General features: G+C 35.6%; 1 protein-coding gene across 1 annotated transcript; it reads left to right on the forward strand.

Annotated features, from left to right (window-relative positions):
* Positions 1-50,111: 50,111 nt before the first annotated feature.
* On the forward strand, positions 50,112-115,659 carry SPEF2 (sperm flagellar 2; the record flags this gene model as incomplete). The annotated part of the gene is made up of 31 exons (XM_084304765.1): positions 50,112-50,169; positions 50,922-51,024; positions 57,987-58,239; positions 59,563-59,733; positions 62,211-62,351; positions 63,030-63,109; positions 64,044-64,260; positions 68,612-68,800; positions 69,962-70,149; positions 71,932-72,100; positions 76,052-76,271; positions 76,773-76,903; positions 81,182-81,285; positions 83,086-83,342; positions 85,033-85,141; positions 85,956-86,113; positions 87,126-87,265; positions 89,293-89,420; positions 89,528-89,666; positions 93,002-93,139; positions 95,716-95,876; positions 96,720-96,906; positions 97,716-97,872; positions 100,098-100,220; positions 103,187-103,325; positions 104,659-104,888; positions 113,156-114,348; positions 114,451-114,668; positions 114,755-114,963; positions 115,058-115,181; positions 115,284-115,659. The coding sequence occupies 31 exons, from the start codon at positions 50,112-50,114 to the stop codon at positions 115,657-115,659; spliced, it is 6,210 nt and encodes a 2,069-aa protein (XP_084160891.1).
* Between the last annotated feature and the right edge of the window lie 28,520 nt (positions 115,660-144,179).

Below are 144,179 nucleotides of genomic sequence, written 5' to 3' on the forward strand. Positions count from 1 at the left end.
GTTAAAATGCAGTGGTATGGGTACTAAAGAGAAGTTGTCTAAATATAAAAGACTCCGGAAGATAAGGATCAGAGACAACTCAAGAAATCTCCATTATGGTAGAAAACAGCAGGTCTAGCTGAGTAGTGCAGCAAAATACAGGATGTGTAAAATATTTTCAGTATAAAAGAAGCATAAAAACACACATATATATAAGGTATGCAGTTAGAGGAAAATTTCCCTAAATAAAAAAGACAGTTTCAAAACCATAAGCAAGAAACATCTAGAATAGAAGAAACAAAAATCAAAGAAACAATCAAAAAACATGAAAAGGAAGGGACTTTGATCTGTATCATCAGTTAACCTCTCAATTAACTGTACGTTGCCTGCTTATAGCACAAGCTCTTCAGCACAGAGATCTCTGTCTCTACATGTCTAAAAATTTCATAAACTACATCAGTCAATTACTCTTTCATGTGATTAAAGTGATTGTCAGTGCTATGATGGAATCCTGCAGCACCTGAACTGGAAAAATTACTGTTCTTAAAGTTGCAGTTATTTTCCATTACAGATCTGCCAAAACGACTGGCCTAGAATTGAATTATTTTACAGTAGCTTCATATTCCATGCAAGTTGATAGATATCTATTCTTTACTACAGGTATTAATTAGAACATTGCTTAATATTCACGTTTTTTAAAGTACAAATCTTCCAAAACAATAACTGCCAACACTCTGAGGTCTTATTTCTCTGTCAAGACTCTGAAGAGATTGCAATACTCATCTACTGAGATGATGACAAAACCAAACCATTTACAAACATTTACTAACATTACAAAGTATCATAGGTAACGTCATTCCCACCCATTAAAATGTAAAATACCTCCCAAAATTTAGGGGTTGTAGGGGTTGTATTTTTTTTTCTAGATGTGCCAGTAAAAGTTGTCAGTGTAATTCATGTTGAAGGCAACAGACTGATTATATGATTTTTTTTTTTTTTTCCTCTTAGAACATGAAGTTATTGCAAAATTTGATAGAGGTGGCAACAGTATTCAGAAAGTGCCTATTAGTGTGATTTAAAACACATTACACATTACTCATACATTAACAAGGTCAAATTGAATTTTACAGGCTGAAACTGCTACATATTAGCTAAAATGGATACGTCCATCTTTGTAAATCAAATTGCCTACCAGCATTCCTGGGTATTGGATCCTGGTTACCCATACTGATAAACTGCTGGAGTGGTCCCTGGCACAGATTTGGTCCAAATCAACCAGAACTAACCCAAACAACTGCTGGGTACAGATCTGGAGCTGCACAAGCACCAGTCCCGGTAGGTGGTCTGCATGCAGCCACAGTGTTTTGGAGGGCAAGACAATTTAAAAGTACGGACATGGAGTTATTTAATATTAGTTGGTTCCCACGCCAATATTCCTGGCACATTTAATTTGCTAAGACCATGAAACCATAATGACTGATAGAAAAGCATACTGAAACTCTTCAATATGCATTGGCATCCTACTGATATTGTAAGTATGTTTAATAAAGAATAAGCAAGTATTTTATTTTTAAAGTATGCATTATTACTAGTAAGCTGTAAGAGGGGTGTTTTATGCAACATCAAAGTGTTATATGCTAATAAAGTATGATAACCTACAAGACATGATACTTTACTTCCTTCTATTTTCCAAGTTTCAGCAATATAATATTCCCAGCTGATAAAATGGTTATTTGGTAAAACTAGGCTAAGTGATTAGAAGGCAGCAGATAAAAGTGTGTGAGTTTTAGGGGTGTTAGCATTTGCTTTTGTTTTCCCCCCACCCACCCCTATAGGCTCAGGCAAAGTCTCTTGATTCTGAAGCTGCAGAGGTGGGGTGATGAGGAAGCAACAGTTATTTGAGCCTAATGTTCATTACTGCTTTTGCCACATTTACTGCATGCTAAAGAAATGGGATTAGGGGAATACCCTCAGAGCAGATAGTACTCTAATAAGATTGAACTAATAATCTGATTACAGAATGAGCTGCGCACAAGATGCACAGAGTGAATACAGTATGCATGCAAACATGCATATACATGCATACCATAAGAAAAACTTCACATCCAAATACTTTTGGTATCATTTACAATTTAAGGAACATTGACAGCCTAATCTATTACTACCACATCCATATAAACATATACTTTTCAAACGTATAGTGTGAAAATGTTAAACAGAGGTGACCTATCCTCAGCTTCCTTCTAAATCATTCCAACCACTAAAACAATTCCCCAGCAAAGACTTGATAATACTTATACATATCATTTGCATTTATTTAATTAAAATCTGATGAATTTCTCTCAGAAGAAAAGCATGCTTTCCCAAATAGCCTACTTATTAACAATGTACTCTATTGGGCTATTCAATAAAATACCAGGAAAGCCTGTGGCAAATGCTAAATGCATAATAGATGTAAAGTTGTCAGTCAGCATATTAACAGCTACAGTGCTGAGCTAATTGGTATCCGGACTTTATCTGCATCATCTCTAAGAGATGAATTTTACCATATGTTGTATGATATTTATGAACTTTATGATTTATTATAGAATTCAGAAGTTCTTTTGTTCCAGTTTAACTTTAAAGGTAAAATGGCAAGCATTTGTCAAATGACACTTGGAAATGATGATACTACGTAAGATAAGACAACAAAAGTCAAGGAATTGAAAGAAATTTCATTTGCTTTTTGACATTAGCAGAGCTGGTGACTTTTATAGAATTCTAGCCCCACGTATTAGCTGATGTGTGCTAGACAACGTGCCATTTAACATGTATTAACTAATTAGGATGAACACCAGGGAGATTTGGCTTCACTAAGATTACTTAAAAGGTTAAAGATACATACTCCTTTAGATGTCTGTCTCAGCAGAGCAAAAACTTTCCAAAAAGCTATCTTTATATGGATAAAAAAATCAATTCAGACTCTTACAAAATATAAATATTTGGCTGAGAGTAACATACAGTTTTAGTCATTTCTTATTTCAGCCAGAAAACATGGAGATATAAAAGTACCTTTAAAATTACAAAAGCAGAGTATGATCCAGATTGTGTATTAGAGATCCAAACTGTTTTACCATGTTGAAATAGAAAAACAGCCAGAAAGATTATAAATCCAAGATCTTGAGAGACATTCAACCCAAATGCCAAATAAAGAAATAAAAATGGAAGTTTTGATTTTGGTTATTCGTTGCACCTTCCTCATTCATAGTCTTTAATTTTATACTTTTATTTTATTTATTTATTTTTTCAACTGTCCATAAACTTACAGTGTCTCAATACATACAGCATTAGAATAATCATTCACAATATATGTACAGGACTGTTGAAATAAAAAGAACAATAAACACAAGAAATTAGTTTTATGAAAATACGGGAATTGGAAGGAAGTTAGATTACAGTTTCTACCTTAGTGAGCAACTGTCACTAAGGGACAACTAATTATAGATAAATTAGTCCAAAGCAAAAGCTGATTTTGCCATCTGGTCCAGTGTAGGCCAAGCAGCTGGCAGTTAGTTCAGTAACCTAGACTGAACCCAAAAGGTCACAAGACAATGAGAAGAGTAACTGCCACAGCAATTTGTGACTTCTTAAATAAGACAGAAGGAGAAAAAAAATAGCTGAGAGACGTAAAACAATTCCTGAATTAATTGAGAACACCAAGAAACAAGTAGTTGGGAGAATTAAAGGTGACCAGAACAACTTGTGAATACTCAGAACAAAGAAAAGCTGGGCCTACTTCTGAATTGTCTCCTTGCAAAAGTCTCAGGGTTTCCAGACATTTAGAGAAAAGATCTCATTAAAAGGGTTTATATCTCATTGGTTAGTTTTGCATAGTCATATATGTAGCCAGTGACTCTTCTCCATTATATTATGGACCGCTCTTACTTACAGCATTCAACTACTCAACACTGAGAGCGACATTGTGGACAAAGGATTTGACATCCATGGGTAGGTTCAAAGGTTGAATGAACCAAAATAAACCTTTTAGGTTGAAGAACTGCAACCTTCCAGCGCTCAATAATCTCAAAAACCCTGTTTAATTGGGCTTATAAAGCCATTCTGTATGTCTAACATCCTGCTTCCTTCAAAAATAGCTCACTTTGTCTAGGATGGAATGATCAAAAAACAGAACGCCAATTAACATGAGTTCTTACTTCAGAACTTTCGGTACGTAACAGCTTTCATTTACATTTGATTCTTAGGATTAGAAGAAATTTATTTTCAAAAAGAAACTTGAGTTATGATCTTGACACTTAAAAAAAATAAACAGCTTCAATCATCCAACCTTTCCCAGACATTAATAAGCCATTAGCAGTTATTGATAATATCTCAAGAGTGTTTACATGCAATCATCTTCTCATCAACATACACAGCAGTTTAGATTTTAATTCCAATCAATCATGAAATGATTTAATTAAAAGTTGAACTCTACAGTTTTACTTAAACTCAGTGTCCTTTCCTATCTTTTAATTTTCCACTTGACGAGCTCACCTCTCTGAGCAGAACTTTGCTTATGAAAATACATACACCTTGTATGTGCCAGACAGCACACTACAGACTTTTCATTGTTGCTTCCTTACCGCTCCTGCTTCCATTTGCCCTCCCTTACATCTTCCATTATTTGAGTCCACTGGACCATTTCACTCACTGCAAGCAGTATAAGTGGGTCCAAATCACAGCAATTCCCACACAGCATAGCTGCTATACATGAGAGACATTCAGCATCTCTAACAGGGTAAGCTCTTATGGCATTTCCATTTTCCTTGCATGCCAGAAAGAAGAGGCAGGCACATTAATGTTTTCTGTAAAGCCTGTTTTGCAGAGAATGTTCTTTTGCAGATGAAAGCTTGTGGCAGAGGCCCTTGGGCAATTATATATCAATTTCATTTTAAATCGTGTCATATTTTTTTTTCTATTTCAGATTTCCAGTGCAGACAGGTAAGGTGCAGCTTGGTCAGATTTTCTAAAATGTCTATCAAAGCAGGAACTTTTGCTGAGCTCTTTTCAAGTTCTGAGCAGGCAGGCTCAAATGACTTGTACACCTACTAAGAGTATAATATACAGTGTGTGTATATACATGTATATATACACACACAATATACAAACACAGTACGTCCTAGTAATGTCAGGACCACGAATATGTAAGCGACCATCAAAAATATTGGTATAAAAGAAAGAACTAAGACCTAAAAATCAGACCCTGGGATTGAAAAATCTCAGGGAAAGAAGAATCTTGGATAATGTGACCCATAGGCTGCAAAGACTTTAGAGCTCTGAGCCATAATTAAGAGGGTTTGTTTGTTGCTGTTGGGATCAACCCCTGACATTGTTCCCCCACCCCTGACACTTTGTTACCATCCAGGCATTTCTAACTGGGACTGATTCAGAATTGAGAACTCACATATACTAAATTATCTACCCCTAACCTCCAACACTCCCAGTAGGTCTGTGGCCTTATCTTCCCCTTCATTCCCACACAGAATTTCCTGATATTCAAATACCTGCTGCCATCAGTCCTTGTTTTAATGGTTGGGAATGAGGTAGCTCTGCAACAAAAGATGAGAGAAAGAGAGGAAAATCTCTTCTCTGCATTCATAACTACAGTCTCTGCACAACAAAGACATGAAACCAGAAAGGTTTCTCTGCAGGAATACATCTTGCTGCAGAAGATTTCAACCAACTCTTTAATACTCTTCATATACTTTTGATTATGCAAAGAAATTAACACTGTATCCATGTATCTCTTTAAATGCTTCATTACAATATGATGTTTAATTGCAAAAACAATAAAAAATTGTACTTATTTTGAGGAAAAAAAAACACTAATCAAAAGAGTTTAAAAGAAGCAGAAAGCAAAAACATACCTTGGAGTTTCTCTTCAGCCCTAGAAAAGGACTATTCTCCTTTCTTTCATGTTTCTCCTTATTTTTTGGTTCTGGTTAACCAATCTACCACGTTTCTCTCACAACTGACTATAATAAAGATGTTTTTCATGAATTAGATAATATGGATGTGGTGTCTGGATAGATAATAAGTGGAATCAGTTTGAACTAGCTCCAGCTCACTGGTATCATTGCAACCAAATTTCCTGTTTAAGTTACAGAGCAAGACCACTGCTGAATCCAGAAAATACAGTAAAAAAGGCTACTGCAAAATGAACAAGACAATATATATATATGTATGTATATATATATATATATTAAGATCAAAGCCTCATCTAGTCTAAAAATTTATTACAGTAAAAAACATGTTGCTTCTGCATAGTCTTTATGATCCTCAATTGGGCCCAGAGATAGTACCAGGAATGCAAGACGTATGTCATCTTTGATGCCTGAAGAAAATTTTGTAGGACTACATCACTATGCATAGCCACTACTACTTAACTTTATATTATTATTTTGATAACAGAGTGGTTAAGCTTGTATTAAAAATTACAAATGTACAACTTAAAGCAAATTAGATGCACAAAAAAAACTTGTTCAACCAAAAGGCTATGCATAGACCTTGCACTGAATGTAAATCCTACATTCTCCACCAAATGCAGAAAAAAAGTATTTCTTTGCAATAGGAGCAAACATTTCGAACCTACTGTTAACCTACCAAAGAAATGCAAAACAAACAACAGTGATAAGAGGCAGATGGGATGGGCTAGTATGCAAAAGAATACATTCACATTTAATGATTCCATAGATGAATCCTCCAGTAGAGGACACTAATAGAAGGTAAGTGGGAAAAAAAGAAATATAAAATATAAAAGGAATTTTCCATGTCAACTGGGCAGTCTGTGGGAAAGAACTGTTTTTATTTTTCCATGGTTGTGATCAGAAATATTTATTTCTTTGCTGACATTTACAGAGTTTAATATGCAAACATAAAAATCCTCCAAGTAATGGAAACAGTTTTACAATCATATCCTTTCAGAAATAAAATATACTGTAAGTCATCATAATCACAGAAAAAATATTTCCATTAAATTTAGTGATCCTTTACCGTTTTCGTAATTTTTGTGATCTTGGAGTCTGAAATCTCCTACTTACCTACATAATATATAAAAAGCTGACTTCACTGAGTTAAAGTTTTCTACCTCAGCTTCTTGAGAGGACCAAGTCATTTCAAAGGAAATACCCAATAATAAATTAAAATAATGTACTCAGCAGAATATTGTAAGCCTATGTGGATGATAACTAAGCATTGTGTGTCTCTTTATTCTTATTTTCTCTCAGTTCTTTCCTTAATCTTTGCATTTTTATATTTCGTTAAGAATTATTAAAAATATTTGAGGAAGAGATTAAGAAGACCTTGTAACTGCAGCAACTTTGACATGGTAATTTTATCTTAGAGCTAAATATTCCATATTTAGAATATCACCATATATTATGCTTTTTTTTTGTTTTGTTTTATTTTATATTTTTTTTTTTTAATAGAAAAATATTATATTTTCCTTGAACTCTTTTAAAACTTACTACAGGTAGTTATTTTTGTATGTAGTTCCACATGCATTCATTCATACCTCAAAGCACAGTTAGACAGTTTAAACCAAAATTTACTAAGAGGTAATCAAAAGCAAATGCGCAAATTAGAATCATAGAATCATAGAATCATAGAATATCCTGAGTTGGAAGGGACCCTTAAGGATCATCAAGTCCAACTCTTGACACCGCACAGGTCTACCCAAAAGTTCAGACCATGTGCCTAAGTGCACAGTCCAATCTCTTCTTAAATTCAGACAGGCTCGGTGCAGTGACCACTTCCCTGGGGAGCCTGTTCCAGTGTGCAACCACCCTCTCTGTGAAGACCCCCCTCCTAAAGTCCAGCCTAAATTTCCCCTGCCTCAGCTTAACCCCGTTCCCGCGGGTCCTGTCGCTGGTGTTAATGGAGAAAAGGTCTCCTGCCTCTCGACACCCCCTTATGAGGAAGTTGTAGACTGTGATGAGGTCTCCCCTCAGCCTCCTCTTCTCCAGGCTGAACAGGCCCAGTGACCTCAGCCGTTCCTCATACGTCTTCCCCTCAAGGCCTTTCACCATCTTCGTAGCCCGCCTCTGGACACTCTCCAACAGTTTCATGTCCATTTTATACTGTGGTGCCCAGAACTGCACACAGTACTCGAGGTGAGGCCGCACCAGCGCAGAGTAGAACGGGACAATCACCTCCCTTGACCTACTAGCGATGCCGTGCTTGATGCACCCCAGGACACGATTGGCCCTCCTGGCTGCCAGGGCACACTGCTGGCTCATATTCAACTTGCTGTCTACCACGACCCCCAGATCCCTCTCTTCTAGGCTGCTCTCCAGCGTCTCATCGCCCAGTCTGTACATGCAGCCAGGGTTTCCCCGTCCCAGGTGCAGGACCCGGCACTTGCTCTTATTGAACTTCATGCGGTTGGTGATCGCCCAGCTCTCCAACCTGTCCAGATCCCTCTGTAAGGCCTTTACGCCCTCATTTGAGTCCACAACTCCTCCAAGTTTGGTGTCATCAGCAAACTTGCTCAAAATACCCTCTATTCCTACATCCAGATCGTTTATAAAAATATTGAAAAGTACCGGCCCTAAAATGGAGCCTTGAGGGACCCCACTGGTGACCGCCCGCCAGCCTGACGCAGCCCCATTTACCATAACCCTTTGGGCCCTGCCCGTTAGCCAATTGCTCACCCATCGTATGATGTTTTTATTTAGCTGTATGGTGGACATTTTGTCCAGTAGGATCCTATGGGAAACCGTGTCAAAAGCCTTGCTGAAGTCCAAAAAAATCACATCAGCTGGTTTCCCTTAGTCCACCATACGGGTGATCTTATCATAAAAGGAAATCAGGTTAGTTAGGCAGGACCTACCCTTCACAAACCCATGCTGGCTGGGACCAATGACTGCTTTGTCCCCCATGTGCGCCTCAATAAGTTCGAGAACCAACTTCTCCATGATTTTACCAGGCACTGACGTGAGACTGACAGGCCTGTAATTGCTAGGGTCTTCTTTCTGACCCTTCTTGAAAATCGGCACAACATTTGCCAGCTTCCAGTCTACCAGGACCTCCCCAAATTCCCAGGATCGTTGAAAAATAATTGAAAGAGGTTCCGCGATGACGTCCGCCAGCTCTTTCAGCACCCGGGGATGAATCCCATCCGGACCCATGGACTTGTAGGGATCCAGGTGGAGTAGCAAATCCCGCACACGTTCAAGGTCAGTTGGGAGTTTGTCATCCCCACCGTCCCGGCCCTCCAGCTCAGGGCACCCTGGGTCCCGAAGCCCATCATCGGCATTGAAGACAGAGGCAAAGAAGGCGTTAAGCGTCTCTGCTTTGCCTATGTCATCGTCTGTGAGGAGACCTTCCCTATCAAGGAGCGGCCCTATGTATTCTTTAGTTCTCCTTTTTCCATTTACATATCTAAAAAAACCCTTTTTATTTTCTCTCACAGACACAGCCAGCTTCAACTCTAGCTGTGCTTTGGCCACAAAAAAATTAAATTAAATTAAATTAAATTAAAATTAATTCCTAATTACAGTTAATTTAACTCTGAAGTCACATAATTTAAAACTACCGAAATAAATCTACGCTATTGAAAAAGCTTAATATTAATATAAAGATTATTATACCAGTTGCACCTTGTCAGTGACCTTTATTCAGAAGACCTAATTAGAAGATCCATCCATTTAAATTACCTAAAAACAGGAGATGCAAATATAGGCATTTAGAATCACACTTGAAATAATAATTCAGGTGAGCTAAGACAAGGTATGCATCCTGGCAGCATCAGCAATTGCAAATTACACCAAAATGAACTGCAATTATTCTACTTAGTGAAGAGCAGCTGTGTTAAATCTGGAGATGACAGTTCATTTTACATGTGGACCAAATGAACGGTCTGATAGTGCTGGAAGGGTGAGATCTTGCTTCCTCACTTTTTCCTTTTCCTCTTGTTTTTGATTCAGTTCCTTCCCTCCCACCCTCAGTAATAGCTTCCGTACCCTGCCTCACTGTTCAGGAGATACAGCATCCATGTGATCTCAAGATTAAACATTTAATGAGTTAAACAGCTTCTGTTTTTCCCAAGTTACTTTCCTGACGTTTCAGTGAGTTGGTTCATGTGATCAAATAAATGCCAGCTGGTGCAAGGTCAGCAACAGGCTTATGTGACCAGAACTGGGGAAAGAAAAACAGGATAGGGGAGTTCCTGCTCTGCACTGGAGAGTTGTTAAAGTGCCTACACCTACTTCATATAACCAGATCTTGTATAGCATGTTTCCAAGAGGAAGTACACTGTTCATTCATGTAACTTCTAGTCTATATCAAAATTTCAGGAACTATTAAGATCTACAGAGAAAGAGAAAAGAAGGCAAAATAATTTCTGCTTGATAAGCATAAAAAACATAGTTTAGCATACCCTATATATTTTTTTCCTATAGTTGGAAGAAATCCTTAAAGTACTACAGGTAACTGGAGGTCAGCAAAATGCAATCAACTTGATGAAGTTAAAAACAAGCTAGAAAGGTCACTGTAACTTGCCCATCTTGGAACAAGGAAGTAATGTTCCCTCTTTAATGAGTTTGACTGAGTTGAACTTTGAGTAGATTGTGTGCTCTCTAAGAGATAATGTTTTCAGAATGACAAATCAGGACTCACCTTGTTTTAACCAGATGCCTACAGCTGAGCTGTATAGGTGTCCCTATACTGTCAATAAAGGGAAATGGGCTGTTACCGAATGTGACTCATCTTACCTGTTTTAGATATATATTGAAGGGCGAGACAAATTTGTCTGAGAAGTACCTATTTCTTCGCTATGACAAGGGAGACTACACAGGCTATTGCAAGGAACCACATTTAGAAGAACAGCAGCCACGGTAACAAGCAGGAAGGAGTTGAAAGACAAACAGAAAACAAAACAAAACAAAGAAATCACCACCACCACCACCAAACCAAAAATCACACATACACACACACAACCCACCAAATAAGAAAAAAAAAATAAAAAAAATACAGAGAGATAGTAGCTAAGCCTCATCATCACAGACAACTGTAAACACACTCTAAGGGCCAGTTTTCAGATACTAAAGATATCGCTTGTGTCCAGGTATGATACTTAGCCTTTTTAACGAGATCCCAATCTGCCCCCCAACCAGCACAAAAATAAAGGGAAAATTCTATTGATCTTGATGAACTCACAACTTGGACCTAAAGTCTGAACGAGACATGGGGTTAGACTTTCTTTTAATAAAACAAAAACAAGAGATAGAGGATGGATGAGAAGAGTACAAAAGACCAATGAACGTTTCATGGCTTTTGTGAAAATCCTAAAAGAACACAGAACACAGAAAGGGAAGTTCAAATGAAAACTGAAGAAAACACTGCTAAGATATATTGCCTTATAAAATCATTTAACTATCCTTCAGTCTCCCTCTTACATCATATTTAATTGCTGTTTATGCTCACTGGGATCTTAATAGGATCATTATGGTCTCTAAGAAAACAAAAATATATGAGTACCTACAGAACATCTACCCTACGAGCTCAGTTGAAAGCAACCTTATTTTTAGTGTCAACTTTTATTAAATTTTTTTGACAACTTTCATGTTTTGTTGAATTTTACTTCTCTACTCAAACTCATAATCTGGTATATAGAATGCACATTTCTGAGGGTAGAAGAGCATTCCCCTTATCTATGATTTGAAAGCTGGGAAAATTTGAGATGAACTAAAATGGGTTTAGAAGGAGAAGGTGCTCAGTGAGTATGGACGGCAGAACCAGCCAGAAAGTTCATGTCTACCCATATTTACTAATTTTAACCAAATGAAACAAATTCTTACAGCAGGCATACAATATACTGATGTATGCTTTTATAATCTGTAAAAACAATCAATATTTTTCCCCTCTAGTCATAGTATCTAAGATTATTACTGACAAAAGATTATTTCATGTTAACAATCAATCTGTTTATGGTAAAATGGTATCCATGATACCTTTTATAAATTAAATATTACTTCAGCAATTAATTCATGTAATATTCTTAAAATCATCTCACTGATGTGTAATAAAATACTCACGGCTTGCAGTTTTAACTTGCTATGTCAATCAGGCAAAGTTGGGTGATACACATATCTATGAAAAGAAAAAAATTCACGGATGAAGGGAGCAGAGAGGAGAGAAACATTTACATTTTTAATTCCAATGAATGACTGGAATAATGTTCTTGTTTTCAAGAATTTCTGATAATTATTTTGCTTTAGACAAGAACACTAATTTCCACTTCCTATTATGACATCTACATGTAGAAACTTAAAAAAAAACAACAACACAAAACCCACACAAAAAAAAAAAACTTCAACAACAACAACAACAAAAAAAACACAACACAATTTGCTTACTAAACTTAGGCTACAATTTTCTGTGAAAGATAGACAAATTGAAGATGCTGGCAGACCCTTAATTTTGCTTCCTGAAGTGCTTTAGAAAAGAAATGATGGCTTTTTAATTATGATAATGACACACAGACTTTTTGAATATGTGTAATTACATAAATTCTGTTTTTCACATAAGCAAGGGCTACTGCATTGTAATTGGACACATTTATAATAAAAATTTGAGTCAATTTTTCAGACTTCACTTTCCTTCTGTTAAGATTTACGACCTTGTACATGTGTTTTTTTTCATTATGAAACAGATTAAACAAAACCAAAAATCCTTCTCTTGTTGCCCTTACTTTCCACTCAAACAAAGAAACCAAAGCAAAATAATTTGCAAAAAGCTGTAATCAAGCCAAAGAGTGCTATATAAAAGCAAAACTTTCTTCATGAATACAATGGAAATGGGGACTTTCATTCATCCAGCACCAGGCTAAAATCTAAGTGGTCTTTCCCAGATGCTTTGAGTTTAAAATAACAATTTAGGGACTGTGTGGTTATCATTATTTCAGATTTAAAGTATTGTTAAGCATGCTAAATAAGACTGAACCTGAAAATTACTGTACCATTTCATACAAACAGTCTGAAACTCTCAGAACTATGATAAAATATGGAAATCTGAGGATGATATGAGTAGGAAATTAATAAATATTTAGGAAAAAAGACCTGCATTTGCCTCCAAGTTTTTATGAAAATGAAGTCATTATTTAATATCGGCAAAACGATTCTTTCATAGTCTCTTCAGTTTCTTGACAGTGTAAAACTGTGACTCAAGATGCCAGGAAAAAAATATAGAAACATCTACTGCGTAATTACATTTCTTAGTGCACCTACAATAACAAATCCATTTTACCCTATTCTGCATGATGAAAATTGCAACCTCCTCCTACAAAACATACATAATCCATAAACATTTCATACTTTACACCAATGTTGTTCTTCACTCCAACTTTGTAATTCAGATATTATTGCTTCCCTTCAATTTCTGTGTTTATTTTTCTTTTTAATCTTACAGCAGGCAAATATGGCATGATTTTTTCTCAGGCATACTCTTCAATTTTAAGACTTTAATATCATACAGCTTATACTGCACTGTTGGATGTGAATTACAAGTAAAGCAGCTAAAATTAAAAGAAAATATTTACCTGAACTGTTTTGTAGGTATGTAAGAATCCGGTTACTGGTTAGTTAACAATAAAGTCCTATTTACACAGGATATAGAAAATCAAAAAATACTACCAAATGTATGAAAATACTCAAAAAAAAAAAACAAAAACACAAAAAAACAGGAAAAACAGAATGGTTTTAAATTAGGTTAATAACCTACTACAAATCAGAACATGGAGAAAATATAATAGTAAGTGAAATGCTGTAGTTTGCTGTACAAAACAGGAAAAAATGATTGTTCACTCCAACATAGGAGTAGTGTTAAATACTGAAATAGCTGAGTTAAATCAGATAAACCAGTTTGTTGAATTAATAAGGAAAATAGGATCAGGACTAGGATTCTATACCTAAACAGGAAAGCACAGGATTTTTAAGACTGTAATACTGAGGGTGGGACTAGGATGATGACAGTGACTGTGACATACTCTGGGAGACCTGGAAATCTGAGAACAAGAAGCAAATAACGTAAACCTGTTAAATTCCACAAGGGTATATTGCTGAGGCAAAATTTTTAATGGATTATTTCAGTGAATCCAGTCGGGTAAGCCACAAGAGAAGAAACAATTCTTGAGATAGTCCTCCACCGTATACAGGATGTGATTAAAAATTACTAAGGAGGTAAGCTGTAAACATGTTCATCACATTCTTCATTTCATGGGCACCATAGGCAAAATCAAAAATATCACCACCAATAACAAAACAAACCAACCCAACCCGACAAAAAACAATCTAGGGCTGAATTTCAAACAAGGCAATTACATTTCAATGTGGGGATTAAAATAAATCAGAAGAGAAATTCTAGATATTATCTGCTTGTAAGTGCCATGAAGACTTCAGTGGCACAACAAGAGTTGTTCAGTAAACACAGGAGCTCTCTTATAGGGAATACACTGGAAAATCTGAATATACTGGAATATTCTGTTGCAAAGGTCTGTGACAGTGGGAGGTTTGGAACAGAGTGGCAAAACGAACTGTAACAAATTGCCAAAACTAAAAGAAAAATACTAAATAGCTTTGAAGGAAGACACCTCCAAAGTAACTGAATTGTTAGTGTAGAAATGCAACCTCAATTCTAGTGTTTTCCAAAGCAACTCGTTAGCGTATGTGCTTGAGTTCCCCTTCTTTTGCCCTGAATGTAAGCTAAGTACTAGTTCTGTTTCCCACTCATTTGCAGTCTGACAACATTGCAAATGAATTCAGTTCACTGTGGGAAAAACTGCAGAATAGAACAGCCACAGTAACAAAAGAAAAGTGCACATCAATACCAACAAACCAGACAATTTTATGAAAATAATGACTCCTGCAGTATCTTAGAAAAATAACAAATCATATAACAAAAGAAACACACAGAATCCAAGGCATTCTGAGATTTAGTTATCCCACTCCTTCACAGCTATTGCTTTTGCTATTGCTTCACAGTAAATAAATATTGTGCCTACATATTGGGTGTATATTAAAATCAATTTAATAGTATTGCATTTCCTTTTTGCATCCATATCAAGATTTAAATTGTAGCATTTATCACTATTGCCAGGAGAAAGCTCAGACAACTCCACAAGTACCCTATAGGTAATCTATAGAATGGAACACAGTGAACCAAACAGACATAAGGAAAAACAAGAATGAAAGAAAGAAAAATTCAGCTGAGATACAGGCAGGAAATGAAATTAACTGTCACTAAGAAAATCATGTATATGGTTACTGGATGCTTGAAAAAAGATCAAAAAAAAATGCTGTGCCACCTTTTTTCGCAAACTCAAAATCTGTAAAGTGGACACTATTCTAGGGCATAGAAATTGAAAAGTTGAAAATACAAATATTTTGTCATTGAACAAAAGAATGGAATAAACATGACAAGTGTATTTGTACAAAGAATATAGAATTATTCTTGAAAGAAGCCAACACAAAGTAACAATAATGAATACTAAATTTGTAACTAAAGGTTAATTTATTAAATATCCCTGGTTTTCATACCTGAGAAAGAAAAAATGTTTTTCATTTAAATATCTTTCTTGAATAGGCATGTTTTTGTAAGTCTGTTGTTAAGCCTAAGAACAATTTAGCTTCACTGACTAAAAGTGATTTATGCTGACTCAAAACAGTTCAAAAGTCCAGAGCAATAAATTAAAAATATCCTCTAAATTATCTAGTCAATCAGCTAATGTTTGAAGTTGCATAGCAATATGATGCTTAACTGGGTGTAAGTAGTCTATTAACTTTGGAACTTAGGAAGAAAGGTAGTGTCTGAGTCCCAGAAAGTAATTAAGAAAGTAGTCTGTATTTTCAGCAGCTAAGTTATTTTCTAAAAATTTATGTCTCTCTCTGAAGACTACAAGGTTGATTCCTAATTGTAGCATATTAGAGCAAATACTTTCAGGGTGGAGTTCCCCACATATAGAAGAGCTGGAGGAAACTGCCTGAGGACCACCTAGCCCCAGCTTCCTCTGGCAGGTGCAAACTCAGTACCACTGGAGAGATATACCACTGGAGGAATTATGACATGTGGGGCCACTCACTAAGATTGTTCTCAAATGACAGAAAAATCTCAGGTATCTCAAGTGTCATCAGAGAATTCTTACTGTATGGCTTGTATGACACTGCAAAGCACTACAGGTGGTTACATATCTCCATCTGATATTCAGACATATCTCAAATGTAGAGCATTATTCTCTTACAAGGCAGGCCTCTGACAGTTATAAAACTTACCATGAATACCACCCTTACACCAAACACATAATGCAAAAGTGCTTTCCAACTTCTTTTCTGAACAACAGCATACCTCCTCAGCAACATCTGATGATAGTCTAGAACTATCAGTTCAGAACTATCAGTCTAGAACTATCAGTAAAAATGCTAATGGATCAAATAATCCTGATGAAATACCACAGTAGCAATAACACTCACAGTTAGGAAAAAGCAATGAAAGTTCAAACACCAAAGGGACAACTAAGGACAACTGCAAATTCTACTCAATGATCCTGGTACACTCATTCTTCCTTTAATAGCAGAGGTTTTAATCATATCTTCTCAAAACCCAAGGAGGTATGACATTCAGAACTACTAACCAGAAAAGTCCTTCCAATTCCATTTCTTCAGATAAAATATAAATTCACTCTGATTTTAAATAATATTCAGTTAAAATTGGAGCTGTATTTATTAGAGTCCATATGAACTGTGAATTATCACCAAAGAATCCAATTATAAAGGGTAAATGGACCAACAGATGGTTTATGCTTAAAATAAAAATCACCAAAACCCAATGAAGAGATTTCACAGGGACAGAGGTACAAAGAGTTATAAGAACAGGAATCAGTCTGGAATACCAAAGAATTAAAAATATTGTTAACATTTCTGTCCATTGACTAGTGAAGATTTGCAGTCCAACACAGCATTCGTGTCTTTTCCAATTCCATTTCTTTAAGTATTGTACAAGACAAAGTTATTGGAAACATGCCAATAAAAAGACAATTTGCAGATTAACCAAGGAGAATGAAATAATCGTAGACGTTAACACTCCTGTATAGGCAAGCAGAGTTGAACACTGTCATTCCTGCAGACTTAATACCTGTCTTAATCAGTGTTAGTTACTGTCTTAGTCAATATTGGAGTATCTTATGTAAAAGGATTTTTAAGAAAAGCACATATTAAAGTTGTGAAAGTAAGATAAGAATCGCTTGTATCTAGCACAGTGAAAAATATGTAAGTAATGAATTTTCCTCTGTTGCGTTCTGCTGAAGCTTGCATATAACTGTATTTTTGGAATACTTAAAAGATAAGTAAGTTGAAAGCAATGTCAACCCTGTTGACATTGAAAGAAAGAAAATAAAATCACTTGTGCATATACTGGATAGGTAGTCAAATAAGCCTATTAAAAAAACAAACCTTCTCCATATTCAAAGTTGCTCAAATGGTTAGGCTAAAGCAATGCATAAGAATTAGAGTGGAAGAGTTTTCACATAAACTACAGAAATCAAAGACATACCTATATTGTCAATACTGATTTCAGTTTTGAGAAACACAAATCAAAAAAGAAGACAGGATTCAAGAGGAATGTTTAACTTGCAGTCATTGAATATACCATATTAAACTGTGGGACCCATAAAAAAAAGACCTAATACCACAGGGTAAGAAAGAACTCTACAATCCTTAAAAATCAAGAATAGGACAGCCATCTGACGAAAGGGACAACTGTTTGCCTAATCGTGATTCTGGTTGTCCAGATATCACATTGCTTCATTAAATACACTATCTACCTTGACAGATAGGGAGTTTGCAACCTAGTCATTTAATTAAAAGCTGAAAGACAGACTCTGAAAAAAAAAAAAAAGAAAAATGTGGAGGTGGCGTGGGAGAAAGAAAGGAAACAGCACTTTCTATCTTGTTATCTCAAGCAGTGAGGAATATACTGAGAGCAACAAATGACTAAGTGAGCTAACAGCAAGAACCTCTATTTCCATGAGCTCCTGTGCAGGAGATATGCAAGTTGTCTCTGAGCTCTGCTCTGCTCCCCAAAACATGGACAGCTTTCATTTCCACTTGGAAAATCACATTAGCAAACACAATTTTATTGATAACTACAAAGCCTGTTGACATTGAAAGAAAGAAAATAAATCACTTGTGCATATACTGGATATGTAGCCAAATAAGCCTATTAAAAAAACAAACAAACAAACAAAAAAAAACAAACACAAACCTTCTCCATATCCTAAGTTGCTCAAATGCTTAAGCAAAAGCAATGCATAAGAATTACAGTGGAAGAGTTTTCATATGAACTACAGAAATCAAAGACTATACTATCAATACCGATTTCAGTTTTAAGAACCACATATCAAAAAAGAAGGCAAGAAGAATACAAACACAAGGAAGTTCAAATAGGAATTCAAAGCATAATGTTGAAAGTACAAGGAGAGGTATTGAAAAAAATATGATACAAAAGGGAAAGAATTCCTGGACTCAAATTTAGAAAGGAGATGATTATCAGAGCATAAAAAAACAACAAACCATACAATGAAAATAAATTTGTCTGCTATTACTCAAACTGAAAACCAGAAAATTTTAAATTGACAAAAAGGCATGCTTAGATAAGCCTTTTTCTCAACCTTGTGGTTCATGTCTTGTTTACTATCAGGGCTGAATATACAGCCCTTCAGATACCACATACATCTCTTATTAGTGTTACCTAATAAGCTGTATATTAGGAAATATAATTAACATCAGTCAATAAGCCAAGAGCCTCTTCCTCCAAGGTTCTCATCACATTCATGATAGACATAATCATATGCTCTCCCTCAAACTGTATCCTGAATTTTACCCTGTTTCTCTTGTTCAGGTAGTATCCATCAGATATTGACTGTTCAGAAGATATCTTCTGACTGTGCCATTAATGTGCCACCGGAATTCTCTGGATCTATGTCTTTCCTATTCCTTCTATTGGTCTTCCTTACTGTTCCCCATTACCCAGCAGCATTACAAAGTAATTTTTACCTTTCCTTCCTTTTCTCAAGAGCAGAGTCTTCACATATAAAGCAAGCCTCACAAGCAGTGACTGGGAGAAGCTAGCATTAAATTTTCTTTAATATGATTAATCTGTAAATGTAATGGATTCTTGCCTTATTCTATGAAGAACAGGTAATCAATTCCGATCATAGGCTGAATAAATGAACCAAAGCTTTGATTCAGTACAGCAATTTCTATGTTCTTGTGTCTGAAAAGACTTAAATACCTCCTAAGGAAGCAAAGCGGTTTTGTGTTAGCAACCACGTGCCTGAGTATAAATCCTAAGCAACAAGCACTGAAGTAATCATCTTCTTGGATGTGGGCCTGTTAATACTTTTAAAAAACAGAGCTGGCAATCAAAAAGATCCTCTGTGTGTTTTTCTCAGCAAAGCTGAAGGTCTGTTAACAAGATGAACATTACTGCCAGTGTATCTCTCAGTGGAGGTATGACCAATATTTACTTGGGTTTTATCAAGACTGCAGACTGGAATTGCAGGCACCAAAGAACATTAGCAAAACAACTGAACTCACTTTCTCAATTTTTCTGTTTGTAATTTGGATTTTATTCCAACACTTCTCAAATATTAAACTGAAAAATGGTACTTTAAATAAAAGTAGAAATGGAAAATATGCATCATTTGCATTTGTTCCAATTAACATTCTGGAGAAGTACACAACATTCTTCATAAGATCAAAAAAACAAGTGCTGGGGCTTCCCTAAACACTCTCTTTCCTAAGGTGACTGACAATGAAGAGATACAATGAAGTAGTAAGTTATGCATTGCCTGCAATTGTGAGTTTATTTCAGTGACACATGATTATATATTGCTACCTATTACTGCAGAGATACAAAGATACATATTAAAATGTGTTCATATATCTTCCACACAGATATTTACTTTGGCTGACAGCCTTTGACTTAGAATTCATGGGTAACAACATATATATAGAGGTATACTTTTTTTTTTTTTCTTTCAAGAAATCATATACTTTTTGATTAATATACCCACCAAATAATCTGGATTTCACAACCTGAAAGTGTGCTTAAATTTGAATGTTTCATTCATCAAAACCTGTTCAGAAAGCAATTATAGCTACTATGTTACCTTCCTGAGAAACTTACTTTTAAATTTGTAAACCAGGTCAGAATTCTAAAAGGTAAATTGAAGAAAAAAAAAAGAAATACAGTTTTGAAAATATGTTTTATGAGCAGTGCACCAAATTAAAGATATTACTATACAATACAAGAATAATACAATACATTTTATTCCTATTAATGCATAATCTCAGAACAAAATGGAATTAAATCACTGTAATCCAAGGAACATAATTCCCATGCAAAAGAGCCAAAGAACATAGGAATAAATTAATTTGACATTCATATATTATACTCATTTATTCATTGTTGTTAAAACTACAGTTTAGCCCTTTGGCAATAGCAGCCACAATACTCAACGTCTTCCACAGCCTCATTTTTCTGGGGTTTTATGTCAATATTAAATATATGCCAAATGTGAGTATTTTGCTTTAGTAAAACTACTCTTGCATTTTACACTACCACAAATACCTAAAAAGTATTAAAGATGAAGAAAAATTAGACCTAAGTAGACTATCTAGGTCTTGTTTTGATTTCCTTCATAGTGATATTATGTAATTTACCAGATTTCACCACATGTTTCCAATGACTACTCTTCAATTCATGTCTGAATTTAATCAAGCAAATTAAATCTTAATACCAGGCATTTAGAATAGATGAACCAAAGTTACACAAATGACTAAAAATGGAGTGAGAAAATCATACTTGCTAGCATTTCACATGGAAGAAAAGAGATCTACTCTACAAGTTGGAACACCAAGACACATGGGTTTGGGACATATACTGATGGCCTGCTGTAAATCTGCCGCATCAGGTATATCTCAGATTTGTTATGCACAAACAGATCAGTTGTTCACCATGCGCACAGGACAGATGATGACATGTCCTGAATGCTTCTAACTCACTCCATAAACACAGAAAGCTTGATCTGCCTATTTGAACACAAATAATACAACTGGAGAGACTGCTGTTGCTTTGTCTATTCTTCAGGATTGCAAGTGGCAGGATAGTACATTACATGTACTAAATTACTGGCACACTGTTAAAGGAGTTAGTTGGTTTAAAAAAGTGGCTAACACTTGTTGCTCCCTAAATTGGTAATACTTGGTCAATGTCATTTATACTAGTAAAATCTAGAATAAAAAAATCAAATCAATTCACATCAAACTACTTAAAGAAGACAGGCTATTTAACCAATGCATGGATTCAAGTGGTTGAGAAGCAAAGAAAAATGACCATAAGGATAGAAAACAGACCAAGAGAGAATATAAATAGAAGTGTTTGTATAAAATTGGAAAAAATGCAAGGAGGAGAAAAGGTCAAGAAGACAAAAAAGTAGGAAAAGTATCCCGCTCTGTACCCAACATTCAAAATAACTATTAAACACATCAGTAATAAACAGAAGCACAAGAGGAGGAAATCAAACATGATACAAAACCACTTGAAAACTGAAAGTAAAAAATGAGTGAAAAAAAGAAGAAATGGGAATGAGTAACTTTTTGGGAAGTACAACACATTTCCTAATCCTCTTGTTTTCAATGTTAAGGTACATGTTTCTCTGAACATTTCTGGATCACAGTGCCTTTTCTTCAAGGACTTAATCCACAATTTCTACAGCTAACTGTTGCATGTATTCTAACAACTCTGATGTTAGAATGGCTCAGCATTAAGTATGCTCTTGACTCTAACTTTCCTGTTGTACATTTTAAATAGTTAATAAGAATGACATCATTTTTAGCTCACAAAAGTAGCCAAGTCTTCCCTGTCCTCCTTGTTTCATTTCTTCCCTTGAAGTGCTGGCATAAATTCTCATCAGGTCAGTGGCAACTACCTTAGAAATGAAGCAATAAAATAAGGTCAATTTCAAGTTTTCTATAACTGCCTTAAACATGCAGCAAAATGTCTGAAACCCTCTGGTTAGCTGGCTATATCTTATACATAGGATTCTTCTGTAAATTAAATGAAATAGTAAAAACAACAATTCTGGGGAAAATAAGTCAGATATTTGAAAAAAGAAGAAATACAGAAGCTCTGCCTTTACTGAAAACAGGAGTGGGATGCAAGAAAAGAAGCATCAAAACCTGACAAAACCCATGGTCTTGGGTAGGTTTACATTAAATGCACTGTGAAAAAAAGACACCATGAAAGAAAATAAAACATAAAATAATGTTAAAAGCAAAATCACTATGATAATCAGATATATCTCATTTCACAGTTTGCTTCAGCCCCTTCTTTTCTGTACAAGACACTTGGCAGTATCACTAATGAAAAAGGCTCATCTGGCGTTATCTGCAGATAAATTAACACTGATTTTTTTTGGGAAAAGACAGTCATGCAACACCGAAAGAGATACTGAAACAAGAAAAATACAATAGTTAAAATGAGTAAATCCAGATTAACAGTTTAAACATAGGGTTAATTAAAAGAGACATTTAATCACATTCGATGTTATGTGACAATTTAAAACAGATAAGCACAATGAACTCCAGAGATTCTGCCAAACCAAGTAAAATTTAGTTGCTTGTTCATTCATTCTTATTTATTATGAAGCTTCAACTCAAGTGGAACAGTCTATTTTGCTTCTGAAAAAAAACAAATAATATTTTATAGTTCAAGCAAAACCCAACAACTTCTGAGAGCAATTTAAGCAACTTTTCTATTTAAACTTCCTTTCCAACAAGCCAAAAAATACTATTTTTCTCTTGCATTTATTTATCCCAGTTCCACTTGGATTTTGATTCTTTTAGATATAAAATGCTGCGATGAAATAACATGTATGTTGGAGTGTGAGTTTACTTAAGTGACCCATGCATTAATTAATTCTTAGTAGTAAAGAAGACTTCTTGAAACTGTTGACTACTATTCTGCATCTCAGTGTCCTGTCTACAATATTCCTTATCACTGGGAAATTAACATATTTTTAATAGTGGTACACTTGTATGTAATTTTAGCCTGTCTACAGAGCTATAACAAAAATGAAAAAAAAAATTCCAAAGTCCATCATACTTTAATTATTTCTTCCTCGTTTCATAGCTAACTAAAACATGTCACATTACTTTCTTTTATAATATCTAATTTTATTTTATATCAATGTTTTACTTACACAAGTGGAGTCTTTTAATCCATCTAACTGGGAAATGCATTCACTTGTTTGAATAATCCAGGTCTGACATTTACATCAGATATACTGCATGTATGTTTTTGCCTGTGCATATCTCCCTCACTCCTGAGGGACACCTGCACAGTGAAGAACAGACAGATCTTGTTGCTCCCTGATAAGGTCACAGAGGCTTAGCTATAATATAGCCTTGCTTAATCCTCATTGGTTTTGCCTACTGAGCACAAGGCTGTTTCCTTGACAACACAGCTGCAGTTGCCACAGCATCCGGAGCCACATGTGATGTCCAGGTTTAGGGTATGGCCCAGCTGAAAATCTATTATTCAATGCTATTTTCTACAAATCATTGTAGGCTAAAAATAAAATCAGTGAAAATCTTCCTTACGTTATATTTCTTCTGTTCATATTAAACCATTTGCTATTAATTACTTACAAAGCCATCCCCCATATGGGATGAACACTTCTGAAACTCAGGAGCCATGGCAATTCTAGTCTTGTTGAGCACACAGTCTAAGGGCATTTTTTATTCAAGGCATGTCATTTACATGCTATATGGAGGTAAGAATTAATTGTCAGTGTGAAATGTAATAAGGCAGACAGAATTTGGAAATGAATATTAAAAAAAAAAAAGCAGCAATAATCTTGAAAGTGGAAATATGACCAATGATATTACGAACAGTGAGAGGATTACACATAGTATGAAAAACTGACATACATTATCTCCAGTTAACCAGTTATGAAGCTGAGAATCATGCAAGAGCATGCAAAGCCTATTACATTTTTAAAGCCTCACCTCACATTTTAACTGAAATAGTCAACTATCCTTCCTGTTGATATAAGTAAGAGATTTGTCATTCAACGATATCAGTATAATGACACGGTATTAAAATCATTCATAGGGTTTCTCTGCTGAAATAGCTAATGCATTAGGAAAAGTGATCCCGTGAATTACCTTTCCGTTCTATTATCACTTAACTAGAGAGAGGTTATATGATTTAAAAATGCTCACAGTGTGTTTGTTGGTTACACGACACAGTAACCTTGCCTAACCTGTGTTTCTGCCTAACGAAATACCAAATCTTCCTGGAGCTCTTACCCATGACTGGAATTCTTCCAGATTTAAATTGTCCTGGAAATTTCAGGGATAAGTTGAAACTGCCAGGTGTATATGCACATGACTGCTGAAAAACATCTTGCCTATCACATGGGCAGTGAATACTTGCCAATAGATGAAGATTTCAAAGGTATAAGTATGACTAAATCCTCTGGTTAGAGGTTGATGGTAGACGAATTCATGACAGAAGCAAAGTACAGAGTTTCAATTAACTGCTGGAGGGTTGTACAACTTTTGGATTATATTCTAGGTGATACGTTCTACTTTAAAGAACAATAGATGCATGGGAATTCTACAGATGTTAGAGTGGTAGTCATAAATTAGCTGTGAGAAATACCACTCTCTGGGACTAACTGCCACTGAGCAGAAGTCCAATTTTTTAAATTATATTATCTTCCAAACCAGCCTGTCTGCAAGCAAACTGCCAGCTGAGAATAACCCACAGCCTGTATAAACTCCCAAACTTTGAAAATGTTTAGCAATGTCCCTGACAAAACTCTTCTCACTTGTACTAATAAGGAAACAGCATGAACAACTTACTTCCAGTGAGGAGGGTGAAAATTCCCTAGCAAAGCGACATTTACTAATGCAAGCACAAGAAAAGTGGTGAGCCCTCATGTGCCAAAACCTTCCTGATCTTGGAGCAGTCTGACCATAATCCAGACCTGACTCTCAATAAAGCAGTGTCTTATAACGGTGAATAATAGTATCAACCAACCTCTAATAGTGAATTTAGGACTAATATAAAGTCTAGCCTCTTTCAAGCAAAATAACACTAACAGTGGACTCCATCTAGAAACCCCAGAACAAAAGGAGTCTAATGGAATTCAAAAATGAGAAATAAAAAAAAAATTATAGCCAGAAATGCATTTGCAGAAGTAGAAGCCAGAAATCCTCCATTATTTCATTAGCCAGATGTCCAAATCAGTGCTTTAAATCATAACCGATCAGTTTAATCACCTCTTGAAAAACAGCTAAGAATTCTGAATTAGCCTGGAATATGAAGATTTCAAAATATTTCTTTTTTCTTCTTCTGGGAAGGAGCATTACTGCTACTATAAATCACTACCGCTACTCAGCCTATGTTATTTGTCCTAAAAGCATTACAGAGTAAGCATGTACTAAGCATCAAGAAAAAAGTAGATGAGATTGTGTGACTGCTGATCTATAAAGCTATTTGTACTACCTGAAAATATATGGCTGGGGATAATAAATGAAATATATCCAATTAAGAACAGGATGGAAAGGTAGAAATAATGGTCAATGTGTGATGATTAACAGCCATAAACACTAACTCATAAGCTCAAGATATTGAAAACTGGAATTTCTTATGTTCTATCAGTTTTGGCTGACTTAAATTTCAGAGCTTCTCTGGGTACATGATTTCTTCGCAATGGTTAGATTTAGAAACTGAAATTAAAGTTCTAGTTTCACGTACATCAAGAGAGGGAGGGAGAAGCTAGGAGGCTTAAAGTGAAAAGTTTCAATACCAGTTTAGAGATGGATATAAAAATGAAATAGTGACAAACTACACAGAACACCAATATTTTAGATAAATACACACAGAATATTTTTCTAACTACAGAAGATGGATTTTACAATAATTAAACAGTAAAGCAAGAGAAAACATATCAGCTCTGTAGCTGAGTAAGTAAGTTACTATTTTAGAAACACTCTTCAAAAAGTATAGGAAAAAATGATACAATAAATACAGACAGATTATCCCTACTCTAAATAAAAGTTATGCAGTGCCCCCAATGCACAGAATAGATAATTTATAAAATGACTTTGTTGGTTTAAATTAGTTCACACAATGCTGACATGTTAACTCTGTATTGGCTTACTTTATATCTGATCGTGTATCAACCAACTATCCTTCCACAACTAATATAAAAATAAACAAGCTTTTACAAATCTTTTGTTGTGGGCACTGCCAAATTTCACAGAAAGGCACTATGTGGCCACATGCTGTAACCTGTCCTGCACTGGGCAAATTCAGTACTAGCAAGTGGAACAAGAGTGGGCTGAAGATGATATCCACGCTACAGTTCTGTGTGACAAATGCAGTTGGCAGTGATCCTCTACCAGGATCAAGAAAAGAAACAGGATACGGAGATAGGTCTGAAGAAATAGGAAGAGTTTTTCTTTGTCCCCTGTTGCACTGGAACTTTATACTAGATATTCACTGAGAGGTGTCTAAGTGATTTTAGTTTAGATGGAACAAGATTGAAGGAAGTAAAGAAGCAGATAATAGCTTGACCTCATAGTTAATGGATTCGAAACGTCCAAGCCTGAATAAGGCATTGCAATGTACTTTGTGGTAAAAACACTTAGAAGAGAAGGACTTAATCAATTGAGAACACAGCAGTTTGTTTCTTAGCAACGCAGGTCACCAAGAATACATCACTCCACTCATAGAATTGTTTTCCTATTGAATACAGTTAAATTTAAGTTTTCAATTTTTCCTTTCAAATGCCTCAAGTGCGCGAGCTTACATGACAGAAAAAAGCAGTTTAGCACAATCACGAACATAGCCTCCCATGACAATGACCTTCCACCTTCAAGAACAACAGAGCTGAACATTTTAAGAAAGTTGGTTTTGTCTTTTTTGGGGGGTGGGTAGGGGTGTTTCTTTAAACACCTAACACACATAAACAGTGTTTTCAAGCTGGATGGTCCATATTTATCAGTTTAGTCCTGGGAAATCAGAAGAACTACAAATGTCATTGATTTCAGAAAAAAGTATAAAATGTATAATCAGATTTATTTTCTACATACTATTTGCTACATAAATAACAAAGAAAATTTGGATCTTTGAAGGAATGCAGTAAGAGAGAAAATATCTATTTGATACTAAGACAGTTCAGTGATTGGCAGGATATAACAGACCTAGTAAAATAATTGAAGTTAATTAACAGCATCTGGTGAGTGAATACTTTTTATGCTTCAGTCTCCTAATGATTTATAAGTTAGAAGTCTTTGATTTAAAGAAAACTTTCTTTAAACTTGTGAAAACTTGTTTTGGATATAATATTGCCTAAGCAAAATTATTAGAAATCTAATATTTGCTCATTCCAATTCTGAGAAAGCTGTTATTTACAAAGGTGAATGAACCACATAAAATTCATATATTGCAGATGTAACACACTGAAGAGAGATTAAATAGCTTCTGGAAAGTGACAGGTCATCTAAAGTACCTTTATAAAGAGTGTTCAGGCTGTAAAGATTAAGCACCTTGCGTTATTGTTTCTCTGCGAAAACACTGATATAAAATATTCTACACATTGCTAGAATAATACATAATCAAAAATAATTAATTACTGATTTCAAACCTTAATGATGAACAAGCAGAAGAGAAAGTTCATGAGATCTAGGAGTGACTTTTACACAAAACACAACTACATTCATACAGGCAGCTCATGTGATTATACAAAAGCTTATCTATAGAGAGCTCCAGAGTTAATTATTAGAAATTCTGAAACAGGTGACAATTGCAAACACAAATTTATTTGCATCATATATTTTGTATCTGCATCAGATAAAAAATCTATAGTTATGAAACAAACTTAATTTTCATAATCATCTTAATGACATCAGAAGAAAAACACAGTAAATAGGAAGTACAAATGCTCAAAAGAGAATAACAACATTACAAATTTCATTTTAAAAATTCTTTAAAAAGAATGACTAATGACTAAACAACAAAAGTTTCAAGCTCAGTCCTTCTGGAGATCAGCACGTTGGGCAGGACAAGAGCAATTGCAAAGCTAAGCAAATATAAGCCTTTCTGCAATGGAAGAAGAAAGAAGAAAGAAGAAAAGAGAAGAAAAGACACTAGTTAACAGAAAAGAATGCAGGTGTACTCAGTAGTTCATGTTTAACAAGATGTACAGAACAAAGAAGTTCATGTTTACACCCACTCTAGAAGAACCTAGATATAAAATACTAAAAGCAAGTTACAAACAAAATAATGTACTGATCACAATAGTTATTTCACATTCATGGTGTTGTGCATCTTATAAGCTAACTGAAGGAGTCGTGGGAGCCGTGAACACCCCTTTTAAATATGAGCTACTCAGAAGTCCCAATTCATTCCCATTGTCTCATCTTTAAACTAGGTAATTATGTCCTGTTTACTGCAGATTGAATTCTACCATCCTAGCTCACCAAGAAACTCCTCAGAAAATTCCATTATCTATTTCCTTGATTTTTTATTGAAGATTCATTAGATTATAACACAGATCTGTGAAAAATATCTTCTTTGGTCAGTTGAAAGATGCTGATACTATACTTAAAAGGTAGATTCTCTACTAATACCATATTAATGTGATCAATAAACTGAAACTTGTCAGTCATTCCTGATTCACACAGAGGGAATTCTCTCTGTATTTCTTCTTCCTAAAACATCCCTATTTGATATTTCCCTATATTCCCTATATCTTTTTTTTCTTGAAACTTTTTAGTTTCTTTCCTTTGAGATCACTTATTTTCTGGATCCACTAGTGAATAGCTCAGATAATCGGGACTTAAATAATTCTAAATAACTCTAAAAAAAATTCAAAGTCATAATTCACCAGCTTCAAAATGAATTAAATTTAAAACACAATCAAGCACACAGGAAGAAAATGAAACTGCAGCTAAGATTATAAAGTTGCAGCCAACAACAACATATACTTGTTAAACAAGTATATACATTAATTGCTCAAAACATTCTAAAACTAATACGTAACAGTGTAAGAAGGATAAGCAGCTATAAGCAGTCTCACATATTTTAGGTCAGATGAAATTGTTTGTGAAAGTATCACAAATCTAATGAATAGTTTCAGATGAAAAAGTAGAAACATAAGGTTTCAATTTAGATTTTTTTTTTCAAAATAAGTTTCCTTTACTAAATTAATCTCAATTTTAAAATAAGATGAAAATTTGCATCATGGTTGGCAGGGCATCTCGTATAAACATTTCTGATCAACTTCATCAAAGTATAGAAATCAGAAAATTTTCATCATCTACAATGAAAAAGCAGATGAAATGGTTACATGACTTACATCATGTCACACAATCAGCAGCTCGGGCAGGAGCAGGTATTTATACTTGTTTCAAAAACCCAATGGATTCTTTCAGCTTGCAGTATCTGAAAGGAGAGCTAAGCACAGGTTAAAAAGGGAGCAGTAATACAGGTGCTAAAATCAGAAAAAAACATTTTCTATTTCCTAAAAACAACGTAGTTTCCAGCATTACAGAATTTAAAGTGGTGTTGATAGATTTTTCTTACTGTTGCACTCAATGACAACTTGTCATGTGTTCAGGTAATTACCAAAAACCTAACAGCAAAATGAAACAACCCAAACTGCCAACAACTTCAAGTATCTGTCATATATGTTTTAAATCACTGCAACTCCAATTTCAAGTTCCATATCATAATTATCCTTCATTACAATAATAATGTTAAGACATGAAAGTAATTTCTGCTAATCTTAATTGTCCTACAGTAGTAATTTGTTTGACTACCTGCTTGTCTCTATATTCCTTGCTTAAAATTTTCCAGTATGACAATATTTTTTTGTATTGCATAATTATAAAGATGTTACATAATTGATCTCTTTTCATTAAATAATGAAATTTTAAGATGTGGACGGTGCATCTTACAAGAAAATACAGACATCTGATACCTTATGCTCTCACCTTTCTCCCAGTCTTCTAAAACCAGTGCTAGCATAGTCTCAAACCCCTTCATCACTCAGTGTTGGAATGTGCCCTTTAAAATTTGTAATATTTCAGCAAACTTCTAGATGCAAATGTAGAAATAAAGCCTACATGAAATCTCACATAATCTTTACAGTATGACAGAAGTAGTTACTGTCTCTAGTTTTGGTAAAGTTGAATCACTATAGAAAACATCACTAAAAGAATAAAGTAATTAAAACGATTTTAAACAAAACATTCTTTAAACAATGAACACATTTCAACATAATGCAGCAAACCTATTTAAACTTCCTATTAAGAAATGAGAAAAAATCTACAGTATTAAACATCTTACTGTATCTTTATTCTTTCTCAGATTTGATCGTATTAATAAACTACAAAGACATTTCATATCAGGAAATTTCACAAAAGAAGTTGCAGCAAGGCGGTTGTCAGTCTCTTTTCTCAAATGATAAGTGACAGGACATAGGGAACTGTCACCAAGTTGTGCCAGGGGAGGCTTAGATTGGATATCAGGAAGAATTTATTAATGGAAAGGGTGGTTAGGCACTGGAACTGGCTGCCCAGGGAAGTGGTGGAGTTGCCATCCCCGCAGGTATTTAAGAAACATGGTGCTTATGGACAGAATAGTTATGTGGATGGCTGGACTTGATGATCAGAAGGGTCTTTTTCCAAACTAAGTGATTCTACAATCCTCTCTGTAAGAAGTTAGAATCATAGTATTGTATAATGGCCAGGGTTGAAAAGAACCTCAAAGATCACCTAGTTTCAACCCCCCTCCTCTGGGCAGGGTTGCCAGCCCCTACAGCAGGCTGCCCAGAGATGCTTCCAGCCTGGCCTTGAATGCCTCCAGGGATGGAGCATCCGCAACCTCTCTGGGCAACCTGTTCCAGTGCCTAACCTCCCTCTGAGTGAAAAACTTTCTTCTAATTTCTAACCTAAATCTCCCTTGTCTTAGTTTAAAACCATTCCCCCTTGTCCTACCACTACCAACACTTATAAACAGGTGTTTCCCCTCCTGTTGATATGCTCCCTTCAAGTACTGGAAGGCCGCAATGAGGTCTCCATAGAGCCTTCTCCTCTCCAAGCTAAAAAAGCCCAGTTCCCTCAACCTTTCTGCATGGGAGAGGTACTCCAGCCCTCTGATCATCTTAGTGGCCCTCCTCTGGACCCATTCCAAGAACTCACATCCTTCTTGTGCTGGGGGCCCCAGGCCTGCACACAGTATTCTAGGTGGGGTCTCACAAGAGCAGAGTAGAGGGAGACAATAATTTCCCTCTCCCTGCTGGCCACCCGTTTTTTTTTTTGATGCAGCCCAGGGCATAGTTGGCCTTCCAAGCTGAAATTGGCCTTCCTGTGCTTATGGACACAGTTTAGCTGTAGACTTGGTAGTTATGTGGATGGCTGGACTTGATGATCATAAGGGTCTTTTTCCAACCTAAGTGATTCAACAATCCTCTCTGTAAGAAGTTAGATGGGCCTAAAGGCAAGACACACAACATATACAACACAACAAATTACAATATTCTCAAGATGAGGAAAGGTTAATTTTTGAGGACATTTAACCTAATAGAAAAAATAAATGATATTACACCCCTAGGCTAATCACAACAGACATACGCAAACACATTATTTTCATGGTGTGAAAATATTCTATCTCCAAAACCAATACAAAGCTGGTTCTTACTCCCTTTCCTGCATTCTTTCACTTCAGTCTACATTTTAACAGGCTAGCAAACTCTAGCTTCTCCACCCTTCCTACTTATTTTAAGACTGCCACTCTCCTAAACTAAGTGATTGTACTGTCCTTTGACTTAGATGTTTCTTGTCTCCTGCACAGTCTTACTGCATTCTCATTCACTGCATTCTTGACTGTAAGATTATTTTATCTTCCTAGTTGCAAGGAGGTTTTTTTGCTTGTTTGTTTGCTTTTTAAATAATGCTACTCTTTTCTCAGAATGTAGCTTCACATTTAGGAGGCAGAATACCTCCTGCTTTGAACATTAAATTTGGTATGTGAAACACATAAATTCTGCTGTCTCAGTACAGGTCCTTTTCAGTTTTTTAATTATTATGTTGTTCAATAGTAAGTGAAGAAATTCAGATTTTAGCAGACCTGAATTTTGGAAATGTGTTCAGCTATGATGAAAGTCAACAACAAAACTGTACTTCCAGAAGAATGCAAAGAGGTGGCATCCCTGTCATAGGGATCCTTTTTATGGAGTTATTGATGACTCTCCTGGAGGAGGAATGGATAACGTTATCAGCAAAGAATGCACTAATGAAAAATCTCAAGGAAGGGAAAAAAAAAAAAAAAAAAAGAGTAAGCTGCTCCTAAGATACCTCCTTCATTAAGGGTACAAAATAGCATATTTACCATTCTTGGTTGCTGCAAAGAGTACTTAATAATTTATTCTATCAACTGAAGACTTGCCAGAACACGTTCTGGGGTTTCTATTCCCCGTAGGAAATAAATTTTTTACTCAATCAGTCTGCTTGAAGATTGGTCATGTTAGTTAAGCAATGTTATTTTGATGGATATCAGCCAAACTGCTATCCCAATCATGCACTTGGAAATCTAACGATGACCTATATGCTGTGTAATTCACCCACAAACTGGCATGATTTGGTTTATCTTTTGTGACCTAATCCTGAATGCACATCGTTCCATCTGCAAAGACAAAATACGCTTTTTCTTATTCCTGTCTCCAAGACAGTAAAAGCTTAAGTAATGCAGAATTCAATGGACAACAGCTATTTGAAGATTTTGTGATTACATGTGAAAAACTTTTAGTTACAGACCAGTATCATCAGTCCTCTGAAGAATGATACAGGGATTTGAAGCATATTCACTCAACCATACTTCATAGTAACTGTGCTTTTCATACATACGATACCAGTTTCCAAACAACTGTGTTCAGTAATTCGGTATATGAGGAAACTTTTTTTGTTCACGGCCAAAGAACAACAAAAGTTTAAACAACTCTATCACCTCACAATTCTGTCCTCAACTATTACACACACACACACAAAAAAAAAACAGAGAGAGAGAAGAGATGTTCATGAAAAACATATCTCGTTCGTGCTTCCTTTTTAGCTCCCTATATTGGGCCCATGCTTACAGTCAATTTCATAAGCCCTCAAAAGCTAATGTTGAATATTCTCAATAAATATTCTTGCAAAATGATGTTGCCCAGATTGCATCTATCAGCAATTGGTTAGAGAACTTTCAAGTGCACTCAACTTCATTTAACTCATTTGTTGCAACATTTTTAAGAATGCTGCTTGCAGATTATACATGTTGTTTTGATTGAGATGTTACAATGAAACTGCACCATCCTGAGCCAAGACAGGAAAGCCAAATGGATTGTTGCAAAAAGTAATGAAAAAAAGTAATGAAAAAAGTAATGTCATTAATGTGGCTAGATGAAAAGCTTCACTAGATTAACAAGGAGCTCTAGAAAATTCAGGCCAGGTGCAATGTAAAATATAAAATAGAGCCAAGACAAGGTAAATTAAAAAACACTTCATGGAGATGCATCAAGCTTAATCCTTTCAAATGGCAGAGTAAAATAGATTATGGAAAAGGAGCAGCTGTTTGGTTCATAAGCAAATCTACAATTACATGCAATTAAGGATTTTAAACTAATACAGATCAGTTCTAACATTGGCTGCCACAGAACTTTAACCCCATTAATATCTGAAGAACAATTGTATATTATTTTAGTGATCTATAGATCACTACTGATATGATTAGCATATCAATAATTTCTACTAAAATTGTTGGAGAAGGTTAGTTAAATAGTACAATTGCTCCATGTTCTCCTTTTGGTTCTGCTGTTACTCCAAGTAGACTTAAAAGAGCAAAAAAAGAAAGGCATAGCTTACAGAAGGAAAGGAAGGAGTTGAATTTAGACAGAAAGCTATGTTTATACAAAGTAAACTATGTTACACAAAATGTGCATCATATATAACAAAATCAATGTTGGTTTTACACACACTTATTCAGTCCTTCATTGTTTATAAAATGACTCTTGATACATTAAGTTCATAATTTACATAATATACACACTGCTTTGCAAATCTTCAGAGGCAGCTGCTGGACAGATAATGTACCCATACTTTGACATGTCTCTTTAAAATCCAGATCAAATCCTTCAGGGACTGTGATCTTCATTATGATGTTTTTCTATTTTCAACTTTGTCTTTGACTCCCAGTTGCAAAGATACCTTCTTCAGCTGACTCTATCATCACACACAGTAAACACATTGAAGTGCAGGAACAAAACACTCTTACCAGTCCATACTTTATTCACATACCCAGACTTGGCTATTGATGCTCACTCTGTATCAGTTATTAAAAATTCAGTGTTAATTCTGACCGGAATTTGCACCTCATTACCAGCTGCCAAGTGTTCCATAAACAAAATGTCCTAAAGGGAATGTAGACCTACCCATATATTATCAGCATCACCATCTACTTTGTTCACATGGTTAAGGAGTGAGGGGAGTCAGTACAAATTACTTGCTTTCACTTACATTTCTGTATCTGCTTGTTTATTTTTACATTTGGGGACTCCAAGGGTTTGTATGTGTAACTAGGAATATAACTTCCAGTGACTGTGGGAAGGTTGATGTGGGAAATGCTTTACTTAGTGTGCAAGAAGTAGTAATTCTGCTGTTCAGAGCCATAGAAGGGTAACCTAATACTCTTACATGTATATTACAGGTATATTACTCCTTATGATTTTGGAAAAGGCTCATTTTCTGTGGCTGCATCTACAACAAGGTTTACCTTGATTTGAAAGTCTTCAGAAAAAAAAAAAAAAGAAAAATCAACAAACAACATCAGCTACGACAAAGTTTACATTTTACATCAGCCCTTATACCAAGCTAGTGCTGCTCACACACACAGTTAAATTACACAGTACCGAGACATTTATCATTCCAGCTTACTAAATTAAAATACTGAAAAGACAGTGGAGAAAACATTTATTTCCCAGTATGAATACAGTATTTTTAAAAAACGAGGTTGAAAAGTAAACAAGCGTACTTTTATGCCAGTTCATAATGAATTTTCCCTCTACACGATTTTTGCACTTTTCTCCTTTGACAGTGAATAATGTTAAAGTGAAGATAAAGTGAATATTTTTTTCCAGTGCCGAAAAAAGTAAGTAATGCAAGCTATACCATGTAAATCCTTTTTTCTTTTTTTGAAATGCATCACATTCTTAAGCCCTAAGATAAAGCCATTAAATAAGCTGCTACTGATTAATATTTTCTCACAAAATAGGGTACAGATTTATGAAGGGTTAGCCTCATATAGGAGTAACACATGAATTAGATATGCTTACATAGATATACATATATATGCATGTATATGAAAATAGATGTACTCACTAAACTTTATTCTGAAATATAACAAAAATGTATGTGATCTATCAATGTTCCAAAACAAACAAACAAACAAAAAACAACACTAAATGCAGGTACACATTTACTTTTATAATCATATCACCTGCTTCTAAATTTTCACAGAATCTCAGAACTGCAGGGGTTGGAAGGGACATCAAGAGATCCAATTTTGAAGTTATGCATGCAAAAAAAGCACATACTCTTGAAGAGACCCAATAGTACATGTACGGGACAGAAAAGGAAAAAAAAATGTCAAAAAACATACAAAGAATACAGAAAGCCGTAACCAATCAGAATATCATTTAATTTAGCACTTTGGGCAAAATGGTCAATAGAAACATATACATTTAAGGTCTATATTATAACTATTTTAGGAGTAAAAATTCAGGTAATATGTTAAGGGTTGTACAGTGAAACAAAAAAACTCACCTCCTTGATACTGACTGCTCTGGGATAAATCAAAGAGAGAAACATAATACAGAAAAAGGGACAGTGGAGGAGAGCAATATACTGATGATTTCTCTGATAGCTTTATTCCTTGTAAGAAAAACATCTTATAGTCTTACACAGAAATACAGAATATTGCTTTAGAAGATTGTAACACCAGATCCATTGTCAATGCTGTAGGGCAATTTAGTATCAAGTATTCAGAATATATGCCTGAATTAGGAAGAACTTGGCATAGACTGTCACCTACCAGAAAAGACAAAGAATTTTGATGACACTGTAACAAACATTAAAGTTGAAACAAAAAAAGATGGTTGAGCAACATTAAGATAGGCAAAGCAGCATAGTCCATTAGCAAGAAATACAATCTACATGTGTCAATTTAAGCTGTGGTGATTTCCATGGGTTATCTGTCAATTAAATGATAGGCTGCAATATATTTTGATAGGGACATTAAAGAAAGTGGACAGCTTAGCATTCAGCTGTGGATAGCACACTAAGAATTAGCCTCCACTTATGATTTAACTGATTTAAATCCCAGTTAAATTTAAACCCATTGAAATGATGGGTTTCTGCAAACAGAATATTTGAAGTTCTAAAGAGGGTACATTTAGATTAGACAAATGGAAGAAATTCTCTACTATGAGGGTAGTGAGGCACTGGCACATGTTGCCCAGAGAAGCTGTGGATGCCCCATCCCTGGAAGTGTTCAAGGCCAGGCTGGACGGGGCTTTGAGTGACCTGGTCTGGTGGGAGGTGTCCCTGCCCATGGCGGGAGGGTGGAATTAGGTGGTCTTTAAGGTTCCATCCAACCCAAAGCATTCTGTGATTCTATGAAAGTCAAACACTAAACTACTAAAAAAACCCCAAACTAGAAAATAGATTTTTTATCTTCTTCTGATACATTTTTTTTCTTAGGCAACACAGGCTCTCCTAGCATAATCCTAACATAAGTGAAATTCTGAGTCATGGGTAGAAATTAAATAGTAATTATTGACAATAACTAGAAATTAAATCGTATCTTTTACTCCACTTAAACATACACACTGCCTATAGAAACCATCAAAATACCACACCTACCACAAATGAGAGCTAGTACATTGATAATGGCAAGTCAGACTGACTCCTAATGATTTAGCAGGCTGGCATTTCATTGTGAAGAATGGTATCCTCTGTTCTTGAATTTGATTTTATTTTTCCCTTTAAAGATAAGAATAAAATGGATCCACTATAAGATGGAATAAATAGGACACGCATCCTCAAATTAAAAAATAAAAATAAAAAATCATACTATAAATATACTGCATTTGTAAATAAAAAATCATAAATTATGTACAAGAATAAAACTGTTCACATATATGAAGGAAATCCAAGTTGATAACTTGATTGAAATTAAATCTTCAAACTGAAAAATCTGTGTAACTACAGTACTCACACCAAAAGATTAAAGGAAAACAGTATACTTTCCTAAATCCCTTAAGTAGTTAGTATTGAATCTCTGCAGTAAATTACTATATACCTGTTCTGAACAGGAGCTAGAACACCACACATACAGATCTCCCTGTGGCTTGAAAAATACAGCCAAGTTAGGCTTCAGAGTGTGTGTATGTGTTTAAATGTGACTGGGACATATAAAAGGTACCTTGCCATCTTTCCATCAAAAATTACCATCATCAAAACCTTTCTTACAGTTTTAGACGACCTAAAGCTAAGGACTGAACAAGGAAATAAACATCCTTCAGTTGCGCAAACAGTCCCCACTGTCTTTGCTTCTGTTTTCTATTTCAAAACACTTATTACTTATGAACGGACTCTGATTTAAAAGGTGTTTCATCTGTTTTATAGGTCTACTGATTTGCTTGTTACACAGCTTCACACGTAAGAATCTAGTCAAACTGGTGGTTTTTATTTTTAATTTTTTTTCCTTAACAACTGATCAGAACCTTTTCCTCTAATTTTTTGGAGATAAAGGTTTACTAGTTGCTATTTTCCTAAATAAAGCAAGTAGTATTCTTATTCTATAAAGCATGCCATACCCAGAAAAATGCTTTAATGAGAATTGTTTCAATAATGATTGTGTCATCTCTATCTAGAACTTGCTTTTTAATGATTTTATCTTACTGCTTTACATATTTACTAGCTTGAAGGTGTTAAATATTTCCAGGCTTTCAGTATGTCAGCAATACAGCATACGTTTCATACAGTTCAGTGAAAAGAAGCGTTTAATCATACAACAGCCAATTAAATTAGTGAGAACACTGATAAATCCAAGTATAGTAAACTCAGTGTTTTCTAGTAAAATTCTGTGTATCTTAATAAATTCATATATACCAAAGATATTCGGACATATATTGTCCACTGTTATTTACTGTGATATGTCTGCTTTTTTAAGCTTTAGATTATCTTTCTCAGTGATATTTTAGAATATCACCTATGATATTTTAGGGCCTTCGTCTCAATGTCTTTGATCACAAAGTTGCAAATCATACACTCTTTTTTATAACGTAAATATGTTATTTTCTTCTGGCTGCTCTGAATTAGTATATTGCAAAGGGACTACTGACATTGGACTTGCTAGACTTCATAACATGAGGGCAAAATCACTTGCGTAAATTCACACATTCAATTCTTATTACTGTGGAGGTATCCTATATAATTAGATAGTGAGTTTTACTTGCATTGACAAGATCTATATAATTCTCTTTCTAATAGGAAAAATTTGTGAAAAAAGGATGTGGTTATAGACTGGTTAAAGAAAAGTGTAGAAGAATTTTAGGCCTTCTAGCATTTCTGAAATAAGAAACAAATAATAAAATAAATGGAATCAACTGAGTAAAGCAGAAGAAAACGCTCTCTTCAGTGAGGAAATAATGACAGCATAGAAAGAAAAGAGGTAGCCCAGGGAAGACCAGACAGCAAGCTGGTCTTGCATTCAAGAAAATAAAAGTTGATAGAAGAACAGTATGCTTCCTGAGTAGTCACAAATTCACACAAAACTTACAGGCTTTAATAAAGCTTAAAGCTTGAGTCTCCTCTAGAGATATTCAAGGCCTGTCTGGATGCCTACCTGGGCAGCCTGCTCTGAGGAACCTGCTTTGGCAGGGGGGTTGGACCCGATGATCTTTTGAGGTCCCTTCCAACCCCTATAGTTCTGTGATTCTGTGATTCTTACAGTAATATCAGTTGAAGGAGGAGGAGGAAGTAAGGAACATAGCAGAAAGCAGAGGTTGGAGAAATCTGGATAAAATTCAGCTCAGGTCTGAAATGGAACTTCTCATAGAATTACAAGTGCATTTTTAAAAATATTTTTTATTTTTAGAAATTTTGCCAGTACACACAAAAGGGTTGAACGGCTACTACTTCCCCCTTCCCCCCCCCCCCCCCAAACACTACTCCAGAGAATGACAGTTACAGCATTAAGAATGTACACAGAACATATATGTAACACATACTACACCTGAATATATAGATTAGGGTAAATAAGATTTTAAATAGGCACATTATGGCACGGTATTTCTTAAGAACTTCTTGGTGCTGACAAGGACAATACACAAAAAAGAAGAAATGAAATAATTTAGAATTTTATGTTTCAACACTGAATATAACCTTAGATTGTTTCACCTACATGAAACTAGTGAGGAGACAATTATTTGACATGACACCAGTAAGACAGGTTCAGCATATGAATGTAACTGTAAATTTCCCATCAGGAAAAGTGGTAAGCAATGCCTTGTGATAATTCTTAAAAAAAGATCAAAGCTGGATCACTGTGAGAAGTCAGAATAAATTACCGAACAGAATGCGTAGAAGTTGTGGATAGTACTGCTAACCCAGGAGTCTAAATGTCTAAAATGTCTCCTGATCCTGGCTGTTATCTAGGCAGCAGGTAAGTGAACTCCTGACAGATTTAGAGATGAAAAAGAATTCTGAGAATTTCTGTCAAGCACTATCACTGTCTCTAATTATTTACCAAACAACTTTCTTGCTAAAATAACTCATAGAACTTTGCCACAAATTTTACTCCTTATGATTGAAGAAACATTTAAGTTAGAATTATTATTTCCATTTTTTCTTTTTTTTAAAGTAACATTTATACTATCAAATATATCTTGCTAAAGCCAATTGTTATACCAAACTTATTTATATATTTAATAAATCTTCAAATAGATTTTATATCTCCATTATTTAGTAATTACATAATTTATGCTTCCATTATTTTTCCTGAATTTCTTACAGCCCACCATCTTGCAAAACACACATTTTATTTTCTGCTTGTTAAATTACCACACTACAGACATGTCTCATAACCTGTGGCTTGATCCACACCTGGACATTATAAGGGATCCTCCCAGAAACATTGAATACTTACACTCTCTTCACTTGCAAGGATAACTTCATCACAAACAAATCAAAAGATAAAAATGAATTGCCATATTCAGCTCAAAGATGAAGGGAAAAAACTAATATATGTGAAAGTTTCTGTTGTGTAATATGGACACAGTGAATAATAAATCACAAAAAACAAATTGTACATGTCATAATTATCAAAAAAATAGTGGCTGATGTTCTATATGCTGACATAGGACAGAAATACCTACTTTTAATCTTTCAAAAGGTTATCAATAGTAGCTCTTAAATACAGATGTGATTGGGACAATAGAAACAAATCACCTAATTTCAAAAAACAGGCAAGCAATGTTACTGAACCTACTTCACAAAAAGAAAACAATGAGCAAGACATTGATAAAAAAACACCTCCCATATTCATTACCTACTGTTGCACCAGCCAGCTGATGAATGATAAATTCAAAAGGCAAACATTGTGTTTGTATAACTAATCAAATTTGAAAAAAATGTATACTTATATCATGAAGGAAGAAAATATTAAGTGAATTACATTTAAAAGTCAGAAAAAAATATACAATGATTTTATTTTCATTCAGGAGCTATACGAAAGGAACAACACTGTTGCAGCAAAGACGACATTTTTTGTTTGTTTATTAATGATTTGAAATAATGAATTTAGTGCTTGCAAAAGTCCTTCCAAAACCATAGGATGTTCTCATAAAATATTTATAAACACAGACATAGATACTTGCATACTCACACATAGGCTACAAATATTTTTTCTTATCTTACAGGTTTCTGCAAAATCTCGGTGTCATAAAACCGAGGAGGTTTGACTGCTCAAAGTGTCCTTTATTTTTCCTCTAGAGGTGGTTTGGAATTGCTATGACCACCAAGATCCATTTACATTTGTAGACCTGTTTCCATATTAAAATACCCAAAGCAAATCAAACTAATTCCATAGTTTTAGACACAGATGGTAAGATGAACAGTTTTTGAAAGACTTCAATTAAAATTTCTATCAATTTAACTGCTACACCATCTGATTTTGTATGAATGTCTGGATCTGTATAAAAGTAATTACAATGCCTCTACATAATTTATTTGCTTTTTGGTGATTTTTGCCATTCCTGGGCTTTTAGTATTTGTCTTCTTTCTCCTTGTGGATCAGCAACTTTTAAAGGCATAGAAAGAATTGCTGAAGAGAGTTACCCTAGGCAGTTAATCATAGGAAGCAGTTGCAGAATCCCAGAAATAAATGAATATTAAGTTCCACATATTATATTATGCAGTAAATTATTAAATTTTATTGGCACAGTCTATATATATAAATGAGACGAAGTTGGAGCTGTGTAAGCCATAACGTCTGTCAGACACACTTATTTCTTGTTTCAAAATTAAAACTATTTTTCCACTTTTCACCTGGCCCATAGAAGTAATATCACACATTAATCTATAAATTAACATTTCAAAGCAAATAGTAAAATATAGAGGAAGAGGAGGAGAAGGAGGAGGAACTACACCCTCAGAAATACCAAAATCACATACCTAAAAGAAGGACTACTCTGTTTCTACAAGTTCCTTTTGATGCATGCAGAATATATGGATTATGAACTTTAGTGAAAGAATTTTCTGTTGCTTCTCCACATGCTTTTCTACCATGCAGGAGAAAAACTGTCACAGAAAATTTGATTATTTTCATTTTAAAATGGAAATGAAAGGATATATTAAATAGAATTACAAAGCAATAATTATATTCGATATTATACTAAATTTTCAAATCCTATACTGAATATAACTTCAAAAAATAATAAATTCTACCAGCAACCTACCATTGAGCTACTACTTAAACTTCTACTGTGTAAGCATACATTTAATATCAATTACTAACCACCTTTAAATGTAGAGTTGAAAGAGCTGTTTTGAATGGTGCTGCCTGAGCATCTATGTTCAGTACTGTAGAACACAAATAACAGTGTGATGAGAGGTAAAACAAGAGAATGGGCACAACAAGCTTTATTACCAGAAGTCACCAGTGAGAAGAAACCGTAATGTGGAATATCACCTCTTTACTGACACTTAAGTCAGGTCTACCTGAGTATATGTTTAGATTATTGCTACTTCAAACTCAGTGAGGGTTTTAGAAGATATAGAAATACAATGGTGCCTTCTTGATATTGTTAATGATTCAGTGTCACAAATGTTGCTACTGTGATGCTAAAAAGGGACTTGTGATTGATCACATCTTTGGAGCATTCATTCTACATAAACTAAACACACTGACAACTAGCTGATCCTAAAGGGATGAAGAAACCCAAGGACAGATAAAACAGACTTGAAAAATAAGCTAAATAAGTTGGTTATATCTTAGAATTTATATCATAGGTTCAGACTAAGACACAATACACAACATAAGCGCAGACATAATTTTGGGGATACACACTGGAGATACAAAATCAGTTTTTCTCAAGATGAAGGGGAACGAGGTACTCTGTCTAGCCTTAGCCTTTTTAAAGCTGGCATATTCACCATCTGGTTTTGTGCATACCTAACACTCCATTTTCATTGTTTTTAATTTTAAATCTCATTGTGAAAATATTTCTCTGGGATGGAGTAAGTCACCTATCATCTCTTTGGGAAAGGAACTAAATTCTTACTTCTGGTTTAGAACATTCTATGCTGTTATCCAACTTGAACTGATCCACCAGTAATAATAAGGGAATTCTTGCTCCACAACCCAAGTCCCTAAGTTATAATTTCTGCCATTTCTTTAAAATGCTAGTTTGTGCCACTGTTCAAGGTAAAGAATAAGTAGAATATCTTGACAGAAAAACTCGAATAAATTTAAAGAACTAAGGTATGCACAGCTGTATGGCTTTTCTGCATCTTTCACTCTCACCTCTGTTCAGTCATTCTATATTAAACTTCTTTTCAAAATTTCAATTATTTTAAGGCTGAATATTTATTCCCATTCAAGTCTTCTAGTCAGATTGTAAGTAGTCAAAAGTAAAATGTTTACAAATATGACAAAGAAATGGTTAAACAAGGCTGCATTGCAGTAGCCATTAAACACAGGCATACCACTATCCCTTCCATTTCCAGCAACTCTGATGTCTGAGGGAAAACGAAAAACACAAGTCTATTGGAATCAGCCCGAGTAAAAATTTATCTGCCTCAAGAACAAAGAAATAAATAATTTGTAAAAAGAAAAGATAAATCATTATTGTAGAAAATAAAGTCCACACATCTTTTCCTTATAAAATTTAATTTTGTACATTAGCATTATGATGCTATAACTCATCATTCATTATTAAAAGGCGCAGCTGGGCACTTTAGCCCATGATCTCTCCTTTGTCTAGCTACATCAACATCACTCCAATGTTATTGTATTTTTTGACTATTTACATCATCAGTTTTACTCTAATTTGCTAACAATTGTGTATTAAAGAACAATTGTGAAAACCTAATGTTCTACCAAGAACATTTCCAACATACAGTATGCTTGACCAATGTTCTCGTTCAACATAATGAGAAAGAATGAGCATCTAAGGCTTTTAAGTATTGGCATTAGGTACAAAGATGCTAGCCAAATTCCAGATTACTTAGTTATATTTGCTTACTTGCATTCCCTCTCCACTTCAGATCAGACACGCTATTCTTCATTTTATACCTTAAAAATAGAATCAAACAGAATTGTTAGTGCACAGTAGATGTCCTATTTCTAAGCAAAAAAGTAGTTGTGTTTCAGTAGCAGCCAAAAGGATCCTAGTTATATTACAACTATTCCCTAGTAATTCTAGACAAAAGCTACAGACAAATGGTGCCCAATTCATGAGCATTTATTAAATGATGAAGATTAAACACTAAGTGACTAGACCTCACGAGTACTTCAAATAAACTCAAAATTTCTAACTGGATGGAAAAGCCTGGCTTCATTAACTTGATTTGTATCTTACAGAGAATCACTATACCAGAGAATAAATTCAACTATGCACAGCAAAAATGAACTATCTGAATTTTACTTGCTACTTAGCTGCCTGCTGTGTAGGAAAAATGAACAACTACAAGAAAACCATTCACATAATGTAAGTTGTAACCATATTATAAAATAGATGTTTGTGTGTGTGGATATGGATAATTATGGAGAATTACCAAAAACATCCTTTGCCAGTACATTCTCTATTTCCTATGGCAGAGAAATTATGGTTCTTAATTTGAAGATTCTACCTCAGCCATAGAATTAAAGCACCTTCTATCCTCTTGATCCCTTTTTTTTCCCATCCATAATGAAACCCACTTCTTGGCTAGCTATCTGTACCAGCTACTTTCTTTTACGAATCTTTACCCAGTTCCAATCTCTAATGCTCAATTTGTTTTAACCCTTGCTCACTGCCTTTCCCAACTACACCTAACGTCCCACTAAGGGCTAGCAGCCTGCATAATCTCTGCCTTCTTTGTGGAAGAAAAAAAAAAAAAAAAGCACAACTTAACATGGAGTTATAAAAGAAATTAAATTGGTAGTAAAAGGCAAATAAATTATTAAGAATTAAATGCTCAGAAATCAGTAACCAATTCAGTGGCATCACAGCAGCCTCAAAAATAAATAGGCCCTTAATTGCCCACTCCTGTATGTATTTGCTTAAAGCTGTATCTACGCATTAATCTCTAATTTTCTCATATCCTACCAGGTCCTTAAGACATATACTCATTATTCAGACAGGTTTTAATAAGCTTTCTACTTTCTTTTGTTTTGCTTTCATGAATTTTCAATCTGTCAGACAGTGTGGTTCTTTTCTTCTATCACTTATGCCTCAGATTTTACTGTTTTGATGCTTTATAACACAGTATTCCTTTCCTCTGGAAACAGTTGAGCAAAACTTCCTACCTTGAGGTCAAAGAACCTCTTTGAGATCTTTCAATGGAATTCAGTACTCTTCAAAAACAACAACAACAAAAATGCTTTACCAAGTCTGTAAGTCTTCTAACAAACAAAACAAAACAATATAAATATTTCACACATTACTCAATATTGTATACCACTATTTACTGTAGACAGTTCCTGACAAACATGCCACACTGGAGAGAATTTTCCCTTGAAGCTGAAAAATTTATCAGACCTCAGTTTAAAAACGGAAGTCCTATAACTGAAGTGACATGAAACATGTCTTTGGATGCAACTGGTGAGTTCAGTTTTGCACAACAGGCTAAATTATCTTTTTCTTCACTTGGTTACCAGTTAAGAAAATAAATCAAACATCAGCCAGACATAATACTGTTCCTCATATGGGAAGCATTTAACCATGTTTCCTCTTCATAATGTCAGAACATGTCTGCAGTTCTCTTGCCTTAATCTTGCCCAGTCATTTATTGACATTCAAGTTGAACCTACACACTGACAATTTACTTTGCAGTACAGAAAACAATGCACTCAGTTACAATATTTTCTTGAACACAGTGTACCTGGCATCTTTCAGACTGCATCATACATTCTCGTCTCTATTTGAACAAAGGTGACACACTTGATTAAAATACAAAGAGGTAACTTAACGAGTAACTGCAATTCTTTAATACACATTGTATGCAGCCACATTAGCATTGCCAGTGTTTATTTTACATGTACTTAAAAGGGGGAGTTGTGTTTGTTTTTTTTTACTGTACTTATACAGTACACTCACATTTTAGCTTTCTTCATGCAGAAAATAGAAAGAGCTAAATATGCAAGAGAAACCTCAGTTTCTCTCCAGAGACAGAAGTCCCCAACCCCAATACAGTGAAAGAGAGAGAATAAAGCTTGACACCAAATGTACATATAGACCGTATCTATTACTTATTAGTTTTTGGTGACACAGCTATTAGAAGCAAGATAGCACTTGAAACATCAGGTCAGCCTGCAACTCAGATGCACAATGCTCTTGTTTAAAAATAACAGAACAACCACAGCGCTGAAAGTAAAATGTAGAGAACACAACTCCAAAATACACAAAACAATGTACTTCACATAATGAATTGTAACAACGTGTTCATATAAAGCCTGGTTAAGGAATGGAACACCTTACCACAGATCACTGTCAATGCTAAACATTTACACAGATTCAAAACCAGTCTGCGTGTATTCATGGAAGTAATTAACTGTACAAGCTTATGTGGGTTCAGAAAAGTCCTTCAGCCACAGTCAGTGGGTGAGAATGTTGTGGAGGGAGTAACTACAGGTTTCAGGATATGATTTCCCCTAATCTCTTCCCCAGAATTTGTTATTGATTAATGTCAGCAACTGGACTAGGCAGACATCTGGTCTGAATTAGTATAACTGTTGCCTTGTGGCAACAAGGAAAACCAGGGTAGGAGTCAGGACAGGGTTCCAGAATTATGACTTCAAAATGGCAGTATGGGGAACGGAGTTCACTGATTTAGTAGCAAACAGCTGTGGTAACACGCTGTAGCACAAACTTCAAGATCACGGAAATTTCTAAACCTTTCTTTAGCGCTTGATCCTCTTCTGTCCTCAGTACAGACGCTTATGAGGATCCAGAGGTGACAGGAGGAAAGCATCTGTGCAGGACAAATATAGTCGAAACTAGGATTCAAAGAGGATGTGGTCATTTGATCACGCTAGAGGGAATAAATGACATGCAAAGTAAAATGAATAATCAAACCAGAGAAGGAAAAGTGGGAAAAAAAAACACTATCAGACATGCATGTTATTTAGCCTTTTTGCAACTTCCCAAGAGACATGGCAAGCAATAAAAAACAAAGTTACAAAAAATAGGAAATTAGCATGTTTATAAAAATTTTAGCGATGCAGCAACAAATTCCAGAGCAAAAATTGAAACTCCTGAAACCACACATTGTTTAATTACACAGTAAGTTAGGCTGATACTGTCATTCACAGCTTCAACCTAAATGCAATTTAAGAATTCCAAATGTCTCCATTTGCTTTTTTTTAATCTTCATTGTATTCAGAAGATCATTCCTCCTAACTCCCCCTTCAGAGTAGGATCTTCAACTTTTAAAAGTTCTTCAATTGTCATTTTGTGATAAAAGTCCAAGCTTTTGTTCATAATTTTAAAAACTGGATCCTTGTCCTTTTATTCCATATACATACTACTATTACATCCATGTGATTAAAAACTAACACTGACAACATCTGTAGGCTTGAATAACTAAGAGTGCGTGACATAATCTTCATATTTGCAGTTTCTTTTAGGAGGCCAGAAGGAATGAAAAGCAGCATACAGTCCCTGACACTTCATTTCTGTCTATGTTCAGCAGGTTCCTGTTTGAGGTCTTCTGCTCCTTTGGCCATTATAGATATAACCTACAAGCAATTCTCTCGCAAAGCAAGTCCATAAGAGGATGTATGAAGTTTAAAATAAATTTGTATGTATACATTTAAATAAACTTAAAATAAAATCACAGGTTTGTTGGTGAAAACAGCAGATGCATTCTACAGTCTAGTATTAGTGTCTTAAAGTTACATTATCCGATGTACAGTATGCCACAGGAAATCAATTTGTAATTTCCAAGTCAGTCCCATTGGCATTCTTAGCAGAGAATTAAGAAATTAAAAAAAAAAAAAACAACAAAAAACACACCTTATTAAAAAAAAAAAAAAAAAGAAAAAAGCAATTTCAGGAAAGGCAGAAGTAGGGAAAAAGTTACCTTACTTGTTGTCTGCAAGTATTTTCCTTTAAACACTCTGCAGACTCAGCTTTCACCATGCAGAATGCAGACATCTTTCCAAGTTCTTTAAATCAGGAAGACAATGAAGTAAAAAAATTGATTACTACAACATCCTATCACTACTCAGAATTCTGTTAGAAAGCTACATTAATTTATTAAGAGCTAAGACAGGTTTAGATGAAACAACAAACCACTATAGAATTTAATTATATGAAGGATTTCACGTTTCTCACAAATCTAGCTTATCTGAGTAGGATTTTATCATGTCCACCAGAGCAGATCAAACCAATGTTAATCCACTGCTTATGATAGATTTGAAAATATGTATCAGCTTTTCAAAGTCAGAGGCTATATGGAAAGTAGTTCTAAACTTAATATAAATGACTATTTACAGTAACATTTAAATATATTTAAATATATATATGTATTATATATATATATGTAATTACTTGAGCTGAGGAAAGAATTCCACAAAAAAACTAAAACAAATTTCTTCTTTGTTCTTTGACATATCAAAGACACACCCACATGGTAGATACTCTCACTAAGAACGTTATATTAGAAAAAAAAAAAAAATCAAGGTTTCTACTTCCTCTGAAGTGTGGGTATTTTTATAGTTTACCACATGCACAAAACTTTGTAACTTCAAAAGGATACAAAATTTGCCCTGAATGTACTTCCCCTCTCTTGAAGTTTGTTACTTTATTCATTCATGCCACTAATTTTACAATCTTAAGACATAAACTGCTCAGTTATACCTTTCTTCTAAGAAAACTCAGTAATTTATTTTGATTAAAAGCACACCTTCTGTAAAAGCATAGAGATTAAATGAAAGACTTCTAAAGGTACAGAATCTATAGTATTCAAAGTCATGTCAAGTCATTGTCACTTTTGAAAAATGTTTAATTTGTTGTCTGCCCATCATTAACCACTAGATCCTCCTGCTCTTCTCTAGATTAAGTCATCCTTTAGGATTCAGTGAAAGACACTTGAAGACTTCAATCTACTTTAGATATTCCTGGAAAGAAAGGATTTAAATTCCTATGGGGTACAATGCTTTTTCCAGACGTAGATCTCTTCTCTATTTCCACATTTTTGCAGCACGCTGTTTAAAACGAGGGCACCAAAACTCCTCAAAGTATTTATTTCAACGTGATACTAAACCAAAGACGACTCAGTAAAAAGGAGAAGTAATGCAATAAGAGCCGATGGTTTCAGAGCAATCCTGAAACGCCCCAAACTGGCGGCGCTCAGAGCCCCGCGAGCAGCTGCACTGGCACTCGGATGCCTCACTCAGACTCCTTACACAAGGAGCACTGTTGAAAAACAGCCTTGCAAACGTGTAGCACTGCCAGTTTGAAGCGTGTGCTTTATTTATTTATTTTTTTATTTTTTTGTTATTTCCCCCTCAGCAGCGTTTTCACTTTTCGCGCTCCCTCCCTCCCTCCCTCCCCCCCCCCTTCCCCACCCAGCCAACGCGACCATCGGTGCGGTTTGGCGTTCTCCACCGCGAACAATTTATGCCGGGCTCGTTCTCCCCCTCCTGACAGGGCGCTTTCTCAGCCCGAGTCCCCCCTCCGCAAAGCGCCAACACGGCAGGCAGCGCAGCCACCGGCGGCCGAGGCGGAGCTGGGGATGGGGGGGGGGGGGGGGGGAGCAGCGACACTTTATTAAACACCAGCGGGGAGGACAGGAGGGCAGAGGGGCGCCCAGCAGGACCGCAGCCCCCTGCAGCTGGAGCAGCCCCCCCCCGCCTCAGACCCACGGGGCTCCCCTCAGCCCGCTCCCGCCCAACGAGGCGTTAACGGCCGGCCAACGGCCGTGCGCGCGCGCGCGCCGCCGGCGGCGGGGGCGGGCACGCGCATTCCCCCCCCCCCTTCTACTCTCCTCTCCTCCTCCCCCCCCCCCCCCCCCGCGGCGCGCTCACCTTCCTCCTCGCCTCCCCGCCCCGGCCACACCCGCCCCACCTGCGGCGCATGCGCGGCCCTCGGCGGGGCAAGAGAGAGAGCGGGCGGGGTGAGGGGGGGGGGGGCTGTCGCCCCTTCCCTCCGCGCATGCGCCGGGCTCGGGTCGCCGTGGCAACGGGACGCGGTGCCAGGCAGGGCGGGGGCGGCGGCGCTGATGGCGGGGGTGCTGTGCGGGTGGCTCAACGGGGAGGTGCGGCTCTCCCGCAGCCTCGGTGAGTGCAGCCGGGCCATAAAGCCTGCGGCCGGGGAGGGGAGCCCCCGGGACGAGTCCCGCTGCTGTGCCCCGGAGCCCGGCGGTTTGATGAGGAGAGCCCTCAGGAGGGGGGCATGGCCTTCGGGTGGGTGGGGGGGGTGCCAGGCGACACAGACCCTCAGGAGGTGTGAGGAGAGGGTGGATATATATACATATATACACACACACACATATATATATATATACATACATGTACATAAATATGTTTATCTGTGTCTCCAGGGGACACAGTTCCTTTAATCACTGCCCCGTTTTGGGATGCTGGCTTTGGAGAAGCAGCTGTTCCACAAGAGCCCACAACTCTCCGTGGAAGCGCAGCTCTAAAAACTCTGTGTTTAACACTTTCCAGCAGAAAACTTCACGGTTATCCTTTATCGCCGCTGTCCCAATGACCGCCGCGACAAAGTTTGCAGAAAGCTTAGCGATCGTTGTTCGTAGCTGTAGCCATTGTCTGGGTGACAACCACGACAAAGTTTTAATTTTCGGCACCGAAAAGGAGAATTAATTGATTGTGTGAAGCTGATGTTGCAAAATAACCGCACTGAAAGAAAACCTATTACTGGCTTAAAAAGGCAGCTCCTAAAATTCTTTTGAAATATTTAATAAGGCTTGTACTTGATTTTGTCATAAAAACAATAGTGAGTAATATTAAAATTAAAGTATGAATTATTTTAATTATGTTATTCTTTCTGGGAAAAATAAACAACTTAGTTCCAGGATCGTTTGCTGAAGAATTTTCTAATGGCTACCTCTTTGGAGAACTTCTACACAAATATGGCCTTCAAGATGACTTTAATAAATTTTCACAGAGCAGGTCAGTACATACGGATAACATGTCTGTTGCAGGAATCAGACAAAATATTTATTTTTCAGTTGGAATTTGCTAGTGCAGAGGGGAGAAGACGTGGAATTTACCAAAATTTAATGCAACTATCAGTGTAAGTCAAAAACTACTTCTATTTGATGCGCAGCCAAGCTTCCTATTTCCAAAGTTGATCATACTACTTTACAAACATTACACATTTTGATTGTAACTATGGTAGCAACAGGTTAGATCAAAGGTTCTAGAAGTCATAGAATCATAGAAGTCCTTCAGAATGTCTTTAATGCTGGAGATTCTGACATTGTCCCCATAAGTTGAATGAAGACTGGGATACTCAAGTTTTTTTCCTATTCAAGTCCTACCAACTTGTAGGAGAGGAGCTTGAGTGCAGCTAATAGGCAGACAGCAGTTTCTGGTTTCTCTTTCTCAAAATTCTAGATCATTTGGGAACATTTCAGAATACTGAAGCACTCCTGGGGGCTCTTGGGAGAACATTAGGGTACCCACTGATAGCTTAAGGAGGCTTTTACTTCTACAAGCACTAGCAACATCTAAAAAGCTCTATCAACTACCAAGCTGTAGGGTAGATAGGGTACAACTATAAGGTAAAAGGATACTCCAAGCTTTTGTTCCCAGATGACTTCTCATTAGGGAAGATCAAGCACCCTTTCAACAGATGCAAGGAGAGGTTAGAAACTCTGCTGAGACAGTGAATGCATTCTCAGCAGATGTGGTGATGCACAATAGGGTGTGATCTGGAGAAACAAGTTGATATCTGCTGGAAAGGACAGACACAAGCAATCCATTAGGATACTGGAGTGCATTGATGATAACTTTCTGAGACAGGTGGTTGAGGGGCTGAAGAAGGGACATGTTCTGCTAGACCTAATACGTACAAACAAGGGAGGTCAGGGGCAGCACTGACTGCAGTGACCATGAGATGGTGACCTCAGGATTCTGAGAGGAGGGAACAAGCTGAAAACAGTATCACAACTATAGGTTTCAGGAGAGAAGCTTGTTAAGGGACCTGCTTGGAAGAATCCTATACAAATCAGTCCTGGAGAGTAGAAGTGTCCAGGACAAGTGGCTGAATTTTTATTCAAAGGTCACCACCTTCAAGTATGAGAATAGTCCATCTCATTGTGAAGAAAATCAATGAAGGCAGCAGGAGGCATGAATGGATGAACAAGGATCTCTTGACTAAACTGAACCACAAAAAGAAAGCATACATGTACAAGATGTGGAAGCAGTGTTGGGTGGACAAGGACTTGACAAACAGTCTCTGAGTGTGCATGGGAGGCTTTAGGGAAGCCAAATCCCATCTGGAGTTAAAACTGGTGAAGGGCATGAAGGGCAAACAAAAGGATTTTTACGGGTATTTCCACAGCAAAATGGAGACTAGGGAAAACATTACTGCTGAATGGGGCACAGGATCTAGTGGGGAAAAAAAAAAAAAAAAAAAAAGAAAAAAGTTTGAGGTACTTAATGTCTTCTCTCTCTGTCTCTGCTGGTAAAACTTGCCTTCAGGAATCCCAGTCCTTTAAGACTAGCAGGAAGACTTCTGGTGGAAGAGGATTGGCTTAAGGAACATTAAAAATGGTATAAATACACAAGTCTGTGGGATGCATCCACAAATGCTGAGGGACCTGGCTGATGTCACTGCTAGGTCACTCTCAATTGTCTTTGAAAGGTGATGGTGACTGGGGGAGATTTCTTAGGACTGGAAATGTCACTCCTCTCTTCAAGGAAAGCAAGGAGGAATTGGTCAAGAACAAGAACTGAGGCCTTGCCTCAGTTCCTGAAAACTGATGGAACTAATGAGTATGGGAACATTTTCCAAGCATATTAAGGACAAGAAGATGACTGGGAGTTATCACTGTGGCTTTATGAAGGGGAAATCATGCATAACTAACCTGATAACAGCCTTCTGCAATGAGGTGATGGGCTCAGTGGAAGAGGGAAGATCAATATGTGCTGCTTATTTTGACTTTTGACATCCTCCAACAAAGTTTGAATTTTGAGTTATTGATCGTGAGGAATATGGGCCTGGCAAAGAGCAAAGTCAGTACCCTGAACTTCCAAAGAACAGAATTCCAGCCATGTAAATACCTAGTGGATGGGATCACTTGGGACACTGCTCCTTGGGACAAAGAAGCAGAATGGAGCTAGCCACTCTTTAAGGATGTTTTCCTTACAGCACAAGAACTCTCTATTCCCCATGTAGGAAAGCAATCAGGGAAGGCAGGATGGAATGGCTGAGCAAGGACTTGCTGGTCAGGCTGAGGTGCAAGAAAGAAATGCACAGGCAGTGGAAGCAGAGACATGAAGCATGGGAAGAGTACAGGGTTGCTGTCTGGGTGTGCAGGGGTGGGATCAGGAAAACCAAGGCACAGATGGAACTGAGCTTGGCAAGGGATGCAAAGAACAACACGAAGGGATTCTGTAGGTACATGGGCCAGAAAAGAAAGGCTAAGGAGAGTGTGTCCCCTCTGAGGGATGAGAAGGAAGAATTGTTAATGACAGACCTGGAGAAGGCTGAGGTGCTCAACTTCTTTACCTTAGTCTTCACAGCCAGTCAGGCTTCCCATGTCTCTCATTCCCCTGAACCTGTACGTGAGGGTGGGGGAGCAAAGTCCTTCCCAGCTTAAGTGAAGAGCAGGTTTCAGATGACCTGATGAAACTGAACAGGTACGAGTCTATGGGCCCTGCTGAGAAGCATCTCAGGGTTCTGAGGGCACTGGCTGATGGAGTTGCCAAGCCTCTCTCCATCATATTTGAAAAGTCCTGGCAGGTGAAGTCACTGGTGCAGTGTAAAGGCACATGCAGGACAAGGAGGTGATCCGAGACAGCCAGCATGGTTTCACCAAGGGCAAGTCATGCCTGACCAATCTGGTGGCCTTCTATGGCAGGGTGGCTGCATCAATTGTTTGATGTCATCTACCTAGACTTCTTTAAGGCCTTTAACATGGCCCAACGTGACATCCTGATCTCCAAATTGAAGAGAGATGGATTTGAAGGGTGAACCATTCTGTGGATAAGGAATTGGCTTGATGGCCACATACAGAGAGTGGTGGTCAATGTCTCTATGTCCAGGCAGAGGCCAGTGATGAGTGGTGTCCCTCAGGGACACCAAGATGGGTGCTGTTTAGTATCTTTAACAGATATTAAAGATAAAATTATCTTTATCTTTTATCTTGTCTTGGGACCGATGCTGTTTTAATATCTTTATCAACAACATAGACGGTGGGATTGAGTGCACCCTCAGCAAGCTTGCGGATGACACCAAGCTGAGAGGTACAGTCAGTGCAACAGAAGGAAGGGTGCCATCCAAAGGGACCTGGACAAACTTGAGAAGTGGGCACATGTAAAACTAATGAGGTTCAGGTCAAAGAATGAGGTGCTGCACCTGGGTTGGGGCAAGCACAGACATGAGGACAGAGAAAAACTGACTGGGAGAAAAACTCAGTGAGAGCAGCCCTGCTGCTCTTGGGGGCTGTGGTGGACAAAAAGCTCGACACGAGCCAGCAGTGTGTGCCTGCAGCTCAGAAGGCCAACTGCGTCCTGGGCTGCAGCAACAGAGGGGTGGGCAGCAGGTGGAGGGAGGGGATTGTGCCCCTCTGCTCTGCCCTTGTGAGGCCCCACCTGGGGGCATCCAGGGCTGGGGCCCCCAGCACAAGAGGGACGTGGGGCTGTTAGAGCGGGTCCAGAGGAGGGCCATGAAGACGATTAGATGGCTGGAGCTGCTCTCCAGTGAAGAAGGGCTGAGAGAGCTGGGCGTGTTCAGCCTGGAGAAGAGAAAGCTCTGGGGAGACCTCGTTGCAGCTTTTCAGTACTTAAATGGTGCTTATAAAAAGATGGAGTGTGAATTTTTACTTGGGTAGATAATGACAGGACAAGGTGGAATGGTTTTAATCTGAAGGAGGGGAGATTTAGATTAGATGTTAGGAGGAAATTCTTCACTGTAGAAGTGTGGTGAGGCACTGGCACAGGCTGCCCAGAGAAGCTGTGGCTGCCTCATCCCTGGAGGTGTTCCAGACCAGGTTGGATTGGGCCCTGGGCAACCTGATCTAGTGCTAGTGGGTGGCATCCCTGCCTATGGCAGTGGGGTTGGAACTAGATGGTCTTTAATGTCCCTTGGACCCCTTCCAACTCATGCCATTCTATGATTCTATGATGAAACAGATGAGTTGTGGTCGAGGGAGGTGAAACGAATGAAGTATGGACTAGGGAAGTGGCCAGTGAGGTGGACTGAAAACTGGCTGAACTTCCAGGTTGTTACCAGAACCACAAAGTGCAGCTGAGAAGTAGTGATTAGTAGTGTACCCAGGGGTCAATTCTGAGACCCAAACTGTTTAACATCTTTATTATCAACTTGCATGATGAGATAGAGTGTAACCTCAGTCAGTCTGCAGACCACAAAACTGGAAGGAGTGTTTGATAGAGCAGATGGTTGTGGTTGCCATTCAGAGGGACCTTGATGGGCTGGAGAAAAGGGCTGTCAACACTCTCATGAAGTTCAGCAAAGGGAAATGCAAAGTGCTGTATCTGGGAAGGAAAGTTCCATGCATCAGTTTAAACTGGTGGCCAACTGTCTTGAAACCAGTCGTGCAGAAAAGAGGCCTTGGAGGGCAACAAGCTGACTGTGAGTCAGCTATGTACACTTACTGCGAAGAAGGCTATTTAGCATCCTGGATTATGTCAAGAAGAATTTTGCCATCAGTTTGAAGACAAAGATCGCCATATGAGGAAGAACTTCTTTACTGTGAGGGTGACAAAACACTAGAGCATACTGCCAAGAGATATTGTGGAGTCTCCTTTGGAGATATTCAAAACATGCCCGGATTGATCCTGTGTAACATGCTCTAGGTGACCCTGCAGAGGGGTTCGACTAGATCTCTGGAGGTCTCTTCCAACCTCAACCATTCTCTTCTTCTGTGAAGGAGGCTCTACTCAGCCCTGGTGAGACCTTATCTGAAATGCTGTGTCCAGTTTGGGGTTCCCAAGTACAAGAATGACCTGGATATATTGGAGGAGGTCAAGGAAAATGCCATAACAATTATTAAGGTCCTGAAATAACCAACATGAGAGGAAGGAAGGTTGTATTCTTCACCATGATATTCCATGACTTCATCAGGATATTTTGATACTTTCTGCCTTCTCTTCCTTTTACATTTGCTAGTGACATAGATCCTTTAACAGCTATTAACTGATACAATAATACAATAACTGAACTGATACAATATTTCCTCAGTTCCAAGATACTCCTCCTGCACATTAAAGGCAATTATTTCTGTGTAATAGTCATTATATAGTCCTGGAATCTTGGAAGAACCCATGCTTGACAAATCTTACTAGTTATCTATAAAGTAATACTTTTAATTTTTGAGAGTACTATATAATTCAAGGGTCATTTGGTAAACTGTCATCACTCTGATATGTTTTAGTACAGACCAAGGGAAGATCGTAACTACTGGTGTGGCAGTGGAGGAAGTATGGGCAACTGTAATCTAGAGAGTAATAACTGAAAAGAATGGGTGGTCATTTTGATGACCTTCTCAAGCTTAACTATATTAGTTATTAGTTATAACTAATTAGTTATTGCTTAACTATATTAGCTGCTTGTGTTGTGCAGTTCTTTATATAGAACATAGGCATATATATAGTCATAAGAGGAAGAGAATAATAATTGAGAAAGTGGTACTACCTTTTTGAAAGAAACACTGCTGGAAAACATCTTCTAGTTAGTCTGTCCGTATTTGAAAAATTAAATACTATAGTTTTGTCTTATGTCTGAAAATGATCTTGAGATAAGGTTTAGAACATCTTTGTATTATCAAGCATGTTTAAGAATTTCCATCTGATCTGTTTACACAATAAAAAATTAAGAGGTCATGTCACCAGTTTTTCAATGCATCCAAGATTTCTGACAGTGCGTGTCACCTTAATCTTGAATCAATTGCAGAAAGATTTTCAATAGCTGTAAGCTAAATTTATATATAATTGTATAAGAAATAAGGCATGGATTGTTATAGTGAGATTGATTAACTCCAGGACTGTTTCATTTAGGAGTATTGTGAATTCTGAGAGACCAGGAGGTCTTCAAGTTAAAATTCAACATTTTTGTAGAATTATGGTGTTGCTCTACTGACCTCAAAACCTTTTTGGTTCATGTAAATGAACTGTTACGAAGTTAAGTGATAGAGCAGCATAGAAATGTTCTGACTCAGCCAGTAGTTACGGATTCGCTGAACGAAATCTGATAGCATGTTAATTGTGAGATATTGATAATTTCTATTTCTTCTTTTTGGCCTATCTACTGATCTCAAGCGTTTCCACAGGAGAATCTATACATCAAGAAAAATAATTTATCTGGAATCCACCATTTCTTTTTTGAATGTAAATTTTGCTTACTGGGACCACAGTCTTTATTTTTCAACACTACACCAAGCCATGTGTCTATTTCTTTTTATTGAGGAAAAAAAGTGACAAGGTGTGAGGGTTAATAGATTACATAGGTTTTTTTTTGTTCGTTTGTTTGTTTTGTTTTTAATTTCCTGTATTTTGGCTGGTTAGAGCTCACATGGATTGATACAGTTTAATAAACTTCATCCTAGTTCCTTTTACCTTTTGTGGATGGTATACTTTTAGCTGCAATTTGGAGTAAGCTTTTGCTGTCAGTTGTACTTCTTGTGTGCATGTATCAAGATTTATATAACCCAATGTGTCTTCTATTTTTCCCCCAAAGTTATTCCTAGTAGACCAATCTATTAGCATGTACTACAGGATAAAATTGAAAACAAAGTGTGTATCACATCACTCTAAGAAAGTCCACTGTGTTTTTTTTCCCCCTCCTATCTTGATATGAGATAAATGTGATGACGATGCTTATTGCAGCAAGTTGGAATTGAAAGTACATTTATGTTTTGTTTTTTTCTTTGTTTTTAATCACATAGGGTTGCAAGTGCAAAACTTAACAATTTTTCTCTCCTGGAACCCACGCTTCACCTCCTTGGTGTACAGTTTAATGAGAATGTGGCCCAAGACATCATGACAGGGCAGCATGGGGCTGCAACAAAGCTTTTGTATGAATTGTACATTGCTTTAGAAAAAAAGAGAAAAACAAAGCTCACTGCAGTAGCCATGGAAGCAATGAGACCTACAGCACCTGCAAAGCTCAAGTCTATCGGAAGTGTTTTGTATCAAGAGGTAGCTAACTATACCAATTTTGTATAAATGTATAGGAAAATAAGGTAGCTTATTTACATGTATCTCTCATGCATATTTCATGCTTTCCCTCCCTGCTTTTTAGATTTCTTGTTCAAAACCAGTATGCTTCTATGGAAAAGATGAAATCCTTTGCCATGTCCTATACATAGACACTGGGATTGCCTGGTTAATCTGTGATTCATGAGGATAATGACCATCTGTGTTCCTTTTCGTTCTTTTGTTTTGTGTTCCTTTGTTTTGGCTTATTCCGTCTTACCTGCTCTCCTGCCTTAAAATATGTATAACAACAAAGACTAGAAGTTGTTCAGTGGCTGCTGTCATACTTATTTGATCAGTACAGATTGCAGACAGCTTTGGAGTCGAGGTATGAAATTAGGTATAAATGTTTCCTGAAGGGGAAATTAGTTTGTGTTGGTTGTCCATGGTGATTTGATTCCTTCTGTTACATGTCTCCCCATATATTTATACTAGACTCCAGCTGGCCAAGTAACTGTATGCTGAATAATGCAAAGAGGAAAATAAAAAGGCAAAGAGAGTATCTAAGAGGAAGGCATTATTTGTGTAGTACATTCTGTTAAGGACATTCTTCTCATCTTCAACAGTAATGTTCAGCATGTGCAGACCATAATTTGTTACCAGGATGAGCAATCTTTAAGAAGCTATTCATCACGAATCAAATTCAGCTCGGTGAAACTTCACATTTTTTCTACCACACATCCTAACAAAACATAAAGTGTACCAACAAATGTAGAGATAGCACCAAACAGCCACGACATCCCTTCACATATATGAATAGCTTAAAGAAGATAAAGCAACTGAGATTGCTCCTGTGAATAGATACATTCATCATAAAATCGTTAAGGTTGGAAGGGAGGTCTGGAGGTCACATAATCCAGCCACCCTACTCCTCTAACCAGAGTTAACTGTGTCAGGGTGCTCAGGACCTTGTCCAGTTGGTTCTTGAATGTCTTCAAAGATGGAGACTTCATAAAATATCTGGGCAAATTATTGAGCAACATTTCCATGAAAAAAAAAAATTCTTATGTTTAAGTTGAATGTCTTAGATTTCTATTTGGCATTGTTCAAGTTCAATTCTGCAAGTTCTTTTCAATAGAGCTGGTCCTTTATTTAAAACAAACAAACAAACAAACAAAAAAAACCACAACTCCACCATGTTTAGATACTGTTCTGTGGATATTAACACCAGAAAACATAGTTTTAAATAACTATCGTAAAATTGTCACATTTAAGTACAATTTCTCTTACTGTTTCTGACTTGACTATCTTGAAATGTAATTTCAGCGTTTGAAATCTTTAACACCACGTCAGGCAGATTTGCAGCTACAGCAGGTTTCAGAGCATTTTGAAATGAAGTCTAAAGCAATGGAAGATAAAATAGCTCGTATACATATTTCAGAACAACAGAAAGTTCAGAAGCTTCGAGAGGAACAAAGAGCCCAAGACATTGAAAAGGTGACTACATTTAATAGAGACTTCTGAAGAAGTATTTTCTTAAGATCACATACATAGTTTTGCTGCCCCATCATGTTTACAGAAAAGCAAAGAAAGAGGGCGCTCTTAGAAAGCATTGAGGTGGAGATACAAAGCCAATACAGTCTTGTAAGACCATTAAAAAACATTAATATTTCAAAATGACATCATGTTAAGAGTACTTGTATTTGCATGTTTTTATGCAAGAAAAATCTTAAGAAATTTGAAGATAAAGTGTCAATTTCACAACTCTAAGTGTTTAAAGTGTTCTTATAAAGGAGGTTTGTGAAAGTTTTCATTTTAAAGAAAAAGTTGGAGCATTGTTCAGAAGCAGGATAAAGATATAAGGAAGCGGACCTACATGTATAGTGGATATGGCCTCAGTGCGTCTTTTAGCTCTGTGTAGATGTTTTCATTAAATCAAAAAGATGAACTATTTTTTTTCAGCATACGGGAACACTCTTCCAAAGTACAGGCTGTAGTTTATATAGAAGAATTGGCAGTCAAGGAATTCCTAGTCAAGGAATATTAAGCCACAATGAATTAGAAATTGACTAATTGGAGATGAGTTTTGTATGGCTAGAATCAAAGAACAAAAGAATGTCCCGTGTTGGAAGGGATGTACATGGGTCATTGAGTCCAACTCCTGGCTCCACATAGAACCACCCAAAAATCAACCCATTTGTCTGAGAGCGTTGTCCAAACACTTCTGGAACTCTGGTAGGCTTTGGGCTGTGACCACTGCCCTGAGGAGCCTGTCCCAGTGCCCGGCCACCCTCTCAGTCAAGAACCTTTTCCTAATAATCAGTTTGAACATCCCCTGTCCCAGCTCCATGCTGTTCCCTCGGGTCCTGTCACTGTCCCCAGAGAGCAGAGCTCAGCACCTGCCCCTCCGCTCCCTTCGCGAGGGAGCTGCAGGCCACCATGAAGCCTCCCCTCAGCTTGCTCTCTTTGGGCCTCTGGCAAGGGACCTCAGCTGCTCTTCACATGTCTTCCCCTCCACACCCTTCACCATCTCTGTAGTTCTCCTTTGAACACTCAAAATTTGTTTTATGTCCTTCTTATATTGTGTCACTCAAAGCTGTAGGTAGTACCTGAGGTGAGGCTGCAGCAGCACAGTGCAATACCTGATGCATCCCAGTGTACAGTTGTCCCTTTTGGCTGTCAGGGTTCACTGTTGACTCACTTTCAACTTTCTGTTGACCAAAACCCTTAGATCCCTTTCTGTGGAGCTGCTAATTAAAAGTGTCTTTCAGTGGTTATTTACATGTAGTTCTTCTGTTGCCACTGCAAGAACAAGAATGGAAATAAATGACTAAGTGACTCTTCAAGTATCTACAAAAGAAAATATGAACAATATCCCAAAGATTTTCAAGACTTTTTTTTAAAGAATTTTTTAAAATTCTATTTGATTTTATACACATTTATTTTTTAGATTTCTTTGAATCTTTGTAGAAAAATGTTTTTTTCCCACACAACTCTTCTTTTAACTGCATGTATCTGTAGTGCACTTTAATGGTGTCAATTTAATTTTTGCTAATGCTTAATCATCTGAGACTCAGTATTGAGTGGTAGCATTGCCTCACAGTATGTGTGTTTTTCAGTTTCTGTTCTGAATTCTAACTAGAAACAGGTGCTAGACTAGAGCTAACATTTAATACAACCCTTTAAATGCCTCTCAGGCATTGAGTACAAACTGTTTTTTTTTTTTGTTTGTTTTGTTTTGTTTTTTACAGACATGCTTCTATTGCACCTCATCCCTTGTTAATGCAGGCATAGCTGGGATGGGATGGGATGGGATGGGATGGGATAGGATAGGATAGGATAGGATAGGATAGGATAGGATAGGATAGGATAGGATAGGATAGGATAGGATAGGATAGGATAGGTAAGTTCGGTTGGAAGGGACCTTCAAAGATCTTCCAGTCCAACTGCATGGATCAGATTTTCTGATACTGGTACTTAAAATATTTTTTCATTCTCGACTATTGAGAATATGTACTAGCATATTGAAAAGCTGTCAAATGACTCTGTATGTGGAGTGATGCTTTAATTTAAAATGCATCTGTTTCATCATAGAAACATAGAAGGGTTGGAAGGGATCTTAAAGATCATCTAGTTCCAACCTTGCCATAAGCAGGGATGCCACCCACTAGATCAGGATGCCTAGGTCTTTGTCCAACCTGATCTTGAACACCTCCAGGGAGGTGTTCATCCACAACTTTCATGGTATTTTAATGAATCTTTTTTTTTTTTTTTTTTTTTTTTTTAATAATCATTTGCTATTCTCTCTGTCACTCTTTTTTTATTATTATTATTTTTATTTTTCTTCCTAAAAGATATTTTTTTCCTTATGGGTTAATCACATTTCCTTCATGGGTAAATATATCGTGTATTAGGTCTACATAGTATATTTTGTTTCAACTCAAGTATCTGAACACATTATGTTAAATATTCAGCATCGCATGGGAAGAAGGAGACAAAATGAAATAATGGCCAGGATTCAAGCAGCCATTATACAGGTTCCAAAGCCACGACCAAACCACACAATAAAAGCTATTGAAGCCCAAAAATTGCTAAAGAAGAAAAGAGAAGCAGAGGTAACTATCATCTATATTTCATTAATGGCAATTATATGAACTGGGAAAACATTATTTTCTGGAAGCATTTACACTTAGGAATACTGTACTTGTGCCATCTAAAGCTGATGATACAACTTGTGAAATTATATAGAAGACTCAATGTGAACTGGGCAAAATATGTGTGATTCAACATTTGTTACACAGGAAAAATTGTTTTGAAGGAAGAGAAAGTTCTTATTGCATAAATAAATAGATAGATACTTTTAAATGTAGAGTATCCAAACAGAGTTGCTTGAATAAATATTAGGGATAAATTTAAGCTAGTAAAAGCAGAACATAGACCACAATACCTTATTGCAAAATCCCTGAATAGTGGGAATTATACGAGCTAGTAGAGTCCTATGCAAACTGTATCTTGCAGGATGGAAAGCTGCAAAAATTTAGGATTTTGTCTGGTGAACATAGGTGTAGATAAGAAAAAGGGAAGAAGTAAATAGAAATGAAAAGAAGAAGGAAATCGTCTTGCCTTTCATCTTGATGTAGTTGACGCTCAATGTATTTTCAGTGTAAACTTTTTTGTGGTACTAACATGAAGCATAAATCATTCCCTAGTATTTACTCTGTGAAAAAATAGTTGAAGCTTCCTTACGACACTTTGTGAAGATAAAAACATTAAATTTTATGTTATTTCTTTAGGACACTTACAAGGAGATTAACAAGTTTGAGAAGTCTATTGCAGGAAGGCTCTCTGCAGTACACAGCCAAGTCTCTGATAGGTAATATCTGGATATTAGATTGTTAAGCTTAAACAGTACCTTAGGCACCTTAGGTGCCTACTATCTGTGGAGACAGCTATTTGAAGGAAATGTAATGTCTTGCTTAGTTTAAACTGTGATTCTCCTTAGAGTGATTGTCTATATGTCCGTTAGCATTACAAGTATTCCAGCTCCAGCTGTTAGCGTTTTTACCTAGTTTTTATATAATTGTGTTAGGGATGGCTCAAACTTCCCTCTCTCCTTTTTGCAATATATGCAGCAACAGAGGGCACAAAGTGTATCTCTTTTTCTATGTTTATTTCAGTCATTGAGTCTGTATTGTTGGTTAGACTTGCAGAAAAGAAGAGAGAGGTGGTGGATGTATATACATGGTACCACATTTCAAAGAAAAGTAACCTTTCTCCTTAATTATGCTTTATAGGCAATTCACATAGAGGGAGATGTTGGTTAATTTGTGAATAAGCGATAGGCATTCTGTCACCTTTAATGATATGTATACAAAATTTAGAAGAGGTGGCAGTCATGCATGCTGCTCTGGATACTTCTGTGTGAAAGCAACATCTGATTAATAACTGCAAAATTGTGCTCAGACTGGTTATATATAAAGAGTAAACTAAGTTTAATATTCTGCAATCCTAATTTATTGTTTCTGCAGAATTCTTTCTGCAGAAAGGTTTCTGTATTAAATATTGGCAAATGAGCTATTTGGCAGTTGGCTTATGTAAAGTCTGGAGCTCTCTGGACTCAGTGGTGATTGTGGGGTATAAGGGTGTCAAGAAGTAGCCACAATGCTCATGAACATTGCTGTCCAAGATAATTCTGTGCACTTGTCAGACTTGCATACAACTTCACAGGGATCTATATGAAAACACCTCTAAAAAACGTAAGTCCCGTGAAGTCGATAAACTTTTTATATTTTGATCTTTTTAATCAGTGATATACAAGAATCATTGCAAACACAGAAGTTGCAAGTACCAACCCCAGAAACCACAGCACAAACAGCACCTGAACTATTGAATGTTTATTCAGATGATGAATATATAAGAAAAATTCAAAAACGTTTGGAGGAAGATACATTTGCTAGAGAACAACGAGAAAAAAGACGACGAAAAATGCTGGTGGAACAGTTAATAGCACATGAAGCACAGGAGGTAAGAGAAGTACATAACCCACGCACAATTAGTAACCTAAATATATACTTACAAAGTAACACTATTTTTGAGGGCTGAATGAAATTTGAAGGGGAGAAAGGGAAGTATATACATTTTATCTCTGAAAATAACTTTTATGCATTGTAATTCTGTGATTCTGTGTGATTCTGTATTATTCCTTGAAAATTATGGAAGGTTTTGCATTCTTTCTCACCACTTTTATGTCATACTTCATCTGTATAAATCATAAAGGCTGAAATGAAAGCAGCAGAGCTTAGGTGATTAAAAACCAGTTGAAGGCCTGCCTGCTATTTTCCCCAAAAAGAATGAAAAAAAACGGTGACCTTTAAACTATCAAAATGCATTCTGGGTCTGAAGATGGTAGTACTTAAAAATCAGCAAATGTGACAGTTGAAAACGTGTATTTGCAACTATATTTAGACTGGATTAATTTTAAAATGGTTGTGCAGGGTAGTATGAAGAAGCAAAATACTTATTTTGCAGAGCTTTGATTTTTGAAGTGTTATGGAATAGAAAGTGTGTCTTGGGAGGATGTCTCTTTTGTCCAAAAATGGTTGTTGCAGGTTATTCTATTTGACTTTTGTCTAGAAAGCATAAGGCTTTTCAGGTTCCTCCTCAGACACTTTTTTTAAAAAGCAGCTCTTAGATTGTTGACTTCACACATCTTCTCTGTAAAAAATGATGGTATCAAACACACCTTTGTGGAGTTTTTCTGTAATTTCTAGTTATCTTATATTTTAGTGTTATTGCATTTAGAGTTTTTAGCTTAGATCAAGTAGATTGAACCCACTGTAGCTGAGCCTGTCTCCCCAGGTATTTCATAATAACAGCACTGAATATGCATGGCTCCTCTTAAAAGAAAAAGTATTAATTATATATATTTTTTAAAGCACTGGCATATATTGTCTGGAGAGATTTTTGAAGTTGTTAAGGAAAATGTAAATTTATTGGGGTAGACATTTAGAAATTAGATGACTTCTCAATATTTCTCCCAGATCAGTATTCTGTGGGAAAGTACGGATATCTCTCGTGGCTTAGACTAAGAGTCTGTACATCCACGCATGCTGTATTTGAGCTCTCACTCAAAGTGATTCTTTATAATGTTCTTGTTGATATGCATAGATTGTGAAGAAGTTTTGCCATCCAGATGTCTTAAATCTCTGTAATTAAAAAACTTCCATCAGCAGTTACAGCCCCATATACTCCAGTAGCCTGGACCAATAGTTCCAATAGCCATGGCTATCAGCTGATGGCTGTATGGTATCAGCAGCCATTACTGGGGTGTTTGGTAGAGACAGCAGCCCTAAGCCAACAAAGCCAGCCAGGGCTATCCAGGTCAGATGGCTGGTCCACCTGCAGTCACAGAACAAACCTTGCCAGTTTGAGATGGAGGAATTGCCGATAATGTTCTTCTAATCAGACTGTCTCCAGTGGGGCTCCAAAGCAAGGCAAAAGTAACAATAATATCTCTAACTTCCCAGGAAATAAATAATCTTCAGTGTAGGGACAATAAAGGGACTACAAGGATTAGAAGGAAAGACAAGTGATCAGTTGACCAAAACAACAGCCTGACCAGATAAAAGAATCTATTTAGTGCCACTTCTGTTTTGAATTATCAGGGGAAGAAGTTATTGGTTGGAATTCTATGAGAGTTGAGAAATTACATATTGCTTGATTTAAGGAACTATGAAATAAGTATATATAAATATATATTTAGGATTGAAAACATTATATAAAGTAGTTGAAAATTAGTATCTCTCTGCATTAGATATGGAACTAAAAAGGATTTGCAAGCAGAAATCATGGCTTTCCTGTAGTCATTAGGCTTTATGCTTGTACTACATAAAACTTGAAGACAGGCCATAGGATCATCTAGAATCAAATTAATTTTATGTTTTCAGAATGCATTAATGTGTTTCATGACCATATCTATAAATGTCTACTAAAAGAACCTTGTTCCAATTTTTGAATCTTGGCACACTGCAAACTGTAGTACAAGTCTGAGTCTGGGAGTAAAAGTACTTTAAAATTACATGGCACTCCTTTGTGCGGAGCATGTGGTGATGCCAGTCAGATTTTCACAGGCAGAAAATAAAAGTGTTTGACAGTAACATAGTTTCATCCCAATTGAATCTTTGATCTGCACTGTTTCAACAAATTATTTGTTCTAAGTACTCATTATTTTTAAACGGTGTTTAGATTTTCTCTCTGTGGAATTTAAAAAGCTATCAGAAAGTTACATGCCTTCTTTTATTGCATTGTTTTAATAAATACAGAAGACATCTGAACAGATTTGCTCTTCAAAAGGCAGCACTATTGGATAATTTTATTACCCAAAGTGTATCAAATGACATGTAGGATGAATATGAAAATACAAAGTGCATCTAAAATTGTTAATATTGCATCGTTTTCCATTTTAGAGTTGCATGTGTGATGATAATTCTGCACAGAGAAACATAATGTACAAAGAGTACACTACAAATCAGATCCTCATTTAGTGATAAGCTTTGAAGGGAGATGATCTTGCGTGCGGGTAAAGCCCTCTGGGATTAAAGCCTGAGATGACCACATGATAGTTTCTTTGCTGTTAAAACTATAAGACACTGTGATGAGATACTGTGCCAGGAAAAAGCACATTTTGGCTGAAATAAACAAAACTTTGAGGGACTTTTGTATCAGCTTGGTCTTTTCAAGCCACCAGTATTTAATTGGAATGTAGTTTTTCTACCAGTTGCAAAGAAAACAGAACCTAAAAATATGGAATGAGCTTTTGTTGAAAAATACTGGCTTCTCTGTAATATCACCATCAAAGATTTCAATTTATTTGAAGGTTATTGTTATTGTTATTGAAATTCAAATAGTTAAATAAGTTATTTAAATAGCTAAATAGTTATTAGTCTCCTCAGGGCTCTCTCAATGCGTTCTCTGCCCAGCCTGTATTTGTGCTTGGGATTGCCCCAGCCCAAACGCAGGACCTTACACTTGGCCTTGCTGAACTTCATGGGGTTCACACAGGCCCACCTCTCCAGCTTGTCCAGGTCCCTGTGGATGGTATCCCTTCCCTCCAGGTATTTGTAGACTGCTAAACTATGATCTAGACTTCTTTGTAGAATCTGGTATTTCTTTCATAATGGCATGATTATACTTAATAAAGTTTGAATTTTCATTTAGAGGTGAATTTATATAGTGTGTTCTGCCCTCTCTTTGTCACAGAAAGCTGATGAAAAATAAACCGCATTAAAAGAAAATAGAAGAGGTGATACTTTTTTTTTTTTTTTTAATGATGCTATTAACTGGTTTTACCCTATTTCTCTGTTCTTAGGAAAATTAATTTGAACTCTTCAGATCAATTCCAAATTTATGTCCTTAAATCTGAACCTATATTTTATAGCAGTTTTTCTGCATCTGAATCAAAAGTCCAGGGAATCTGAAATTTCCTCTAATATTCTTATTTAGGAGTGATATTTGGCAATAGGGCTTGAAAGGCAAGTTGATGCGTTTGATTAGAACTCAGAAATAGTTCTGGACTGTGAAGGCTGTGGGATAAACCTTTAGGTTAGGTTAAGCTGTAGATACAAAGCACAGAAAAGAAGTACAGTAGTGGGAAGATATTAGTATGTTCTGTCAAGAACTTTGAGAAGTACCGGTCCACAGCCTGCAAACTGTCAGTATGCTCTCACCATGCTTCAAGCAATGGTTCAGAATGATTTTTTTATAATATTGAGTAAAGTATTTTTTGCATGATGCTTTGTCATAGTGAGAATGCTGAAACTGTTACCTAGAAGTCTTGTATTTCCCTCTGGTTGGAATGCTTTCCTCTATTCCCAGTCTCCTAAATGGAGGTGTTATTTACCTGAATCCTGAGAAAAAAGGATGAAGTTCAAAACTGTAGAAAAATAGACTTATTCAAAGGGTTCAGTGGAGCATGGCTGAGAATGGGGACTGGTAGAGAACAAGGACAGATAAGGGAAATAACGACCAATGTAATTCAAAGAAGGGATATATCTTTACATTCAGAAGCAATTATTTGAAATATGCATTGCACACAGGCTTTATCCAGGTTAAAATCGAGTTATTCTGAACAAATGTATTTTTTACTCAGTATCTCTGTTAAGACATATTTAGAATTAATTTATATAGTTCTACAGTTCTTGTATGTTTAACAAAGGTAGTATTCATGAATAGAAGTGTTCTGGACGTGTGTATCAAATTAACAAGTAAATGTTATATAACTCCATTCATATTTCCCATATAAGACACTGATGTGTTGTCTATGAAATAATTTATAAGCTGTTCTTAATGCTAATTTTTATATGTACATACATTTTAGGAGGCTTACCGAGAGGAGCAACTTATTTACAGACTAATGAGACAATCTCAGCAGGAGCGGAGGATTGCTGTTCAACTCATGCATGTTCGACATGAGAAAGAAGTGTTAAGGCAAAACAGAATTTACAGGGAAAAACAGTATGAAGATAGACGACTGAAAGAGTTCCAGAAAGCTCTTGATAGTGAGGCAGTAAGTGATTATTTACTCCCCGAGTCATTGTAGCAGTTCTAGTACTTATCTGTGGAATTTGTATTGTCAACTGTTAGAATTTAGGCTTTTTCTAGGGTGATCCAATGATGAATATATCACTTTTAAATACCTTTAAAGTTGCAGCTCAGTTAATAACGGACATCACTGAGCAACTTAAAGTCTCATTTTGTTCTTTTCTTACAAAATAATTTTCACTTTTTAAGGAAACCTCTCTATGCTGAGGTCAAAAGACAGTCTTGTAGAGACAAAATGACAGAAGAGTTACAGAAAAACTTGCCTTAAGAATTATGTTTTTCATGTCCTTTAGGTGTAATAAGCTAACGCCCATTTTTGAAAAATGCCATAATAAGGAATTTCAGTCATGCATGCATTATTTCTACCTTGAATCTTGGAGGAGATTAATAAATTAAAAGAATTCATAATCCTGTGAGAAATTGCCAAGTGTTACACCCACAGCAGGCCGTAATGTAACAGTAAGAATGTTACTTTGCTCCTGCCAGAAATAATTAACAGCTCTAAATCTGAACTCCTATATAATCAGCAGCCATGGCTATTGATTGCTGTGCTTCTGTAAGAACACTCTTGGCAAAAGGGAGCACACGGTCACAGGAACTGCTGATACATCTCTACAATGACCAGAAATCCTTTGCAAAGGTCAAACAGCATCAATAATCTCAAATTATTTGTATATCAGAATCTGATGAATTAAATCGCTAGTCACATACCGTAAAAGAGTATTCCCTCATAGTTTTCAGTGAAACTAAGCATCTGCATTGTTCCTTAGGAAGAGCAGACAACATCATTTCATGTTTCCCTGCCCTCCAAGCACTGAGTACATTCTTAATTTGTTTTTCATGAAAGAAGTGATATATTTCTCCTTTTTTTTTTTTGTTTTTATTTTGTTTTTATTTTTTTTGTTATATTTTAGCAGTTAAAAAGCAAACAAACTGGACTTACAGAATGAATAGAAGTTTTTAGATTTTTGTATGTGTCCGTGTTCAATGTCTTTCCAGCTCTGGTGTGACTGTTTTCATTTATTGGTTTAAATGAGTAAGTTAATTTTCTTAGTCCAGGATAGTGCACTTCTGCAGTTTAATTTGGTTTGCAATCTCAGATGTACTTTTCAAAACAAAATTCTAGGCTCTTGCAAAACAAGAAAAAATTGATTGTGAAGAACAAACTATCAAAGAAAGAGAACGTCATGAGAAAAATGCTGTTGGAAGAGCCCAGGCTCGTTATAAAAAGCATTATTCTATATGTTGGGAAGTGATCGACCAAATCATTGACTTGTCAACAAAAGTAGGAGAGTATCGAATACTGACAAACAAGTGAGTATGTTAGCTGTCAGGCAAAACTAACAGGTGTTAGGTAGTTGTTAGGCTTAATGATTCGTTCTGCTTTAAGCACCAGTAATGTCTTATGTGGATCCTCAGGTATCTTACAGGACAGCTTGAATTACTTTACATAAGAAAATTATGATATTCCTTTCATGTGAGTATTCACTGATATGTAACACAAGGTGAAATAGTGCTAAAGCCTTAGTGTAATTCCTTGAAAACTCAACCAACTTGAATCCTTAGAAAACAAGGATTCACTAGTTCTACAGCTTGTAGAAATACTGACTTCTGTTTTATATGAAGAAATTCCTTCATTTAAAAGTTAAAAACTGAATGCTACTCATCTCACAGTAGGTTGCTCCACTAGCTGAATGTTTCCCAACAGTAATATAGAGAGGATGAATTTCCTAATATATATCAACCTGCCTGGACAGTTCTGAAAATTGCAACTTGGTCCAAAGTCTGGGTCCTACATGCTGTGATTCCCTAATCTGACACGCCACAATTCCACAGGGCTTCTGAGAATGTCCTAAAAAGGCAGCAATCTCCACATGCCTGTGATGTAGTAGTGTTTCCAAAACCACAGAGCAGGGCTTTGGATTCTCTGTTGTTCTCTCATTAGTATTCAGTGATTAGACTGGGGGGGGGGCTTGCATGATTAGAAAGTATGCCAAAAACTTCCTTACCTTTTCATGTAGTTGTAGGCTAAATAATTAAGCCATATACATATGAAATATGTATGTCTATATTTCAGGGAAATCATATAGATTTTGGCCCAGTGGGTACTGGATAAAATAGTCATTCTCGACACAGTTTAGTTATGATTTCCTTGTCTAATACAGTTTATTCCACAGTAAGACAGTGTCATGTTTGCTTTTACTGAGTAATGAACAATATGTACAGATATCTGAAATACCTTTGCAAAATATGCATATTAAGAATTTATCTTCATTACTGCCACTACCTATAGGTTTTGTCAGTGTTTCTGTGCACTTCATTGAAAAGGGTGCATACAGTATGTATTCAATTATTTTTGAATCATGCATTTAGTTTCCTTAATGTTATAGCCCTCATCTACAAGCATTAATAAACAAATAATAACAAAAAAAAGCTCCAGATGGATGTAATCCTAGAACATTTTGAGTATATGCCAAATTTAAGCTGTTTTTATACAGTTTGTTTAGCACCCATTTATGTCAGAGTCCTATTTATATTTTAGCAATAACTATAATTGCTTAATAACTTGGTACTTATATGCAGTTTATCTTGTTCCGTAAGAGTATTGTTCCTTTCTGAATGAAAGGGAAAAAAAAAAAAAAAAAAAAAGAGTTTAATTACTTATAAAATTCTGAATGAATTTTAGATTCCAAGAAAATCTGGAAAAATTGTATTGATTTTTGGTGAGGGGAGGCCATATGCCACAAATGAGAAGAGTATTTTGAAGCAGGGAAATAGAGTTGCAGCAAAACTGTTACCACACATCTCTGCCAGACAAATACTGTGTGATGAATCACTTACAAAGATACTGAAACCTACAAGGACCTACTGATGTCATACATGTACAAGTAACCACACACAGTGACTGTTTTTATGGTTTCTTCCTAACAAGCTATAGTAATTACAGAAAACATTATAAACCATACCAAGTCTAGCATATCCCTATTTCATGATTGTAATTCTTGTAAATTTGGGTCCACTATTTTCAAACATCTAACTCTTAATTTTTGGCTTGGAACTCATTCCATTTTTTTGTTTGTTTGTTTTCTACTGCAGCAAAATTCCATTGAAACTGATGCGTGATTGGAAGGAATTTTTTTTTAATGGAAAACCAATATATGAGCAAGCCTCAATTCACCCTTTGCCAAATGAACCAAGCCCAGAACAACTTGTAGAACTGAATAAAATGAATCTGTTAGATGAAAAAGATTATGGTGAATATAAGGTATATCAAACTGATAAGACGTAATGAAATATAATACATCCTGATTGTACATAATCATAAACATCTTGTTGTGATGTTACATTTTGTTCTTTCAGTAGTTTCTGATATCAGAATTTGATATGCATTTTCTTTGTGTTACATCAGATTCTGTATGAAATACATGGCTATATTTTATGTTTGTAGCATTGGGCAGCTGATACAATTTGAAAACACAGTTATAATTTCATGCTTATTATAACATTGATTATATTTCTCTCCTGAGTTCATAGAACCAACAAGTAAATTGGAATGCAATGAATTTTAGTTAACTGGAATGTGAAAGTATGGTTAATGCTACCTTATTTAAAAATTCAAGAGGAAGTAGACAGCAAAAGCAAGTGAAAAGAAGTAGGGTCTGTTACAAAAGAGCAATTCTAGCAATTTTGAATGAAAGCTTTCTAACAAGATTTATTGGTTTGGGTGATCTATTTATTTTCATATGGGAACATTTTTAAACATTGTTATAAATGGCTGATGTTTTTGTTAACCTTCTGTTAGGATACAAGGTACCTTAAAACTTTTCCTCAACTTTAGGATGCAATATGTAATTTCAGAAGTGAAAGGTGAAGAATGAATGTCGCCCTGTTATAATTAAAAAGTATTGTACAATATTTTCCAAATTAAAATGTAACTGATGCTTTTCTTTGGGGGTAAAAACACATCAGTATTTTCAAATATTCTGTTTAACTATAATATGTCAAAATCATTATAAGTAGCCTGTCTTTGACTGGCTGGGAAATTATAACCATAATATACATGTGCTTTTACCCATCTCCTGAACAAATTGGTACAACGAGTCTAAATGCTTTTTAGGAGTTTGTGGGGAAGGTCTTGCAGTTCAGTTTATTTTGTTTTCAATCTTAATATGTGCTTTTCTGATTAATTTATTTGTAAGTTCCTTGTTCAGGCCATATCCACCCATGTAATGAAATTCACGATCATTCTCTTTAGGTGGAAAAAAAAAAAGCAAATACTGAAGATCGAAAGGGAGGACATACAGGACAGATAGGGAGGAAAAAGTTACTGGGGAACATTAATGAAAAATGAACTTTTTTAGTCAATATTTTTTGTATTACAGAGTCTCAGTAGTCTTCTTTCGATATAGGGGCACTGAAGAAAGTGAACATTTAAACATTTAATTTAAAGCATTTTTCTCACTACCAACCTGTTTCAAATGCACATTCACATTTTTTTTTCCAGTCTTATGCCTTACTGAATGAGTGTTCATCAAAAGCTGATACAACATAACTTGTGTAAAATTGTTGACACCAATACATACTTATGTCACCTGAAAACCTAAGTGAACAGTTAATTCCTTCAGAGTATTTCATCTAAACAAAAGTGTATTGGCAGGGCATTCTGGTAAAATTTATGCTGATTTTCTTCATCACAGAGGAAAAAGCGTGGCACAGGCAACTTGGCATCTCTCAAAAACAATAAGTTTATATTAAGAATGCTGACTAAAAGAAACATATGATAAAATAAAAGAACAAAATAAAGCACTATCAGTATGTTGTACATTCTATATTAGACTGAGCTTGAAAATATTTGGAAACTATCACATGATCAGTTGTGGCTAATCACTTCATAAGTTAATAAAATCCCCCAAACTAAACGTAACAGTAGGCACTGTCCAAAATATCAAATAATTTGCAGTTATCATTGAGGGCGTTGACTGGCAGTCATATAACTCTGGCCTGATACCTGAAGCCTTGTTTCTAACATGTAAGCTACTTTAACAAAGACAAATTCAGTCTAGCAATCTTTTAGATTGGAAAGAAAAAGACAAGAAATTTGAAAGGTGATTACTTCAAATAAGAAACCCATTCCATTTGGAATTCATTTTTTCTACAGGTTTGATAGAATTTAAAATAGTTGATAATATCTTTTCTCACAATTTTAAAGGAGAATGATTCAGATAGAACAAGGATTTTATTTTTTTAAGCATATCTTTTCCACTACATATTAAAAAATACATTCTCTGGGATAGGTCAGAGAGTGGATATTATGCAACTCAAAAATATTTTTTGTTGTTTTTACTGGTTAAAAAGTCACATTTTCATTTATAGTAATAATAAATTATATGGTGTTATTTTATCTAATGCATATATGTTCAAAGTCAACGCTGATCTAGTTCTGTTACTAGAAAGTATGCTATGGCAATATATAATTTATAATAGAATCATAAATCATAGAATGGCATGGGTTGGAAGGATCCTTAGAGATCATGTAACTCCAACCCCCCTGCCATAGGCAGGGATGTCACCCAGTAAATCAGGTTGCCCAGGGCCCCATCCAACATGGTCTTTAGCACCTCCAGGGATGGGCATCCACAGCTTCTCTGGGCAATCCATTCCAGTGCCTCACTACCCTTACAGTGAAGATCTGCTTCCTAATGTCTAATCTAAATCTATCCTCTTTTAAGACTTCTCTTGTCCTATATTTATGTACCTGAGTAAAGAGCCCTTCTCCTTCCTTTTGATAAGACCCCTTTGAGTACTGAAAGGCCTCAGTAAGGACTCTCCAGAGCCTTCTCTTGTCCAGGCTGAACATTCCCAGCTCTCTCAGCCTTCCTTCATAGGAGAGGTGCTCCAGCCCTAAAGTAAATAGTAAAGTCAGGAAAAACAAAACAAAACAAAAACAAAACCAACCTAGAACATGAATTTAAAACTTTGTATTTCAGTAGAACTTTGAATGAAACTAGGTGATGTAATTAAATATTTAATTTATAGAATGATACAATAGTTTACATTGGAAGGGATATGGTCATCATTTAGTTTAACCTCTTTGCTCAAAGCAGGTTCAACTTCTAAATCAGATAAGGTTGCTCAGTGCCTTGGCTGGTCAGCTTTCAAATATTTCCAAGGATGGAAATTCCACAGGCTCTCTGTGCAACCTACTCCTGTGCTTAACCACCCTCATTGTGAACATTATTTTCCCTCATTTTTTTCTGTGTTGAAATTTCCTTACTGAAACTTTTGACTGTGCCTTACAGCCCTTTAGTGTGAACCCCAAATAAGATGACAAGCCAAAATCTAATTGGGAATATTACTAGTCCACATATCTTCCAGACAGCTGTTTATTACCCTCCAGTTAAATAATAAGTGAAATAAGACTAGTATTATCCTGCATACTAGAATGTCCTCTTTTAGCTTATTATAGCATAAACTTCACATGTACTTCATTGTTACTTTCCTAGCCTTATAAGATGCAATAATACAGCAGCAAAAAATATATTCAGTTCTTCTGACTATATCCTTCCATTCTCATCTTTCTCCCAGTGCAATTGTCAGTAAGAGACAGCCTCATTAAGCTGTATGCTTGTAACTCATACCACTGATAAATTTATATTAATCTCAGTGCAGATTAACTGGAATTTTCTACTCAGTATTTCCTTTCTTTTCTGATTAATGTAATTCATCGGGGGTGTGGGAGTGGGGAGTATTAGGGTTTGGCAGGTGTTTTTTTGTCTGTTGACTGCATATTAGGCAGATAACTGTATTTGAAATCTTTTTCTGAATTTTCAAAGATCTCATTGTGATACTGGGCAATAATGTTACCCATTTTTTAGAACGCTGAATGATAGGATAATATTTCACAAATATGCTACTGATTCATTCTGTCATATCGGTGAAATGACTTTTCATGTTTTTGGGATTTAAAAAATGAATCTAGCAATCTGTAAAAATGATTGTAGGAGTACTTGTCTCTCAACTAATTATTAGTGAATATTAATAAATGGTTAGAGATAATGACAGTTATTGATTTTAACAAGGCTCTATTCTAAAAATATTTTATTTTTAAGTACTGTTCAGATTTGGTTATTGTATATTTGTTTATGTAATGGCATATATAGAAAGATGCAAGACAAGGCATATTGACAAATTGTCTCATAATTTGTCATTTATACAGAGTATGACAGGGGAATGGTGTCCAACTGAAGATAACAGTGAAAACAAACCTCCTCATAATAATAACATATTGGGTCATGTGCTTCGTAGACTGATGGAGATCTTCTATCCTCCAAAACCCAAATCTTCATTACCTGTATTTCCTTCTTTTCCTATTAAGGGATGCATTTTGGGAAAACTTTTTAGTGGAAAAACTACCTGTGTAAAGTTTCTTGAAAAAGGTAGATTTTTTTTTTTTAGCTTAAATTTCTTTAAAATACTTAATTGTTTTTAAATCCAACTCTTAGAATGACATTTGTTTGGGCAAATCCTTGCGTTACTTATCCTTGAAACACACATGCATCCATATTTTCTAGGAGATCCTTGCAAGTCATTCATTCATTATCTTCCAAAATAAGATAAAAACACATGAGCTTTCATAAAGTAGTATTACTTCTGCATTTCTTGAGAATTTAAAAATGATTTTGAATTCTCTGAGGATTTTTTCTATGGAAGAGACTAGCAGACATCTGTATGATTGTGGTTATATGCTGTATAGTGGTCACAGAGCAAAGACAGTGGTAACAACTTACATCAAAAGCCCAAACAAAAGGAACTATACGTTGCTTTGCATGTACTAGGCTTTTGCATGTCTTCTCAGAATTAATTTAATTTCAATAGTGGTCTGTGTCTATGTGTGATCAGCTCAAACTGTAAAACTATCTTATTTTTTCTTATATTAGTTTGCAATATTCAGGTACTATCTATTGATACTCTGGTTCAGGAGGCCATCCAAGCTTTTCTTAAAAATGAAATGAAAAGTGAACACAGCTTAATTTCACAGGAAGCAGAGAGTTCCGTGAAACAAAATGAGGTAAGCATTTTTATTAATTTTCATTTTGGGTACGACAGGGAAAAGAGAGTGACACGTATAAGGAAAAAAAGCATATTGTTTCAATTTCTTACTTAGTTCTAAGTTTTGACTTAGAAGACTTCAAGACATATTCAATTCACAGGTTTGGTTTTCTGTAATGTGTAGTTTCCTTTCTCATAATTTCTTTTCTTAATTGATAAAAGGTCAAGATGAACATGTCAAAATCATCACTACTGGAAGTTCTAACAGAAACATTTATCAATGAAACCGAAGGTGTGTATGTGTGTATATATATTATTTAATTATAATTTATTGTAATTTAACTCTTATCTTATTAGATTTAAATGCAGTTAGCCTTTCTGTTATCCATGTCTGAGTTTTCACCATAGTTTCTATTACGAAGTTACTGTTTCCACACATTTGTAGTGTCTGAAAGCAGCAAGTGCAGGCTGCTCCACAAGGGCGGGTGAGCTAGGAGATTAAGACAATAATAAGTTAGGCAGGGCCAACACTTTGCCAACAAAAAGTGAGGATATTGACTATAGTCAGGGTCAGGATCAGGTCCAGAGACAGTGTGAACCTTAGTCTGGTGATAAGTCTGCTGATGAAAATAAGTCTTGAGTCAAATCAGACACTCAAGACCACAGATGTGTATCAGGGTCAGAATCAGAGATAGAATACAGAGTGCTGATGTGGTTGTTACACAACTGTGATGTACCACAGACAAAGTCCAGGATGAGAGCTTTGTCTTAAAAACAACTTCCAAAGGAAGGTGTTGAGGGTGGAAGGGACCTCTGGAAGTCACATAGTCCAGTGTTTCTCCTTAAAGCAGGGTCACTATTGCAGGTTGTCCATGACCGTGTCCAGTTGGGCTTTGGACATCTCTAAGGAAGTAAACTCCACAACCTCACTGAGCAACATGTTCCTATGTTCCATAACCTTTAGTGTTAAGATTTTATTGTTTAAATGGAATTTCTTGTGTTTCAGTTTGTATTCTTTTATTTGGCATCACTGAGAAGTTTCTGACTTGGTCTTTACTTCCCCCCATCAGGTATTTATGAGCATTGACAAGATTCTCCTCAGGCCTTCTCTCCCCAGGCTGAACAATCCCAGCTTTCTCAGACTCTCCTTGTACGTCAGATATTCTGGGACCTTAATAATTCTTATGGCATTTTGCTTGACCTCCTCCAGTATATCCAGGTCATTCTTGTACTGGACACAGCATTCCAGATACAGCCTAACCAGGGCTGAGTAGAGCTCAAGTACCACTGCCTTTGACCTGATGGCAACATTTTTAACACAGTCTAAGATGCTGTCAGCCTTCTTTGCTGCAAGTGTACATGGCTGACTCACAGTCAGCTTGTTGCCTTCCAAGGCTTCTTCTCTGCACAGCTGCTTTCAAGACAGTTGGCCCCCAGTTTAAACTGATGCACGAGACTTTTCTTCCCATATACAAGTACAGGACTTTGCATTTCCCTTTTCTGAACTTCATGAGATTGTTGACAGCCCTTTTCTCCAGCCCATCAAGGTCCCTCTGAATGGCAACCTCGACCACTTGAGATACAGAATCATAGAGCGGTTTAGTTTGGAAAGGACCTTAAAGACCATCTAGTTCCAACTACCCTGGCATGGGCAGGAATACTTTTCACTAGATCAAGTTCCCAAAGCCCTGGTCAACCTGGCTTTGAATGCTTACAGGTATAGGGCATCCCCAGCTTCACTGGGCAACCTGTTTCAGTACCTCACCACCCTCAGGAAAGGATTGCTTCCTTCTATCTAATCTAAACAAAACATCTTTTAGTTTAAAACAATTACCCCTTGTCCTATCACTCCACTCCCTGACAAAGAACCCCTCTCCAGCTTTCCTGTAGGTCCCCTTTAAGTACTGGAAGGCCACTGTAATGTCTCCCTGAGCCTTCTTCTCTCTAGGCTAAGTAACCCTATCTCTCTCAGCCTGTCTTTGTACAAGAGGTTCTCCAGTCCTTTGATCATCTTCATGGCCTTCCTCTGGACTTGTACGAATACATCCGTGTCCTTCTTGTGTAGGGGATCTGAAAGTAGCACTCTAGGTGGGGTCTCACAAAAGGAGAATAGAGGGGGAGAATCACCTCCCTCGACCACCTCCCTCAATGTGCTGGCCATGTTTCTTTTGATGCAGCCTGGGATATGGTTGGCTTTCTAGACTGCAAATGCACATTGGCATCTCATGTTGAGCTTCTCATCAACCAGTACCCCCAGGTCCTTCTCCTTGGACCTGCTCTCCATGCATTCTCCTCCCAGCCTGCGTTTGTGCTTTGGATTGCTCCAGTCCAGATGCAGGACTTTGCACTTGGCCTTGCTGAACTCCATGAGGTCTGCACAGGCTCACCTTTCCAGCCTGTCCAGGTCCCTCTGGATGGTATCTCTTCCCTCCAGCGTGTTGACTGCACCACAAAGATTTGTGTCATCTGAAGACCTGATGAGAGTGCACTCAATCACTCTGACAAAGATGTTAAATAATACTAGTCCCAATACTGACCCCTCAGGAACACCACTCATCACTGGTCTTCACATGGACATTGAGACATTGACCACAACTCTTTTAGTGCAGCCAACTAGCCAATTCCTTATCCAACAAGTGGCCCATATATAAAATTAGCATCTTTGTCCTCCAGTTTCGTCAGGACCCCTGGATTCATTTCATCAGGTCCTATGGACTTACACACACATTCGTGTTCCTTAAATGGTCTTGCACCTGACCTTCTACACTGGGCAGTACTCCTTGCTGCAGACGTTCCTGCTAATCTCAGGGGACTGGGATTCCTGAAAACAAGTTTTACTGTTAAAGGCTGAGAGAGAGAAGGCTTTAAGTACCTCAGCATTTTGAAAGTCTCTTTCAGCAGGTGGATCATGTTTTCCGTAGTCTTCATTTTGCTGTGGAGATATCTGTAAAAATCCTTCTTCTTTCCCTTTTCCACCAGACACAAGAAAATATCTTTTCTCCATGAATATATTGAAACAGATTGTTTGGAGAGGTAGTCTCCATCATTGGATGTTTTTGAGACAAAGTAAAAACCTGAGCAACCTGGTCTGACCTTTCAGCTGATGATGCTTTAACCATAAAGTTGAACTATGTGACCTCTGGAGGTTGCTTCCAACCTGAATTATGCAATGATTCTATGTTTCTGATGATTTCACATACCTTTTATTATTTATCTGCAGTAAGAAATATTATAGAAGTAAAACTGTCAAACTTTATAATGTACCTATTTTAGGTAATTGTCCTATCAAAAATGATTCATCTAGTCAAGAAACTGAACCAGACAACAGCCAGAGTGACCTGTCCAAGGTTTGTAGTTTGATTTTATCTGCTACTATATAAAGATATCTTAGTTAAAATCTTATTAAAGTACAGAATGGTGACACCATTTCATCATCCTGCATTTATTTGTTCACCTTACTGCAAGCATTTTCTGTATGAAATTTAGAAAGACATCTTATAAAAATCTATTCCTGTGTATGTTGGGTAGAGTTGTACATGCAGCTAGAATTTTACAGAAATGTTTAATTTCACATTTATGTAAGATATGGTACTTCCTCTTCATTTCTGAGTTAGCAGAAATGTATTCCTTATCTTGATGGTGCTAAGCAGATAATTCATCCCATGATAAGGTTTCTTTTCTTTATTTTCATAAATACTTAATTCTCCAGTGATCTATTTGACTTTACTGGTTGAGCTGAAGAGTACTTCAAAAACTAGGAAGGTTCCTATAGAACTAAAAAAATTAAATGCTGCTATAGGAAACTTCAGTTTGAGGCTACTTTCAGGCTATCAGAAATGAAATCATCAATGGATTTAGAGTAGAGAAAACCAGAGTGACCTTGGACACGAGTCAGAATTATTGCACAGTTAAATCAGAATAACTTGTACACTTGATTTTTTAATCTTTTGGCTTTCATTATCCTTTATTTCTCAACCTCATTTCTGTCTGGCATTTTCATGGATGTAATGTTGTTCAGTGATATTTCAGTTATATTAGGTCTTTTTACATAATTTTAAACTATTTCTCCTAAATAGATAATAAACATAGATAATAAAATAAACATTAAATATAAATAAATAGCACAATAAAGATTAATAAATAACACAATAAATGTAAATAAATATATGGAGAACATAGAAGTAAAGTATGTAAAGTAGAATCTATGTAAAGTAGAATAGTTCTTTTTAACTGTCAGTGTCATGGGCATTCTGAGCACTTGAATCTTACATGTTCTTCTAACTGCACTCTTCCACAGCTATCTGTACGTGCCCAACTTGGTGCTGCATCACAGAAATTGTTGAAGAAAGGAAAAAGTATTCCTGATGAATTACTAGTTGCCATCCTGTTGGAAGCTATTAAGTATGAAATTGTGTAGCTTTTTTCCTCAGTTATAGAGAGTGTAATTATCCAGTTTGTAGAGCCATAGTCAGCCATTTCTCTTTATTCCGTGCATTACTGGAACGTTAGAGTATTCTGCTGGGAAAGTGGAGCTAATTAGTGCAGTTAGTTAATCCTCATTTTAAAGCAGTAGAATCTAGCCCTAAATTACACAGACATTATTGTGCACCACTGACAGCAAGTAAAAAAATAATCATCTATCACATAGACATTAAATATAACTAATGTCTGTATTTTGTTTATCAGTTGGAAATTATTCACAATGTTCTAGTGTTTTTTCTTCTAGCTTTTATGTGAAATACATAATCCAAACATTCATACTTTGGCCGTTAAGTTACTTATTTTTTTATATTCTTACATGACAGAAAATTGTCTACTCTCCTGATAAGCAATTAGCACTTCAGTTCTCATATGAATATCATGTAAGTTGTATTACTCCCATTGGAACTTTATGTTATGAAACAGATTTTACTATTTATTTCTTTAGTGCAAAAGTTAGCACCTCAAGAAAACAGTGAAATTACATCTCTGATAATAGTTTGTATAGAAGTTGTTCTTGAAAACTTCAAGACAGATCACAGAATCACAGAATCATCTATTTTGGAAGAGACCCCCAAGATCACCGAGTCCAACCTCTGACCTAACACTAACCAGTCCTCCACTAAACCATATCACTGAGCTCTACATCTAAACGTCTTTTAAAGACCTCCAGGGATGGTGACTGAACCACTTCCCTGGGCAGCCCATTCCAATGCCTAATAACCCTTTCCGCAAAGACGTTCTTCCTAAAATCCAACCTAAACCTCCCCAGGAGTAACTCTAGACTATTCTCCCTCATCCTGTCACCAGGCACGTGGGAGAACAGACCAACCCCCACCTCACTACAGCCTTCTTTAAGCTACCTGTAGAGAGCTTACGGTTGCCCCTGAGCCTCCTTTTCTCTAGGCTGAACAATCCCAGCTCCCTCGTACGACTTGTTCTCCAGACCCCTCACCAGCTTCGTTGCCCTTCTCTGGACTCTCTCAAGCACCTCGATGTCCTTCTTGTAGTGAAGGGCCCAAAACTGAACACAGTACTCAAGGTGTGGCCTCACCAGAGCTGAGTACAGGGGGACAATCACTTCCCTAGCCCTGCTGGCCACACTGCTTCTTATACAAGCCAGGATGCTGTTGGCCTTCTTGGCCACCTGAGCACACTGCTGGCTCATATTCAGCCAACTATCAACCAATACTCCCAGGTCCTTCTCTGCCAGGCAGCTCTCCAACCAGTCATCTCCCAGCCTGTAGCTCTGCTTGGGGTTGTTCTGCCCCAGGTGCAGGACCTGGCACTTGGCCTTGTTGAACTTCATGCAGTTGGCCTCAGCCCATCGGTGCAGCCTATCCAGATCCTCCTGCAGAGCTTTCCTACCCTCGAGCAGATTGACACACACACCTATCTTGGTGTCGTCTGCAAACTTACTGAGGGTGCACTCGATCCCCTCGTCCAGATCATTGATAAAGATATTAAAGAGAACTGGCCCTAGTACTGAGCCTTGTGGGACTCTGCTCAGACGTTGTTTTGTTTATCACTTTTAGCTATACTTGACTTAATTTCCTGGTATAAAATCCGTTGTTTCACAAATACAGTAGTCATATTCTGTGTTCATGAGGGTATTGCATACACTGAATTCGGAATGAAAGACTGCTAGGACAAGCTGTTCTTTAGGTGTTAATATTATGCTGTCAATTCACTGTATAATCCTGATTCTTTATTTGCCCATAGCCAAACACCGCCGGAGATGGGATGGATTCTGGATGGATTTCCAATGACAATTAATCAGGCAAAGCTATTTGAAAAAGCATATATAGGGGTTGATCCAGATGAAGCAGAAGCAGAAGATATGAACCCTGGAAAGCTCTCCCTTGTTACAGATCCCAGAGCCCCTAACAAGCCTCCTGTTTCCTTACCTGCATTTGATGTTTCGGTATTATTGGATATTTCAGACACGACAGTACTGAAACGTATGGCTAGCTTGAAGTGTAAGTTTCCAACCACCCTTTACAAAGTTAAATGACAAGCAGATTCTGATTTAAGGGGAATATAAAGGTTGTTATAATATTGAAACTACTAAATTTTGAATACTTTGCAATGTAATGGCAATTTGATTAGTGCAATTAGGATACAAAATTATATATTATTTTTAATTTTTCAGATAATTATGAAATTACATTTTTTAGCATTTCCTTTCAGTTTTCCTCTCCATATGTAAGTCCTTTTCTAACTTTGGCTGTTCTCTGTTTATTTGTCTAGAAGTACATGACTTTATAAATTTAGCTTATATTTCCAGGTTTACCCTTACATCGTGTTCATTGGAGCGAAATAGCATTATTGCACAATTTCTTTATATCTCACAGTATCACTTATATGTGTTTCAGTCAAAAGCACATTAGAAGTGTGCAAGTACATGTGTATATCCTTGGTTTTATTTGTTCTGAAATCTCACTAGAGCTGATGTAGTGCAGTGGCTAGTGTTAGCTATCACATAAAACAGCAGTTGAGAAAAACACAACTTACGTCAAATGCAGAAATATGACTCATTCTAAATGAGTATGTGTAAATAGTATTTTTCTCCAAGAGACACATTTGGAAAGAGACAAAGGGATGAGCTAACTTTCTTTCTCTGGGATGTGCCAACATTCATTCCCTATTGAACACTGCATTTGTCATATGTTAGTTAGTCAGTGAACACCTGTAAGTAGGTGATTTTGACCAGAAATGACAAAGGCATCAAAGGCCTTTTGAGGGCTGTTTCAATTCCAAGCCACATACTTTTCATTGCTCTTATTCATCTTGGCAAAACATGAGTTCTTTTCACAAGTACATCCTGTATTGTCCAAATTGTAGGGAGATTCTTTATTGTTTTTACTGCAGCAGTTTCATAGCACTTGGCTTGAATTTAACAGCATTTAACTTTTGTTAAAGAAAAGAAAGGAGAGGTGGGATGAGAATGAGGCAAAATTGTTAGAGGTTTTGCTAACAATGCAGTCAAGATAAATGTATAGGCACTTAACATTTGTGTTAATTTTAAGACCTTGTGTGCCAAAACACTTTGAAAATTTGATAATACATGATATAGTCTCAATAATCCCAAAATAATTTATTTCTTAAGATGTCATGTGTTGATAGAAAGAGTCCTAGGAACAATAAAAAACATCATAAAGTTTTTTTTTAAAAGTGTCAAATTAGTTGATTAAAGTGTTTTTTAATCTCGAGAAGACTTGGAGAAAGAGGATACCTTGTCCTCAGGTGCAATAGTTTATCTGTCTATTGCTGTTGTGGAAAGGAGTAGTTACTTCAAGGAAGATTCAGATTAGACTGGGAAAACAGCTTCTAACTGTAAGAATAGTTAAGCCTGAAGTAGTCTGTCCATGAGACTATCCCATCTCTACAACTGGAGATTTCTATGACTGCAAAGTATCCATCAGGAAATATTAGCATTATCACGGACTGCATTTAAACAGAAAAGGAGGGAAGGCACTGACTCCAGGTCCTTACTCAGATCTGACCCTTCTTTTCTTTTAGGAAGCTGGCACCCAGTTTTTAGATGAAGAACTGTAAAATGAAGGAAAGCTAAAATCTTTCTTTTAATAATTATCTTATTTGAGGCCAACCACTACTTGTATAATTACCTTTTTCAACATATGTTCATATATGCTGTTTTCCACACAGCACATAAATCAAAGTCATCTCAAATGGAACAGAAGGACAACAATCAAAATTCAGATGCTGAAATCCTTGAAGAGAAGATTGACTTAGTAAGGGACCAGGTGCTACATAGGTATGTTGCTTGAAGTACAAAAAAGTTACTTGAACCATATTTTTAGGCATGTAATTAATCTGAACTTCATATGTGATCCATGATTGTACTGATATGCCTCATGTTAGGATTTTACTTATGAGTTTATCTGATGTGGAGCTTAAAGAGCTAGTGGATTCTTGGCATGACACAAATAATCCTAAAAGATAAGAATTCATATGTTTTGCTTTTCCAAGGTATTTTTATAAGGAGAATTTCCTTTCCAGATATATATTGACTGAACCATACATACATATACTTACATATCTATGTATGCATACATACATCAGAGAAATGTCATATATAATGTGATTGCCCTTGAGTGAAATGGCTTGAGTTACAGAATTTTTGAAATGGTATCTTCTGCTTTTACAGTAATAAAGAATAAATTAGTTTTGTGTGTTTTATACAATTACTATTTGTTTTATTTTGCATAGAGAGCAAAATCAAGAACACCAAGTTTTTTGTCTAAATGTATGATACTACTATTTTAGACTACTAGATTATTGATTATTATTGTTTTTTGTTGTGATAGAAGAAAACATATGCTTACATTGTGACAAGAAAGAGTAACAAATATATAAAACTAGATAACTTGAAAATTTTCTGATGCTGAAAATGAAGGGTTGATGTGGATGGACATTTAAATATTTTCAAAAAGTATTTGCTGAATTTCCTTTAGTATTGGATTAGATGTTGTGATCTTTCTTTTGTTTATTAGTTTTGGGAAAATGTTTTCTTTTCCTGCAGTTATTTCAGTAGTTAGATTTAAAAAATTTTAATATGATTTTTGTAGAATTTCAGGCTTTCTAGACACATGGCCAAAATTAGAGAACTGGTTTTCAGTCCATCAGAATATTCTAGTGAAAGTCAATGCAGAGACAGAAGAAAGTCTTGTGTGCAAAGCAGTAAAGGAAATTCTAATGGGAGAAATTGCCAAAAACCAGAATAGAAGTAAGTTATTTTGTTCCTACTTTTTACATTTAATTAAAAAGACTTTGTTCTTTATAATTAATACTAATGATTAATATATACAAATATATGGAAACACTACCAATTTTCACTGTCCCTGCAAGACTTTGGAGATTTATGAGTTAGTGATAACTGCCCTGGAACTCTGAATTTTTCTGCTACCCTGTTTCAGAGAGACTGATTTTACATAGTTGCAAAGGTAATTTGAGAAAAGGTTTTAATATGTTTAAAATAAACTGTCAATTGGGTATATTTAAATTCACTGAGGTAACGGATTACTAAAGTCAGTCCTTTCTTCTGAGTTAAAGTATTACGGCTAGCATCTTTACCATGTGGCATAATATCATCAGCAGCTTAAAAATATGAATAACTTGCAGTGTTATTAACATTTCTTTTGGTGCATCTTATTGCATGTTTCCTCTTAATCACCCCAAAGGACAGAATCATTTAAAAATAAAAAGGGAAAAAAAAATACCCAAGGGAAAATATGTATCAAATAAAACAGAATTGGCAGACTTTTGAATAACCACTTTCATATCTTGAGGATTTTTAGAAGATAGTCTATATGTGTCTTGCACCACATTATTCTTTCCCAAGTCTCACATGGAAACCATAACTGCTTACAACTGTGCTTTAATTAAGCAGGGAATCCTTGAAATAATGATAGTTATAACGAACCTCAGAATTATATCAACACCCACTGACCTTGGTTTACCTGGTAAAGTATTTTGTAAAATCACACAAAATCTTTATCTTCTTGTTTCTCTCACAGTGATGGTTTTAGAAAAGTATCAATCCTGCAAAACGCAACCTAACTGGAAGGAGATGTTATAACAACTATGGAATCACTGGTTTGATCAGTATATATGTTGATGAAAAATGCCTAACAATGAAACATTGAATCTGTTTCATTATTTTCAGCATAGACGTAGCGTAGATATCTTTGTTTACTTAAAATACATTTGAATGTACTAATTCTATGTTCTTATACAAGGTTCTGCTCAAGAAAAATTACCAGGAAAAAAGCCTTTACCAGTTACATCTCAAGATTTGGTTCCTTCTATTCCTGTGACAGCACCACCAATTGAACCAGGATCAGATGAATGGATTTATGTAGATGAACCACTTCCCAAGGTACATTAATTCATAGAACCATAGAATCATTTAGGTTGGAAAAAACAGTGAATAAAACAGTGAACAAATACAGTTGGTGTTGGCCCATCAATCCAGACTATCAAGGTCCCTCTGTAGACCCTTCCTATCCTCAAGTACATCAGCACTCCCACCAAACTTCGTGTCATCTGCAAACTTACTGAGGGTGCACTTGATCCCCTTGTCCAGATCATAGATAAAAGTAGTGAAGAGAATTGGCCCCAGTACTAAGCACTGGGGGACACCACTTGTGACCCCCAGATGGATTTAGCTCCATTCACCACTACTCCTTGGGCCTGGCCACCCAGACAATTTTTTACCTAGCAAAGCATACAGACATCTAAGCCATGACCAGCCAGTTTCTCCAGGACAATGCTGTGTAAAACAGTGTCAAAAGCTTTACTAAAGTCTCAACAGACAAAATCAACCTTGAGCCTTTCCCTCATTCACTGAGTGCATCACCTTGTCATAGAAGGAGGCCAAGGCTGTTGAGCAAGACTTGCTTTTCACAAAAAGCTGACTGGGCTTAATCCTGTGCTGGTTGTCCTGTGTGTGCCGTGAGATGGCGCTCAAGATGATCTGCTCTGTATCCTTCCCCAGCACCAAGGACAGACTGACAGGCCTGTAGTTCCCTAGGTCCTCCTTCTGGCCATTCTTGTCAATGGGCATCATATTTGCTAGACTTCAGTCAGCTGGGATCTCGCTGAATAGCCAGGACTGCTGATAAATGATGGAAAGTGGCTTGGTGAGCACTTCTGCTGGCTCACTCAGTACCCATGCGTATCTAAGTGGTGTAACAGGTCACTAACCATTTCCTCTTGGATTATGGAGGCTTCATTCTGCTCCCCATCCTTATCTTCCAGCTCAAGGGGCTGGTTACCAGGAGAACAACTGGTCTTACTACTAAAGGCTGAGGCAAAGAAAACATTAAGTACTGAAATTAAGATCTGAAATTTAGGGATTTCCTGAGATAACTTTATATCTGCATCTTTGTTTTTAGTAGCCCTCAGCAGGTTTTTCTTCTGTCATTATGTCTAGTTGTTTATTTGGAAGCAATTTACTTTTTGTTCTCTGTAATATGGCCTGCATAATTCTGCTTTTTATGAAAAAAAAAAGTTAATTCTGTCACTTTGCTTTAAACTTGCTGTCTGCTTGGGTTATTGGATGAGTCTATGTTCTTGTATTGTGAGATACAATGAAAATAATTCTGTATTCACCCTCTGAAGGTACTTATGTATTACAGGCATCTATCCTATCTCCCTTCTTCATTTTGCCTCAGGTACTGTTTTTCCAATACAGTCATAATGTTTAATTCTCCTCATGAAGAATCAGTACAGTATGTTCAATCATGATCATTGCCCTTCTTTCTGTCTACCTGTTGTAGTTCCAATGAAAATTTTTTGAGGCAGGGAGGTGGGACTGCTTGCAGTATTCAGGATGTGGATTTGAGGGGTGCATAATGATGCTTTGTATTTTGTTCTGTAATTCCATTCCTAATGTTTACCAGTTTTGACTTTATAACTGTAGTTAGCTTGCATATGCTGTAAATCTCTTTCTGAGTAGCTACAGCCCATAGGTCAGTATGTTGTGTTTCCTCTGGTCATGGCCTTCATTTGTCATTTTTTGACAGTCGGTCAGTCAAATGTCACTTTTGCAACACTTGACAGTCACCTTTAATTTTTACTAGTTTGAACAGTTTTGTACCACCTAACTACTCGTCCTTCTTTACTGAATTTATGAATACACCAAAAAGCACGTATCAGCAGTATTTTGCTGGTAATTCCCATTCTTGTTGAGTATGGCCACTTTTTTCCAAAGAATGCATAGGATAACCTATATGTTGGTACAATGTTTATAAGTAGCTGTAAATAGTTGTAAATCAAGAGAAATACGTAGTGAAAGAAATCAGTAATATGATTTGATGAAATCTTTCTTATATTTGCTAATGATATAGATAAGAGGATTACCAACAAATGTGTCAATGAATTTTAATGTTTTTAAAAATGCAGGAGATACCTGATTTTTTAGTACCTTACTGGGAAAACATAGAAAATGCATATGTCAGCACCATCAAAGCTATACTTAGATGCCTAAGGGATGAACAGCACTCTATAATTTATTACTTAGCAGACATTAGGTGAGTAGAAAAAGTACCCTACCACTTTAGTATTCATATTTTATATTTTTCATCTGGCATTCTATTTGTATTTTAACATTACAATTTTTTTTTGCCATAATTTACAGAAAAAATTTCCAAGATTATTTAAAGCGCCCAGATCTTAAGCAGGAGTTTGTATCTCAGTGGCAATCAGATTTTAATTCAATTGCTGATGACCTGCGAGAAGACGAGGAAACAAAAGCAGAACTACATCAAAGAGTTACTGTAAGTTAATGACAAAAGTTATAATATACCCTATCGCTTGTTTGTATACAATCTTAGTGTAACATGAATGATATTATTATTTACATTTTTTTTTGGCTCTTTACCACTCTTCTTAAACTAATTAACTTCTTGTTGTACATAAAGTGATATGTCACAATTGGTATGGCTTGTGGCCATGCCTTTCTTATGTCTTGCTTCTTTGTTTAAGTTAGACTGTCATATTCCGGTACATTTTAGAGTAAGAAGTCTGCTTTCTTTTTCTTTACATTGTATGGTTTTCAGAGATGTTACTTATAGGTTTGGTCATTTCCATAACATTCTGGCAAATCTTGTCAGCCATTTAGTTTTTCCGTAAATGAGATATGGTAATATATGTGTTCTAAAGCTGATTCATACAAAGTACAGAGAATTTCTGTGAAATGTTTTGATGCAGGTAAGTGTTTGCTCTCATACCTCACCTGAGAGCTCTTCACAGAAATACATAGCTGTAAAGGTCCTAACAAGTTCGGAGCCAATTTAAACATAGGCAGGAAATGGAGCTATCTTTGAATTTACCGGATTCCCACTTCAGAACAGACATAAACAGAATTCTACACTATCCTATATTGCTTTCAGAAGAAACATACTTCTGCATGATTTTTCATTGAAATCAAGTCAGGAAATGCTCCCAGAAAAGAGAAGAAAACGACAGACACATTTTTAGTTGTAGGGAACATTGGTAGAATTATAGATTGATTCACAAAAATGGAAAAAAAAAACCAGTACCTCCTTTTATATAACATTATTTCAATAGGATGCAATAGAAGACTTAACAATCATCATTCATATTCCTAATTTCCAGTAAATGAAATTACAAAAAAAACCTGGAATCCCTCTGTCTTATATTTTAGAAAGCTAAAATTTTAAGTATTTGACCTTTCACTCATAACAGGGATCCTTGTTTGACATTCTCCATTTCAAATTAGGCTAAGAGGATGAGATAGTGCTATATTTTCTGGACATTTAGGCAATGAGTCTCAGGCACTGTGATAATGCTAAGCACCATAAGTAAGACTGTTTGTAGTCAAGGCATGACTACCAGGAATTCTGTTTCCAAATTACCCATTCTAGTCCTTGTGGATTCCAAACCTGTGGGTGAATGTGAAGATGATGCTTCCTCTGTGCGTTTAGGCCCATCAGTTGTACCTCCGCAAATGTGAGAATTCTGTCATTCATCCTTCTGTGTTACTAGAAAAGAAGAGAGAGGAAATGAAAAGGGCTGGAATCTGTGGAATATATTTCCTTAAACATTTCTGCTTTCCCAGACTGCTGAACTCTGTCATCTCAGCTGGACCCTTTCTGAAACACCATCCACACTGGAAGCTGCCATGTTATGAAACCCATAAACCACATTTCTCTGATACCAACTGGAAAATGGAAAAATACATCCCATCTTACCGTGTGTGAAAAATCCCTCAAAGGCTTTTACATCAAAGGCTCTGACATCCAAGGCTTTGGCAACCAAACTCGTAACAGAATCACCACACATAAGATCTCTGTTACGCTGTCTTTTATCAATTTCTCCCACTTCCCACTCATGACTTTGCTATCATCTGATGTGTTCAGTCACTTGATCCTACTACATCTCTTGCCCCGTATAGGAGACAACTTAGCACATGCATCCATTTTTCTTTCTTCCTCTACCTGAGTACAAAGAAAGAAGGGGAGAGAAGCTGTTTCATTTTGAAATAAGATAGAGTGGTGAGAGAGAAAAAGAAGAGACACATAAAACATGTTTTTGGCTTCTCCCTGAAAAAGATAGCTCACCATCTACTTTTCCAGCTGTAGCCACTATTTACAGTAAATCAAAACTGTGACCTGCATAAGATGAGAACCAAGAAGAAAATGCTGCTTGTTACTTGTCGCAGGAAGATACTCTAAAGAACTGTACATCAGTTTGTGCAAAATACTAGTTAGTGTTATTTATATCCACAAAACGAGTCACTTGTAAGCTTATATCTTTTTATTCAGTAACAGTTCCTTATGTGTATATCCTACAGTGCAGAACAACCACAGGTATCTGATAGCATTCAGTTTGGCTACCTTCTATCTATGCCACTGCTGTGTTAAGTAGCTCAAGGACTATTAATTTGTCAGCTTCCCTGTGGCTCTTGTCCTACTGAGGACAGCTGAATTTGTCTGAAGTTTTCAGATACAGTGGGAGAAACAGGATCTGACTGACTAGGCTGAGACCCAGAGCTGGTGAATATGGAATCACTCATCACCTGAAACCTAACCTCCTTGTTGTAAGGGTAGTAGTCTGGAACAGCTTTCCTTTCTTCCCAGAATAAATCAGGTGATGTAGAACTGCTTGGAGACTGAGAAATGGCTTGCCTGAGCATACCACAGCATTTAACAGCTCCTTTTTCTTGTCTCTTCTTACCCCATAGAGGTCTGTAATGCCACTTCCATGTGGAAATGGTAGTGGGGAACAGAAGGTTTTCATGCATGTTTTATGCTTACTAGGTTCTCAGTGTTGACAGTGATCTACATAGCTGCTGTTAGATGTAGTAAATTGGAATGGGCTAAAGTTGTGCCAGGGGAGTTTTAGGTTGGATGTTAGGAAGAACTTCTTTACCGAAAGGGTTGATAGGCGTTGGAATGGGCTGCCCAGGGAAGTGGTGGAGTCAGCATCCCTGGAGGTCTTTAAAAGACATTTAGATGTAGAGCTTAGGGATATGGTTTAGTGGAGGACTGTTAGTGTTAGGTCAGAGGTTGGACTCGACGATCTTGAGGTCTCTCCCAACCTAGAAATTCTGTGATTCTGTGAAATTAGTGAAGAGCACTTAGTTACTTAGTTATATAACACCATCCATGTTAAAGCAAGAACAGAATGGAGCTATGCAAATAGCAGAATGTTTGAATAGTGAGATGATTTTCTCAGGATCACTCATATTGCACATCCCCTTAGAGTTCTCCTTATACTTATATTGCAAACCCTTCAAGTGGAAAGTTGCTGGTACTGTTAGGAGCTTAGCTACTCTTGTTCTGAAGTCTTTGTCTGGCTTAGATAGGGCTTTGCTTGGTGAAAGCAAGGCAGCCTAGTACTATCCTATGCATTAATCTTATACCTCTGGAGTCTTCTCTTTGGCACGCTTGTAAAACTACTTTCTGTCAGCTGTCTATAAGCACATAACTCTTGGACCAGGCTTAGACTTTAATAACAATTTAAAAAAAAAGAAAAAAAAAGAGGAAGATGCCTTGCACACAGGCAAAAATGTAGTTTTTAATAATAAATAAAAATGTATGCGTGTTTTATTTCATAGTTATTTCTCATATTTTATTTTGTGTTTCAGGACTTAAGAGATCTTCTCTGGGATATCTGTGATAAAAGAAGGGAAGAAGCAGAGCAGGAATGTACTGATATCATGAGTGATGGCTGGTTACTGGATCATAAGGGGATCGCAATAAACCATTTTTTTTCACTTATGCAGGTATGATATAGACTCTACTATAGAGTTTGCAATGGAAGTAGACAACGAATTAGATTTGGAAGACAGTAAGCCTCAGAGGAATTTCATGTTTGGCTTTGAATAAGTGAGGGATCAAGAATTAGATAAGCAAATGTTCATGCCTCTTCTGATTTTATCTAGAACGTTAGAGATGTGTGATTTTATCTAGAATGTTACAGAAGTGGATGACAATCCATATATTTACTCATTTTGCAGGCAGAAAAATTTAAGAAAGACACCATTGTTATTGTCCAACACCATGAACTTTCAATCTGTAATGCATAGTGCTACTTTTGAAGTTTTATCAGTCCATTGAATTATCTGAGTTTTGTAACAGAAACGTTAAAACTGATTATACTTTTGTGATCACGTTAATATCAGCTTTTTATGTACAAATTACATAATTGACCATGGTTGTAGACACACTTACGGCTAAGATTGTCTTGTGTTTCCCATATCAAGAAATTATTTCAGTTGTAACTTCACCAGTGTGGCTTGAAATTTTACCTAGTCTTAAAAAAACGTATATAGTTGTGAGGAATGTTTTTGAGAAAGTGATGTTATTTGTTATTCTTGAGAAAATCCATTGAAATGTGGTGCAGCTTTCACACATCTAACTTTACAGTTTTCACAAGTCCATCTTCACTTAGGTGGCTCTTCCCTTCCCAACAGTATGCCTTCTCATTCAGCCAGACTGTGAATTACTTCAGTTCCTGAAGTAAAGTAAGATTTATTTTCCTGTGACTGCCATTTTTAGGTAGATAAATTGGGTTTAGGGCTGGAATGGAATGGAATGGAATGGAATGGAATGGAATGGAATGGAATGGAATGGAATGGAATGGACAGGCATTTCTGTAAACTGAGTGATCTTGCTTTCAAAGTTTTGGCAGCATTAAAGAAGGTGGTGAAATCAGTGCTTTAAACACATGCCATGTTATGCTAATTTAGTTGAAAAGTCAGGATGAAAAAGTACCTTTGGTTGGGCTCCCTGACCTCTAACTCTGTGTTATTTTTATAGGCTTATTAAACAAGGGAACCACTCTCTTATCTTACATGAATGTTGTGGCAATCTAACTAAATTATAGTAGGGAAATTATTAACTCTATTTTCAACGAGCCTAAATAATGCCACAAATAAAAACTAAGGTCATTGACTAAAAAAAGAGATCTAAATATCAAATACCTGCTGACTAACTGAACAGCATTCATTAGGTTATTTATATGATTGTGTATTTAAATTCTGTATCTTAAATAATATGTGCAAAGAAGCCAAATTAAAATAATATCGCTGAGCTTAAATCTTGTCTTTTTCTATTTTTATATTCATGTATAAGTTTGCAAGCTTAATTCTCTTTGGCAGAGTTTCATTGACATGTATGATGCAGTCCAGAAGAGATTCACTATGAATCTAGTTTGATCTGTCTTCTGTGGATATGCAGAATAGACTCTTAAGATGAAAAATATATTAACAATATGTAATATTTATGTTTTTCCTTAAGAAAAAAATCATTTATTCTTTCCTTATTTATTATCCTTATTTATTTTCCTTACTTAGTATATACTCCCCAAATTAAATGAATTATTGTTACAACTACAAAAATAAAAATATAATAACTAAATCATTAAGTTATGGCTTTGTTTGAGAAACAACCAAAAATAGACTTTGTTGGTCTTGAGTTCTCCTTTTGCGGGTTTTTCTGTGGGAAGCTACATATATTCTCCAGGTGGTTTTGTTACTGTATAAACATATAGATTTGTAAAAAATCCGTTTAACAAAGTCTTAACCTTAGGAAGGTTATATCAGATTTCTTTCCGCCCTTCTTTGTGTGCACTGTCATAATATAAGATATTTTTTCCTTAACTTATGGATAAGTGCTTTTTTACACCACAAAGGTTTTATTCTTTGTTTTGTGAATGTGGTTTTGTGCATTTTCCCATGAATTTTGTCAGTTAGAAACTAACACTGTTCTGTATCAATAAATCAAAACATGACAGGTGTTAAATGTTTTTTGAATCTTGATTTCTCCTGAGGAGATTCACAGAAAAAACCTTCAAGGTATTTAGGTGTGTAAAGTCTGTTGATTTCATTGTCTAGGATAAACTGTGTGGCTTTTAAATTGTTTTGTCCATCACTTAACTCTTTTTATTTTATATTATTAAGGATTTTATTTATTTTGACCAAAGTGATCATTGTAGTTTGTTGGTGCTGGTATACTTGCTAGCACAGGAATACACACACATGAAAATATATTATAATTAAATTTAATGTATCAAACATTGCTTATTGGAAATATTTTTCCTATTCTAACAACTAAGATTTTTATCATTGTTAGAAATTCTTGCGTGAAAATTAAGAATGTAAATTTCAAAGACATTGTTGATGCCAGTGGAAATTGTGTTAAATACAGTATAAATATTCAAACAAATATGGTTATGTTTGTCATTTTCCCTAAAACTTTTATGTTTTAGAATTGCTTTTGTTAGTGTCTATTTAAAAATGTAACAGAATTTTGTTCTGTCCTGTTTTGAATTTCAATCTTTCTGTTCTTTCTTCTTGAGGTTGAAGTGGATCGTTTCCAAGATACAAAGAGACTTCTTCATGATTATTACAAGGCAATGGAAGGAAAAATCCCAACAGATGACAGTCAAAATTTTACTAGACTCCCATTGCTAGATATTATTGATATAGAGCAGAAAGAAGATCAGAGCAAATCAAGAAGGTAGAAATACATTATTAAATCATACAAATATCAAAAATTATAAGGCATTCATTGCTTTATGGGTGAATGTGGAAATAAATGTGGGTGTATTTCAAAGGATTGGGACATAAGAATTTTTAACTACTGACGATAGTTAAAAGATGAATCTTACATCATTTTGTACGTTTAAGTTATTCCTGATTTTTGACTGATCATTTCATTTTCACATCATTTTCACTAATACAACTCTGAATTGTAAAATGTTTCAAAAGCTGCCTTAGAAAGAAATCTGTTCTAGGAATATTTCCTACTTCCCTCTGCATTGCTGACAGTTTTCAGCACAATCCTCATGTAACTAACTTAAATACTATTAGAGAGCATTAACAGTTTTAATATGTGCACAGACAAACGTAATGAAATGGGTCATGTAATGACAAATATAAATCAAAGCAGCCTAGAAAAACTCACAGAATTGAATGCAATATTAAAGGTAACGGATACCATCAAATAATTTGACAATATCAAAAACGCTGTCAACACCTATATTTTTTAATACTTACAGTTCATTTAGAAAACATCTGAATAATGAGGCTGTGCTTCTAGCCCACATCATTAGATCACACAGACATGTGACGTAGTTTTATCCCTCTATTATTATTCCTTAGTTTCTATAGTTAAACTAGCCAATTTTCTTGTCATGTACACATTTTACCACTAATGGTCATAAGGAAAGTTCATCCTTTTTCTGTTGCTGTGATAAATTTTAAAAATAACATTTCATTCTCTTTACATATTCTCCAAAATAGTTATAAATTATCTCATTACAAAGGGAAAGTGATTTATGCCTTATATTTTATTTTTCAGGATTCCTCTAGTTTCTGTAAAACTGCATTTACCAGAAACAAATATTACCAAGTCAAAAAACAGGGGAATTCTACTGAAGAGTATTAAGGATGAAAATTCTTCTGAAAATGTAGCAGCCACTTTTGGCAAAGATGAAAATCTTATTTCTGATACATGGCAAACAGCAGTAACAGCAGTATCAGATATGGTAAGGAATGTTTTGTTTACTTAAAGATTTCTGGAAAGGACTGTCAAGGCTTCTCATTCAGTATGTAGCCTGGACACACAGCCTTCGCACTGTGTATCACAGTTTCATGTGTGTTACTCCCCTACTGATATTTCCATTGAATACATCTTCATTTCTATGAGGTAATTGTTGGATCTGTGTATTATCAGATCTGCAGAATCTCCATATTTGGAACTGACCCTTTCATTCCAGTACAGAGAGAAATACTTTGAATGTTGGCTCTATATATCTACTTCTTCCATGATAAACTCTCCCCTAATTCTTCTATAGAACCATGAGAAGGATGTCTAATCTTGGGATACAAGTTTTGTTCAAAACTTCAAAAACCATGGATACATCCCTTTTTATATATAGCTAAAAGTAAATGAGATTGTTCTCTTTTTTTTGTTTCTTTGTTTTGTTTTTTGCTTTTTTTTTTCATAATGATCATTTAAAAACAATTGAAATTCTGCAGCCTTACAGTGTAACTGTAGTGTTGCTTGTGTACAGTCTTACATTTCACATCTGACTCTTACTTTTCACACGTTTTCCCAGAGTAGGTAGATAGTGGATTACAAGAATTAAAACTACCATCTTTGTCTTAAACTTTTGCTGTACAATTTTATTTTTGATACAATGATTACATTCTGATTATTTATTACTTTAAATATCTCTTATATTTAAGTGTGTATGTCTTAGCTAGTACTTGCAGTAAGTATAGGCTATTTAAAACAATAATTGGATAGTAGTGATGCCATTTACTTGACTGTGTGTGTGAATATGATGTGAAGGTAACAGCTGAAATGAAGTCATGGGAGGAAGAAAAAGAACAGCAGCTACATCTGAAAGAAGATCTGAAGTCTTCTCAGACCACGTCAGGCAAAGATACAGGGAAGGATGCCAAAGATACCAAAAAGCTTTCTCCCAAATCACCTACTAAAAAGAAAGGTATTTGAAATGCAGACTTTGTTTTAGAAGTGCTTGAAATTACTGAAATGTAAATGTGACAGTAATATGGGAAGGGGTAACCCAAGGTATTTAGTTTATATTTAATTTCTCTTTTGAAATGTCAAATATGTGAAAAGCTGATGATGATAAAGAAATGCAGAGGCTGTTGAATGACAGTTGGGTATATTTAATCTTATGTGTTATTGTTATTATTATATATGGATTGATATTCAAAATAAAAAGTAAATATTAATTTTTATCCATGTGCTGTTGTGGAATGAGAGAGTTAGAATTATGAACTTTAACGAACTCCCATTGAATTCCTCCTACTTTCCAGTCAAGCTAAAATGTTTCAAACATAAAAAAAAAAAAAGAACAAAATCAAGACATTAGCCAATATCTGAAGATATTTCTGAATGAATTCATTAGTAATTATAGTAGTTTAGATCTACCAAGGTCCATCATTTTAAAATGTAACTTAAAGATGGTGTAAAGAAAATAAAATCTAATAGCATTTATAGTCCTAAAAAAGAGTAGGCTCCTGTTGAGGTAGATCTTGCAAATAGGCCTGGCAAGAGTCTGTCCTACCATCTTATTTTTCACTGTGCATGTAAGAATACAAACTTTACTTACACAAGACAAAAAGACCTAGAAGACTCTCTGTCTTTAGCTTAGTAATAATCTAACAGTCTGCTGGGAAGACTCCTGTCATTCGATGCTATTTACACATTTTTTCATAAACACTACCTTGAGCAGGTAGTGGTTTAAGTAACTGCCATAACTTTCTGCAAAAGTCATAGCTTATGCAAGAAGTTAGTTTAATAGTATGAACCTTGTGTCTTTTGTTAAGACATTCTGCAAATCAAGAGAGGGGCTTGAGCCCTCCATGTGTGGGGGTAACCTGAAGTTCAGGTGTTCCACTTCTTGTGAGAAAGCTGTAACTGCAGAGTTATTTTGCATAAGGCAGGTAGCATTTTTTCTTTGGCAGACATTTTATTTGCAATGTACTCAGTCCTGCCTCTCTGGTTGAGTTGTGCTCATACTACAGTGAACAAGTATGGCCTTGCAAATACTAAGCTGCGTGGATACTGAACCTGCGAGCTCCAGGGAGATTTAGCTATGTACTTAGCTCCTCAATTCAGCCAAGAAATTCGTAGATGTTTAGTTTTCTAAAAAAGATTTGTGATAAAAAATCAGCAGCTATCAGCTCTTGTATGCTAAGTGGCTATGTTAGGCTTTTGTGGATTGCTTCTTGGAAGTAATTTTTTTTCAGATCTGGTACTAGATGACTTACCTGAAGTCACAAAAATGGGAAGTGACAGAAGTGTGACTAGAACTCAGCTGTGAACTCCTCATGATACAAAATCAAATATCAATTGATGCTTGTTTTATTGTTTATTATGAAAACTGTTACTGTAGTGCTCCTGTAACATAAGACTTCCCTTAGAACTACAGGCTAGTAACTGAGCGTTGCAATATATCACATGTAATTTTATCACTTCAAGATTTAACTGTTTGCTTTATGTTTACATGTTTACCTTAGATATCGTGCAGATGCTATTGTAATTTTCTCTAACTGCTTCATCTGCTTTTCTTCTAGGATAAAGCAGTTACAAAGATTAATATTTTTGAATAACAGTCAAGGTGTTATGTATGCAGAAATAATTTTATGCATGATGAAATACTATGTTTATAATATGTGTTCATGGCTGTGTAAGCTAAAACAAGATGCAAAGGTAGCTCACGGAATGCTAAACTTGATTTTGCTGCAGAAGGAACAGTTATCATTTAAAAGAGGTGTATTTATATACAGACTGTTATGAATTGGTAGATTTTAAGGTCAAAGAGGCCATTTTGACTTTCCAGGATCACAGTGGAGGTGTATATGTTCAGTCATGATTTTCCAGTCAGAAATACATTTTGGGATGTTGTTTAACCAATTTTAATACAGATGTATACATTGGACTATTTTTATGCAGCATTAATGTTAGCATGTCATGCAGATGTAAATCATCTTTGAAGAAAACTAGCTGTTTTGTTGACATAAGACAACTGTGTAAACACATTTGCGTCCTCATAAATGGTCATACCAAGTGAGGTGGAAAGTGCCATTTTTCATTTCAAAAATGAAAAATGTGAAATGAAAATGTCTTGTGAGTGCCTGTGTGCAGACACACAATTACCATCAAAGTCCAAAGACTGTGAGTGGGACTATTTTTCTGCAGGACTTCCTTCTACTGTACCTGTGGTTGAAGTCAGTCCAGTTCCTTTAACCTCTGAAGAATTAAAGAAGCAAGAACTGACACTTAAAATACAGCAAGAATATTTTGCTGCCCTGAAACATGAGGGTATGTTACTGTTTGGCTACTTATATTTGGTGGTGATCATTATTCCTAATTTAGGTAATTAACAGTCAAAACTAACCAGAAACTCTTTAGGGGAAGAAGGACGGGTAAGTAAAGTAAGGTAGAGAAAATAATGTCTGAAGAAATTAGGACATTTTCTAGACTGGTAGTCATCAGGGAATTTTGTGATAGATATAGCAAAATAGAAATGTTTTTATATCATGTCATGTCATGTCATTTCCACAACTAAGCAAGTATTCTTCATGAAAGAATACGTTTGAGATGGGCCACTCTTCAGTATTCAATTGAATTGAGTTCAGTATTTTAATTGTTTTGATCTGTGGAAGAATTTTTTGGCAATTACATATATCATTGATGCTCTTCTCTCAAATTTCATCTTCCTCAAGCTGTGCAGGATTTAAGCAGAGAGACACAAGTTTGCTTTTTCTTCCAAACCCCCTACTAGACAGACCCTTCCAAAAAACCATGTATGACTCAGCTTTCTGTCTCTTTGTCCTGCCCAATAACTTCCAAGCCAATTGGTCACTATCAGCAAAAAGTAGATGTCTGAAAAACAGAAATTCCAAACTGAAAATTAATTGATTTTTTTTTTAAGATTTTTTTTAGTAGAATAAAAGAACTCATTCTCACTAAAGAATAGATAGAGTTTAACTGTTACATATTCTATACAGGAGCAGTTGGCAGTTAGCCTTGGATGGGCTAACTTTTACGTAGTACTTATGAAAACTAGAGGGCAAACAGCAGTTAATAAACAAAACACAGACTCACAGAATCACAGAATCATCTAGGTTGGAAGAGACTTCCAAGATCACCGAGTCCAACCTCTGACCTAACACTAACAAGTCCTCCACTAAAACATATCACTAAGCTCTACATCTAAACATCTTTTAAAGACCTCCAGGGATGGTGACTCAACCACTTCCCTGGGCAGCCTGTTCCAGTGCCTCACAACCCTTTCAGTGAAGAAGTTCTTCCTAACATCTAACCTAAAACTCCCCTGGCTCAACTTAAGCCCTTTCCCCCTCGTCCTGTCACCAGGCACGTGGGAGAACAGACCAACCCCCACCTCTCTACAGCCTCCTTTAAGCTTCCAGCTCCCTCAGCCGCTCCTTGTAAGACTTGTTCTCCAGACCCCTCACCAGCTTCGTTGCCCTTCTCTGGACTCTCTCAAGCACCTCGATGTCCTTCTTGTAGCGAAGGGCCCAAAACTGAACACAGTACTCAAGGCGTGGCCTCACCAGAGCCGAGTACAAGGGGACAATCACTTCCCTAGCCCTGCTGGCCACACTGTTTCTTATACAAGCCAGGATGCTGTTGGCCTTCTTGGCCACCTGAGCACACTGCTGGCTCATATTCAACTGGCTATCAACCAATACTCCCATGTCTTTCTCTGCCAGGCAGCTTTCCAACAACTCATCTCCCAGCCTGTAGCTCTGCTTGGGGTTATTGTGCCCCAGGTGCAGGACCCGGCACTTGGCCTTGTTGAACTTCATGCAGTTGACCTCAGCCCATCGGTGCAGCCTATACAGATCCTCCTGCAGAGTCTTCCTACCCTCGAGCAGATCGACACACACACCTAACTTGATGTCATCTGCAAACTTCCTGAGGGTGCTCTCGATCCCCTCATCCAGATCATCAATAAAGATATTAAAGAGAACTAGCCCCAGTACTGAGCCGTGGGGGGTTCACAGGGCTTCTCTAGCACCACACCAGACCAAATGTCTGTATATCTACCACTTTCCTTTAAGATACTCTCAGTTGCTTAGAACTTCTATGTCTTTGCCCTCAAATCAAATAACCTTTCTATGAGACCCAAATCAATGCTAGGTGTAAAATTTTGATCAACTATTTCTTTTTTAATGTAGGAAGTGCTCAGTATTGCATTCTACTGTGACTGAGAAATAACATTAAAATGACCTGTCTCATACTTTTCACAGTTCATCTTTCTACACTAGCTGCCTAAAGAAAGTTTTAGCCCCAAAGTATTTTGAAAGCTTAGTAGTAAGAATTGTAATATAAATAATTTTACATTCTTTAACTTTGAAGCCACTATGCCAATTACTATATAAGATTACTTATTTGAAAGATTCTGTCACAGAGAAGGTTAAATATAAAGAAAAAATCAAGTTGAACACTGAATTGGCTTATGTTTAAGATTGAGAATAATATCCAGCTACTCTTCTCTCATTCTTCTTTTCTAAGGCTTTAAAAAACTGTCAGTGTCTGTTTCATGTCTCTATCAATACCTGTCTCTTCATCCAGTTCGTATCCATTTCACCTTGGATATTGTTCCCATATCTTGTCTTTTCATCTTTTTTCTTCTCTATTAGTCTCTCAGTGAAAAACTCTCTCCGTTCTTTCTATTCGGAAATCTAACAAATTCTGAATTCTGAAATTCCCAACGTTTTTAAAAGTTTAAATTGAATATTCTAAGCATAATTCTTGTAGCGATTAATTACTTTCCTAGTGGTCACTAAGCAAATGAAAACTGAGTTTTAGGGTATAAAATAGTCATATGTAGAAAGGTTGGAGCAAAACCAAGGAAGTTAATTTTGAAGAGCTGGAAGTTAGGAAAAGAAAAACTAACTTTTATCATGATTAACACAGATAACATGTTACACTTCCATTGTTACACTGCTAGGTGTGTTTGCTATATAAGGTTAATTAGTTTGATGTCACTGTGTACTTAAACATCCCCTGCACCTCTGCATTAGCTTTATTAAGATATTTGTTACCTTGTGAATTCTGATACTTATAGAATACACAGTTTTGTAAAATAAATGGTACAATAAGGGTAATTCTGAAAAATTAATAATTTAAGAACATGAGAAATAAATATTTTGCTGCCTAAGTACAGGTTAAAGTGTTAAACATCAGGAGCTTAAGGGTGAAAATTCATGCAATTTTATAAGTATTAATTATTATTATTATTAAAAATATTTTAACAGAAGAAGCCACCAAATCTCGTCTAGATCTTATAAAAGAAAAAGCATTAGCATATATTGAAGAACTAACAGTGAAATCAGAAGAAGCTTATAAAGATATGGAAAAGTGGCTTGGAGCCAGGTTCCTAGCAGAAATGTCCAGGTAATGTATATCCAATTTTGAGCAGGATTCATTTATTTTGTTTTTTTAATTGACTAAGCTGGTAAGGGTGTTTGTTTATATAGAACAAATAATTTGCAAAATGTATTAGAAAATAATCATTTCATTTCATGAGCTAAAATTTAATTTTATCTTAAATAACTGAATGGTAATAACATGTTTCTTCAATAATTAGAAGGTTTCGCTGGCAATGGTAGAGGTAATTAATTATCAGTTTTACTGTTTTGCTAGGCTACAGATTTAGCAATTTAGAAGCATCATCAGACAATCAGATATTCAATTTCCTAAAAGTCTGTATATCATTTTAGTGGTTTTTGTCACTTTGATTGTAGGTGTGTTTATTTACTTTTATTTATTTTTATTTTTCTTTCTGTACTATACAAATGCTGGAAAGCTCCACCTACTGTTATGAACACTATGTACATGTATAGCATTAATCAAAAAAATAATTCAATGTCTTTTTTTTTTCTTGGCCATTTTTCTCTTCTACCAAAATGTGCTTGGAACCACTATGTGACACTTAGGCCACCAGGCACAGAGTGGCCTATGTCTATATCATTAAAGTGTTTTACTTTCCAGAAGAAAAATGTCACATTGCCTTTTGGAAAATATTTCTGGCCTGTGTTAAATTTCAAAGCATACTTGGGGCAGTGCTGGTTGGTTCATGTCAGTGCACGCTCAAGGATGTAATATGTAAAGGTTCTAGCAGGCAATAGCCCAAAGAGGCTGAGCTCTACTTGCTAGCCAGCTTTGTTGGCCCTCCTGACAACCTCTTCCAAAATACATTATTTACAGAATATCATGTCCTTTGGATGGATGCAAGCATAATCCTGAAACCTCAGGCCAATCCCGTGCCTATACCTGTTAAAAAGTGTAAGTCATGCTCACCAGACTTGGAACAGCAGGTCACGTATCTCTGCAGAATGCTACTCTAGAAAGTGTTTTGTAGACCTACAGTCTAAGGGCAGACTAGGGGATGAGGCATTGAGAATAACCAAAAGGATGATTACAAATGGAATATATATGTCTCCTATGAAATTTATGGAATAAATAAAGTTTCATCATTTCATATTTTTCTGTCAGGTCTCTTATGTGGCTTAGATCTGCCTATATTTCTTACCACAGTAATAAAATGTGTTGCTGCCAGAGTAGGAGTACACTTCGTAATGATTTTGCTGAGTACAGAATTTACATGAGGATTTGTGATTCTTTCTTCAGGAAAGCTCCCAGAGTGTAAACACATTAACATTTGAACTTGATATTAACATTCTCTGTTAAAAAGTACTTACTGTTTCCTGCATTTACATTTTCACAGTGTTGAAAAGCTGATTGAGATAGGACGACACCACATTGAGTGTTCTAGCAAAATCCAGTATGAAATGACTTTAGAAGAAACAGATTTCTTCCTCAGCAGTGATGTGAAAGTGATTCCTGATCCTGTTCCTCCATCACATGTTCCACAAGTAGAGACCTCTGACAGTGGTACTCTAACTATTTCACAGCTTAATACATTTCATAAGCAGTTTCTACAAGTGGCACCTAAAGGTAAGAAAAAAAAATTCTGCTTCGTTCCAGAGAGGCATTTAGATAGCTAATTAAAAAAAGTAACTGCAAGGAGTTACTAAATATTAGTCACCTATATTGTTAAAGATCATACTACAGTTAAAGATGGTGCAAAATATAGAAGCAAAGTTAGTAAAATATTAGTGTAAAATATTAGAAATGTGAAATACCAGACCACTTGGAAGCTTTTAGTGTCTCTGTTATGGGCTTCGTATCTTCAAGACAATGTGCTTAATATTATTCTATCTCTCCGTGTAGTATGTTTTTTAAAGAGCTACGTATCATACTTTGCTTAGAAATCATTTCAAATGCAAGTCTTTAACTCATTTACTAATTCAGAACTCAGTGAACACGAAAGCTGTACTATTTTAAAACATATTGTTGAAAAACCACTATTTTTATGATAGGGTCTATTAAACTGTTAATGATTATATTCTTCAAGTAAATGTATGCCAGTTGTTTTGGGTGATTTGAAAGTATTAACTCATATTTTTTCTTTCCTTTGTTAGTATATTTATTGTGTACCTACCCTCTAGTTATGGGAACTTTAAGTTTAGGACATTTAAAAATACCTTCTGTCAAAACTTAATACTGCTGTATTTTTAAACTGAGATGGCAAATAGTTACATGCATTTGCAGTGGGTTGTACTACTACCGGTGTTCCAGATTATAACTGTGACTTTAGTACAAGTGCCACTAAGATTGTGAAGCAGAGTCCATAAATCCGTACTTACAATTTTGGATCCAACTCTTCCAATATAACAAGGCCACCAAGGCACAATAATGTTGAATATAATCCTGTATTCAGAAATTATTTTCATGCATAGTGGTGGAGAAAATCCATTTACCTTTTGAACATGAACGCATTTTAAGAAGAAAGATGTTAGGAGTTTTCTTTTAGAGAGATGTTTATCATTCTATCTATAATGCAGAGATTACTTGTGTGTGTCTAAGCATTCCATACTCCTCTACAAAGACTAAAGAAGCACATATTATTGTATATATATTGCCATATGAAACTAAAAATCTGTACACTTGTAATTAATTATTAGTGGCATAGAGGTAAACATACATGTACTACACAAATACCAGTTCTGACTGGTCATTCCTATTACAAGGTTTTCTTTTGTTTTTTGAAAAAATATTAATTAATTAAAATACTTAAAACTAAAAACATTGTCTAATACAAACTCAAATATTCTTGAAATTTTCAAGATAGAGATAAAGTGTTTTCATTGTGCCTTTGTAATAGATAGCAAAAATAGAAATGAAATCTTTAACTTTCTACAATATTATCTTTTTGATATTATGTTCACTAAAATGACCCAACAAAGCAAACTTTTTCTGTGTGCTTTTTCTTTCTTTGTGCTTTTTCTTTCTTTTCTTTAGCTTGGAAGATAAGACTCAGTCTTTTTAAGATTAAGTACATAGTAAGTTCCAAACTCTGGAAGCTTACATCATAATTTTAGTCTTGGTAGACCATATAATTCATACCAGGAAGGCTCCTATCCAACATTCTTCATTCACTTAATGACAGAATGATCTAGGACTGATCTCACAATTAGGCAGGACCCAAGTTATATAAAATAATTTTTATTTGTATTGTGGTGATGGTGCCTGCTAGGATCCCATAGGATTGAAACAATTCTTTAGACTCCTTCCAGCAAACCACAGGGCAGTCAGCAGAGGTAACATTGCAAATGACAGAACAATTGCTACAGTAAGTATCTTGCACAGCAGGGCATCTACTTTATCCTGAACCTTCATTGTTTCATTATTTCAAATTCTTTGTCAGGTGCAGATAGAAGAAACTCATTTTGATTCGTGCTGAAACATTATTTTCTCCAAGTATACAGGAATTCATCTAAACTTTCAAATTGGAAGCATATAGGTAATGTAGGAGACAAATATCCTCCAGGATAAGATCTTCATAACTACTTCCATTGGGATGCCCTAGCTCCTACAAAGATATCCAGCTGTCACAGCATGACAATATTTCTTTGTAGTTTCTTCCTCTCTTGTCCCTTCCTGCAGTCCGGAACAATGAAAAGAAATTATTTAAAGTACGGTTCTCAAGAACATGCAACAGCATTCTTCTACCATCTGGTGACTATTAAGTCAAAATAATTTACCTTTTTGGACAGCTGATTTAGGATGTGATTTGTGCAAGGCATCTTTAAAATATTTTTTTTTTCATTTTCTTATGCATTGTAAAAGCATCCCAGATTTCCTAAGACAACCACTACCCTTCACCACAAGCACTAGACTCTACAGGGAGAGTTAAATCCTTCCTCTCATAAAATCAGGAAAAATTCTTTACATCCCTCTGTCTCCCCTTGTTTAATAGAATGCCCAACAGAAAATATATGCCTCCTCCATGATTACTCTTGTATCGAATAAAACAAGGAAATACACTAAAGCACCCATCACATTGGCAGTGAAGTTGTTGGATAGCTCCAAAGGAGATATAAAAAAGTAGCCAGCTAATAATCTTTCTATTGCATAATCTCCAAACATCTAGATTTTTTTGCCAAACATCTTAATCTTTTAATTCCTACTTGCCTGGGCAGTCCCCTGAGCATTTGTAATAGAAATACATCGGAGAACATACGGCATAGACTGTAGGGCAAGTCTACAAATTTTAATAAAATAAATCCACCAATCCTCTATACTATGTAAATAGCAAAATTCCTAAAGTTGTTCTGAAAATGGAATATTAGGCTGATTTTGTATAGCATTATGAAGATTTCATAAAGAAGAATTTTGAATTAATTGAAATAATAGAATCATAGATTCATTACGGTTGGAATAGACCTTCAAGATCATCAGGTCAAGGTCAGCTTTCAATTTACCTAGAAAACCTAGCAAAACAAAGAGTAAAAAGGAGAGACTGTGAGGTTGGAAGTAAACAGTTTTCTCACAGGATATTTGGCAGATGTCAAAAGGATGTGTTTTCAAATATGTCTAACAAATTGACAAAACGAAAACAAAAAATGGGACTACCAATATACTTTAAAATTATTAGGTATTTACAAATTAAATCTTATAAAATTATAAACAGTTTTGTGTTCCCTAGGAATTTAAAGTATTAAAGAACTGCGGATTCATCATAAACAACTTGTTCTGTCCTGCATGCTTGGTTCTCCATGGAGACACATTACTGACCATTCTAAGCACCGATGGACAAAAACTGTGACCTCTGCTGGACCTTCCTACATACTGATCCAGTCTTTCATTTGATAAGAAAATATTTAAATGCTTTATTTTATTAATTCAAGTGCCATTGCCCCAACTCAGGGTGGCTCTGCAGTATTTGTTAATTTCACTAACTCCTTTGATCTTTTTGTTAACAGTGGTTTAATATATTGCCTCAGGATTGTGCTTCTTTTTCATAGAAAGAACCGTGCCAGATATGAAATGGAGCTGATAACACATCTTTCTGTTTATATGAACAAAATTAAGCTAACCATGGATCTCATCTCCTCCGATTACATTTACTGTCAATTCAATTAGCATGCATCTGGAATTTCTCAAGTTTAAAGGTGCTTCAGAGAATGCAATTTTGGTAATGTTTCACATTATCAAACTGATCAAAATCGATTCTATCCTTGATTTTTATTCTCCAGTTTATGACTGGAGTGAATTTTTTTTTTTTTTCTGTTTCTTTTCCACAGCAATGATCATCATGAGCAATCCCAGTTTGAATTATAGAACTGATTATTCATCTGAAATAATTTTCAGTCAGGCTTTAAGCACTTCTACATCCAATATCCAAAATTTAAAATGACTCTTTTAAAAAACTTTGAAGCAGTCTGCTAAGATGTGAGCAGTCCTCAGTAATTTTGCCAAATGTGATTCCAGATTTGTCAACCATAGGAGCCAATCAATAACCAAACTGTATGGCTATTTCTTTTTTCTATCTAATTATAGATTTCTCAGTTGAGTTTTGCTGCGCTGCCAGATTCGGAACAGATAAGTGTATCAGTGTACATAGTAGTGGTCAACAGTAGTTCTGTTGACTTTTTTTTTTCCTTTTTCATAAAAGGTTTTGCTTAGTGTCAGAGTCCAAATTGCACACAGATCATGAATAACGTGTACAGGTTATGCTATCTCTTCTGAAGTACTTTTGTAGAAAAAGCTCATGAACTTATGATGGTAGCCCTCATGATCTGACTTTGGTGTGCATAGGGGCTGAAACTTATATGCAAATATGGAAATAAGTTCTTCATCTATAGCTTTTATCTTTCTAAGACTAGATTTCAATATGTTTTTTTCTTCAGAACTTGAAAATAAGAAAGTCTAAGTTTGTAGGCAGAGGAACTATCTTTTACTAGAACAGAAATATAGATAGAAAATGCGTAAACTTTTGAGAAATAAAGCCCTTCATCAGAAGGGCTTTGTACCCAGGACAGGTACAATACCTCTCCTTACAGATATTGGAAGATTTGTTAATTCTAATTACTTTTACTTTCATTTCCCCCCACACACACCCTGTTAGTCTTCTATTGTATAAATATCATGTATATTATTTAATTTCAGTAGCTGTTACTGTTTGCCTATGTTGTTTAAAAATCCGTGTATCCAATTACTTTTATGAAACATTTAACATCTTTGTATGTTTGTGCACTTGAATACATATATCCCAGTATCAAGATCCCTATGAGTATAACAGAGGAAGTTTCCTTTCCCCTCATTTCACCCATGTAGCAATTCGAATAACTTACTCTGAGATTCTACATTTAAAATCCTAATTATTGATAATTAGTAAAGATTAGGCATGTAACACATCAATAATAATTAGTGAATAAATAGAGTAAATATTTCAGTGAGAAGCACTTGCAGGGGTGATGAGTATTTGATGAGTATCTCAATTTCTTGTTGGGAATGAATCATATTCTTGAGATTCCTGTCTTTTTCACTGAATGACAGTATCCCCTATTAATACCTTTTAGTGGTGCAAATGCTAAATTTGGATGAATATAATTCAGCCTAAAGATTTAGTTCATTCATTTATCCATTGCAGTATTGCTACAGTCTGGTGTGTAACATGCATAGATCTCTGTCATCCAAACATCTAGCCAAAAATATAATATAATAGGATAGGGTAGAATAAACTTGAAAAAGGGAATGAAATGTGAAAATAATTCTTGTCTGTAGTATAGATTTACTATTTCTTCATGTTTAGTTGCTTGTATAAATTTCTAATCTCTATCTTTCCTACAGTGTTCCTCAGTTTAGAGAGAAGAACCCTATTTTCATACAGTGCCAAACTGGAATTTATAATCAAAATATTGTACTGCTGTCTTGTGTGTCATTAGAAAACAGTCTCTTTGTATCTACCTGTGTTTTATAACTGAGGCATTGTGATTGCTCTTTATGCTCTTTATGACACTTCAAAATGCCTCAGCCCTGTTTGCAGGGTATATATCTAGTAACTTATGTTACCATTTTTAATGCTCAGTTTTGAAGGATTACTTTTCTGTTTTCAGTTTCAGTTGTGGTCATAATCTTAATTACTTTTTTTTTCATTTGTTTATTATATTTCTGCATTGGTTATTAAAGTAGATGTAAATTCATGTCCATGCCAGCTGGTATATCACTGAATGATATGAACTTTCAAACAGATTTTTAAACTTTTTAATGGATTTTAATGAAGGACTAACTCATGTAGATTTTTCTACGTATGCTTTCCCTTTCATTTCATTGATGACAAAGATTTTTGTCAAAAAGAAATAGCTCCATAAGTAGAGAAGGTGAAGTTTGTTTTTTTTTTTCAAATTTTTTTCAGTAGTGAAGTTTTCCTTTTGTATCCTGTGTTCTTTCCATAGTACCACTGCAATAAATCCAGCTCTTTTCCCATATTCCTGGTTTCTTCCCAATAACACACCTCCTGCTTCATTCCATGTCTTTTAGCCCTATTTGAAAAAAGTGTTGTCTTCTTCATGTCCTCTTATCTATGTTTTTTGCTTGCACAGCAATGGCCAAATATACTGGATGTTGTGTGTGGTCTGGAATTGAGTGTAGGCTGACATACGAGTCTTGTCCACAGAGCGGCTAAAAGCCTGGAATCTCCCTGCTTTTTCCTCAGTAGGAATGATATGAGGATCATTGTCCTGTTCCTCAGAACAGATCTGAAAGAAAATTTTGGAAACTTCGTATCTCCACGCTACTGATAAACTTGGTTCAAAATGGCCATATAGAAATTGACAGTGAGGAAGAATTGGCAGGCATATAAATTTATGTAGAGTTGCAGAGACAGCACAGATGCATAACCTTCACTTCCTTAAGTACGTGTGGTAAGAATATACTAGAGAGAGGACCTGTAATGAATATAATCTGGTTTATAGGGGTCGTCATAATTTAGAAGGGTTAGGGATCTGATCTGATGATTTATGCCTCTTAGCATTTACTGTTCTCACATTCTGTAGAATATACTGTCTTTCTAAAGACACATACAGCTGATCACTTATAAATACAAGATGTACAAAACAGAATTTTCCAAGAGATTAAAACCCTTGTGTTTTGAAATAAAAATAAATAAATCAAAACTTGAAAAATGTTAGTGACATTGAAAGTCCATCTTATAGGGAGTCCTATCTCAGACAGTGGCTCAGAGAACCTACTCTGATCCTTATTTTTTTGTAATCAGGACCAAATTTCCACAGGTTCCCATACACCTCAAGAAGCAGTAGGCACTGCAGAGGTGTTCTCATAACACATTATCATATTAGAACCATTTTTCCTCTTCCATCCTCTGACCTCTGCAGTTGCAGACCCTTTAATCCTGCCTCGTATCTTCTTTTTAACCTATTCTTGTGTTTTTGTGACTGCCTCCAGCTAGGGAAGGTTTTCAATCTTTACTGTTGGTGAAGAATTGTTCTCCTCCTCTCTTTTTGGTCCTGGGTGTCCTTGGGCACGCTTCAGAAAAAGAAAACTTCTGTGGAAGTCCATTTGTTTTTGCTATCCACATGGACTACAGCTGTTAACATGGATTTAAAGTTTTCTGTTAGATATAAACAGCTCTTTCAAATAATTACTCATAATAGAAATATATTTAAACTGCATGTTCCTAACATTTTTTTTTCACTGTTATGGCCTTTCAGGATGCTTATAATAAAATGGGAACAAACTGTTCTCAGAAATTCTGTAAAGCATATATAAAAGTTTGCCCCTTCTTGTAAAATAGACAAGAATGCAGTACCAGGAGTCTTTCTCATAAGACCTTTGAAAACACTCAAAATAACAGTTCTTTCTATGATTGTCTTAATGTAATTATTAATTTTGCTTCTTGAGGTACAAATTACAGCAAGGATGGTGGGAGTCAAATTGTTTGTAAGTCAGTTCCTCAGTGCTTTACTTCTACTATTTTCAAATGAATAGACTTCGAATTTTATTGCCTCAGTTCTCCTTGGAATTTGTTGTAGTTATTTGGCTGCTTTCTTTTCCAAGTCATGACCTTATGGCAACTGCATGCTAAAAGAATCATTAAATCACCTGCCAAAGGTAGGAGATTTGTGAACTCTAGAGGGAAACATTTCAAAAATGTCAGCTTATGGCACTTCCTAGTACAAAATATAAGAACGACCACCTTGAAAACAATTTGGAAGAACAATGTTGAGAACAATCTCAATGCTTTGAGAATGTCTCAGTTTTGAAAACAAAATGTGAAGCTTATGCAGTTACTCTCTCTCAAAACAGTAATAATTTTTTTCTGCAGATAAACATACTTAAAGATGACCAGGTCAGTTAATTGTGCTTTAGAACATCTTATTCATTCTGGGACAGATATTTGATTATGTATTTATGGACTTGTTCCAAGTAAAATTTTCTGTTAATATCAGGTGGAATTGTGATCATAACAGGCTTGTGACATCAGCAGTATCTTCTGGAGACATTTTTCCTCAAAGACAATACTGAATTCCATTCCCCGACTCTGTTTTACTCTGTTTCAAAAATGGTATCTATGTTGCTGCATTTTACTGGTTGCAGATTCTGACAAACCTATGTTAGTCAAAAGGAAACTATAGCCAAAACTGACCATTTTTTACAAGGGTCCTGAGTAATATGAAAGTGATGTAAGAGGAGATCTCAGTTTTATTTACTCCCTTTTATGGCTGTTTATTTTAAATCACAGTCCAGTTGCAATGTAACAAACTAAATGTGGAAGAAAAAAAAAAATAAAAAAATGCAATTGATAAAGTATTAAATAAAAACTATTTTATATTTAGTTGTTTCTTTCTAAATTGTAGCCATAAGAGCACTGAAGCAATTTAAAAGCAAGAGTAATTCTTCTAGCAAGAGAGAAGTTGGTGACAAAGGGAAGGAGAAGAAAGATTTGGAATATCAAAGAACAAAGACGAATCGCCAGTTTCCAAAAATATGGCTCACAAAGTACTCCTGGTTAAAATATGATGATGAAAGGGGAATAATGTTCTGTGCATTGTGTCGCAAGCATAATGTGGATTTGGGGGAAAACATTCATAATTTTTGTTCTGGCACTGATGACTTCAAACTTGAATTTATAAATACACACCAGAGTAGTGAAGCTCATGCCTGGGCTACCTGCATGGAAGCTGCCAGTACTGCCTCACCAAATAGAGCTTCTGCTGAGCAAATGTTGAAGAGTATGAACTCCATAACATTAGGAAGAGTAGAAAATATTTTTAGAACATGCCATGCTATTGCTAAGTCTGGTCGTCCTTTTACAGACCTTGACTGGATGTGTAAACTAGATGATATGAAAGGAGTGGATATTGGTTCTGTATTTAGAAATGACAAGTCAGCAAGAATATTTATACATTTTATTGCTGAAGTAGAAAGAAGGGCTCTAAAAGAGAAACTGGAGAAATGTAAATTCTTTTCTCTCATTAATGATGAAGTCACAGATAGCATATTCAAAGCAGCTGCAGTTGTCTACGTGCGCTTTGCAAATGAAGGAAAAGTCCATTGCCAAATTGTTGGAGTTCAACCTGTTCAAAAAAATGATGCTTCAAGTATAAAAAATGCAATTGAGGAAATTTTAGAAATAAATCTTCAGCTCAATCTGGGAAACCAAGACTGGTCAAGAAAATTAGTTGGGTTTGGAAGTGACGGGACAGATGTCATGACAGGAGAAAACAATGGGGTAGCTGAGCTTCTGAGGGAAATTCAGCCTTGTGTACAGTCTGTGCATTGTTTTGCTCACCGCCTAAAGCTGGCTTACAAAGGAGCACTGAAAAATATTCAGCTATACAACATCTTAACCAATGGCTTGAGAAATATGTATTATTTTTATCATAACTCACCTCTAAATAAGAATAATCTCAAAGCCACATATGAAGCCATCAAGATACGCCCAGCAATTCCTTCTCGCATTGGAGGCTCGCAGTGGCTTCCTCGTCTACAAACAGCTCTACAAATTCTCCTTAAAGGTTATCCTGCAATTGTTCTACATCTGAGTAAGGTAACTGATTTAAAAATTGGATGTAAAGTTTGGAAAAATTAATTGCTATGGTTAATTTTGGTCCACCTACCTAATACATCTTATTTCCATATTGATTTACAGATTGAAAAGGATTCAAGAGCCTCAAACAGGCAGAAAGTCAAAGGACTTTTACACTTCCTTCTGAAAATGGAGATAGTCAAGTTTTCCCATTTCTTGTTGGATGTCATCAATGTCCTCAACATTCTGTCACGTGTTACTTTGGATCACAACTCCTCCATTGCAGATATATTTGCAAGCATGCAGTCAACAGTGGAAACACTCCACATGTATCAAACAAGGTCTGACATTTGTAACGACTGAGTCCTGATCTACTACAATCTAGCAAAAGATTATTATATACCTTTTTGTATTTTGAATCTTTTAGAGCTGGTCCAAAGGAACGCATAATGGAGACCATTCAGCACTTTCATGGTCACCAGCTTGTTGGGAATGGAAATATTTCAGCAGTACGAACCAAAATATTAAGTAATTTGGTGAAGAGGCTACGTAATTGTTTCTGTGATGCAAGTCAAGATGTCTTAAGAGCAACTACTATTGGAAGTTTTAAACTATGGCCTGACAAAATGAGAGAAGGTATAGAACTATGATAGCGGCTAGTTGAAGAAATGCACAGTCTAAGTTTTTTTTTTTTAAGTACAAAAATATATTTCTGTTGCCTCTGTTATAGAATTTGGTGAAAAGGAAGTGTCTGTCTTGATGAAACATTATGAAGTTGTACTAGAAGCTGCTAGTGTGAAAATCAATGAAGTTGAAACTGAATGGAGCATGTTGAAATTAGAGCTATATAACAGGTAATAAGAATACTGCATTTGCTTGTGTTTATTGATTAATTTAAAAGGATTATGGACATATATTTAGGAATAGGTATAATTATACTTTTTACTATTTTTTAGATTTCAGAACATCCAGACCTTGACATGGGATTTGGTGAACTCAGATTATTCAAAGAAGTATCCCAACATCCTGACATTGGTAGATTTGATCCTAACTCTGCCAGCAAGTTCAGCTGAGACAGAGCGAGGCTTCAGTCAAATGAAATTCATAATGATGCATCTGCACTCTAAACTAGTGTCTGAAAGTGTGACAGATCTCATGATAATTCAGATGAACTCTCCAGATATCAAAAAGTTTGACCCCAAGAAAGCTATTCATTTGTGGAATAGTAGTTGGCAGAGAAATAGAAGACTGCAGGAAGGTGATGTGATGACAAATGAAAGATCAGATTGCTCCTCTGAGTTTGATATGGAGAGTCACTGTGGAAGTGATTAGATGAAAATTCCTACTTTCTACTTTGCAGTCACTCTTTTAACATACATGGACACTTTAGTAATGTATCTTGCAAGATGAAGGAATGTGAAATTTATATTTTTTTCATAACTTTACAATTTGAAAATTTGGCTCTTCTTTCTGTATTCACTGCTGAATCAACATCATATTTGCCAGTCATTACCTGATTCCTACAAATCTGAAAAGACTTAGCTCTCAGGTGCTGTGGTTCATCATCATATAGTTCTCTGAAGAGATTTAAGGTTAGTCATACCCAAAAAGAAACAATTTCTCTCAGGGCCAAGTGACAATCCACAGACAAACTGTTTTCTGCTCATCTTAAGATTCTTAAGATGGTCTCACTCCTCATTCAGCTTCCATCCTGAGCACAGAACTTTATAGCAGTTTACTTCAATGCATTGGCAGTATATTTGTGAGATAACTACTCGATTTTGGTTCATTTTTTGTTCATACAAAAAATGTCGAGTGCATTGTGGCTGTTGTGACACCTGGACAGAGTAACTGGACTGGTAACTACCTGGTTGTTGCATTTAATCTGAGTCATTGACACATTTATATCCACTGGAGTTAACTGTTATCTTGTTCTTTAATGGTTCAAGAAATTTTATTGATTCTGAAAATCCTGTTTTTCTTTTGATAAGTATATGGAAAATTGGTGTATTATTGCTGTCTAATGATTGCTTGGCCTATGTGGCCTATGAATTTTTGTCACGCCTTCTCTCTATATGTGTTGCTACTCTTTAATCTCTTGTGGATAATGTTTAACATGACCTTTCAGAGATATTTCTCAGACTTGTCCTTCAGAAGATTCCTGCAGAGGCAAAGCAGATCCATATTCCATTGCTGTTTATTTATTGCATAAATCAGTCTTCCCATAATACATAATATGATAGCCAGGATATTGACCAATATACTTCACAGATTAAACTGCTGCTTTTTCCTGTAAAAATGTTTCAATGAAGGATGTTATAAGAACTCTATATGTTGATTTTTAACCTACGAGTTGAGAATGAGAATTGTTCAGAAAAGTTTCAAATTTCATTATTTGCCACTACCCACATGTTTTAAATGCAACTTCCTGCTTGCTAAGTTCCAATCAAGGCAAAGAATACCAAAAGAATATATTTTGAGAAAGCTAAAGTGAAATCATTAAAGACTTTTCAAACAGTGATGAAGATGAACTAGAAATAATTCAGGAGAATTTGAGGTCATTCACCTTTAAATCAACCATTTTCTAAGTTGAGATCTAACATTCTACTTTCAATATAAAACATTTCTAGTAATTGCAGAAGGTATGTTATTTATATAGTCATTCTGAGTATTTTGCATATGTATTCATGCTACTAGTAGGTCTAAATATTTGCCTACAATAGAAATAGAGTACATTTTGAATGCATAGCTCATTAAAGTATGATAATCCACACAAGCTGAGCTAATCTGTAGGGATCAGAGCAAGAAATCAGTACTGTGCTTTATATGGTATATTATAAAAGATGCATCATTGAAGTATGTGCATTTGTGATTTCTCAGGTAACAGAAATGTGTAGTTATATTTTACCTAATAAGCAAGAAGATAGATATTACAGAGGGTACTTTCTTAGATATATGGCATAACTAGTTCTAAGGATTTTCTCATAAGTCTCATAATACCATGGTTTTTCCCTTGAAGTTTCAAGTGTGGAAGTTCTTGCAATGATGAAGTTAAAAATTTTTTGTAATGTCCAAGAGCAGAAGACAAAACAAACAAACAAACAAAACAAACAAACAAAAAAAAACCACCACCATAACAAATAAAACTATATTTTGAATCTATCTATCTGAATCTATTTATTTGAAGTCACTTCCATGATGCCTGAGGGCAGCATCTCATATTTGTAGCCAGTATTTGCCCATGCTTCTGTTTCGATAAGTTTTTAAAATAGTTCACTCTATATTTTTACTAATATCTGAAATGTTTTTGCGGAAAAGAAATTTGATTTCCTCTCATACTTCTCAGTTTTAACTGGAGAGGAGTTTATCACTATCTTCTTTGTAATACTCGATTTTAACTGGAAAACTACTCCTGTTTACTTATAATGTTCCTTTTGTAGATGAAATTAACAGAACTGCTTCAATATTTTTTCTCATGTTTTCTAACTCTGTAATTATTCTTGCTGCTTTCTTCTGAGTGCTTTTCAATTTCCATGCACCCTTCTAGATCTTCAAATTCCAAGATTGCATGCCAGCAGAAAACTTAAAAAACAAATAGAATGCAAAGTTCGTTTCCAGTATCTTTACCTGTACTTTTTGGCAATATTGTAATCGACTATGATCCCTAGAACCTTTTCTACAGAACTGGTACTTTGGTAGTAAGATTCTGTCTGTGACATTTATGCAGTGCATTATTTCAGCACAGTATAGCACTTACTATTTATTTGTATTGGATAGTGTTCTTTTTATCCCAGTCTATACCTCCAATTTGTAAAGTTCACTTTGAATTGTAATTCCGTTCTTCAAAGTGCTTTAAATCTTTTCCACATTGTTTTTATCTGCAATGTAATAAACAGTTTTTGCAGACTCTTTCCTCAATGCACTTTGACTTGTTTTCAGTGAAAAGACTTACTGGTCTTGACTATCTCTCCACTTTTCAAAAACTCTTTGAATTCTGATTCTTTTTCCAAAATTATTGTTATCCCTTCTAATTAAGACAGTATCTACACATTTAATACATTTATTTTCTATTCAGTCATTTATGTCACTCAAGAAATATGTTTTTTCTTTCTTTCTTTTTTTTAAATTTTTTTTATTTGGACTTACTGAATGAAAAGATTTTGTAAAGAGCATATGTGTTTTGAAACCATTCCTGTTAGATGGACAAATCAGATTCTGGGAATTGTTTTCTCATTCTATCCCAGAGGACACTATTTCCTCCTACCACTTGCAGAGCCCCATTTGGGAGCACCAGTCTTCTTTCCTCAGCACCATCTGTGTGGCTGCCCACTCAGCATCTCACCCTGACTGTTGAGCAGTTCTGTGGCATTGGCAACCCCTGAAGAAAACTGACTAATCTGACATTTAAAAATAGTTCCATGCTCTATAATATAAAAATAAATACATTGATTCTAGACTAAATATCAAAAAATACATTGAAGACATTTATTTGATATCTCTTTATATCAAATAAAGATATTAGGCATTTTCTCTCTCCCTCTGAACCTCCCTTGTTCCACCTAGGTATGTGACGAGGGGGAATTAGGTTGTGCTACATTTAAAATTTTTGAACTATTATACTATTTTAAAAATATTTCAGAATTGTGCCACATCAGAGATTTCATGAGGAGCTAATTTAAGAAATTATCCCACAGCACATCATCAATTATATAATTAGCAGATAGAAAGTAGCTTAACTCTGAATAAAAGAGAAGAGCTTCCTTAGCTCTACCATAGAGAAGGAAAAATGGGTAGATGCTACAAACCACCTGAGAGTGCTTAAACTTAATCCCACAATAATTTATTAGTTTGTTTCAGTTTACATCAGCTAAAGTCAAATTTACCTATAAACTATGTTCTAGCATATTCTATGATCCAATCAGATTTCTATAAGTAGTGATTAATGGTTTAGTTGCCAGGCCTTTAATCCCATTTCAGGAATTATCTCTTGATTCAAGTTCTTTAATTTCCTTGCCCCTGAAATAGTTTTTAGGTATGTTTCTGAAGTCAAATAGTCTCGCAGAAAGTGACGTGAGGATATTTGTATCTTTCTGGAATTGTATGCAGAAGCACATAGGAAATCCAGGAGCTGCATTTTTGATTGTTACATAGGGAAATCATAGTAGGAATTCAACAGTTTAAACCATAAGATACAGTGAGAGAAAGAAGTTTGCAAATTTCCAGAGTAGAAGGGATGAGATGTGAAAAGGGAAACAATTAGTAAAATAAGAAATAAAAATGATGATAGCTGGACTTCACATAGTAAAGCACTGGACATCTTGGGACTTCAAGTAAGATGTAAAAACTTACATTTATTTTCATATTATTTTATGAAATTATTTTCATAAAAACTTTTTTTTTTTTTTTTTTTAACTCTTATTTTCATATAAACTTTTTACTGCCTCCTTTGTAGACCATAGCCTCTTCTCCCCATGAACCAGTAAAGAGTTTCCTAGAATAGAGGCAACTAGTACTTAATCTTCTATGGAGTCTCCCAATAATGATACGTTTGTGATGTAGGCTTTATTGTACCTTATGGAAATGATCTGATTCTTGTGGCTTGAAGTACACATACAAGTTTCTGATCACCTTAAAGTAATTAAATCAACAATTCACTGTGTTTCAGTAAACAGCCTAACACACAAGACTTTAAAAATATGTTATTTCTCAAAACATATAAGTCAAAAACCTTCAGGAGGTGATGTTATTGCTGTTAGCACTCATCTGTTTGACAATGTTTCCCTAGCTTTTGCTTTCATGCTGAAATTTATGGTAGAATTTATGGCTTTAAATCCAGATGTTTCTTCCTTCTTCTTTTCCCAACAGACTTTAAGCTAGCCAAATCTACTTTTCCTTTTCTCTCCAAGCTTATGTTTTTTTTTCCCAATGTATTAAGAAGTGCTGAGGGCTTAACTCCTGATTTCAGGATTGGAGGCAAACAGCAGAGAGTGCAGACTACTAAATCAAATTGGCAACTGAACTTTGAATGCTCACACTATGAAATTAATATTCTAATACATTCTATATATTTCTACCACTTAAATCTTTTTCATAGACTTAACAATTTTCACTTCACTGTTCCACTTCAGAGATCATAGAATGGTTTGGACTGGAAAGGACATTAAAGACAAAAGCTTTTAGCTGTAGAACATAATGGCTCCTTTCAAAAAGGATAAAGTTTGGCTGCATTACGGAAAAAACTGTTAGACTTTTTTTCCTTCTTGTTTTTCATTGTTTGTGTTTGCTTTATAATCTGAAAACTTACTGTCTTGACCTTCCAGAAGTGATCATAGACTGACCAAATCAGTCTTGTCTCTTAAAATTTCATTTGAAACTTTCTTTACATTTTTTTTTGTCTTTACTGCAGAGATTTTACACTGAATCCTCACTGAGCAAAAAAAAGTCTGTTTCTGAATGGACAGACTCATATTTATCCATTGTATTTCAGTATACTTCATTCTGTGTTTTAATAATGTACATGAAGTTCAAAGTTACTGTTTGCTTATAAGCAAATCCATGCCTATTTTACAAAATTAAGTTTTGTTATCAATATATACACGTGCCATATATGCATGTACTTATTTAACTTTTGATTGCTTTAAATTAAAATTGACGGAGCTATTTATCTCTAACTCCCAACAGCTAATCCTATGAAACTTTTTAAGCAATTAAATTTCATTTCAGAGTTTAACAGACAATATTCTGTGTTTACCATCCTATTCTCTAGCGCATTTACCAAGGGTAGATGTAGATTTATGATTAACTAAAATAGAGCACAGTGAAAGAAAAGGTTGGTAGGTGTTCAATATACAAAATATGTATGTGATTGTGATTGGTATTTTTAAAATGCTTATTAACTGTCAGTGTGATATGGGAGGATAGATTAGTGATCACAATGGAGATCAAGACAAGTATCAAAATAGCTGTAGTTTATTGGAATATTTGACATTTTGCTATTAAATAGGCCCTACATTATTTATTTTAAATGAGAATGTATAATGCTTGGGTTCAAAGATAAAGCCAATATGAATACTATAGAATAGCAAAACAAGTATTTTCCCACATGGCCATTAATATAAAAAAAAAATAGATCCCCTTTAACAAAAGAAGTCTATTTGAATATATTTTTTATTGATTTTTATTTTATTTCATTAGGTTTTATATATAAGAAAGTATTTATTGACATTTTTATTGACGTGATTAATTTGAACCTTGGAACAAATTACCTTCCTGATGCATGGATGAACTTAACACTTCCAGATGTAAGTTAACAACTATTTTCTTTCCTGAGGTATTTCTTTGTATAGAAGATGAAGCATTGCCTTTCTATGACAAAGTCAAGAGAATAACTATTATAGGGCATTATCAGTTTTTCCTTAAATTTTTCCCTTTCACTAGAGAAGACAAAGAAACGACAGTGTCAGGAGTTAAATGCTTGTGTTAGCACTATACTTACTTACAAATTTCAAATTACACCAGTTCCTTAGAAACCATGGAAAATTCACTGCCAGGTGTTAAATTAAGACTGTTTTTGTTCTTTGTTATGAGATAGGAGAATGAAATCTGGAGCTGTATGACCTTAATCTTATTTATCCATGATTTTCAGATTTAGAAACATGAAAAAATTCAGTCTTTCCAAATCTTTCATCACAGAATTCATTGATTATTTTGAGATGCTGTTGGTAAATTGTATGGGATAAAAATATCTACTGTATGCTATTTTTAGTATATTTTGATAATTATTTCTGGGAGTTAGTCACAAATCACATTAAGATTTTAATTGGACTACACATGATGGAAGCAGCTTTATTCAAATATTCTTCACACAGATGAATTGCACGAGTAAACCATTTTAAAATCGCTGAGTGATGGATTTCCATTGAGTTTAGTGAAAACTAGTCACAGCTGTCATCAGTATGTAAAAAATCTAATCTTAGCACAGGAAATTAATTACATGGGGAAAAGTATTAGCAAACTGAATATTTGACTCATAGAGCACATGTGCATGTATCCCATGTTCTTTATTCTGTAAGAGCTCTTAGTGCTTGTAAGTTCTATTTTTATTTTAAGAACAGGATTTCCTTTAAAAGAGTTTCCTTAATAGCATGACTTTAAAATGAGACTTTTAAATTTATTGTGAAAGCAAGAATTGCCATGCTAAAGGAAATGAATGAAGCATGACCTAAAGTGTAAGTTTATTCTGCACAAGCTATTCTGAACAGAAGTCGCTATTTCATCTTTACAGTTTGTGAATTAATGTAATTTCAAATACGTTTTGAAATTAAAGTAAGCAGTGCTATACTTGCCAATTTTAGGGCAGGTGGCATCTACAACATTATTGAATTGACTCACTCTGTATTGCCTAAGGCCCTAAGCCCTCTAAATACATTTCTTCCATCTGAAAATCCAGTCTGAAACCAACCAGATGCTTGACAATGAAATTAGTATTTGGAGAAGAACATAGTATAGAGGAACATAATAAGTTCTCATCACACCAGTAGTGCAGAAATGAACTGTGCCAGACTCGTTACCTCCATCACAATGCTCTATCAGGAGATCTTACGTTTCCCTGTTTGTGATCAGGACCCCACCCTACTATCCACATACTGCATCCTCAGCTGTAAAAGAATACATGGCAAGCTGCAAAGCAGCTTTTCTATTGATAGTTTTTGATACCTGGAAACACTACTGGAACAAAGAAAATCCATGTTGTGAATACCTGAAAGAGTAAGCAAAATAAGGCCAAGGCACAGGCCCTATACTAAATTTTGTACTCATGCCACTAAATTGTCAGTTCAGTTCCCCACTAACACACACTAAGAACCATTATCTTGTAGGCAGCTTAAGTATAACCCCTGATTTAGGAAGTAGGAGTACTTATTTAGATGTATACCAGCTGCACATGCCAGTTAGCCTCAGTGACAAACAATGATCTCTGGCCTGTTTTATTTAGTGATAATGTGCACCTCCAACTCCCCACAACCTTCCCAGCTTTATTTTCCATAACCCTGCTTAAGAAGATAACCACCAGCAGCAGTCATGGTGGGTGCCATCTGGTCACAGTGGATTCATGAGGGACAGTTAACAATACAACAGCCAAGAGGCTAGCTGAGCAAAGTGCTCACCTGACCACAATGCTGGTCAATGTCAGACTCAAGCCAAATTTGGAAGAAACTAACATCTATAGTGACACAACACCTATAGTATGCCGATATGATTGTTAGTAAATCATCTTTTATCAGGAATAGTGTAGCCAGGAAGACCAGGGAGGTGATTGTCCCCACTGTACTCAGCTCTGGTGAGGCCACATCTCAAGTACTGTGTTCAGTTTTGGGCCCCTCACTACAGGAAAGACATCAAGGGTCTGGAGTATGTCCAGAGAAGGGCTATGAAGCTGGTGAAGAGTCTGGACTAAAGTTCTATGAGGAGCATCTGAGGGAACTGGGGTAGTTTAGTCTGGAGAAGAGAAGGCTCAGGGGAGACCTTATTGCTCTTTACAACTACCTGAAAGGAAGGTATGACGAGCTGGGGGTCGGCCTCTTCTCACAGATAACTAGCAATAGGACTAGAGGGAATGGCAACAAGTTGTGCCAGGAGAGGTTTTGATTGGAAATTAGGAGATGTTTCTTCTCAGAAAGAGTAGTCAGGCATTGGAACGGGTTGCCCAGGGAGGTGGTGAACTCACCGTCCCTGGGTGTATTCAAGGACAGGTTGAACATGGTGCTTAGGGACATGGTTTAGTGGGTGTCTATTGGTGGTAGGGTTATGGTTAGACCAAGTGATTGTGAAAGTATTTTCCAACATTAATGATTCTATGGTTCTTTGTAGCCCTATAAAGAGTGAGCCAAGAGCCCTTTGATTTCTCCTGCATGGCAGTGGGCTGCAGGCCAGGATCTCTCCTTGAGTAGGAATGCCTCACAAGGTCTGCCCCTCAAGGACGAGAGATTCCTTACTGTTGATTCCTTATCCACAGCAGATACTCAGTAAGTGGCTGATAGCTTGCTAAATTTTGTAAGCTTTGCTAAGATCAAATTTTAGATTGGTTGTGCACATGTAATCCTTTAGACATAAATCATTGACCAACTGTGGGACTAAGTTTGGATCTAGCCACACCTAGGCACCTCTGAGAAGGAGTTTAGAAGGCAAGGGGGTCCACTCTGAACCGCATGACTGCCAAGATCATTTGTTTGACCCTTTCCTCTATACAGTAAATATCCAAGCGTACCTCACTGTCTCAAATCTTATTGTTGTCTTATTTATGATTAAGCTTTGTTAGATCACTACATTTTATCAGTAAAATACATTGCTTCTTCTCTGTTATGAGTAAAGTGCATGTAATTTCCATTCATGACAGATACAGAGTTAGCCATGCATTCTACAAGAAATCAGAGTCTTGAAACTAATTCGTAAGGCTCTTGCTCTCCCTCAAAACTCAGCTGCTCACTATACAGGGGAAAGAGATAGGAGACTGGTCTTTTTATGTGTTTATATTTGAGAGAAGCAGTGCTCCAAGAGTTTGGGGTGAACCACAGATGCCTCTCATGAGGACATGAGGCATAAGCACTTGAGGGCAGGTTTTTTACTGTGTAAAGCCTCTTATTTACTACGTGGAACTATGCTTGTGCGTCCATTGGAGTTACTGTAAAGTCACTATAAGCTGTAAATTTCATAAATGTGTCAGTGTAACTGCACTATGCAGACAAGGAGGAAGTAGAAAGAACTCTGAATCCTTTATACATCTTTGATGTATCTTTGACATATACAAATCTCAATGGATAACCTTGTCCATCCTAAATAGGAAACAGAACTAAGTATGCATAATATATAAAGAATATATGTTTATGCATGCATATTTGACAATATTTATTATTTTATTTTTATAGTTGCAAAATCTGACATCTGCATTCACAGTGAACTCAGAACTGATTGACTGGCGCAGATTCCTTTTAGCAGCAGCACAGCCTTGGCCAGTGCCATCTCTGACACAACTTCTCAAAACTCTCAGTGTCTTCAAGTCTGTTGACGTAGCTGGATCAGGCTTAGTTACACAGGAACGCTATATGCAGGTTATAATTCTTTTCTCTTTGAATATTCATTTGTTAATCTCTTTGTATTGAATAATATATTGTCAGGTTTATTCAAACTCAAAAAAATCAGCCTGTGTTTTAAATATTTTGCTATTTGAGGGTGCTTTCTAGTGAAAATTGTCTTTAGAAAATTGAGGGCCAAATATTTACCTTATCCATATATATTAGTTACAAAAATCAGACTGATTAATCTTACATTTTAATTCCATTTTCTATTTAAGCCATAAATTAATTTTAAAAAAAAATCCTTCCTGTCCTAAAGAAACTATTCTGTGAGCATTTTAACTACAATTAGCTACCATTGCTATTGATTGATACTGTATGTCTCTTAACACACAAAAAAATTGCCCCAAACAGAAACAAATACTTTAATTTAGATAGTCTCACCAGTTCTAATTTAATTAAATATCTTGAGAATTTTTCCAATAAGTATTTTTTTGCAAATGAAAATTGTTTTTCAGACCTTGAATATATAGGAAATTAAACTATTCTTTGATACATTCTTTTGTTTAAAAAAGGGTCTATTTAAACCTTTGCATGGCTTAGAACAGTTTTCAAAGAAGCAAGTTTTGTAAAAAAATATCAAGAATACTTTTTTTTTTTTTTTCCTTTTAATATATTTGACCTACTTCTATACATTTTCAATTTTACTTTGGATTTTTAATCTTAGAATGACTGCTGGTTCAGTCTTTTAATGTGCCCTAGCCAATACATATATGTATATATTGGATATATATATATTATACGCAGTATATATGTGTATGTATGTGTATATACATGTATGCATGTATACACAAATATTTCATAGCTCTGTCAGTTTGGATTTGGTGATATTAAAATAACTTCAAAAATGTTTTAACCAAATTTCATAGAACCTTTAAAGTAGTTAGTTTTAAAACTGTCTAACATTAGATTTATTCCAAAATTAAATAAAGGCTGTGTTATTCCAGAAATCTGCCTGTTTTAGAACTTCTCCGATTAATTGAAAACTTGCTGCGGAACCACATCCCATCCAAGACTGGTAAAAATATAAATAAATAAAGCAAAATTCTGCAAAGCCAGAAACCCACAAAATTTGCAGGTCTACATGCTGCATCTATTTGTCTATTATGATAATTTTTACTGAAATTTGAGAGTATACAAATAAACAGATTTAAGACATTCAAGGCTGTGAATTAACATTTTTAACATAGGATCCTAATTATAAAGTAATACTAAGTGATCAAAACATTTACACACTTCAGGATCAGAAATGGTTCCCATTCAGTCAGCTCAAGGTAAACATGCAAGTGTGTACATTCATTTGTTTATTGACCTCCACCCCTGTTAGTTCTTCCAAACTTCCCTGAGGGTACTGACTAAACCTACAGTCTTCTGCAGTTCGTAAAGGACTGAAAAGGACTAGAAGGTTTATAAACACACAGGTAACTCTCAGCTGAAGATCCTTTTTTTTCAGAAGAAGCCTATATAAATGTGGGCAGGTTTAGTATGCTGGAGTAGATGTAGCTCTGTAAACATTACAGGACACTTATTTGTTGCTAGTAGGCATGCATGGGAAGAACTATGACTCTCTCCCAGGTTGCACTGAAGTGTTTGGACATTTCCAAAAGAGCAGTTAAGACAAAAGCTACAGGGTAGCAGAGGATACCCTGTAGGTATCCTCTAGATAGAGGATAACTGGTCTGTTCAACAGTTACAGAGCATAAAGACCACTTTTGTTAAAGTGTGAAAATAAATGACTTTTTTTTTTTTTTTCCTCAGGTTGGCTTATGGTTTACTGGAAATGAAGATCTAAACAGTACAAAAGATTGCACAGAACCTTTGCCTTTTGATAGGCTAGGATGTCTCATAAAGGTAACTTTGAAAACAGCTATTTTGAAGAGACCACTCACTATTCTAACCCAAGAGTTCTCATTCTGAATTTTCTTAGGTATCTTCTTCCATAATTGCTGCAATGTTTTGGTGGCTTTTGAGGTCAGGTGGTACTTCATAATATGGCTTCCATGTATAGAAACCTCAAAGTTGGAAATAATGTGGAAAGTAGGGACAGGAATCTATGAATTCTCTTTCAGTATTCTAAACCATAGTCTTCTCAGAAAGACTTAATTATTCCTGTTCTCTATTGAACCACATAAATTTTGCTATACAGTGAACAACTCTGTAAAGAATGAGAGACAAATGATGGGAGCATCTATGCTCCCAGACATCACTGTGGGAGAGGGAGATGCAGGTGTAATCTGAATACAGGACAAAGGTTTGGACCTACCTATAATGGTATCACATTTGGTGAATTTCTTCTTGTTCTGATAAAATCCTCATTCTAAAAAAATAAAATAGTACAGTTTCTGTTTCCTGGAATGACTCAGACACGACTGATTTATCTCAATTTACACAACCTCAACACATTTTTAAGGATAGTATCACTTTTCAGCTGTCATTACTTATGTTATCCTTTTCTGTACAGTTTTTGATTTGTATTTGTTCAACATTCATTAGTAGAAATTAATGTATGTATTTTTGTCCTTTTATAGTTTTTCTTCAGCTTATTTGCTGATACCAGAAAAGATCCTGCTCTGCTCAACTATATTGAGATGCTACTTTATTTTGCCGCTCATTCTGACCCTGTTGAAGGTGTCTACCGAGCACTTAGCATTGCTGCTGGAACACACATTCATAGAAAAGAAGAATCTTCTCTTGTATGTGGGGTAAAATATTTAAGTAAAATATTAGAGAATAGTAATGATGCTTGCTAAATTATAGGTTAGCTCAATTTCTGTACATATCTATATACTGAGTAGGTCCAGCCCTCACAAACAATCCCACTGACTTCATGGGAACTCTGCAAATAGTCCCAGTAATTTTGGTACTAATACTCAGAAGTATTCTTCCAGAAGTCTGAAATGTTGCTTGTTAAATAACAAAAGTTTAAGACATTTCCTGGTAACTACCCCTTGTACAGTTGAGGAGGTAAAAACTGAGGACATTCTTTGATCTAGTCTTAGTCCAGCTACCAGTCCACGTGAGTAGGACTATAATGTAGTATATGGTAATGTCATTTAAAGATATAAAACCTGTTTTATTGCTGTTCTTTACCTTCTTTCCCACCACGTTTCTTTGAGGTATTTAAAAGTGTATACACTTCTATAAAACTTTGTTACTGTGTTATAGTTAGCCTGTACATCAGAAGGCTTATTACTAATTATTTAATGTGAAATAATTTAAAAATATATATTTTGAGTATGATTTTTTTTAATACATGTTGAATGTACTGTCAAATCCCATAAAGCTCAGCTTTTGAATTATGTTAGTGTTTGTGAAATATGTTATTAATTTCCCATTTTTTTTAAAGACTCCTAACTGCCATTAGTAAATGCACTAAATACATCAACTGTGTGTTGCTTAAGTATAAGTCACTTTTTGAGACATATGATTTATATTGGTACACACTTGGAAAGAGCTCACTCTGCTAGATAATAAAATGTTTCAAATGCTGTCATGAACTACAGTGACTTTAGCATTTTTCTAGTACTTGAAATACAGCTATATTCTCCAGAAACGGTAGAGAAAGAACATTATTTTACCACACACTGTTACTTCATACATATTTATAATCACATTTTATCACTTATGACATATATTATTGTACTCCCCTCTGTCTGTTTTTGCTTTGCGCAACACAGTTTTGGAAAGGGAACATGTGAAGTGAGTGAAGAATTATTTCGAATTGACTGAAGAGAGAAGGAATAGAAGTTTTTAAAGTGTCGGTGTGAGAGTCTGAATATACCACTTACCTTTTCATATGTCATAGGAAAAAATAAAATAAAATAAAATAAAATAAAATAAAATAAAATAAAATAAAATAAAATAAAATAAAATAAAATAAAATAAAATAAAATAAAATAAAATAAAATAAAATAAAATAAAATAAAAAGGAGAGCACAGAAAGAAGACTGTGTTCCCACTTAGATACAGTAGATCTGAACTTAGTACCCCATATTCCAGTGTACAATTCTAGCTATCTGGACATTGGATATAAAACAACACAACCTATTCTCCTCAGTGCTTTTTGTTTGGCTTTGTTCTTTTGAGTTGGAACTTCTGTAACTGCACGTTCATTATCACCTAAATGTGGAAGGCTTCGTAAGGCTGTGAGTCACAGGTAGAGGAAAACCTTTCCCTCCAATCTAGAATTAAAAATTTATCTCTGAAGGGCAAGATTTATATGTGCTATGATGCACGTCTCTCAATGTATTATACAGATGGTTTGCCTAATTCTTCTTGGAGAGTCCCTTAGAAATCTAGACATATCTAAGAATTAGATTCTATTAGAACAGCTTGCATATGTAGATTCTCTTTGACTTTATAGTTGTCTGTTCTAAGTTGGTATCCCAGGGCTGATAGAACATAACCTTTTAACCTTTTCTTTTTTCTTATACCTTGTCTTCTGTATGTGTATCCTTTACAGTCCCATTGAATACTGAGGGAGAGAGAGAATTAATAAAATCCCACTTCTCTGAAATGAATGTGAGTTTAACCATAGGCTTCAGTAGGGCCAGCATTTCATGCAGGATATTCAACAACCACGAGGGGGCAAAATGTAAATTATGAGTGGGTATTGTGTCATCTTTAATTGAGCCATCAAATAGAAAGGCTTAGGTCCCTGAAGACATCCAAAGTGGTATTCAGCTCCAAATTATGAACCTAAATTGTTGTCTACCTGTAGTTTTGCTTACATGTGATCTAAATCTTCAAGTTCTCATTATAGATACTGGAAATCCAATAAATATTATCAGTGGAATATTCATCAGTGGAATATAAAGAGCTATCCAGCTTATTCTGAGCTTATAAACAGACACTTACACAGAGACACCTAATTTCATTCATCTCTTTTCTGTTTCTTGTTTTTAATTTTTTTTCTGGTATTGTAATGACTCTTGACTGGAAGTTTCGTAAAGAAATAGTTCTGAAAATTTAATTATATTAATGAGAGAAGATCAAACGAACATATTCTAGAGATTTTTGTTGCTTGTACTATCTTCAAATGCTTAGCTTTTAGGTCTCAATTATTTTGTTGTTGGTTGTGTAGATCTTTTAGCTAAATGTAAATGGTACAGTAAGCGTGCTGATATTTTTATATTCTTCACTGTGGAGTGTTAAAAAATAAATAAAATAAAATAAAATAAAATAAAATAAAATAAAATAAAATAAAATAAAATAAAATAAAATAAAATAAAATAAATTATCAGTGGATCTACTCCTCCTGGACTAAAAATGGAACGTATTAAGGCACAAGACATGTACCACAAATGTTGTCTGAATCTCAGCACTGTGTCCCTCCTAATAAAGAGGAAAATGGTATGTTGAATTAAATGAATTTTCCTATTGTTAAGCTCGACAAAATGTTGTTCAGCTTCATGAGGTCCTTTCTCATCTTTGTGATAACAAATACCTGGAGTGCTTTTTGTTGTTGTTGTTTGTTTTTCTCTTTGGTCATCTGTAGTGTCATCACAAAGACATCTCGTCACTTGTTTGTAACAAACAAACAATATACCGAACACCTAATTATTCTGCATAAAGCCTTTCTCACCTTTTACTGTGGAGAGCTGGTGAACTTATGTTAGCTCTTAACCAAAATGAATTTCATAAAGTGACTCTTTGTATTGGACTAGAAAATTCATGCTGCCTTTTTTTTTTTTTTTTTTTTTTTTTTAATCCGAAATTTGTGGAAAGCAAATTTCTCCAAACTATGGTTTACTGTATTTGCTTTGATTTATTACTTTCTGGTGCAAATCACTCAGGGAAGAGATTGTCCCCTTGTATTTGACACTGGTGAGACTGCACTGTGAATACTGTGTTCAGTTTTGGGCCCTCACTACAAGAAGGATATTGAGTTGCTTGAGCAAAGAAAAGCACTAAAGCTGGTGAAGGGACAAGTAAACAAAACTTATGAGGACCAACTGAAGGAATTGGGATTGTTTATTCTGAAGAAGAGAAAGCTGAGGGTGACTTCAATGCTCTGCAATTTTCTGAAAGGAATTCGCACTGAGGAGGGTGTTATTCTTTTCTGTCAGGTGATGAGGACACAAAGAAACAGCCTCAAGTTGCACTAGGGAGGTTTAGTTTAGACACTGGGAAAAATTTCTTTGTGGAAAGAGTGGTTAAACATTAGAACTTGCTGCTCAGAAAAGTGGTGGAGTCCAACCCCCACCATCCATTGAGTGAGTATTGAATATTTAAGAGATATGGGGACGTCACACTGAGGGACATTGCTTGGTGATGGGACTTGGTAGGTCAGGATTATGGTTCAACTTGATGATCTTGAAGTTCTTTTCCAACCTAGATCATTCTATGATTCTATGAATTGCTAAGCTTACTCATGTAAATAAAAAGTTCTTGGTAGTGTATTGTAAATTGTAACTGTTAAGTATTTTTATATTTTGTTGTTCTGAAAAATACTAATTTCTCAGAGGAATATTGGCCAGGTTCCTGGAAAAAGATGATTATTTAATTTATGCTGTTGTCAACATCATAGATATTTCTGGACTGTCAGGACCCATTCATTCATCTCATAGTTTGGTGGATAATTTTGTATAGGCTGATAACTTTTTTTTTGGTAAGAACTGAAGTTTGAAAGTATAATCCATTGATCCTTAACAAATATCTAGATGAAACAGATGATCTATTGACTAAATTTTATGCCTGTGTTTTATTTTCTTAGGCTTTCCCTTATATTGATGTAGTGACAAATGAGGGACCTTTAATAAAAGATGAAAATGAAGTCTTGAAATACACAGATGAAGGAAAAATTTCACTGGCAACTCTACTCAAAGTGTTTCATGATGGAGCAAGTACAGATGAAGATAATCATAGATTTAGTAGCTTGGAGAAGGAAGGCAGATATGATAAGGTAGTCTGATGATCCAAAGGAGGTTTTGTACCTTACATTATATGTTACGGAAATACCTGCTGTAGTTAACAGTTATTATTTTTTCTTTAAGCATTTCATAAAAATATACAAAGAATTAGGCACTGAAGATCTGACACCTATTCCAGTTGAACTCCTTTTGAAACATCCTTTCATTCAAGACTTGATCAACAGGTATCAAGAGTACAAGCTTATTGTAAGTATTGCTTTCAGGGACCACAAACTTTGCAAGTGTTCATATCAATATTTGCATTATCCCAGAAACATTGTTTATTTAGATACTGTCAATTTGAAGTGTAGATGAAATATACATCATAGAAGACTGTAGATTAGATCAGTTGTTTCATTGTCAATGAAAGCATCCATCAAAGAGTGCACTGCTTTCTGACTGATTTTTTATACCTGTCTGGCTGGCCTATAGCTGCCTCCAAGTTTTCTACTGCCTTGTCACAGGTGACAATGCATTTCCCTGTAAGGAGTGAAGTACACAGTATTTATCATATTGGTCGTACTCCTTATTAGTAAAAGACAAGACATATGAATAAAATAATCTATTTGTTGAAGTTTAGGCTGAAAATTTATTTGTTATAGTAAGAAAAGATACAAAAGGAAAACATAAAACAATGACCACTCAATTAAAGATTATAACTATTAATCGTATCTATTCTGGCTACTTTAATCATATAATCATATAATCACAGAATGCTTTGAGTTGGAAGGGACCTTAAAGACTATATACTTCCAACTGCTGTGCTATGGGTAGGGATAACATCCACGAGACCAGGTTGTTCAAAGCCCCATGCAATGTATGTCTCAGCAAATTTGGGAAGATAGACGTCATGGAATGACAGGTTATTCCTCCCTCCCCTTCCCCTTGCCATCTTTCCTGATCCCTTTTATTTAATCATGTACTGCATTTCCTAATTCAAACATTTTTTCCATCTTCTCTGAGTTTCTTGTAGACCACAGCATTTCTTAAATGAGCTCTTTGTTATATAGATGGTCTATCTCAAGAAGTATTCTTAACACACATTCAACATACTGCAAGTTCCCCATGAAGAGCAAGTGTGATGCAATTAAAAGTAACACTTAACTATGCTGTGAAAAGAGTAATGCCATATGTATATATTCCATTATTTACAAGGAAGGGTACTGTTTTTGAAAACCTTTTCTCACAAACTAATAGCTGAATATCAAGAGCAGAATGTTTGTTCTTAATCAAAATTTCCAGCTCTACTTTAAGAAGAAAGTATTTTATACAGCTTGAAGAGTAGTTTGCAGTATACATTTAAAATGCATATTCTGTACTTAGAATGACAGGATGATATTCCATGACTGCACCAGTAAATATTGACTGCTGTTTTATGCATGAAATCAACTAACTTTCAAATTCTGATTAAGCAGGGGAGAGCTAAGACTAGAAGTTCTTGCTCAACTTTACAACAAATTACTATATTCACCAGCAAACATGCATAGAGAACCAGTGGCCATTGTTTTATGTAGAACAGGTCAGAAATCTATGCCCTTCAGGAATGACATTCCTCTGACAATTCATAGAAGTATATTTGGTGAACAGGTAAACTTTTTTCTTCCTAAAGAAAGAATTCCAAAATAAGTAAACAATAATTTTAGCATCAATTATTTGTTCAGAAATTCTCCAGAGACTATAAAAATCTCTATAAAAATGAAATCCAACCACAGTGCTGTTATTTTGAGATCTTTTACAAGATAAATATAGCAAGGTAGGGTGTGGTTTTTAAGGTTAAAATGTTTCTACTGCTGCAGTCACAAACAGTGGAAAATGAAATGTTTTGCTGAAAACCATAAATGAAATATTTAGCTTACAACTTGTAAAATCTGTTTTAGGGCACCATATTCCTTTGGTCTCTTGATGGACTATTCAGTTCTAACCAGTAGTATCTCTGATAAAGAATATCTGCTGGTGAGATATATAGATGTCTTCTGAAGGGAGTTTGTTTTTTCAGTTCATATACCAGTAGGCTGGCAACAACCTGCATGATGACAACCATTCTGTTAGCCACAGTACAAATGCCAATAAGTGAATAAACTTGGAAATTCTATTATTTTGTCATGTGGTCTTTTTCATCCTGATTTCTGGTCCTGAATAGAACTTGCAAGTGGTTTTCCATAATTGACTTTTTTTTTTTTTTTTCACTTATCAGATGAAATTTGTTTCTTAGGTATAGCCAGACCAATCCTATATGTTTATGCAGACACTTCATTACATTCTGAATGATATCATTTTAAATACATTCAATAGTAACAGAGAATATTTTTCTAGCTGGAAAAAACAAGCAAATTTGCTTTTTCTACTCTATGGGTTGGTCTAAAAATAAAAATTAAGGTCATTTTCAGGGCTGTTATTATTTCATGTTAAAAATGTAATACTTCTTCCATCCTGATACTATCACAGATACAATTACCCAGAACAATAATACATTTTAGTAACTCTGTGTTTTGATTGTGATAAATTTAAATAGTCTGCATTGTATTTTATTTCTACTATTCTTAATACATTCATTTTGAGTGAACTACATTCTTACATTTAGTGAGGGTAACAAGGTAGCTTAATAATTACCATTCAGTTATAACCATTATGCATTTGATAATGTTATGTTAAATTTTTTATCCTGCTTTCAAATCCTGAGTGGTATGGTTGCCACTACTTAATTCATTTAAAAATAATAATAATAATTTTGAAGGCTGGGATACCACATTGTATTTTGATATATCTATTTTTTGAATACTTTCAGTATAGGTCCATGCATCAGGCTTGTTCCTTTTAAAGTAATTATCATATTATTACATCTTTTATTGTTGATTTAGTTAATTATTTCAGTATCATTACCCAGTATTGAACTCAGTATCATTCATTTAAATTGAAGTTCTACTGGGTTAGGATTTCTAATAATGTATAGTAAACATATCTATCAAAATATTTATTGGTAAGTTGAGCAAATATTACAAAAACTGCTTATACTCACAGCAGCCATTTAATATTGCAGAACTCAACAAGCATTCAGAACTCCACGTCATTTAGCAGAGTAAAAATGCATTCTCTCTCAGGAAGAGTTCATGAAGATTCTATTCAGTAAGGTTTAAGAGGCAGACCGTATAGTTCATAGTCAATACTTAATGGTTTGGAGAAAAGAGCATTGCTGAATCACTGTCTACTTGTAGGCAGTAACTGTAATACTTATGAAACTTGAGAAGACTTTTTCATGTGGTGTTTTAAATGTCCTAGTGTGCAAGAGAAGGAAAATTAAACTCAGTGTTTAAATACCTGGTCTAAATGAGAGACATATGTTATGTTTCTCTTGATCATGTATTCCATATCCCATTAAAAAAAAAAAAAAAAAAAAAAAAAAAACAAGAAGTGCAAATATACAAGAAAAATAGCATGTTTCTTATATTAAAAATGATAAAAATTTTGTTAATATAACAGAAACATTATGTCTGCTTCTTTAAGTACAGACATACTAAATCTATGGGGGGACTATTTCACTCATGTTTTGAGGTTATTTAGTTTTGCTTTCCTTTGTAAAACTGGTAGCTACATAAATTAAATCTGTCTTGCGGAAACCTTCTTTCATATGCTTAACACATTCTTAAATGCTGTTCTATCACTCTCTCTTTTTCATCCAATTAAAATTTGTGATCATATCATTCTTACTTTTAGACTGATACTTAACATATATTTCTGTCGCATTGCTAGAGCATAAAATTTCCACTTCCCACACACAAGAACACAATGACAGTATTGGAAGTGACTGTGTATCTCGTTTGCTCCATGATGATGAGCAGTAGCTTTCTCAAACTTATTTTTTACAAGAACACATACTTAAATTTAAAACACTCATAATTCACATTCTATCATGTCAGAAGCACTACAGTTTACTGAGATCCTCATCTGCTTTGTGTGGTAGTGATAAGTACTGATAATGAGCTTACTGATGGTTCCATTTGCTAACATTTACTTTTGTCGAACCGGAATTGAAACTTCATTTCTGACTCAATGTACTGAAGTAGGCCTCCTTAAACTGAAGTGTTTCTTAAAGTCAAGGTAACTGTTAGCACTACCTTCCAAAACTAAGGACTGGTAAAATTAATCTTTTAACCCAGTTCTGTATTCACTGAAATGCTGCTCATACATTGCAAGTAATATGAGGCATTGTTCAATATAAGCAGTTTATGCTTTTGAAAAAAAAAGGCTCTATCTTCAAAATAGGCACCAAATGCATACTGGAGTATGTATTTGAATCTAAACTCATTTATTTCATAAAAAATCTGAATATTCACTTACTGTTTATTTTTATAACACAAAATATTTTTATAACACAGTTTGTGTTATAAAAGATGCAGAACTGAAAAAAAAAAAAAAGCAAAAAAAAAAAAAAAGCATATATATATATGTCTGTAATGTCTAAAAGGGGGTATGTATTATTCCAACTGTTGTAGTTACTTATTTTCTTTTATTTCCTTGATGTGTTAAGTTCAGTCTGAAATGTGAAGACACAAGAAAAGAAACTTCTGAAAAATTTGTCTCTGTATGCTCTTAATGATATTTGCTGGTTTAAACAACAATTTTAAACAAGAATTTTAATGACTTAAATGACATGGTTAAGGAGATGCTTGGTTAAGGTTTCTGCTTACTTTGAGAACTGTGTTTTAATACACCATAGTTTCATAAAACCACGGAAAGCAATGAGGTTGTATGGATAACATGAAAACACCGTCTCTGTGATAAGAATGAGACATCAGTAACTTCTAGAATTTGCCATGAATACTGTTCTTTCTGCAATTGCCACTATATAGTTATGTTTTCATCAGTGTGCTCAACATAGTGCTAAAGCTGAATGACAGTGCTGTTTTAAGTGTTCTTTTGGGAAACATCTTATGTAACCCAGGGCAAGTGTAATTTATAGTAATGTATCACCATTGAAGTTAATTTTTCATCAGACACTTCTAGTGACTAATCAGAAAGCTCATACCATGGAAAGACAGACTTCATTATTACAAGTTTTGAGATGATCAAGTTGCTATGTGAAATGACCTTTTTTTTTTTTTTTTTTAACTTTTCATTTTCTTTTTCATAGGATATTAAAATCTTTCTCCAGAGAGCTGAACAAGCACAGTCAATTGATGAGAAAACCACAACATACAAAGATATCGATGCATGAAAAATTGTGGTTCGTGAAAGCATATATTTTGTTATGCATGTAAGAAATGGGTGCTAGATCTCCACTCCTCCCTTCCACAGGAAAGATTTATTCATTTAACATTGAAAGAAACAGATTTTGTAGTAATTTTACATTTATTTGTTACTTTAAACTAATAATAATAATAATAATAATTTAAAAGCAACATACAAAACCAGAGAAAGAATATTATTAGTTCATTGTAAACAGTCGTGGAATTTCTGAATAAACGAAAGCTGGTTTCTGAACTTGAATAGAGCTGTTTGTGTTCTTTAATAGGTGGTAGAAGAATTGAGTAAATCAAGGTTTTGTAAACAACTTAAGACATCTGGTCAAATTTTGTTAATGTTTATAAGATATTAATTAAATTTGTTTTAATTTAATTATTATTTTTTTAATGATGCAGTTCATAGCTAATAAAATAAGTAAATGAAAACATGGTCAGTATAAGGTCAGTATAAGCTACCAAAACAACATGATATACATGAAAAAGTAGTGCTTGTTAATAGCAGAGATGATGAATCTTTGTTATCCAACCTTTGTTTTCCTAACTTTCCATCACAGCCGAGCTTTGTTGCCACCCACTAAAACTCCACAGGCTCTTTGTGCAGTGCAGCACCACATGTAGCCCAAGGGGCTGGGTGGCATAGGCTGCTGCCTCCTCCCCTCTGGCCCAGTAACCTCTCCTCCCATCTTGTTGCAGAAGCGGTAAAGTAGGGGCTGTACCATTTGTGGTTCCACTGCTAATTCTGCACATAAGTTTGCTAGTCACTGTAATTTATTTTGGGGATCCACATAATTGTTTCCAGTAATCGGTCATAATTCATTTTTGAATCAGCATAGTGTGGTAAGGGGCACTGCATACACCAGCTACAAATTGCAGGTCTCCTTGTATGATAGGTGCTTGTCTAAAAATGTGTATGGCACTTGATGACACCTATCAGCTGCTGCATTATTTGGCAGATTAAACAGTCTTGGTGAAACTCTCCTTATTTACTTCTGAAGTTGTTGTTTCTTTTTCTACATCCACTGTGACTTTTTTGGCTCTCCTGGAGGTTGTTCTGGAGTTTCTTTCATAGAAATGTGCTTTTTAATAGGAATTTTTTGTTTCCTTGCAGTTTTATTCAACCTTTTCATTCTCTTGTTCCTAATGATGGCTATAAATAAGATATTGGGAACTGTATATTTTCACAAAACTTTTTCATATAAATCTTAGAATACTTTTTGTTTCTAATTAGTTCCTCGGGAATTCAACACTGAAATGTCTAATATCTCCTCGGCTTTCAATAGTACCCATTCTTCTGATCTACGGTTTCAAGTTGTTGGAAGACTGGACATGGCAAGAATGTATTTGTGATTATCAAAGCTCAATAGAACTTCCAATTTGCAATTTGACAACTGCCCAAGCTGTTAGCAAACCTTGTGCGCTCTATAATGTGTTACTAGCTTAGAAACATAATTAATAAGTAAATACTTCCAAGACATCTGCCTACTCATACCTGAACACTGCTCTGTCATTCTGGGGTATTTTTTCTGCATTTTGGTAGTACCCTGGTAACAATCACACAAAGCATTTAAAGCTTCCTTTCTCTGGTTTGATTCAGCAAAGCACTCAAACATATGGTGCTCTCTAAGAATACAAATAGTCCCATTGAAGTCAGCTAGCTCATAGGGAACCACAAACCTTTGTTGAGAAGTGCTCCCTGCACAGAATAGTTTTACATTTTTAATGTATCTTTGTAACTTTTTAGTCAAGTTTGCTTGACACAGTATAGCACTTGCACGACATTTTCTGATGTTCCTAATGAGGGTTTTAAATTGCCTGCTTGAGCTATAAAACAATTATGTATCAAAAAAGGAATAGCAGCATGCAAAACAGAAAGGCTGGCATAGTTATAGCCAGTCAATACCTAGCAGACCAAGATGTAAAATAAATTCTTTTTTTCTGTGATGATTAAAATTATAAATATTTTGTCAGATTTTTAAAACTTCTTGGTGTCAATAATGGCAGGCTCATTTCTTAGTTGATTTCAGACAGTCGAATATTGAAAGAAAAGTTGGTAGACTAGCACAGCAGATCAAAGCATTTATGCATGATATACAAATTCAAAATAGAACCCAATAAGCTTATCATTTCAGGCAAATAATGTTGTGTCTCTGCAGTCTACATGTTTTGTGCTAACCACACCGGCACATTGTAGCTAAGTACTATCTTAGAAACAGATATAACCCTGTTGTGCCCCCGCAAACCATGCTAAAACCTCAACATCCTCGTTTTACTTATGACAACAGACTATACGATGCATACAAATTAATCTGCTTTGTTACCAGAATAATTTCTTCTTACAGCACGTACAACTCAGTCAAAATTTCATTGTATTTCATCCCCTATATTCTTGAGACATTGCATATGTATACTCATGCAAGACTAAGTCTTTTTCTTACTACAAGGATATTAAAAATTACAGCACAGTTCTCTTTTGGAAACTTTACATTTTTTTCTTTTTTTTCCATGTTTAGTTTCTTTAGTAAAAGCCACCTTTAATCACTAGGTGTTGAATTCTAACTTTACATACTGACCTTCTCTGTGGGAAATTAGAAAGGTATTCTCAGAAAGGTTCTCCTATGGTTTGTAAACCCCAATGAGGTAAAAGGGAACTTCAGCTACTGAAAATTGTAAATTGCTGTTTTAGGTAGGATTCTTAAATTCTTGCTCCTTTTTCATGCAGTATATGTTTTATCAACGTCCTGGAATCGAACAAAATCATTACTGATAAAGTTCGAGAATAAGCATACATTCTGAATTTATGCTGACTAATAAAAAGTGAAATGGATTGTACGGTGAATTATGAAATAGTACATGTGAAAGACAGTACTTATTTCTATATCCCAAGGCAAAGGCATAATTTAAAAAGCAAAGAATATATGTCCTGACAACACCAACTTATTTTTTTATAATTGTTATAACTTGATTATAATTGAGTTTCACGGTGGATATCTATCTAATAGACTTTGATTCCCTGTGTAATGCTGGGGCCCAGAGAACAAAATAGGTCCAATATTTAGGAATGGGGAAAGCTGAGTAGTGATGCATTCAGATTTAGCAGTGGAGTTATAGTCATATCTTGCTCAGTTTGGTATCTAAGCTTCAAGCAGGATGTTGAAAACTGGAAAGTGTTCAGAGAATAACCACGAGAATGATGGGAAATCATGTTTTGTACAAGAAAATTCAAGGAACTTGTTCTTTTTACTTCATCAAAGGAAAAGTTAAGGGGTGGTTGTGTCAGATTTCCATTTACAGGGATCCATATAAAAAGTTTTTTTTTTTTTTCCAGTAGACATATAGATATAGCAAGACTCCATGGCTGGAACTTTAAGGCTTCAAAATAACGCAGAGATTTTTAGCAGGGAAGAGGATCAAGTATTGAAGCAAAGTAATGTAAAAATTTCTCATCACAGGGTCATAAAATGAAGATGGATAACGCTTCTGCTTTTAAATCCAGTTTGTGATGGAAGCTGAGATTAAATATCTGCATTTTTGATATTAAAACATACACACACCAAAACAAAACAAAACAAAACAAAACAAAAACAAACAAACAACAACAAAAAAAAAACCTTGAAATGTAGTTCAGCTTTCAGTTAACCATTTTCAATGCATTGGGTCCTTTTTTTTTGAAGTTTGCTGTAACTTACTATTTTATTTCCTGTACCATTTGTGTTCAGTTATTCTTTTGTATGCTGCATAGAAAAAGCTTTGGATAGTCTACCTTAGAAAGCATGCAAGAGAGTTTATATTAACAATACTCTTATTATGATTAAAACAACTTATAGTCCATTCCTGCAAAAATGTCCTTGCAAAAATAAATAAATAAATAAATAAATAAATAAATAATAATAATAATAATAATAATAAAACACAGAAAATACTGCTGAGTTAGGAAGTCTCTTAACACTTACTGACTGGCATAAAATTTCTCTGCATAAATATGGCTCAACATTTCATTCTGTGAAGAATCCAGGCTGTGACCAATTCCCTATACAAAAAGAACCACTCTGGGCACATCTCTCAGGAAGCAGACTGGCACAGGGAGATTCAAAACACTTTAAAATTAACCAGAACATTTTCTAAGGCAGTATTTTTCTCACTTCAGAGTGTGGCTATGTGATGTCACATTGTCACCATGCTAGCAAGAAAAGTTCCTCAATCTGCTCTGTGGTCCATACCTCAAAATTTCCACTGAGCATGAGGTTCAGCCATAGTTTCTTTTCACATTCTTTACAAGTGAAGCAAGCCATTTTTTGAAAAGCTTATTAGCTATGCTGAGTTTTCTTAATGCATAAAGACTGCCAAAGAGAAGTTCTCTAAGCCATTCAAAAGACACAGAATGGCAGATACAATCCAAAAATCAAGCATACTTCACAAGCTTGTATGCAATATTGTAGCTATAATTATGAAATTAACGAAACAGCAATCAAAAAAAAATATCAAAAGATATTCACTTTATCAGTACAAATTGCTTTTGTACTGCTTTTGCTACCTCCAACAGATTCTATAACAAATATGCTCCTTCATAAATAAAGTGCAATTTTATTTCATTCCTGATTTTACAAACTTCCCTTGGCACTAGAATATAAAATATTTTGTTTCCTTTAATTTTAGGTAGAATGTATATAATGAATATTCCGTAGTTTGGCATCTTATCATTGGACATGTCTGCAAACTCCAGGACAGATGCAAAGGGCTGCACCTTTGGAAGGAGTAACCTCTTGCAATGATAAACACAGGGGTTTTACTAGCTGGGGAGCAGCTCTGCTGAAAAGGTCCTGTGGATCTTCATGTACAGCAGGCTGAACCTAAGCCAGCAGCATGCCCTGGCACTAAAGGCCAAGAGCATCTTGTCCTGTATTAACTGGAACATACCTAGTAGAATGAGAAAAATCACTATTCTTGAGCAATTTCTCATTTCTTATACAATTGTGTGTCCAGTTTGGGGCCTCCCGATGCCAGAATAACATTAGCAAATAGCAGAAGGCTCAGTGGAGGGCCACCAAGAGGGCTGAGGGATTGACCTCTTTTCTGGAGAGGAGAGGCTAAAGAAACTGGGCTTGTTCAGCCTGGAGAAGAGCAGTCTTTGAGGGAATTTAACAGTAGTTTTACAACACCTGTGATACAGTTATCAGAAAGAAGGAATCAAACTCTACTGCGGAATATGGCAGGAGGACATGAGAAAATGGGCATAATTTGAAACATGCCTCATTCTGAGCAGACATAGGAAAAAGCTGATGAAAGTCCTACAGTGGAACAGGTTACCCAGAGAGGCTCTGCAGTCTCTGTCCTTGAAGTTTTTCAAGACCTGACTGCATAAATGAGCATGTTATGCTGACTGCATGCTGCTGATGCTTGAGGAGGAGATTGGACTAGATGACCTCTGGATGTTTCTTCTGGATTATTGTCGTGTTTATTATTTTCAGGTATACCATGCAAAACCATTGACTTCACTGACATTGCAGAAGCATAACTAATGGGCTCTTAATATGTAGTTCTCCTGGAGATGAAAATTGTTCAGAGTCCTATAGAGTGTTATTTCTTTTCTTATTAGCACCGTAATAAGAGGAGTGAAAAAGTGAATATACATCCTTTCTTTACTTGGATCAACAGGTATGACTTTGGCTATCTCCAGGTAGCACCACTGTCATGCAGAAATGTCATCTTCCATTGTCACTTTTAAGTGTCTGCTCAATTTCATCCCTGGCTTTTCTATATATGCATTATGTATTTTATGAATAATTTGTATCTAGAAGTTGATTCAATAAAGTTAGAGTAAATAGAAATAAAACACCACTACCGACATTTAGTTTAGGAGCATTCATTTTGTAAAGGCAAGGGTAGTTTCCTGACCTATGAATATTCTATTCATAATTTTAAAATTCTCTCAAACATTTTGAATTTCATAGAATCATAGAATCATAGAATATCCTGAGTTGAAAGGGAAGCACAAGGATCATCGAGTCCAGCTCCTGGCACCACACAGGTCTACCCGAAAATTCAGACCATGTGACTAAGTGCACAGTCCAAACACTTCTTAAACTCCGACAGGCCTGGTGCAGTGACTACATCCCTGGGGAGCCTGTTTCAGTGTGTGACCACCCTCTCAGTTTCATTTTCTTTGTTTTCTGTAGTCACTTTACATTCAAGATTTCTTACTTTCATTTCTCATGTGCAGCATCTTCAGATGTCCATGTACTTCTGAATAGGTGGTCTTTGACTTAGCAATTTTGTCTGATAGACTTCTGGCTCATGGCCTTGCTCCTTTAGCATAATTCAATGGTTGTCTGTAATTATCTCCCAGTATGAATATCATGCCTGTTAAAAAATAGCAGCAGTACATGCCAATAGCAAAAAATGTGCCATGCCCACTTCAAAGTTTAATTTAGGAAAAGACTTTGGTTTTCCTCTTTTCTTTTTCTCATAACAATAGTTCATATTTTCTTTGTTTCAAATATGCGTATATATGTGGGCTGAACAAACCAAGGGACCTCAGCCACTCCTCATACATCTTGTCCTCCAGATCCTTCACC

This window comes from Netta rufina (assembly GCF_964035555.1).
Source record: "Netta rufina genome assembly, chromosome: Z".
NCBI lineage: Eukaryota > Metazoa > Chordata > Aves > Anseriformes > Anatidae > Netta > Netta rufina.